Here is a 121,896-nt window from a genome sequence, read left to right on the forward strand (position 1 = left end):
CTGTAGAGAAGGACCTGGGAGTCCTGGTGGATAACAAGTGTCCCTGAGCCCACAGTATGTCCTTGTGACCATGAAGGCCAGTGGTATTCTGACATGTATTGCCAGGAGGTCAACCAACATGATTCTACCCCTCTAGATTAGCTCAGTTGATTAGAGCAGGGTGCTAATTACACCAAGGTTGTGGATTCAATCCCCTTAGAGGCCATTCACTTAAGAGCTAGACTTTATGATCCTTATAAGTCCCTTTCAATTCAGAATATTCTGTGATCTCTAACTACTCAGCCATAGTGAGGCCAGGTCTGGAGTGCTGTGTCCAGTTCTGGGCTCATCAGTATAGGAGAAACATGGAACTCCTGAAGCAGGTCCAGCAGAGGGCAACAAAGATAATTAAAAGGACTGAAGTATCTCTCTCACTGGGACAGCTTGAAAGAGTCGGGTCTGTTAGCCTTGAAAAGAGATGACTGAGATGGGACCTCATCAACCCATACAAGTACCTGAAGGGAGGATGTCAAGAAATGGAATCAGGCTCTTCTTTGGTGCTGCCAAGCAACAGGACAAGAGGCAATGGGCAGAAACTGGTGGACAGTAAGTTCCACCTGAATATGAAGAGGAATTTCTCTCCTGTGCAGTGACCGTACACTGGAACAGATTGCTCAGAAAGATTGTGGAGCCTCCCTCAGTGGAGATAGTCTATAAGTGTCTGGATACAATCCTGTGCCATGTGCTTTAGAACAACCCCACTTGATCAGGGAGGTTGGACCAGGTGACCCACAGTGGTCCCTTTCAACGTGAATTATTCTGTGATTCTGTGATATGTAAAACAGCTTAATTCAAAACCCTGCATTCAACTGAACATCTCTGTTCCTTGATGCCCTGGGCTGCCTTGATTACCTCTGCAGTGAGGAAACCAAACCTTTGCAATATCCACTGTAATCCAGTGCAGTTTCCCCTTAAGCTTCATGAAAGCCTGATCATTTCTGGCAGGCTCCTGTGACGCATCTCCTCTGACTAGTATAGCCCACATTGATTTTTTTTTTCTTCCTACAATAAATTAATAAAATTGAAAAATCTTTTTCATCTCAATAGATCAACCTGCAGTTCTGGGGCAACATAAGAGCCTCAGCACAAAGTTTTAATCACCAACTGATTTCCTGCATTTAAATTCAGTATACGTAAACTAGGCACAGCTATTAGGTGGTCCAAACTTGGCCTTTAATCAGTCAAGCGATCCTGTTTTCCATCTTTATAGTAGCCTTCCAGACAAAAGGTAAAAACAGTCCATTAGTAAGTATGGATCGTTTAGGTTCTGTGATAATGGGGGTTGTATAATAAAGCTAAGAAGAGGCTAAGACATATAGCAGTAATGAAATTGCCTACCTCATTCACAAACAGAAAAAGCTCTCAGTTAAGTATATCAGATAGCTCCCACTAAAACCAATACATTTTGTAGTACAATGAGTACAACTTATCCCTTTCCATTCCCAGGTGTTCAACGTTTTAAACTCCTACAAAATGACCTGTATCAATATAACTTACTCTACTTCTGCCCATGAAGCATGAATAAAGGGGAATCTTAAACTATAAAACCAAGAATCAGACTAGAAAAACTTGTGTAAATCAGCCCATAACCAACCCTAGAGCAGAAGGGAAAGAATCTGCCACTTTCTCCAGCTAATCTTAATATGTGAAGAAGGAATTCGCCTTACTTTCTTCTTTCTTAGCTGAACAATAAAAGAAAATAAAGTATTCCTGAAAAAAATGTTTTCTATATTCAACCTGGTTTATGTCATAGTAGGAATTTTAAATACGTAACTTTGCATTGACATCTGACAGAATAAAAGGAAACAGAAAATAAGGAAGAAATATTCCTGTGGCATCTATAGGAACAGAGGACCATGTAACAGATGGAAAGGGAATCAGCTCCAAACACTGAGTAACCTTTTCTGTCACCAGACCCAGAAGCAAAACTTGCCATAATTAGAAGGTTCTGGACAGCAAAAAAAAATTAGTGCACTAAGAAATAGAATATTATTGGTAGCAATAATTTCAGTACAAGGACAACATCTGATTTTGCTGATTTTCTTTCTCAGAAGCATTATTCTATTCTTTTTCTTAGCGATTAAACACAGTCCAAAGAATCACTTCATAAATTACTCCTGTTCTTCAGAATAAAAAACAGCAAATACTCTCTTGACTTCGAGACAATAGAGGACTGATTTCTTACATACATGGGTGTGTCTAGTTTATTTAGTATGCATCTATGGATTGAAACTTTGGAGATCTTTATTTTATAAAGCAGTAAAATATCATTAAGAATGTTTACTTAATATCTCGCTTTAAAACAACACTTTCACAACTTTTAAGGTTACGACAACTGTTCAGAAAGTCCATGGAAAACTGGGAAGTGCTGGAAATTTCTGAGAGCTCTTATCACTGTTTATAACAAAAAATAATCCTTTCATGCAAAGCATCAGGTGGAATGGCTTGATGACAAGACATTTGATGTGTTATACACTAATGATTTTTTAAAATCTAGGTAGGTTTCAAATGACAATGATTTTACTGAGTTTCAAACTGAATGTATTCCCCATCTCTTCTCTCTCCAAAAAAAAAAAAAAATCAACTGAACACATAAGAACTTCAGAATAATTTGCTTAAAATAAAAGAACATCACTGCTGAAATTGCTATGACAGACTTGAAATATAATCCTCTAAACCAGCTTAATTTTCAGCAAACCTTGTGCAGATGCTACATAGATGACACATTACTTACACTATCATAAAAATGATAAAAGGCCCACAATGGAGGCATTCAAAGTAACAATAACAAGAGACTGCCTTCACTAAAGACTAGGAGAGACTTCTCATTTTTAGACAGTTATTTACATTTACAAACAAAACTAAGAACTAAACAAAAATGAAATAGTTATAAGTACCACACTAAAAATTGCCAGAAATTCAAGCCATTTTCCTGTAGCTTCCTCAACATGGGATGCTTCGCTTTTTGATTTGCTTGTCTCTCTGATACAATAGGACTGCACTAATTCCAAGTGCTAAGGACTGGGAGGCCAATTGCAAATTACCAGACCTTACAAATTAGCAAGTAAGCAAATAAACCCTATTAAAAAGCCCAGTCAAGGGTATCACAGCACATAATTTACTTTGTTCATTTGATTTTCCAAAGTGCAATTTAGTCTTCTAACATTCCACAGCATACCACTGAGAGTAGTGGCCAGAAAAAGCATAAAAGCCCCCACCATCATGTCTATTTATTAGGTTTTTCAATCCTGTCCTCTCAGCCTGTTTGAAGAGCTAAGACTTTTCTCCTAGACACAATTCAGAAGAACTAAAATTACTGTGGCACCACTACTGTGTGCTGGAATCTGCAGCAGCTACACTGAATGTCTACAGATGACTATGGTCCCTTCCAGCCCACAAGAAGGTATCAAGTGCCCTGTTCAATCAACAGCAATCAGTATTTGTCACAATTAATTATTTATAAAACAGAAGTAACCACAAAGAGTTTAGACTAAACTATGTCAGTATAACATATCTGTTGCTTAATTCTGATGGTGACTATTAAAAGGCTGGTTGCAGACAGTCTGTAGCAGAACAGACAGGGTAGAGTCACAGTATTAATGGTTTAGCTGCACCTCTCCTGATCTGATGGCAGCATAAACATAAAGGTAACTAGAAACACTTCTGCATGCAGTCATTAAAACTGCTGAGAGCTGGGGCAGTGCCACACAGGGGATTGTGAGAACTATCAAATTTAAAGTTTTGCAAGGCTAGAGACATTTTCACAGTATGGATATTGCTTCAAGGATTTAATCTGTATATTTAATTCAGGTCTTTTTGTTCTTATTTTTCCTGCCAGTCGTCTGCTGATTTTTTTATAGTAAGAAGCTCTGATATAGGGTACAATTTCCAGGTTGATGTGTGTGTCAGCAAAAGGGCTTGTACTGCTCAGCTCTGACTGCAGGCATGTATCCACAGTGGGCTAAAGTTTTAGCTGCCTTAAGGCACAGCCATACTACCTCAAACCAAAAAGGACCAGCCTCAGATCCAGCAGGAGATCCCCAACCCTCATGACAGTTCATTTTCTGCAACTTCAAGTACACATGAAAACTGTATTTTTTTTTATTTCTTGAACCCTTAAACCTGCAAGCATCTAGGCTTTCTTATTCCTCAGAAGGCCACAACATTTCAACAGATGAACCATGTTTTCTTCTTAAAACGCACTCAGGAACTCTACCTGGACTTTAGTAACGAAACAATATTGAGCTAGACTTCCCAACTTGCCACAGCCCTCTGAACTACATTGTGTTTTCATGCAGCTGTAAGGGGAAACTACAGCCTCTGGGTACTATGATAATATAAATTGATATCACATCTATTTACTCTCCACAATATTTAAAATATATAAATACATATTTAAGAAAATCCAAACAGGGATTCCACTTCATAAGGGGGAAATTAAATTATAACCAGCAGCTTATGAACTTTGCAATCAGTAATAAGCAATAAGGCAGACATGCATTCTTGGAGAAAGTCTTAAAATTAACATGGTTTGTTATTCCAATTTAATTGGATCAGATTCTTGGCTGACATAAGGTAATACAGCTGTAATTACCTAAATTAGTCTATGGAAATGGGCATAATTTCAGCTATCCCAGTGCCATAAGGGGTCCATTATATGGGTTAAGTCAGTTTTTTTTTATGACACCTGCCTGAGGAGGATATGTATTAATTCCTTCATTAAGCCCAAATCTTATCCCAGAGTCTGACTTGCAGGTAAGGGTACTGCAGTCTGGTAAAACAAAGGACTTATGCCACTTCCCCAGTTCGCAGAGTGCACTGCTTGCAGCATTGAATGCTCATATCACAGAAAGCAAAAGAAGCAGCAAGGAAACCCCACCCTAATCCTCTCTTTTCTCTCACCACACTCCACGTGTTATTCACACACCTTCTTCCAGTCAGTCCTAAAGAAAGACAGCAGCAGTCTATCCCAGAAGGGGCCTGGACAGAACGAAGCTTGAGTTCCTTGCAGCTCACGAGCGGCCTGGCAGCCATGGCTGCTCTGCGATTGCCCAGATCCCTTCTCAGGGGCTGCCCGTGACAGACACTCCTGTTTAGCCACTTGTGCAAAGATCCCAGGCTTTGCTACACACCTGGACTTGCTTTGAGAGCTGGCTATCAGTACCACCTCGGAAGAAGCTGTGCTGCAAGGGGACATTCAGGATGTACAGCAGCTTTGAGTGCCTCAGTGCCACAGCCAAGGCAGGACAAGTGGGGCGCAGACAGCTCAGTTTTGTTCAGCTCATACAGAAAATTGAGTCAGGTTTAAGGATTGAGATGGTTATTTTTGGAGCAGATGCCAGGATGATAGTGCAGGTCCTGTCTCTATGCTAAAGCCTGACCTGTGGGTCTATCTCTGCAGCAGTATATTCACCCAACACGATAACAATACTGAAGTCAACCAGGGAAAGTTTTTAAAATATATATTGGATTCCTGATATCCTTGAGGAAATTATTTTGACCTTATATTGCTGAAAGTTCTCCCATAGTCATACTGACAGAGCTCCTTTGTGGCATATAAGTTTATTAGAAAAAATGCCCGTTGCAGATTTTGTGATCAGAACCTAGTAATGCAAGTCAGAGGCTCTGTTCAGCTGATTCAGTGATAGCTCTCTTCAGGAGGGAGAAATTACTTTTGTGTAAGAAGCAATACCCAGCTTGTTTCAAACCTCAGCCTCTGGCAAATCTGTCATAGCAGGAGACATTCCCTGTTTCTTTGACAGATTGGCCTGCGGCTGAAAGTTAATCTAACATGTCAGAAAAAGTATACAGTAGGTAAAGAAAAAAGCCAAAGCTAACCCTCTCAGCATTTTACATCAGGGCATACTTGAAACAAACACTCATTTATAGACAGTAAAATATTGTTCTAACTCTTCAAATTAAAAGAAAATGAAGGCATAAAAATATGCTAGTAATAAGAAATTAAGCTTACAGAATTAATGGAACAGAATCTACAGTGACCTATATCAGGGAAAAAAAAAATACCACCACCAGCTGACATCCAAGACTGGGTTTTTGCTACTACAGATCAATTTTCTTTCTCCTCATTACTCTGAGTGCCAAATTAATAACTGGTTTCAATTATCATGATGCATAAAACCATGAATTTTGGCTACAAAATTACAAATTTTAATTTTTACAATTAAAAATCCCACTTGTCAATACTATCAATGTGTAATTTTGTTCTTGTCACTGTTTTATATATCCCTACAGTCAGCTGCCCAAGTTTGCTTCAGTTTCTCTATTCTTTCTTGTTGATAAGGTCTCTGAAGTTGCATAAAATAGCATTCTCAGAAATGCACAACATGTAAACACTCTGAAGCTTTTGCTTTAAACTCAACCCCAGATCTTAAGCAAAGTTAATAGGATTGCTGCTGGCTAATACTAATCGTGGAAAGCCAAAGTAAGCCAGAACTACATTCTCTGTGGGAAATGCAGTTTTATCAGAAGTCTAAATATTTTGCAAGAATAGTTCAATGACTTAACTCCTTGATGAATACTGAAGCAATAAAATTTTTATGTTTTTTTTCCCAGTGATACGACTTTCAGTTGTACCAAACTGTTAAGATTATATTTATGATTTTACATTCATAAAATGAAAATACTGAACATCTCAAAAATTACTTTCCATTCAGTGAAAACTTTATAGATGGGGAAGAGGGTTGGAGAGAAGAGGGGTCTGACATCAAATGAAAACACATTTAGCAGTGCAAGATTTTCCCAGGGGTTTAAATTTCCAGGCAGCCACATCCAAATCATTAAAACAAGATGAAATTCTGCTGCATATTGCTATTCTAAACATGTAAGGAAAATTTCATTAAAACTTCGCATGTTGCCAACTTTCTTAGGCAAAGTAACACTCCTGGTTCCTCTGTACAGTGTTTATATTAAATGGTGAATAGTGTGAGAAAAAAGTGTGATACAGTTTAATCTCTGTAGCACTTTTACAAGCTGAAAAGAATACAAAGAATGAAGCAACTCAACAGCCAGCCTAAAATTAAGGCTCTGAATGCCCTTTGTCAGAGTCACCTGAAGAATCATTTTCCACTTTTCAGGTCTTTAACATCCTATTCCAATACTGTGACAGTTTTTTCCTAATCCAATAATGCCAAAATAAGGGCAATCGTTAAAGCAAAGCCTGTTTTGCACCAAACATCATTTGACACTGTTGGGTTATTTTCCATTTCCCTGTGCTTTGCAATGGAAGGTGCAGTGGGAGGCCAGCCCACGGCTCCAGCCCTGCTCCCTGCTGGGCACAGCGCAGTTCAGGTGCGGCTCCCGCGCTCCGCACAAATCACCGCGCTGGAACTACGGAAGCAGCAGGCCCGGGCTGTGTCTGGAAGGAGGCAGCAGAGCCACACCGAGAGAGGAAGTAGCCACAAATGTAAACAGCAGCAGGAAATACAGGGAGCATCGAGAGGGGAAGGCACCATCCAAAGCCCCTTTGCTGCTTTGTCCTCCCTTGCATGTCCTGGCTTGGTGGCACTGCAGTTCCTACTGATCTCGTGTGACGGAATGGCCGCCTGCCCCACCAGCTGGCGCTGCTCCTTAGTTCTAGGTTGAAGAAAAACGGGAAAATGAAGGAAGTGATTGAGAGGCTCAGGCAAGACCTCCAGCAACAGGGAATAGGAAGTGTGTAACAACATTCTGTTGCAGGGCACATTCTCTCCCAGCCAGTCCTATTGACCACAGCAATCTCTGTCCTGCCACTATCTCCTCGGGGTTCTGCAACAGCGTGTTGATTGGGCACCTCCCACTGTGTTTACAAGACCCAAATAAGTTAGGGCAAGGAGAAAGGAAGGAAGTGAAAAATGTTTCAGAACCAGTCTCAATAATTTCTACAATTACTGAAAAAATCCTGAATGAAACAATTTACAAGTTCTGCTCCAGTACATCTTTTGTATCTCAAAGGATGACTTAATGGATGGTTGAAAACATTAAACACTAAGCATTGTTCTTTTTATAATGTATATTTTGAAAAATTGACCAGGCTCATATTAATCTAACAGCAGTTTTCCAGCCTGATAACTTCATAATGGACATCTTGGCCTTTCAAGAGTCTTCCTTTTAATCCCTCAGTGAGTATAAATGTGCTATTGCAGGTAAACTACGAGCCTTGACTAGAAGGAGGTTCCATATCATGTTGTCCTGCTGGCAAACTGATTCTCCTAACAAATGCACCAATCTTCATCCTTCCCATTATGATTTTTCAAGGGGTTATTTGTGACAGCAGGCATGAAGGATCACATTTGCTTTTGTGTGTATTTTGTTGCCCCACAATTTTGGGAGAAGCTAAAACAACAAAGAAAAACCCATGCAATTTCTTTTCCAGACAAAAAAAAAAAAGATAAATACAAGTATTAAGAGTTACCCATCAGTGCAGTTCCCCTAATAGTCATGGAATGAGTTCCACCTGCATACAATGTGAAACACATTTCACAAGCTAAGTCCAAGCTTGAAGAGAGAAAATTTCAGACCTTAATAGTACGGAACATCAAGTTCAGTTCCTCTTTTAGGTGAGTTCTTCTGTGGTACATTTGAAGCACTGCTATGACAGATTATTTGAATGAGGCTATATCATAACAGTTAGGGATTTCTCAAACTTCATTTCATACAATTGTTTAAAATAATCACTGAATGCTTCATATTCTGAGCATGACAGCCACAAAACTTGACAGTCATCAACAAGCAACAGAATCATATTGTCAGCTAATCATCACTTCCAAATTTCAGCATCACAGCAATGAAAATAGAGGTGCTCATATGGAGAGGACCAGACATGCCATACCAGGCTGAAGCCTTTGCTGCTCTGCACATGTACCCTTACTGCAGTGTACTGCAGTCATCTAGGTGGAAACCACTGCAGGGATAGGCATGAAAGGTGTGTGAAGTACAGAGGTTTGGTTTCATGGAAGCTTGTGAGCTTTCAACTCTTCAGCTTTCTGCCAAGGCTGAATGGAAATTTATGAGACAACTTCCCATAAAATTATTACAACTCAATCTAAATGTCTGTTTCACTTTGGTTATATGCTGTTCATGCACAAAAAGAGCCTTAAAATGAAAAGCTGCTTTCAATTTAGAAGAATAAAAAAATTGTAAACTGAGGGGGAAAAAAACAAGAAAGTAACTTTCTATCTATTCCCAAACAGTAAAATGGGAGTGACCTCACCAGACATTCCCATTTTTTTTCAAAACCAACATCCCTAATCAACCTAATTTGGCAAGATATTCTGGTTCATACAAAGTACTTGCTCCCAAAAAAACATGCTTCTCTCTGAGTTGGGACTAGCATTGGCAGGCTTGCTGCTCCCCAGAAAGAAGGGCTGATGCACTATACTCATGAACACTGAAGCTGTTGGCTACTGAAGAGATTACTTGAGCTACATAAACCCAAGTGATCCAAATGAAATTGAAACAAGACCCTTCAGCTAAAAGTTTGGTCCAGACATGAGTGTTGACTGTGCAGCCCTCCTGCCACCCAGAGAACTTCCAACCACTTCACCAGAGGAAAAGAGATGTTGGACAGGGAGCTACACCATGTTTACAAATGCAGTAACATAAGAATGTCTCTCAAATAAGTAACCATTGAGTAGAACCTCAAAAACCTAGTATTTTAAACGCTAATCTTCTATTTAGGAACAGACTCTGGTCCAGACCAGAGCCTCTGGTACTTTACAAAACAGTTGTCATCATTTTACACATCAGACATGCACACAATCTATTTACTGTCCCGTTTCCCCATGTGAGCCAAAAGGACTAAAATAAACTTCACAAAAATCCTTGCCCTTTCATTCAGAAATAACAGCTTCATAGACTGCTTCCAGCTGCAAAAGTAAGACAGACTGGGATCAACAGAAGAAAAAAACATTATCCCTTGGGATAGTGTTCCCAAACACTTCCTGCAAAAATCTTTTTCTTCTAAAGGCTTCCTTTTGGGATGAAAAAAAATCCAAGGCTTTGTCCTCTGCAGGCTGGCATTTACAGTAAGAGCAGATGAGCTCGTACGAGGAGTCCTTTGATTCTGGGAGAACAGTTGCAGTGCTGTCAGCACAGCACATGTGACTTCGCATGTGTCTGGATAAGAAGGGAGCAACAGATGAGAAGGAGAGATCATTGCAATAGGGAAAGGATCCAGTTTCTAGTCTGAATGCACAGAAGGTGTCACAGTGCAGCTTGCCCTCTGTCTCAACACTTCTTGATTTTGGTTTCTAACATCACAGGCTAAATCAATTTCCCCCTTCTGGACCAAAGCTAGAAGAAAAGCTTAAGTAAAATGTCTTTGTCATAAAGGATATTACTCCCCACAGTGCCAGATGGGTCTACAGACGTGCAATTCATCCAATATTGGGAGGTGAATTTGGGGTTAGCAAAACCATTTTCTCACTACTCTCTTAAGCCTTTTTTTGCTTTTGCTATCCCAAGCTGTGGTTCATGGTTTCAGGCTTTTCCCATACTGCAAGATTTAAAATCCTGAGTAAGGAATACAGGACAGGAAGGAAGGAACAACACATGCTGAAGAATATTAACCTAAATTACCTTTCAAAATCAAATCATTAAACAGAGCCACTCTGCAAACACTCTCAATCAAAAGTAAAGTATTAACATACTCATGAAGGGAGCTTGATCAAATTATAACTACTTTAATTCTGAATAAGCAATGAACTAGAGTTGCATGAGCTGAACAGTCCATAACAAGCAGCTGACAAGCTGGTAACAGAGTATCCAGAGGAAGTGCGGGAGATTTTGCGACACAGGGGGGCGTTCAGGACACGGTATGGATCCACACACAAGTGGTCTGCACCACACAGAATCTGCTCAGAGGAACCTATCAGTTTTAGGGTCACAGCCTCTAGAGAGAACAGAGCAGGTGCTGACTGCAAACTGTCCCTAAGACTCTGGTAGGGGCTGAAACAAGGAGCAGGAATCATTTCATCCAGGTATGGGGTGCAGGAGCAGGGTGGAATTGCATGGGTTAAACCAACCAACGTTACTGATTTGTGACTCAATCTTCAAGGTACATAGCTTTTAGCCTCCACTTCAGGCAATTTAGAAAGAGAGAGGGAGTTTGCAGAACTTCATGACAGTTAGGAACAGGCCATTTAAGACCATATCTCTGATTAATTGTGACCTTTTCCTTAGCTGCACAATTCCCTCACTATTGAGAGAGTAGACACAATTCCTTTGCCTGAGTTTGTTTTGTCCAGCTTAAGGGTTTATTGCCATTACTGCATTACTACTGTCTGCAGAAGGCAGAACACCTCTACCTGGGGAAGCATGAAGTCTCAGCATTATCAAAGAACCTCATCTGAACCCATGAAGAAACTGAATACTTGATTATAACAAGGAGTAAGATAAAAAGAGAGAAGACTTTTTCCTTTGATTCCCACTGCTGCAACAAGAATACATAGTTTACCATAGTTTACACTGCTTCTACCCCAATTTTCCGTTCTAGCTTCTGAAAGCAGAGTAGCTTAACACCCTTCCCAGGAAACATCCTTCATTACCTACAAAGTCTAGAAAATGAAGGGGATAAATAAAGTAAATAAATAAAGTAAAACTATTCTTTGAGAACTGGCACACCTAGGGAAATACCAACAGAGTTACCGTGGGAAGACAACACTGAGCTAGGCTTAGATTCTGCCTGGAAGGTGTTTCTGCATGTCTGAGCTGATGCACTGCTGTTAGAGAAAACACACATCCCTTACAGGTAATTGCACTCATCTGAATAAATTTTCTGCTCCTCTTTGGTAGACAAAATACATTTACCTCAGTTATATTTTCACTATTTCCTTGCAATTTTGGAGAACTGATGCACATCCTGTTTAAGCCCCATTGCTTGCAAGTGGTCAGAAGATCAGAAGGCTCCCAACTAATCCATGCAGTTTTGCATATCAATAACATGGCACTCATGACATGCAGGGCCCCATCACAAACTTATCCTGCTCACACACAATACCATGACAAAGGGGAAGGTCAGCAGAACAGAGGTAGTTAAGAGCAGGCTACCCCAGCTAAAAGAGCCACTTCTTTTGCCTACAAGCCTCTTCCAAGTTATCCCAGGAAGCTGGCCAGATTAATTACCCTGGCAGCCCATGGGTAAGAAGCCTTTGCCTTGAAAAACCGAGTTGAATTATGAAACACTCTCTCTCTTGTCAAAGGTGCCAGGCTTGAAAACTAATGCTGCACAACCTTACCTTCATTCAGCTGCTATGCTTTCAGTTGTACTAGTTTAGGATGCAGCCTATTGCACCCTGGTAGCAGACTGCTGTTGGAGGGCAAATGCACAGCTGTAGGAGGGGAATTACAAAACTCACCCAATCCTAGCCTTCTAGAGGACATCCAAAATATGGATACTGTTTTAATCACAGACAAATATACGCATTTGTTACCATCCTTCCACTTTTTATGAATGACTGAAGTAGACAAATCAGCCAGAATCCTGCTTTCACAAGGTCCAAAGATCTGTGAATCTCAAATCCTGCCAGGTAGGAGAATCCAAGGGACCACACAATGCACACTGGATGGTGACTGAGGTTACTGTTAAATCAACAAGCTTCTGGGCAGGCAGAATTTTGTCAGTGACACAGTCCAGTACTTGTTTCTGGAAGCATTCTTTGAGTTTTAAGCAGAAAGGACTATAATTTCTCTACAGTGCAAAAGCTGTGCTTTCTTTGAGTACCTAAAGTGCTAAATAACCTTGCAAATATCTGAAGCAGCACAGCACCTCCCAAGCGACTTACCATGATAGTGATTGTTTCTGTACTACTGCACAGCACACAGGCAGGAACTAGAGTTGCTTTAAGGTGGATCTCACTGTTCCAACTCTTTGTTCTAATACTAGAGTTCACAAAACACCACATACACCACTGTGTGAAACACATGGGTGCGGATTAGTGTGAACTAAAAGGGAATTGTTCTAAGGTGCTGAACTGTGAAATGGAGTGGCTGTGTTCCCCTACACCAATTCTGTTGCAGGAGGGCAACCTCTAGCAGAGGGACAGTAACAAATTACTGCAGGGCCATGATATCGAAAATGCTGCAGCTGTTTGTTTGGGCACAGAGAAGCCAAGGCAGTCAGCCTTTTCTCAGCAAACAGCAGTGGGTTTGATGAGAAGACCTAGTAGTGGGCACTTCAGACCACAGAGAAAGATTGAATCCAACCACACCAAGAAAGAGAAGTATTAAACAAAATCAGAGAAATTTAGTGTTCAAAAAGCAGCTTGGATGAGAGGAGATTTACTTGAAGGCAGTAACCTGCAAGTCTACTATTGGTAAAAGCACTAAAGAGCTTCCAAGGTTGTCTTCCTAGACATGGAAGAGGTTTGCTGCTGGGGACATACAGACCACTTCCCATGGTTATTTTCCACACCTTTTAGGAATGTTTTCCTTTGTCTATCTGAATTCATTTTCACAAAGTACTTGACATCTTGGCATAAGCTTGATATACTTAGTTTAGTCCTTGCTAATTACATAGCACCTCAGCGACTGATTGCACACTAGCCAAATAATTTCAGAAAATAGTTATCTCAGTAAGACATTGTTTGCAGCAATCCAATGAATAAAACTTTAAATCAATGCTTTAAAACAATAAATTTATACTTTTCTCACTGCTTGTGAAGTTGCAGGCAACTTAATTAAGACTATCTTGTTAAAGGCTGAGTAAAATTCTCTGCCAGAAAGGAGGCTTAAAGGTGGGTGGAAGAATGAATATGATATACAAGAAAGGCAGTACTCATCTTTTGGCTACCTACAATGAAAGGTGGCTCCATGGAGTAACACAAACTTCCTAGGAAAAAGTTGTCTTCTAAGGACAAAAAATTTTTCCATGCCAGAAACATCCTCTCAGGAAGTCCTGTTTAATAAAATTGCAAATGCAGTAAAATCCCCTACTGTCTTCCTGATGGGGCAATGAAAGTCTCAAGTCATCAAGGACAGTCATCAAAAAATAGCCATCACAGTGACTGTCAACTGTCAAGGCTCAAGTTAAAATAGCCCTCTATCTCAAAACTTGAGTCAGTGTTGACAAAAGTTTACGAAAAGACACAAAAATACATATCCTCTCTGGAATAATGGGAATAAAACAAAACTAAACCAGCCAAAAGTCACCAGGCCAAGCCACAAGCCAAACACCACAAGAGAGGCTAAGCTAAGCACAATGAAGCCCAGCTTCAACCCTGACAACAGTCAGGCATGACCATTATCAATACTACACAGCTTCAACAATAACTGAAGCATTTGGCACCAACCCGCCACACAAGGAGCCCAGTGATCTTGTGTGAAAGATCCAGAAGCAGTGAAAATATGAGATAAGATTAAGAAACTCATTAAATGCTCAACTAAGTACAACAGTTTAAAATAAGATAAAGTTATGGGATTACATGATTTTTTTTGTTTTTAAACGCCCTTTTAAGAACATAGTAAACATTTATATTCACCTGTCACCATCAAATTTCTTTACCATTCTATATATTACACCTATATTTAGGCAAATCTCTCTCTTTCATGTGGGATAATTTAGAAATAAGGTAGGCATATGCAACAAATTCTAATAGAAAATACATGTTAACATGACTGAGAAATACACAAAATGTGGACCTGGCTGTACAACACAGCTTCAGAATTCCTCACAAAGCCTGAATGAGTTCAACCACCAACCCTCCTGCATCATTACAGGATTGAGGCCCATTTTAAAATTCTCTTAACAAAACAGCCTGTAGCATAATCTTAACCAAAACCAAGATGAAAATAGAATTAATGTCTGAATAACGCAAGTATTTTCTTAGGCAGAAAAAAGGCAAGGCTTAGTTACATATCACTACAAAATAATGGTGGAATGAAATGAAATTATGATATCTGTCACCCCTGAGCCATCTGAGCTGGTTTCAGAAATGGATACCAGGAGGAGAACAACTGTTTCGCCACTGATAACTAATCTCTTGTTTACTGTCCTTTCTCCCCCTCATTCTCTTAAATCTGGACTTCAGAGAATGCACATTAAATGATTTAACAGACCTCAGTGCTGTTTTCTCCCACACCACTTTAAAATAGTAGCATATCAAGAACTTAAAAAGAAATGTTGTACAGTAAAAAAATGACATTTATTCTCTATTAATACAAGAGTTTCTGTCCAGTTCAGAATTACTTTTCAAATATTAAATATTTGATACAGTATTAGAGATTATTTGAGAAAATAACACATGTTTATAAGTGCTGCAGATTCAGCTGGTGTTTTGAAACAAAATAGTAAGTGTTTCTAAATTATAATTTGTCTATAGTACTCAGTATGTAGAATTTCAGAGGGAATATTTGAAACATTGAAAACAGACTGGGATTTACAGTTACTAAGCTCAATACCAAACAGCTTCCATTTAAAACAAACCCCACCACATACGACACAAAAGCTTTAAAGCTGTTTTCCCCTGCTTGGATATCCAAGTCTCTCTGACCACAGAGCAATTCAAGGTTTTCAGACTCAGGTGAAACCTTGTAACAGAGACTGTTCCCTCAAACATCCGCAACTACCACGTAGGTAACTGAGTGCACTGGTACCACTTTGGCCTTTTGTCCAACCTTACAGAAGAAGAAACTTGTCCTTATTTTAGTGTAAATACTAATTCACATTCTGCAGGCAACAGAAACCAAACAAGATAATTCTGTAATATGCAACTCACCAAGGCAGCACATACTTTCAAAGCCAGATTCTGAGAATATTATGGTTTTGATAGATTTAAAGATATCAACAGTCATTAAAACTTTTATTGCAAGAGAAAACAAATAAAGCAAAATAAAGCAAAACAGTTACTTACCAATACTAATGACTGCTTCTGCATTAACAAATTAATTGCCTTTAGGACCAAGAAAGGGCATTAAGCAAGTTCTGGCACATATCCACTGCACTGGTCAAATGGGAATTAGCAATACTTAGTCATCCATATCCAAAGTAGAATTTTTTTTTTTCCAAAGGTAAAACCCACCATCTAAACAAACTACGGTCACATTTTAGGTAAGAGTACTATTGCTGCTATTTCTGCCACGAGTTTCAATCAGTTCTTAGCCACTTATATCACTGAGGAATCAATAAGATGATAGCAAGCAATGGTTTCCTGGACATGTAATTAACAAAGCCCTGGTCCATCTAAGTCACAGATACAGAGTGCACAGAACAGAATGTGTTTGAGACAGAGGGAGGGAGAGAATTAATTATAAATGCATCTAATTTGGCTATAATACAAGCTGCACATGTGGACTGAGAAGAGTCCACGGCCCACAGTGTGTAAGCTGTCGCCAAATTGCGTTTTGCTAATATTTCATATCTGTAGCCAGCAAATTAAGCCAGCCAAAGTGCCTCCTGCCCAGGTAGCTATGCTGTGTTTAGATATCAGTTAGACAGCTACAGCTTGGTTTTGCATAATACGGTTTCTCTTAAAATTTCGACAGCTGGCTGAATGCTCTAGCAGCTTTTAGTCAAATTATTGCAAAGTTTCAATTTTCATCTTAAACCCTGCAGAAAGGAATGTAATCATATTATGCTAATAAATAACCAGTGCTTTCAAGGTCAACAGAGGAAAGAGATCATAATATTGTACAAATTAAAAATATAAAGAAAAGTCTTAAGCAGGCACCAGTTCTAATTTATTTCACATTGATGCTTCATACTAGTGGTCAAATAAATGCTGTTTTGCTTTCCTTTTTGCCATTCATTTTGATATCCTGAGGTATTGTAACCAGCAGGAGGAAAATATTAGCTGTGATGGAACATTTTTTTTCTGAGAGCTCTTAAATTCACCAAATGTCCTCACTGCATATTTGGGTATGTAATGGTAGAGATATATCTGAAGCAGACAGAAACCTCAGAAAAACATCACAACCTTACAGTCTACTCAACCAAGCTAATTTCCTGAGAACAAACTATTTAAGAGTATCTAGCCATGACTGTTTCTATCTGAAACAGGGTATTATGGTAGTAAGTATCATTTACACATATAGGTAAATTGCTAGATCCACAATGACCTAGCAACTTAAGTATTTTATTACTAAAGTAGATTATGTTCCTTCAGAACTTGATAAAAAATCAGCTGCAAACATGCAGGACCTATCACTTCAGTTAGAGGCAGAATAATTACAAATGTTGATAAGCACAGCTGCTGAATAATAGCCACTCCTCTTGCACCTGAGATTCATCTACATTTGGATAGGACTCCAAAGCATCTGGATTTTTCTTGACAGCTTTGAGATTAGGAACTAGAAGGTCACCAGGATTTGGTTTGTAAAATTTTCTCTCATTCAATATTTTAATTATATTTCATATTCAGTGCAACAAGAGAAAATCAAAGTAAGGTACTCAAATGCATGAATGATCTGATTTTTTTTTCCTGTATCTGTATGGATACAGCTGTCATCAACACTGGTATGGAACTAAGAACATACATTTTTCCTTAAAAATGTTAACAATAATTAAGTATCATTTGCACACCGTATTTGCATGCACTCCAGTAGGGAACACTGAATGAGACAGCATGTGACAGAAGCAAGCTCTAGGGAGACAGGGTCACTCCATTAATAAATCCACATGGACTGCAACAGATGCCATCTCCTGTCTCAGCCATTAGAAAACACTTGATCATTTGCTCCTGTTTTGTTTGCCATGTACAGAATAATGAAGAAAATTACTTCTCAAGTAACACTTATCTTTAGAACATTATGATTTTTTTACTCCTACACAGAACATTGACACTGTCCTTGTTTTAAAGGCTATAGATATGGGAGGAACTTGCTAAACTCATCCTGCCAGCACTAGCAGAGGCAGCAATGTGCATTTGTTTATCACACTGCCCTCTGTGCTTTTCACACTGTCTCCAGACAGCTGTGAAGTATCCACCTGCAGATAGACGGACACACAGCATGGATCCACACAGCACTTGTGGAACAAAACACACAAGGAAACAGTGGTGAGCTACTGAAAGGCAAGGGAGAAACCTAACTGCTCAGGAGTAAACACAATGATACACATGTGCCTGGAGCAAACCCCAAGTGGCTACCACACAGCACTGCTTCAGAGACCCATTTTCCACCATTCAACTGCCAAGCAAAGGCCACCAATAGCATAAGCCCTAGAAATCACATGTAGAACAGTCACAAAGGGCAGTAGGAATTAGTTTTCATCTCCCTCCAAGTTATCACAGATCTTCAATACAGAAAACTATTCCCATCTTGCAAAAATCCAAGCAGACTAATAACATTCACCATACACTGTTGCTTTAGCTGTTGGAAGTCTCTACTCCCACCCCTGGATTTAAAGACATGCTTGGCATGACTGCTAAACCAGATCTGGCTGAAGATCTTAACAGGCTCATTCTGCGTGAGTACCAGCTGAACAGAAATTGCAGCCACAGCACTCAGCCAAGCATGTCGTGCCCATCACACAGAGCTTGCTACGTTAAACCAGACGCGATTGCAATAACCTTGGGCTTTTAAGACAACAAATACTAATCACCAGCTGACACTAGCAAGTCCTGCTTTCTAGTGAAGAGTTTTCACTTTTGTACGTGTCACCTCAAGAATCATCACATTTTTAATTTCTTCAAACATTGCAGTGATCGTGCCAAGGACTCTTATCTTGAACTTGTAAATCACTGGTCTTGCTATGAAATAACATCACAAGGAAATGTTGCTAACCATGGCTAAACACTACCCACAGTACACCTGTCAGACAGAAAAATAATTTCATTTTTTGTATGAAGTAAGAACCAATTTATTGCGGGGGAAAAAGTAAACTGTAGAGCTTTATTGCTACCATAATCATTTTCTGTTATCTGATTCTTTCCTGACTGACTGCACACACAACTGCCTATAAACATCAATGGGAAGTACATAATGACAACTTGGGGAGGGGAGAAATAACCTTCACCAATCTTCCCAACAGCTTTTAGAATTACCCTCTTCTCCCTCAGCTTTGGATAATATATGTGGACATAAGTTATCTGAAAAATAGCTGTAGCCTTTAAACTTTCAAGGTGTAAGCTGGTATATATTTCCTTATAGCAAATGATACTACCTCATTTAACTTGTTTTTAAACTAACACATATTGAAGCCAACAAATGTTACAAAGAGGGCAGGTGATGCTGCTAATGACATTAATGGGCGTTAAGGAATTGCACAACATAAGGAATGCAAAAGTGCTTTATTTTCAACAGTTTGCACCCAACCACAAACACCTGGATAAGAGATTCTCTTCAATCTGGCAAAAAAAAAAAAAAAACCAACAACAATAACAACAAACAAACACAAAAAAAATCCCAGTCCAAAAGAAGCGAATAAGGTAGCATCAAAAAAATGTGTAAAAATACAGAAATGAAAAAGGGTGTTTGGCCTCTGTTGCACAGATGCTCAGGGTGTCAGGCGCTAGTTACGGAAGGTAAAAACATGTATGGGACACGGATTCTAACAGCTCAGAGATGGTACACAAAGGCAACTACATCACTCAGAAATTATTCCCCAGTAGGTACCATTTCAGATTGATAACATAGCCACTATAAACCTCTTTCAGAATTAGCTGTCTCTATTGTTTCTCAATTCCAATACAAATAAAAATTACACTGTTTTCTATCCCTGTGGCTGATGTGGGTTTCACATGGGTCCAACACTTCACAAGATGTGACAAAGTGGGAAATAGCTTCATCACTTCATGAACATTTTGCATAGCTCAGCTTAACTGTTTGAGACAGATAGGTTTCTGTAGGCAAAATCAAAGAGGAGTGTAGGAGGAATCTGACAGGAAAGAAAAACTATGAGCTAAAGCAGGAGCAACCCAACAAACATTCAAACTACAAGAGAGAAGCTATTAGCTGTGAAGAGACAATCTGCCTGCAGCCAGCAGTTACGTACTTTTCCCAGGGCTAAGGGAAGAGATACAAGATAAATAAGTAAACAAACACATTGGTCCACTGAAGAAAGGGATGAGCAGGGCCAACACATTGACACTTTCAGAGGATGCTGCCGTCAGCAACCAATCCAACATGTCAAACCTGGAGTCAGCTAGCAAGAAACACCACAAAGAACGGTCAACAAAGCAGTAAATGCAGAAAGGCCCTTCTTTTTTACTATTGGGTGAAGAAATAAATTAACATTCTAGGCGTTGCATAGATAAATCCTACTGGGCAAAGCTGCTCCATCCACCTAGGCAGATAAGAGAGATAGTCTGAGACATGCAAGAGCATATCAGCACTACAGGCAGCATCATAACAGAACATCAGCAAGCAGGCTTGAGAGCCAGAGGCAGCCCAGCCATGCAGAGCAGAGTTCAGGTACAGCCAGCCCATGTGAAATATCACCCTCCTGCCAGCCCAAGCCACAGTACATCTCATGAGTGGTCAGGAAACAAACCAGGGTCAGAGGCACACAGCTGTGTAGCTCTCTCCATATGGCCCATGAGAAACATTAATCTCATTTCTCACTGATTTCCAAGGAGGTACAAGAAGAAGCATACAGGTGTAAACTACACTCTTCCCTGCTTGCCTTAAACAATGAAAGTCACTTAATGCAACAACCACTTCATGCCTCCCTTAGCACAAAAGCAACATGATGATTTCTACCTTACACACAGGATCAGCCAAACGCATCTTAGAAACCCCTGCAATTCTTCTCAGTGCAGTGCAGGTTGATGATGTTCAGGGTGGTCAAATATTTAGCCAATTTTATTTGTATTCAAGCTTTCATAATACAAATTTTGTAAAATAAAGTGTTATTTTCTCACAAAATATATATACATAAAGTTCTATTGGAATACACTTCCTTGCCATGTGCCTCATTTACCATGCTTTCTGCTGCTGGGCCAAATGCCAGAATTGTTCTGTTTTCCAGATTCCAATCTTGGTTTTCTCTGGATGAATACTGGAAGGATCAGACTGACAAAGGACAATGCAGTTAAACCCTCTTTAAAAGAAACAAAGGTCAAAACATGGCATGGCAGCAGGTTTCCTGCTCCACCAGCAGTAGTAGGAAGTCTATAACATGTTCTGCATAGGTAGCAGTTGCAGTTTATAACCACACACACATTTGCAACCACTGTCCCAGTAATATGATGAACAGGACATGCAGTTCCTCTCAGTGAGCTACGCTTTGCAAGTTGTCTTCTCTGAACAGCTGGAGGAATGCTGCTCTCCCATTCCTCAAACAGGCCATGAAACAAAAGACTTACTGACAGCCTGGAAGAAGCTCTGTTGCAGTACTACACAACAGAGCCAGTTTCTTACAAGCCATTTCCAGTTCCATGTTGCAGGAGATTTTTATGCTGTCAACTTAATAATGCAATAAAAGGCAGAGGAGAGCTTTAGTTATAAGACCAAAAATATAAAATTCTACCACAGATAGTGCTGGGAAGATAAAGTCTCTTCTCACAGACTAGAAGTGACAGCTTTGCATTAGAAAGCAGCAGTAGATATTCAAAAGCTCCAGGAAAACCTGTAGTAAAGGCACCAAAAATCAAAGTGCAGCTGCTCTTTTTACTGTTTAAATCATTATATATTAGCAACAAATCTTGTTGTTGGCCAACACTCAGAAATGGCATATGGCCAATAAAAGGTTCAGTGGAGTTTTCCATCTGTCACTGGAATCAGCTATGGCTCCAGCTCATACATAGTAAGTTTAGTGTCATAATTATTTGTGTACTAGATGTCAGCCACTCAGTCTAACATAATCATTTGACTACACAATTTGCTAAATATACTGCCCAAGCAAAACACGCCATAACCACGGAACTACAGCCCAAGAGAGGCATTTACAGGGTGTAAGGCCAGAACTAACCAGAAATAAGCCTGCATGCAGGGGGGGGTTGGCTTGTCACAATGGGCTATGCAAATCCAAACACACCAACGGATCCTCTTGTTGCGTATCAGAGACAGTAAGAGGCACTATGCTATTACTAAAATCAAAAGTCAAACACCAGAAAGCTACCAAGTCAGTGAGTGGATGAGTGAAAGTGGACACTACATGCTTTTTTGTAGCTCTGCTTGCTCCTTACAGATTCTAAGCATATGGATTTACTTTGCTCTCTTCACAGTCCTGCCAGCACAAGAAGGCTGACAGACTAAGCTTTAAACTATTTTGTTTCAGTGTAGGTTCAGGAAATACCTTAGTAAGAGTATTGTCTGAGGTTTTTTAAATTCCTTTTACAGCATTTTCCATTCGTTTTCAACAGCTATGGAATGACATTTTTTTTCTCCCTCCCCCCACAGCACTCCAATGCTATGGATCCTGCATTGATAGGTCTTTAGGGCTGTATTTAGAGCTGGATTTTCCAGACACTGGGATTTGTATTTCCATCAGCCAAGAGTCACAGTCTGCTTGTTCCCAGATCTGAGTGCAGGCACAGGCAGATTTCTATTTTTTTAGTTCAGACAGAAAAATCTGTAGTACTCCCAAATGCAAAGCTTTAACAAAGTGGGGGATGTGGGAGCAGGGAGAGAGGGGGAAGTGTTCTAAGCTGTGCTGGAAGTCAAATGCAAGAACATTTTTGTTTGTGCAAGTTTGCAACTGTACTCTCTCTTCCCTAAGCTCTACATCTGCTCCAAGAGGACTGCCAAAGTACTTTAGAGCTACTGGATCTGACCTGTGGCTGGCTTTTAACATTTAGAATCTGGGAAGGTGGGGGCATGGTAAAGAGGGATTCACTGAAACCATTTAGAATATTTAATAATCCCTTTGCAGTTTGGTCAGAATTGGCACAACTTCACAGCAGTAAGCTGATTGCACAGACATGGCCTCATGGATCTAACAGATGCTAACAGCTCACAAGAACAATTTTCTGCTGCAAACAAGGTCCTATCCATAGTGTTGTTTTGCTCTAAATAGGGTGGAAAGTAGAAACAGATTATTAAAAAAACCCCAAAACACCTCAAATAATGAGAATAACTTAAATGCTCAACTCAGTTGCTGAAACATTAGTTACCTTCATCAGAAGGGGAACCTTAGAGTAACCAAGACACTCTGTGAAGCCAGCAGCCATAGCAGGACCTATTTCAGAGCAGCAGGGGGAAAGCTGAGGATACTCTTGACCATCCAAAGGTCAAATACTCACAATTATGGAACCAGACTGGCGTTTATAACATTTTCAAATTCTTGGACAGTAGAAAATCCCACTAAGCAGATTCAGTATTCAATATCTCAGGGATGATTAAATGGAATATTTTAAAAGCCTGTTTATGTTTGCATCATTTTCTTTATTGCTTCAACATTGAAAGAATATTTAAATTAGAAAGCGCTTGAAAAAATGTTTTCAAGAAGAGATTTTAAAAGCCTTAAGTCCTCTATTGCCAATTGTTTCTCCTGTCTTAAAGTTTACAGATTGTGCTAGGTATCTTACCAAGAGCATCAACTCATTAGACAGGACATAAATAAATGAGAATTTGGAAAAAAAAAAAAATCAGTTTCCTCTAACTAGAAAATGACCAGTTTTGATTCCAAGACCAGTTCACAGGAAAATCCAAGAGTCCATCTAAAGCCATTCCTTGTCCCAAGTGATTTTGACTTGGCTTCAGTGGGCATAAACACCAGAAAAGTACAATGAGAGGCTTCACACAGTCTTAACCCAACCCACGTTTGTCAAACACTAAAATAATCAAGATGTATTTCCAACCGAAAGTGTGGAGACAGTTCACAAAGCTGAAGCTCTCATGACTGCTCCTCTTCAAAGAAATGAAAAAAAAATGGGAAAAAATCGTCCATTTACCTACAAATTTCTCAGCATGGCAGGTGAAATCCAGCAGCAACAGACTCAAGAAAGCAAAATATTAACTCAACATTTATGAAAACCTCTGAGCCAGCTGTTCTCATTCAAATTGAGAGTGAAGAGGGTCAAAGGTGGGCATAATGGATAAGAGCCAAAGCATAGGTCCACTGGATTCACCATTCTGCAGTTGTTACCATTCTGCAGAGTAACAACAGAGTATTCCATTTCTAGCCAATTTGCTTATATCCCCACTATTTTTTAATCCCAGTTGGTGGCTTTCAGCCTGTTATGCTGAATCAGCTATTCATTCAAGCAAACTCTAGCTGAGAAATCTTTGCGATGGATGGGAACATCCAAAAATCAGCCAGGAAAAGGTAAGTCGTAGTTGTTTGTAAAAACTTACTATGAGTAAACTAGTCAGTACTGAAACAGCTTACTTGGATAGCAGAAAGAGAACACCAGCAGGAGACCTGGCTGCCATTTCCATCCCCTGCTTACAGGAAAAATGGTCCATGAAAGAAGTTATATAAACTTGCATATACTATGCACATTGTTTCCATGGTCACTGATTATGTTTATCAGTGACAAATTACTACAATGAAATGATGTTTTTAGTGGCCAGGGAACAGATACATAAGCTAGAAGCTTTTAGATTTTGTGATATGTGAGACTATGAGATTTCCGTTTTAGCAACAGAAGGATATAATAATTGTTGTATCCTGAGGGAAAAAGTTTCAGCTCTATCACATCAGTTCTTCTGTCAGCAGAACATGATTCTTGTGAAAGATACAGTATTATCTATATATTCCGTGCTAGCAATTAAGGCATCAATATGTTCATTTTTTAAGGTCTGATAGAAACTTAAAAGTTGCCTTAGAATACTGAAAACATTATGTTCCAACATATACAGCAATGACAGAATTACTATTAAATGCATGAGGTTTTAAATATTCTCCATTTCATAGTGGAGCTTTTTAAAACTAGCATTGTGAAGGAATCAGTAGTAACTCAGAAGTAGTTCATGTCAGGTTTAGAGACACTCAGTCCTTTGACAAAACACAAACTGCATTTCTGGTGATATCTCCTAAGGAAGCAGAATAGGGGTTGCACCAAAGCTCTCTAAAGAGACACACTGAGAGATTGCAATTATTCTATCTTTTAGTTGTCTGCACTGCTCAGTTTGAGCAGTAATAGTTCTGTCATCTCCTCTGCATAAGCACAATTGATTTTGTTCCTTTGTCCTCATGTAAAGATTACAGTATTTCCAGAGGAAAGGCAGACATCTGCACATATGCAGAACTTTATATTAGTCAGGATATAATTTGCATGAACCTTGCCCAAAATATAAACTGGGAGAACTGATTTACCAAGAAGTTCCAGGTGAATTTCAGCCAGTTTTCATAAACTCCAGGTTCACAGAGCTATCTATCTAGACTATCTTTTTGCCATACAGCTGTTCATTTATGTTTTAGCAGAAGGTTGTTCTCTTCAGTTTGATGCCCCAAACACCCCCCTTCATTGCAGAACGGGCTCATGCTCCGCTGTCCAGCCAGGTTGCAACAAAGACCTCTGCCCTGAGAAAACTGCTCTCCACTCTTATTTTCTCCTCCTCAGCAAAAGCACATCCAAAAAGCAACCAAGCTGATTTTTTCTCTGTCAGCCTCACCCCTAAGGCTGCACAGGAGTGAAGGGAGGAAGAAAAAATTTACATGAACATCTCACAACACACACAAAATAACAAAGCTTTAGCACCACAGTTACTGCACCAAAAACTGAAGGTGCTTTACAAGGAAAGAAGTCTCTTTTAGACTGAGACAGTAACATAACCCAATACACGCAAGTAGAATTTTGCAACACACTGCCTTGTAGCAATCCATTTCTAAACAGAGAAACATCCTCAAATCAACAACATCTATTACATTGTAAATAATGTTAGTACATGCTGATGTTACCTGGTGAAACAACTTGGTAGCCTATAAGATAGAATTGAATGTGTCCCCTTCCTAGTATGTCAATAATAATTATTTTTCTAATGCTTGTTCAGTTATAGGAATACATGAAAAGAAGCAATTGTGTTGAAGAAAACATGATTTGATGTTGTTTATACAGACACTTATGTACTGAGAGTTTATTTTATCTCCTGAGATATCACTGAGATTACAGAACTTGCAGGCAATAACCATAAGAATGATATTTTTAATCATAAGAATAATAATTTCCATTTTATATATGTAGAATATAAATTCCTAAGTACTTGCAAATTCAAGGTCAGCTGAAAGTTGCCAGAGCAGCTAGATTATTTCATTAGAAGTGCCATAAAAACCAGCAAAACTTCAACAAACTCAGCAGATGCACTGAGACCACAGAGGCTGTGAGAGACAGCCTTCAACACACATCTTGCTCTCCAAAATGCTTCAAGAGAGGTACACTGAAAGGACAGCAGGTAGCAGATGAAGCCAAGCCTCAAGACAGCCAGAGCAAGAACTGAATTAAAAAAAAATTTCAGAGCAAACACAGGCTTCAAAGAGTGGAAAAAACAAGCTTATACTCCAGTGTATGTAGAAGCACAACAACTGGTTGAAGTGTTTGTGCCAACAGGAAGAGGAAAGAAAGCAAGTGGAAGCAAAGTCACTGAGAGACCAGAACTCCTTGGTACACACAACTGGCAGAACACAGAAGCTTAGAAATTGCAGGCAAGGAAGGAGTTTTCTGCTCTGTTTTTCTTTTGTCCACAGAAACAAGACTTTCAATAGTTGAGGGAGGGGAGGAAAATAAAACACCAATCAAGAAAAAAACCACCCAAGATGTTAGCAAAGAAATCCATCACTCACTCATTGCCAGTATCTACTCCCATTTACGTGTTGTGGTGTATTTACCTGACCCCCTGGCATAACAGTGTAGAAATAGAAGTGAATGCGTATTTGGGCTGTTCATAAATTCCTGGAGGGATAGAACAGAGCAACCTGAAGTGATCATGGTGCAATATTACTATTAATCATAGGATGCCCCTCACAAGCCTCATCGTTTTGCTCCATTCTTTGGCCATCCTGCATTCAAACACCTGACTTAAGTGCCTGAAGCAGGCTGGCTCTATTTGAAAACTTTTTAGACTGTGTGCAATCTTTCGAGCCTCACAGCCTTAAGATGTTCTAAAGGCACTATTGAGACACAAACCAAGAGCTATATAAAGAAGCTTCTCTACAGCATTATTACTGGCTAACAATACCCCTACTCTCTTGGCAAACATAGGTATTTATATATAAGTGTAGCAAGTCTTTGTGGCAAGATTTTCTGTTGTGATCAAGCTAGTTAACCATCATCAATTTCATGATGAAACCATTCAGTTTCATGATATCACAAACACTGACAGTCACAATACATTCCAGTTGTCTTAATAAGAACTTGTAACCAAAGGAAAACAGTTAACATGGAGGAGCACTCAAATAATACTGGAGAAATTCTAACTTAAATCTCAAAAACATTTAATCTGAGACATGTTTCATTTTCAGTTTGAGAGATTCCTTCCATGACCTAAATGGATGAACAAACCACCTGGTGAGGAAGCTAAGACCATGAGAACTGCTGTAGAACTTTACCACACCAGCAGCAGATGGAGTGATAGAGGTCTTTGGGCCTCAAGATGGAAGGTGCAATTTTGTACACTTGAATTGCTGGAAAAAAATAGAAATCCCCAGGCACTAAAATGAACAGATTCAATTTTCAACTAAAAATAGTATACCCTCCTTTAAGCAGGCATTCCCTTGGACTTGAATTCACTTGAGAACCAACAAGCAAAAACATTCTGCTAAGGAGTTTTTAGCTTTTTTGACATTGTGGGTACCCATAAAATACACCTTTATCTGGCTATGAGCCACACTGTCCCAGGTGATGCCTGTACTCCACAGCACGCATGAAAAATACTCCACAACTGCAATCCCCACAGAAAAACAGTCTCAACAGCTCCCCACCCTCACCTACCTCCCTTAATTATGTCATCTGAATGCTTCCATGGGCCACATGCCAAAAATATCCATGTTGCTCACATTCTTCAGAAAGCAGGTAGACAGCACTACTGAAAAGCTGGAAGCTCCCTGCATTTAGCTCACATATAATTAACACAGTAGTCTAATTATGGACCACCTAAAAACATGCAGTGTCCACAACTTCACAGCTTAGAGTCAACAAAAACTATTCATCACATGTACAAGGTCAGAACACAAAGGCAAGGAGACCTAGAATAAATTTGATTCACACCAGCCACCACAACACATTCCTCAGCTCAGCAGCTTTCCTGGTTGTCACCAGGGATTGCAGTTGAGTTGTATCTTCCAGTGGTCTTGAGATATTCCCAGCAAGAGCATTTGGATCTCGGAGCTAAGGGTCAGAAATCAAATCCTTCCCTTGGACATTGTTCTAAAACCATGAATGAACCTATCACCCTTTTCTTAAGTCACGAGATTAGCTTGAAAATAGTTATTGTCATGTGCTTATTTGCCTCCAGCATTAGATGCTCAGATTCCCATTTTCAAGCTTTCTTTACAACTACTCGTTTGAAAAAAAGAGAAAGGAATGATTCTTTTGTGGCTAATGTACGTCAAGCTGATGCTTTAAGAAAAACAGCAACCATCATGAGAGTTGGCAACTCTCAAATTGGTGGTTATGAAGGAAAGAATATTAAACAGCTATCATCAATCTATCTAGACCCAGGAAGTGAGCCATGAAATGCTGACAAAGGGGGATATCTGATCTGACAATGACGGTATATTTATCTTTTAAATGAAGAATAATGGAGTTACACTGAAGAGACTCATTTTAACTTTGCAATAGTATTTATCTTATCACCTTAGGGCGGTATCTGAGTACCTCAGGGTCAGAGAATTTATTCTATCAGCTCTTTTAAAGGACACCATTTTATACTCCAGAGATGCCAGAGGAGCTACACAAACAGAAGAAAGGAGTGTGGAAACTGACCTTCTGAACAGCCCTAGTGCAGCCTCCCATCGGCAGCAGTGGGCCAGGCAGTCAGTGCCTTGCTCATCCTCAACTTCTTTTCTGCCAAATGGGGATACCACCAGTTTCTCACAACCATACTGAGCTTTGGGGTATGTTTTGAGGATGAAAACATCTTCACTTACTTTGTTTCCCAGCACATTAGGCCTTGTGACTGGGAGCATAGGTGGTGTGTACATGCACAGGCTGTCACACAAGAAAAGCACAGCTGTGCACAGGCTCTACATCCTGGGGCAGAAGCCAGAACACTGAGGGACAGCTAACATCAAGCTGCCTTCATATCAGCCCTGGGGCTGTCTGAGCACCCTCATCCAAACTCAGACCAGAGTATTCTTATACAGACTTCTACCAAAAAAAAAAAAAAAAAAAAAAACCAACAACAAAAAAAACCACAACCCCAAACAAATCTCAAAAACCAAACAAGGCAAGGATGATGCAGACACTGATCTGTTTAAATCACTGTGATTAAAACAGTAGGTTGCAGCTTGAGTTACAGGAAACACGAAAAGACTGGAAGTGTGTTTATAATTAAGGAAGCCAGAGAAACTCAGGATTCCTACACAGGTATGATCCCCTATACCTAAGTTAGCCACAGATTCCTTACAAGGATCTATACCACCCTTTCCTTCTCCCAAAAAGACTGGACCCCACACCACACAATAATACCATTTTGTTGTTATTTTAAGCTAGCCATGAATTCATCATGCCATCCCTTATCCCTTTTATCTAAGGACTGATCCTACCAACAAGGACTAATGCTTTCCTTAAGTTCTGATAAACTCACCTGCTTTTTTCCCCCTCACTATCCATAATCTGTCTGCTCAAATTGTGGAAAAAAGTAGAAGAAAAAACTTCCAAACAATCCTAAGCAAGCTCCCTGCTTATAGAAAAGCTCCTTAGTCCCACTCTCCTCATAAGAAAATGAGCACCTGCTCTGTGGAGCTATAACAGCTGATCCCAATTAACATTTTCACAGGTGGGAACCTGTGCCCTAAATTGCACCATAATAACATTTGTGACTCAGCTGAAGTCACTGCTCTAAACAGCCCAGCCTCCTTTTGCTTTGTTGGGCAGCAAACCAGCTCCCTGTCCTCAGCTGTGTGGGACATTCAGATGCATTGTAGCCAGTTCACATCAGATTATGATCACTGGGAAAGGAGCTGCAGCTGCTGTAGTTTGATGCTCCCTTACCCTTTCTGAGGCCTGTGCTCAGGCAGCTATAGAAGTCTTTCAGCACGTCTCTGGTGGAGCATTACTCTGTGTTCAAGCTCTAGCAGTCACCCATCTCTCTCCTTCAGAAGCTCTGAAAAATTTATTCATTATTTTTACTACCAGAGAGTAGAAATGTACCTTAATAGCAGCCAAAAAATGCAGAAGCACACATCAAACCTGCACTAATATCTGACCAACCTCAGCTTCACAGAATGCTCTCTGACACTGCAATAGCTGTGACCTGGCAGCCAGCAATGCTGAGCCAAAGCCTCCTCTGGCTGCCTCTGTTTCTGTGCTGGGTCAAGCACGCAGACAGGCAGCACGTGGTTCCTCACGCTGGGACAGCGGGGCGGGGGGTTCTGTTTGTTGCTCTCTCCAGGGGCATTCTTGGCAAGGAGGGTGCGAGTGCAGCACCCTCACTCAATAACTTCTCTAGCAAAGTAAAGTAAAATCAAAGTAAAATCAAAGCTCTGTCTTTGCTTCAGCTATGCATGGAGAGGGGGTGACTATAGAAAGGAATTAGAGCTTGAACACAGAGTAAAAGCAGAGCAGAGCAAAACCTTCAAATCCTGAAATCGCATGACTGAGCTTTCCTAACTATGCAGCAAACGTGTTGCTGCACCACAGATCTCATTCCCATCAGAATGGCAGGCTTATAAGTACTCTAAAGCAATTAAAAAAAAAAAAGGCACACTAGCAAAAAATAACTACTTTGAAATGAAGCAGCTGATATTAAAAAAGTGTGCTGGAGTTTTAAGAGTAAGCCAATGATACATTTCAAGGACGAGAAGCAGTGGCAAGGAAGCCACTTACCTTGATAACAAAACCCTTTCTATTGACCTGCGTAAGGAAAGAGCCACCAGTAATTTAGACAGGGAATTTTGTACTGTTTTCTCTGGTGGAAAGTGGGATTCAGAAGAAAATCCTTAAATCTTTCCAGACCAAAATGATCTATTTTTTCCTGTACAGCAGGAGAAGCAGCATCTTCTCTGCAGCAGTCTGATTTTCAGAGAGCACACAGAACTCATTTGTGAAAGTCAAGTGACACCCCTAAAAATCTTGACTATTAAAATCATTCTTGACTGCAGAGGGATCAGAAATGGGCAACAGCAATTGCTGCAGAATTTGTTGTTCTAGGCAATTATTTTCATTGTTCATGCTATAATAGTGGTTGTATGATTATGTTTGATTCAATACAAAGGGAAAATACACATTTTTTCACCTTATCTCTGGTATCGTATAGTGGAGTTGATCACATATTAGCCAAACCATGGATGCAAGGAACTTGAGGAGTTTAGAGGGATTAGATGCAATGAAGCAAAACAATCTGTTCCCGTTTGCACTTCTTGCTCACAAATGTGAGCATCAGCCCTGCATCAGCACCTCACAAATAAGTGATAAAACAGACATCCCAGAACTCCATTTGGTATCACGAGGTTGCAGATGTTTCTGGGGACAGGTCTGCAAGTGATACAAGGGAAACAGCTCTCTTCCTGAGAAACCAGTGACTGCAGAAGGGGGCAGGGGTGATGACTTTACTAAACTTAAAGACTGCATTTTACTCTTTAATCTTCGGTTATACACATGACTTCATTGTGGAAAGGTCACCAAACAAAGGAGTTCAGTGAACTTGGTCTGAAGGGAGGAACTGTGTGTGCATCTCAGCTTTGCTCTTGCAAACCATTCATGTAACTGGCATGGCCATCTGCCCCGGTGAAGGGCAAGCCCGGTGCTCACACAGCCTGGCACAGAAATCCTGGGAATCAGTGGGAATAAGCAGAAATTGTCACAGCAGAAAAAAAAGGTATTGAGGAGTAAGCTTAAATTCACCTTCTGCGTCCCCAGACATCACAAAGCACCTGGGTATCGCGGTCAGCACCTTGCACCAAGGCTGAACACGCCATGGCCAAAACCTTCGCTCTCCCCCAAACACGAGGCAGGACGGGGCGAGGGCTGGAGCGCGGCTCCCTGTGGGCCCCGCGGACGCGGCTCGGGCTCGGAGGCGCTGCCCGCAGACCCCCGGGCCCCTCGCCGCCGGCGGCGAGCGGTGCAGCGCGGAGAGGGGCGGTGGGACCTCTGCGGGACGGGGCGAGCCCCTGAGGGGGGCGGTGGAATTTGGGGGGCGGTGGGACCTCTGCGGGACGGGGCGAGCCCCTGAGGGGCGGTGGAATTTGGGGGGCGGTGGGACCTCTGCGGGACGGGGCGAGCCCCTGAGGGGCGGTGGAATTTGGGGGCGGTGGGACCTCTGCGGGACGGGGCGAGCCCCTGAGGGGCGGTGGAATTTGGGGGGCGGTGGGACCTCTGCGGGACGGGGCGAGCCCCTGAGGGGGGCGGTGGAATTTGGGGGCGGTGGGACCTCTGCGGGACGGGGCGAGCCCCTGAGGGGCGGGGGGGGGCGCGGCCCCACGTGACGCTCGCGCCCGGGCCGGCGCTCGCGCTGGAGCCGCTCGCGCTGGAGCGGCCCGCGCAGTCCGGGCGATGCGGGCGGGCGCGCGGCGGCGCGCGGCGCTGGTGCTGCTGGCGGCGCTCGCGGCCTGGGGAGCGCGGGCGCAGCGCCCCGGGGACCCCGCGGGTACGGGGGGACCGTGAGGGGACCGTGAGGGGGCCGGGGACACCGGGATCCGCTCGAGCGCTGCACAGCCCGTCCCGCGGGCGCCTCTGCCCCGCCGCAGGTGTGCGGCGCTCTGGTGCCATCGCTGCAGCGGTCCTTGCTGTGCTAAAGAGAGAAATCCACCGGAGCTCGAATCCGCAGACGTCCCGGGGCCCGAGGAATGGGAAGATAGCAGGATGTGTAACACTTTTGCACTCAATTTTCAGAGAACGGGACGCGTTGCATCCTCTCGTCTTCATCGGAGTTTCCTGAAGGATTTTTCACACCGCAGGAAAGGAAGGATGGAGGAATCGTTATCTACTTCATAATTATACTGTACATGTTTTTGGCCGTGTCCATTGTATGCGATGATTACTTCCTACCTTCCCTAGAGATCATCAGTGAATGTAAGTCACATCCTGATCTTTTTCCTGTAAAACTGAGAAGCCTGGCATAAAACTTTCTCTTTTGAAAAGCTTCTAAGTTAGAGTGCTCTGAAAGAAAACTGAACAAGTTTCACTTTCCATGCACAGATGTGTCCATACAATATTTAATTTGATACACAGGATCAATATTTTACTGAAAAAATCTAGTGATTACACTGCACATGTATTCATTTAATATTTGCTTTCTTTCTGCCTGGAGGAAAATCTTAAGATTCCTCAGTATTAACTAAACTGACAATTTAACTTTTGAGTTGCACAGTACTATGTCCAGATAACTACTAGTAAAAAAAAAAAAAATTAAGAGGGATGGTGATGTGTGAAACCAAAACTCTTCCTAGGGTTTGTTTTTCTTTAAAAGTAGCAATGAGCTACTGCTAACATATTAAAGGTATGACACAGGAGGGACAGGAATTCTATGGTTACCACGGTCCTAAGAAATCTAATCAACCTGCAACAATTCCCCTGGCTTCAGCAGACCACTGAAGTAAAGAGATGGTCTTGGCAGGGAGTTCAAATTTTTGCTGCCAAGAATTAACAAAATTCCCTAGGGAAACTCATCTCTGAACTGGAAAACCCCCTCCAAATCAGAACACTTACAGCAAATGTAAGCTTATACACTGCCATAAGAGCTGGTGTTTTATTTATTGATTATAAACAAGCATTTGTCAGACTTTTGCCGTGGTCAGTCATACATCCCTGTACTTGGTGTCCAGGACTCGATCCACAGAGTGAATTACATTCCAGAAAGTCCATTTGCGAGAACAAAAAATCTCATTTCTCTTAAGCAACACACAGGCTCTTATACTGTCCATACAAAATGAAAATTTGATTTTAAGATCACAGCACTGGTCTGAATCTAACTAATGTTTCTGGTATGTGAAGACACAGTAGTACAGATTTCCCTGGAAGATAGACAGACTTGATATGGATCATATAACAATATCACACTACAGTCCATGGAATTTCCCCACAATTATTACCAATAGGAAATACAGTTAAATCCTGCATACAAATGCTGATTTTACAAGAGATTTAAACTAATTTATGTAATGAAGTTAGAAATAAACTAGCCCAACAGATCAGGCTAATTTTCAATATATTACTTTATGAATCTCATATAAATGCATTGACTGTATGAAAATAAACTTTAATCTACTGAATTGTAGTAGTAGCTAACATTATGTACTAGTGAGAGTAAAGGGTATAGGCTACTGAAGTATCAATTTTTTTAAAGCAATTATTTTTGTTCTGTCCTCAGGCCTTGGCCTCTCACAGGATGTAGCTGGAGCAACTTTTATGGCTGCTGGAAGCTCTGCTCCAGAGCTTGTCACTGCTTTTCTAGGTAAGAGATGTGTTTTGACTCCTTATAACTTAGAATTTTTTTACTTGCATGCCAAACTGAAACGTACCAGAGAGTCATTTTCCTTACAGGAGCTTTTGTGACAAAGGGAGATATCGGCGTCAGCACCATCCTTGGATCAGCAATATATAATCTTCTTGGTATTTCTGCAGCTTGTGGGCTGTTTTCCAGTGTGGTATGTATCAGCTTTGATAGTTCTGCTCCTAAGAGCCAAATGGTTATCCAACAAAAGCCAAGAGAGACTTACTATGACAACTGCCAAGTTTATTATTTAGTAGCAAAACCAGCATGTAATCAGTTTTAAGATAAGTTGCTATGAAAGTTTTTAAAAACACTAACTTGTTAAATATCATACTTAAGTCATTCCTAAGAATCTTTAATTTTTACATAATATAGAAACGACATATTGATGCAGCATTTACAGCACTTAGTGAAAGTATTACAGAGAGGTTTAAGAAAAGTACATGACTGATCTGCAGGTTTCGAGGCTATCCTGTTGGCCGCTGTTCAGAGACTGTCTGGCATATACCATCAGTGCAGCAGCGGTCCTTGCGATGATATCTGACAACAGAATTTACTGGTAAGAGCACAAGTAGTGTTGAATTCCTGTTGACTGGAGATTTGTGAGACAGTGTTTTGAAAAACAAATGAAAATCCCCAAGCCCCAAACTTCAAGTAGCCTGACAGAAATATACATCCTGTTTGCTTTAAAAAACTTAAAAAGTCACAATGCTTGTAAAGATTATTACCTAAACATTCAAACTCTGCATATTTATGAAGTTTGACCTGCATAGGTTCGTCTGTACAGACTTCACAATTTCTATCACAACTGTTCTGACACAGCAATTAGCGTTCAGCATTTACTCCTTTTGAGCTTTTCCTTTCATAGCAGCATTGTTCAGAAGAACATTTGTCTGCTAGAAGGAGATAATGAGTTTTAACTCTTCCATCAACACTGAAACTCCTGTTACCTCAACAAGACAGTCAGGTCCAGCATTAAGTCTCTTGAAGTTTATAATTTAAGCATCACGTGAAGACTCAATTTTGCAAATATCAGGAAAATGTTCGATCAGTAAGATGTCCTGAAAAAACATGCAGCTATACAATATACAAAGAAGATTCTGCAGGGAAGGGGAGTTAATCAAACTGCTGAAAGACATAGGGACACTCACAAACGTCCATGACATTAGCCATACAATTGCAAATAGATGCTTTTGTGTGTTCTCCTTTTGCTATTCATGCAAATTTTCTCTCTCTCTTCTTATGCCAACAATTGGGTTCTTTTATACTACGTGTTATATAAAACTTGTTTTTCATTCTAGGTATGAAAGTGCATCCCTATTACTGATATATGGGTGTTATGTTCTAGTACTGTGTTTTGACATTAAAATCAACCAATACCTCATGAAAAAGTTCAGTCCCTGCTGTACGTGTTTTACAAAAGCCATGGAAGAGAATGTGGAGCAGCAGCCACTGGTTGGATGGAGGGATGAGAGTGGACCTCTAATTCGTCAACAGTCAAGAACAGACAGTGGAATTTTTCAAGATGAGCTGGACTACTCTCAGCTTTCAACAAGCTTACACGGGCTCAATGAAATCTCTGAAGGTACAGGTATTACTACAGGTGTCTCTAGCACTCCACATGCCTGTCTACATCAGTTCTGATCAAAAGCAAATTCTCAGATAGTATTAAGATTTTGCTCACGGAAGAACTCCAGCCTAGTATTTAAGTAGATCATTATTCTAACTTGGAATATAACATTGAGCAAAATCAGAGTGATGGTTTTCACATGAAGTTAGTTGCTAGAGGAATGGAAGGATAGTTGCTCATTTGTGTCATAGCAAAACTTTTGTCTTTGCTGTGTGTATTTGAGACTTCTCAGCAACACTGCTTGTAAAATGCACTATCACCTGAAAGCCACACAGATACTGTAGCAATACACACTGTTTCCTTATGACGGTGTCAGGTTCATAGGCCAAAATATGCATAATATCAAAAGTAAAGGGATAGCTGTGATGTGGTCACAGGTCATTTTTCCTATTAGGCAAAAAACAGCAGTTGGTACTTACTTGGTACTTACTTCATTGGTAAATGCTATGAGCAAACCCTTATAAAGAAATTCATTTTTCATCCACCTTAGTTCTCCCTGGTGATGTAATTAAAAACATTTTAATCACAGAATACTAGGTTAGAAAGGGATCTCAAGTACCATCTGGTCCAACCTTTCCTGGCAAAAGCATTGTCTCAGATGGGCCAGCACCAATTCAGGTGAATCTTAGAATTGTCCAACACTGGGGAATCATCACTTCCTGGGGAGATTATTTTCTGGTGATTATTCTCATTGTGAAAAAATGTTTTTCTTGTGTACGAGCAGAATCTCCCCAGAAATAACTTGATTTCAGAATTTTGTCCAGGGAGATGTAGGTACTGGGTAATACTACAGCTGAAATTTGAGGAAGAAGTATTTTTCACCTTTTTTCATATTCTCACAAGTAGAGGACAGTTATATACAGTATGCTATGGATTCAAATGTAATGCTACAATTTAAAAGTTACTTTTTCTTCAACAGATCATCCAAATGTCTTCACCATGCCTGAAGCAGATATGAAGAGAATTTTGTGGGTGTTATCCCTTCCTATCATCACACTACTCTATTTAACTATACCAGATTGCAGAAAACAGTTTTGGAGAAACTGGTTCATGGTGACATTTTTAATTTCAGCAGCATGGATTTCTGCAATAACTTATGTTCTTGTATGGATGGTAACAATAGCAGGTAGGTACCTAAAGTGGTGTTACTATACCAGTCAAGAATCACTGAAAAAGTTGTATGGTTTCCCTGTGAGGTTTCCCTTTAATAGACTGTGCTGTAAAAAAACACAAGAAAAACAACAGAAAATTATGTTTGACTGCTTAGTTTGCCACACTCTTCTATTTAATGATGGAATATTTTAGAGTTTAGCTGCTTCCCACTGCTTACCATTACATGAATGAGAACTCGATGCAGCTACAAAAACCCTGTCTACTTTTAAAAACAGAGTTTCACTAAACTGCTTCATTAAGCAAAACAATTAAGACACACAGCAATAAACTTGTCATGCTGAAGGCTGACAAACATGAAATCCCCTAAGACTGGAATTAGAGGTCAAAGTTTTTGGAAAAAAATCTGTAATTTTAATACCTGTTTTTCATAAACGTTATAGTAAGAGATTTGGCACTAAATTAACTGCCAAAAAGGTCTCAAATATGTTTATTAAACATTCTCAGAGTGTGTATATGTGGACCTGTTACAAATCTGCATCATAAAGTGGGGCAGTACAAGGATTGCTTTAAAGTGAGAGAAGGGATACAAACTTATATGTAAAAACCATCTCCTAAAAGTACTTTGAGGTATTGAAGGTCTCCTCATTTCATTGTTTCTTTCACCAGTCAGCTTGAAAGACATCCAGTTTTTATATTTAAGAACAAGCAGAAAACCAAACTAAAACTCTATAGAAATTTTTCAAAGCTTGCCATTTTCACATTATAGCTCACTAATCCTACTCAAGCATTCTACTAGTTCAGTTATTAATAACTCCTTGTTCAGTGCAGAAGCAGACCTACACATTCAGTAAACCTTTGAGAAATTACTAGTAGATCGCTGGACATTACACCCACCACGTTAGCCCCTTGGTTAAATAATTTTCCACTTGTACCCAAAGAGCAAGGTTTCACTGTCTGGATGCTAGAAGCCTTTGAAACAGGATTCAAGTCAACATTATTGCTGTTCTACAAGACAAAGCATTAATTTATATCAAAGTAGGTATGGTGGAGATTCAGAGAGTGTATTAGTTCACTTTTGAGAGTCATCACAGGTAGTACTGGGGTCTTTGGCCCACTACTTCTAGGTAAATTATATTCTATTTACATGTTAAAACACTACAAGTTAAACACACAATATATTCAAGTCCAGGCTCTCATGAAGGTTTAGAACTCAAAGGTTCTATCATTGCATAATCGGCCTATCAGAATGTCACAAAAGTATCATAGCTGGGCACTAAACTGGGATGGTCAAGAACAAACCTAATTTAGTATATCTTTCTGTTGCTGGCAAAGAAAATTCAACTACTTATAGCAACACATTGCTACTGATACACAAAATTAACAAAAGCCTAGAAAAATAAGACTTTTCTGTCATAATGGTCAGTTGCCAGAAAATAAACCACTACACATTAAATAGAAGATAAATCTATTTAATAAAATGAAAAATTAGCTTCTCCTGAGTTTATATTCTGCCTTATAACCTTCAGAGGGATAGAAACTGTTGGGTACATAAGGCTGGTTCATTCATATGTCACCTTGGTTTGAACCATTATCTTCCAGCCTGGAGGGTTTATAAAAGCTGATTTGTTGGTCCCTCATCCTACAAATCTATTAGAAGTGATGGAAGGATAAAGAGAGTACAAATTATACAGCAGGATCATGTTAGTTCCTCTGAAATCAACACTTTCAAACATAAATGTACTGGGCTGCTCTAGACTAAGCTGGTAAGTAATAGACAAGCATAGTCAATAAGCACTTACCTAGCTTAGTGTACTGCCTCTTATTTAAATAAAACTGCTCTTATTAAATATGTCAAAATATTTCATGTAAGAACTCAGATTTCAACAATAAAAATATTAAGATACTTTTTAGTGAACAAAAATGTTTAAGAAAAATTAATTACTTCGTAGCTTTACTACAGCTATCAAATACTTCAGCATATTGATGCTTCTGAGTGATACAACTGCTAAAACAGTTTTGAAGAATCCTTGTATTTTAAGTTAGAAATTAATATGGTTACAGGACATTTGGGGCTAAGAAAACCAGAGATTAGGGAAAAACAAGCTGCCCTTCTAATAAGAGTTTAAAACTTTTCTTTTAATTTAAACGACTATTTTCCCTTAAGGAACTCACACTTCTAAGGGGTTACTTGTACTTACAAGTCATATAAAAATTCTGCACTTTGATTCTTCCAAATCACTTTCTAATTGGAGTGAAATGGTAAAGGCATGTAGTTGAGACAGTATTCTCATAATATCTTAATGACTATCCTCCCCAGGAAAATTCATGTGCTTTTCCCCCACCCCCTGAGGGGATTAAAAAGAATAAGAGTTATTGCTTCATGAGACTTTTGAACACTAACAAGGAGATGCCCAAAATTGTAATAGACTATAGTATTTTCTAGAAGTTGAGGGGGAAAAAAAGGAGTAGTAATTTGTCAGATATTTAAACTTCTACTTTATCTGTAAGAAAAAATCATAATTGCTACTGTTTTGACCACTGCAGACCAGAAGAACAAGGAAAGGATATTTGTTGTTACTCTTTGTTTTAACTGCTTTGTGGTCCAGTCACCTCACATGTAGTTAAGTTAGCTGATACATTCCATATGAAATTACTGTATGATTACTGATTCTTTCTCCAGCAAATAAAGTGCAAAGCACTTTCAGTGGATGAACCCTAACTAAAACCGCACTTGCATTTCTACCCTTATTTCTCAACTGCAGGTGAAACGCTGGGAATCCCAGAGTCAGTCATGGGTCTCACATTACTTGCAGCAGGAACAAGTGTACCAGATACAGTTGCAAGTGTGCTGGTGGCTCGAAAAGGTAATGATTTCAGTATTTAGGCTCATGCCAATGGATGTGTTTAAAAGGTACTACAAAAAGAAAGGATTCTAGTCAACATTTTGATAAATTCAAGGAGTAACCTCAAGATCTGTGCTCCAGATTCCAGAGCTTAAGTTTACTAAAAATAAATAAATAGCTTACCTGAAAAAGCTGTGGCTCAGACATTTAAAGACTTCTCAGAGTATCTCAGAGAAGTATTCTAGATTGGTTTATTTGTTGTTGATTACGTATTACAGTTTTACTGCAGAACACAACTGTAGGTCTCAGCATTTTAAACATAACTGGACTTTCTAATAGCCTGTCTAGCTTGATTTTAAGTGCAACTGTGCAGATGCTGGTGATTTAGGGAGACTTTTTATGGTTGTGGTATCCATGTTCTGTAGAATCATGACTATAGTTCTTCCAATGCAAAATCTGAAAAGGGTGCTCTGTGAGAAACTGAGGGCTGGCAGTCTGTTCCTCCAAAACAGTTTGGCAATTTCATGCAATACAATTAAGCCAACTTATTTGTATTTCTTCTTTTACAGGAAATGGAGATATGGCTATGTCTAACATTGTAGGATCCAATGTATTTGACATGCTCTGTTTGGGAATACCCTGGTTTATAAAAACTGCCTTCATAAATACACCAGGACCCATAGAAGTGAACAGCAGTGGTCTGACATACACAGCCATTTCTCTTATCTGTTCTGTTGGTTTTATTTTTCTGGCAGTTCACCTGAATGGCTGGAAAATAGATAAAAAATTGGGAACAATTTGTCTTGTCCTGTACTTAGTATTTACTGTATTATCAATTTTATATGAACTTGGCATCATAGGAAACAATCCTACAAGGGTCTGTGGTAACTAGTTTTAATCAGTGATTATGCTGATGAAAAAAATAAAAGCAGGAGAAAAAGATCAGTTTCTTCATTTAGTCAAAATAAAATTTAAAAAACCAACTCCAAACTCCCACTGGGCTCTAAATCTTATATACAGAACTAAGTCATGTCATTAAAGTAATATTAAGTAGAACAAAAACATCACAGCCTAATTGGAGCCCTTTCTTTTAGAGTCAAGAATTACAGTATGACTACAACGCACATATAAAACCAAAATTCTGAAAAAGACATCTACTTCTTACATTACGATGTTGATACACACATTTGGCGGGGAAAAAAAAGATCAGAAAACACTAAATAAATCCCACTATGCAATCTGGAGATTAACAGAGAAAATGGCTTATTTTATTAAAAACAGTATAACCATTCATTTAAACTGAATGACTAGAGACACTTGGCCTAATTTTCCAAAGGCACTGAGCATCCAAAGCATCCCTAGTCTATAGGGACCTGCAGGTGCTCAGCGCCTCTAAAAAAACAACAAAAATCAGGCGAATTGTCTTTAAAAACCAAACATAGTAAGATTCAGTTAACAAGTATCACAGTATATTAAACACTATACTGTTAAAGGCTGGTGGGATTTAAAAGTTCCTTTTTACAGCTTTTGTAAGCATACAATGTTACTAAAAATGACTTACTAAGACAGAGAAGCTAAACAGACATAGGAATGTTCCTGAACACAAAGTTTTAAATTATGCATTGCGATCCAAGCGGACATCAATTTCTCTGCCACTGATTTTTATGCCGTTCATTATCCTACAGGCCTTTTCAGCAGATTCTGGTGAGTCAAATCTGACTGTTCCACAGCCCTTGGATTTTCCATTCTCCATTTTTATTTCTGCAAACATTACATGACCTGAATAAATAAGTTAAACAGCAGTTATTTCAAGTCCTCAGTGTACTAACAACTTAAAGAACTCAGAAGTAATAAGAAAACAGTTTTAAGTATAATTTAGGGGAACATATGGAATTAGCGCTTTCAGACTAATGGCACATTCACTCATTCAGGCAAGGTGACATGGGACAAAAGAACAGGAAAGAATCCAAATCCAGATCTGCTATCTCCAGTCTTTCCTCAAGTATGCCTGTATTTGACCTCAAGTTTTGAAACCAAGTGCCCTACAAGACTCAGGGAAAGGTTTGTGTTTCATACTGACAGAAGTGTGAGTATTGATATGCATTAACCGAACTGTAGCTTAATCCAGTCCACCATGTTCATCACAAAAACATACCAAGCAATAGTCACAACCAAGCCATTTTGGTAAGAAGCTGCAGAGCTAAATTAAAGCCTTTAAAGCAATAAAGTCACCAGGCTGGGAGAGGTGGAAAAGTAGCATGCACTATCCAGTTCCTGCTGAGTTTCCTTGAGGTTGGACACTCAACTCATAAGGAAATATTTTTATAAAGATGTACCTCTGAGAGTGTTCAGTTCCCTGGAGCTAATGAGTTTTTGCTTATGGTATGTTGTAGCACATCCCTCCTGAGCCCCTGAATGTCACTAGGAGGAAAAACTTTTCCCTGAAATATAAAGCCTTTTATTTTTAAATATCATGTAAGACTGTCCTTCCACTGAAAGAAATCAAACACTGGGGAACAGTCTTTGCATTTCCTTATGACACTGACATGAACACAACCTGTTGCTTATAATTCTTAAAAGCAACTGAACATAATTACTACATCTATTAGCTGACAGAGATAATGAAAAAAAAATTTCTGAACTATCTGAAAGTTGCCCAGGAGGTTAAGACTTAAAAAAAAAAAAGAAAGAACCTGTTGTGCTATATCCTCCATCTACAAAGAAAACATCAACACCTTGTAATTTTTCATAATTAAACTGCAAGGTCTTATTTATACCACATCTGTAAACAGCTGTATGATGGCTTTCTTAGGCGTCAGCAGTATGTTTTAAATTATTTATCTTTTCTGTCTATCCAAAATCAGAAGTCATCCTGTAACTAAAGCTCTCCATTCTGAAAATGTGTTTTCAAAACATGTCATGTATTTTGACACCCAAGCTTTATTTTTCACTTATTTCTGTGAAAAGACCAACTTTTCTGAATTAGATAAAACCAATTATTGAATATTTGCAGCAAACCTTTATTTCTTCAGATAAAGGGGAAATATGCAAATATGTTAATCAGCATGATCTATATGTATAAAACCTGTAATGCTACACTGGCAAAATTACTAACTCTGATTTGATGCAGCACCATTTCTAAAGTAATGCATGACCTGGACAGATCCAGGATCCTGCACATTTAACTCATAGGAAACACTACATTATATACTTTTACTGGCCAGGGAATATGTCAGAAAAAGAAAAAATTCAAAGAGTAATTTTATTAAAGGAGTAGGTTAAAGTTTATAGCAAGTGAGCACTCAGAGCAAACACAGCCCATACTGTATCTTGGTCTTGTGTTCTGTCATGCCTAAAAATTATTTATGTAACTCAAGAAAGCTGGTTGAAACAAGAAAAATTAAGCCAGCCAGACTCTTCTTCGGAGTCAAGACAACAGTCTTCCTGTTGTTATCTAATAAACACCACATAACACATGAAGTCCATGGAGATGAACAGGGGTAAGGTTCATATACATACCACATTGACTGAATTTCTCCTTTAGCTTCTGCCAGGTCAAGTCAAAAGGAAGCTAAAATAAAAAAAAAGTATTATTGATAACAAAATATTACAATGAGAATAAGAGCATGCAATCAAATATACACACAAAATAAGCTTGTGGTTTCTATATATTTAATTGCTTACATTTCTCACAAATATCTGGTTGCCTTTAGAGCCTAATCTCTCTCTCATGCCACCTCCCATGGGGCCAGGCACAAATCCTCGATCGATGTCCATGTTCCTGTCCAGGCCTCCACCCATGGCTGGTCCCATTCGATCAAAACCAGAACCCATCCGATCCATTCCCATTCCTCCTGCCATATTGTTCATACCACCCATTCCACCACCTACACAGAGAAAGAAATGGAGGATAAAATAAAATCTCCTTTTAGTAATAAACACACAAGTATTTGGTATAAAATAAAGCTGTTGTGTCAGGAGAAGAATAACTTTATTAAAACTGCTGTAATATAAACCATAACTTTTATACATGCACAGTGATTTACTGAAGAGCATGGCTAGTATTTCAAGACAAAGTATTACACAAGATATAGAGTGTCAGTTCTAAAATAGTAAAACCAAACCTGCATCAAGCTATTAGTCACACCATCAACGTAGCAAAATGTTGAACACAAGAATTCAAAGTCTGTCTTGTTTACTTTAAAAAAATGATACCCATTACCAAAAAGATCAAATAAATAACTGTGTTAATACTTAGATACAGATAATTTGACCAGCTATACTATCGTTTATTTGGCTTCCTGCACTTATATTCAGCTTAACTTAATGCAGCCATACCCACACCTAATTACAAAATCTAGAGAAAGTTTTTTTTTTTTTTGCCAAGAACAGAAGTTACTGCAAGTATTGTAAAGAGCATTAACTTTATTATGTGTCATGGTTTAAACCCCAATAAAAAGTATATACATGGAATAAAATGTATTTATTTATATAAGTAACTAAGAGCAATAGCATTCAAATACTATAATATTTCTGGATTCATAATTAAAAATAAATGTACAGTAAAATGATCAAGATCATTCATGAGGGGCCCTCTCTTTAAGCCTTATATCTTCCAAGATTGGCACTAACAAGATTTTAGTTTCTCATCTGCTCTAGACTGAGGAACTCAGAGTTGCTGCAATACAAACTCAGTACTGGAGCTTTGCACAAAATTAAACTGGGGGATAATCTGAAATTCAAGGCTGATTTTTTATTTCAATGGTGACAAATTACTGAGGTTCAGCTTCACAAAGTTTACTCAAATAACTCTGCCTGTCTTTTTTTCTGAAACACAAGTTTACTTTAATCACTTCTCCCTCCAAACTAGAAGTTGAAACCATTCCAAATCTAAGATTAAGGTAAAGACTGTTTTAGCTAGTTTTCCTCTGAACTTTTACCTCAACAAAACAGCTTTGAAAATTGTTAGACTTGTCACATGCAACAGAGTTCTACTTCCCTTAACAGCAAGAGACTATGCTACAGCAAATTCCTCTGATACAAGTATGTGTACACTGTATTGTTACATTGCCTATGCATTTATGTTCTATTGAAACAAGTTAACCTACTCATTCCAGATCTTACTGGGCCCATGCTAGGTGCTCCCATTCCTCCTGCAAAAACACCAATCATTGCACCACCTAAACAGAGAAAAATAATGAAGTGACATACACTGAAACCACCAGTTAGTGAAAAAAACAAAGCACACGCTAACGAAGTGCACTGTTCTCAATGTTACATGGCAATATTTTTCTATAAGGGCACTTTAACGTGTGCCTTTACTATACAAACTGAATAGGAACGCCTTTAAGTAAAGTCAGTTTCTCCCTTTCTACTACAGGATTTAAGCTGCTCTGGTTTCTTTCTAGCTTCTCTCCCCTCTAACAGCCTGCCAGCAGCACAAACATGGTAAAACTAAATGGGCCGTTTCTCACATCAGGAAAAACAACCTCAAAATTCAAGGCTTCATCTTATATGAACTTGATAGTATAAAAAATCAACAATTCTGCTGCAAATTAAACATCCTCAATTCCACTCTGATACTATAACCCAACCAAAGACGCCTTCCTTGATTTCAAGGTTACTAAAAGCAAATGCCTTCACAGTATTTCTTTTTAAGATACCATTAACCTAAATACTGTAACAGGAGTACATCAGAGCCTTCTCTGATCAAACACAGCATCTATTAAAAGTCCCTACAGTTTCCTTCCATTATTTAAGGTTAAGCTGGCAATCTCTAATCTTGGTTCTCAGGACACTATTCAAATGGGCAGATCTGATAGATTGTAAATTGAAGCTTGCTGGATCTACTGAATGAAAGACACCCACATCAGTTTCTCACAGTTGTTCATGAATTATTAAACCAACATGTTACCAGAAGACTCAGAAGCCTACTGCTTGCAGAAACATTTATAACTAAATGGCCTTGCATTTTCACTCAGGAAACAGATGTTTATGCAAGTAGCCAGAGCGAAAGCATACACTTGATTTCTAAGACATTCATTCCAAGGCATTAAGACTAGCTCAAAGGACAAGCTTATTATGTTCTTACCACTTCTACACAATTATCAGTATTGAAGAGAAGCACACAACAGTTACCCTTTGCTATGACTTGCCTCTACTAATATTTTTTTTTTTTTTAAATCAACTTTTAGACCAGATGAACCTTATGCTCTTAGGAGGTCTTCTCTTTCAAGAAGGTGAATTAAGGGAAGGGAAAAGTACAAGAAATAGGGAAGAGGAGGAACAGCTGTCTCCTATAATGCAATTTGTGTTCAGTTTCAGGCCCCTTACAACAAAAAAGACATAGAGGTGCTGGAATGTGTCCACAAAGGGCAACACTGCTGATCAAGGCTCTGGAGCACAAGCCTTTTGAAGAATGGCTGAGGGAGCTGGGGTGCTCAGCCTGGAGAGGAAGAGACTCAGGGAGGACCTTTCTACTCTCTGTAACTATCTGAAAGGAGGTTGCAGAGACATGGGGTCAGTCTCTTCTACCAAGTAATAAAGCAATAGAACAAGAGGAAACAGCCTCAAGTTAAACCAGGGAGGTTTAGATTGGATACTGGGAAAACATGCTTCACAGGAAGAATTGTCCATCATACAAACAGGCTGACCAATGAAGTGGTGGCATCACCATCCCTGAAGGGATTTAAAAGACGTGTACATGTGGCTCTTGGTAAGCTGGTTTAGTGGTGGACTTGTCAGTGCTGGGTTAAAGGTGATTTTTTCCAGCCTAAAAGATTCTGTGATTCATCCAGGTAACAGCATAGTAACAAAGGACAAGAAGGCTCTATTTTTGAGCTCTTCCACACCTCTGAAGATGGAAGGAGGGAGCCCCACTGCCAACAAGACATCATCTATAAACAAAATAATGCTGGCTCAGTTACAGAAGAGACCAATACCATTCTGAGCTATAGGAGCTCAGAAGGCAGGACAAAAACTGAGGACACCCAAATTCAACACTCCTGTCCAATGCTACCTGATCTGCAGTAGAGACAATATTAGACCATGCATTTGCCAAACAGGCTCATGGAAGCTACAAAGGCTGTACGTGGACACCTTGTCAGGATTATCAGAAGCATATACTTCAACACCCCAAAGATTTAATACCCTACAAAATATACAGTATGAAGGTAAATGCTTTCCTCAAACAGCTTTCCATTCATATTTTACAGAGGGGAAAAAACCCTCTAAACCTGAACCCCTGTAATGAACATTCAGATTACATCCTTACAGTAATGACTGGGGGAGAAGAAATAGAAGATGACCAGATGAAACCTCTTCTCCTCTTCTTCTAGCAAAATTCTTCCAATACTATGTCACAGAAAATTTAACAGTTACCATACCCATTCTTCCAAAAGACTCTCCAAAACCACGGTTCAATGCCATGTCACCACGACCAAATTCTCTTTCCATGTTTGCTCCCATTCCACCACGGAACATTTCTGTAAAGAACAAAGCAAAAACCAGGAATATTCTGTTATTTACAGAATATTTCTCACATTTGATGCTCCTACAACACTTGTTTCACAGCTGCTTGTTTACATAGAAGTGAGTCTAATGCACAAGTCAGAGGCACCTATTACACACTCAACTCTCCTGCCAGTTCCTAGGCCTCCACTCATGCAACTACTTCCTTTGAACTCATGTATATTACCCCTAGATGGAGAGCTTTTAATAAATACATATTTTAATAAATAAATATCAGCAAACTAGTAGGTGTACAGGAACGGTGTTCAACTACCTCCCATTCGGTTGACTCCAAATCCTCCCATGTTAGGCATTCCTTCCATTCCACGAAATCCAGGAAGTCCTGCAAAATAAGGAAAAGTGTTTTCTATATAGTATTAAAGAAATATTTAATGCAAAAAACTTCATTGCACGTACCGCCTCCCATTCTACTCATTCCACCAAATCCTGGGCCGTCTATTCCCATACCTTTAAATCAAAAAGATAAACAACACTTAGTACGCCCTAATGGATTTTTAAAAAGTCAGACAGAGTTAAAATCTCTAAAGCACACTACACAAAGCTTACTTTGTCAAAAGTCTGTCATTTTTGCAAACATAGAAATGACAATTTTAAACTTTAAAAATGTTAAACTATCTCTGTATAACTTAAAAATAAAGAATATGGATTTACCTCCTGGACCCATGCTCCCCATTCCACCACCCATGCTCAGCTGTGTTGCACTGATGGGCTGTCCGCCTGGTCCAAGTCCCATACCAATGCCACCAAGACCACCTCAAAAACAAAAAAAAGTAAGTATGATCAGAAGAGAGACTTTCCTCTGTATCACAGAGACCATAGTAAGCAAAATATTACTAAACTGTGTGAGAACATTGATCACCATATACTAAGTGCAAGGAGTAGAAAACTGAGCAGGCACTCACGAGGTAATTGTGAGCTTTTGCTGTCCACAACACGGAAGTCTTCATGAGGAACTGATTTGTCATCCTGATAAAAAACAAGGATGTTATGCTATGATCCTTTCAGTGTTTTGGCAGAGACATATAAAATAGAAAGAAATGAAAGCAACTTACCATTTTTACATGCATGGGTCTATCAAACAGGAATTGTCCATTGAACATAGCTGAAGAAATTTAAGTCAAGGAGTCTTAAGGCAATTTAACTGTTTCTGAAGAATCAATGTAATAACTTATTATATTTCTGTACAATTACTGTGAGTCTTGTCTTTCTCTACCTTATCTTTAGAAACCCAGTTCAAGGGCCAGAAGATGCAATACAAGCTGTTCAGTACATTAAAGTTAGTTTCACAACTGTCACGCTGCCAGGTATTTTAATTTTGCTCAACATCATGAGGAACTTTTAGAACTTAGTAGTAAATTCAGGCATTACAAATGTAATCCGCACAGTATTACACTCTAGTCCCTATATCGTAGCTACAAGGCAAATAAGCACCATTTGTAAAACTATGCTGTCAGAACCATTAAAGACTAACCAATATATGATTAATTATTTTTCAAAACCAAGGATACATATTGCTTGAACAGCTTCAATTGCTTGTTCAAAGGTAACTGTCCCCATTCCTCGACTCTTGCCATCTTTATCTTCTTTGATGTCTGCACGCTTCACAGTTCCAGCAATGCTGAATACCTCCTTCAGTTTCTTCCAGCCAACTTTGAAGTCAAGCTTAAACACAGAAATACATCCGTGACTTCAGTGCACATCTCTGTTCTGCTGTTACATTTGGAAGAGATTTTCTGCATTGCTCATTGACAAAATGCTTGATAATTTTAAGTAGCTGAGATTTTGTAATATACACACACAGTGTCGAAGTCCAAAAAGTCACCAATTGTACATGTATGTAGAATACGTACACGTATTTTACTTTAATGAATACACTACCATTGGGCTGGTTCTTGAGAAGAGCAGCTGTAATTCTGCAAGACCTCAAATAAATACAGTAGTCTTTTGTGCTAATAAAGAACTTGAACCACTGCATTTGTTGGAACTTTATTGTGTTAGTCTAAAGTAACTAGCAGGATAAATTGAAGTAAACTGATGTATATATTTAATAAAAAAGAAATGCAATTGTAAATAGTGAAAAGATGTATAAAATATTTTTGAATCAACAGATGACTGCAATAATTAGAAGTGCACGTCAGTCTCAAAAGTTCAATGTATCTTTCCATGTCCAAAATCTGAATACAAACCAAACATTTTCAACTGAATATTCTAACTGTGAACTATTTGCAACCTCCTCTTTATATGAAATCTCAACTACACAAAGATCAAACATTAAAGTTATAAAATCCTGTTTTAAGCTTACATTGGCAACAAAAATCGTGGATCCAAGCCTGCCTGCTTGCAAATTACTGATAACCTCAGGAGGAATGTTTGGATTATTGAGAATAGAAGGTGGTAAATTCATCATTCCAGGTGCCGCATCAGGTCCATGTCCTCCTGGAAACTGCCCTCCTCCCCGCTGCAGTGCCCTACGAGCATGTTCCCCCTCAGGATCCTGAAACATGGGCACAAACAAAGCCACTCAACCATCAACAACTGGACTGGTAACAAACAAAATGGTACTACTTGAAATTCTGCATAAACCCATGAAAATTATCAACTAACAAATACGCTTGTCCATGTCAGAGGGATCATGAACCGAATTAGCATGGAGACCTAATTCCCTCACCTCTAGAGGTGGGTCCTTTCAGATGAGGGTTGAGGCATATTGGCAAAGCACTTGTTGAGGAAGCGTGCACTGCCACTTCACATGCTGTACCTAGCCTATGGACAAGTAGAAAAGATTTCAAGCTAAAGGACTGTCAGTCTAGGACTTTCTTCCAAGAACTGAATGAATTTAATTAGGTGGTGGTTTTGTATTATTTACTAATGCCATTATTAAAATTGTAACAGGACAGGAAGAACTGCATCAGATACCATCATATACTACAGTACTACAATAGAAATGTTGACATTATTTCACTTTCCAGACATCATAACTTCTCTATTTCCAGCCCCATTTTTGCACATATGTAGTGGCCTAATAATTAGCTCATTCTGTGTCATATTTTGAAGATAAACAGTGTAAACATAGATTACCTAGGTTGGAAAAAACCTAAGGTAAGAATATGAAGTAAAGTTGTTTTAACAAAAAACAGCATTAGATTATTTTGATTTTAGGACATGCTTTTTGTCAGTTTACTCGGCATAGTATCCAACCTTTTGCAAGCCAACAGGCAGTTCAGCCCATTAAGAAAAGTTCACATAAAATGAAACTGGAAATTGCACATCTAAGATTCTCAAAATCCTGTATGGTCATCTCAGTAGCTTTAGTATCTTCATTATTTCAAATTGAAAACAGCAGCAATAAACATACCTCTTTAATATTCAGGGGTCTTCCACTAAGATCATATTTGTTCATAGTGTCTAATGCCTTCTTAACAAATTCTTCATCTTTGAATTCAACCACACTTAGAAAGAGATCAAAATATTTAGAGTATTAAAATAAAGTTTAACATGCCAAAACTAATAGAATGTTTGGATAGCAGTGTGCTTCTACACACATAAAAAAAGAAACTTACCCACAACCCTATATCCAGGAGATTTGTCATCATATGTAAAGAGAAAACAAGCAAGAAAAAAAAGAAGTCAGTCAGCACATATGACAGAGCAATGAAGATTCCAGTTAAAGATCCCAGCTCACTGTTAAGTAACTATACAAGTTATTTTCAGATTCAAAATCCATAATATATGCTCTTTAGTGGTAGCCAATCTGAATTTCTCCTACTTTCTCAGCATACATACCGTTCAAATGCAAGAGAATACATTGAGTATGCTCTTTGAGTCAAACCAGAATTGGAAAAATGCCACACAGATCCATATAAGGACAACTGGGAAGAGGAGGTGGGAGGAAAGGGTGGAAAGAAAATAACCCCAAAACATAACCAAAAACCAATCAAGACACTCATCATTAAAAGTTGTCCACTAACTACAAAATTAAAATCTACCTACATCAAGTACACCACTAACTACAATGAAAAAGCAGTCTGCATACCTCTTCAGTACTACAACATAATTGAGAAATTACCTTATAAGAAAATACCCTTATTGACTGCACCAGCATCCTTCTAATCAAGCAAAGAGATGAGGATTTCTTAAAGCATAGCAAAGCTGACAGTATGTTTTAGTTTTAGCAAGTATTAAAGAAAGTAATTTACAACAATTGATACAACCTCAGTTAAGACTCAAACCTGCATTTCTCACGTTCTCACTGCAGGCTTGGAGCTGCTATTGGCCAAACTTTTGACTATTATTAACATGACAGAGGAGCTTTAACAATCTTCACTATTAGTGCCTCATTGCAGGCACTCTGTTGGCTACCAACCATCTCCATCCATTTAGTTTTAAAAAAGTAAATACATTAAGCCAGTGTTTAAAAGTACCAATCCTGTAAAGCTGTGAAATCAGGCACTTCACCCGGTATATTCTTAGCTAACATTTTATACTTATTGGCCCCAAGAAGAGCATACTACACTAAAAAAATTTAAATAAAATGATTGGTTTATTGAACATCCTTAATATGAAACAGATTTGTACCAAAACAAAGGTGTTGGCTAAAAAGAAGAATTAAGTAAAAGCCATTTGTTAATTTTTACAGAAATACTTTGTCCCTTACAACCAACTAGTGTGAGTTGCATGAAGGTGTCAGACTACTTCTAATACAGAATCCTCAAGACTACCTTAATGAAAATCAGTGTAAAAATGAAACTTACTTTCCAATAACTGGTACAGGTATTATACAAAAATAAAACTGCTGAGGAACTTTTAAACCTCTAGCAGATTGTTGCCCACGGCACTTACCCTTGATTTTCCTTCAGCATCCTTAAACAGCTCCACGTATGTAACCTCACCAACTACATAAGACATACAAAGGGAAAATACCAAGAGACAATGCATTTAAACACCAGTATCTTTCTTTACTGTGCCCCTGTGCACAAGTCTACAGAGAATCACCTATTATTCACCAACAATCAAAACCAGACCAACCATACCTCCTGTCAATGGCTATATAATTTAGCTAGTTTTCAGAAATATGCAGCAGCCACATTCTCAAAAGCTAAAAACAAACAACTATATTTAACCTAATTCATACTACAGATCACATTTTGGCCAGTATGATATAGTTGGTGAACAAATTCAGATATACACAGTCCCTTAACCTAACAAATGAAACGTCAACGTTCACTGAAAAGTGTTACATTTATCATCCTACTCACAACACCTGTTTTAAGGTGACTTTCTACCTGAATATCTTCAATCAAAAGTTTGCCTTCAATAATAACCAAATTTACACATCAAATATTTCACAGCAAGCGACTCACTTTCTAAAGTAGGAAGTTTAAGTAAATAAACCAATCAAATAGTCACGTCACCTTACAACAGATAAGCCAGCAGTTACAGAAGGGGGGTCTGGCATTTTTCACAGCCTAAAAGCCAAGTGTGCTTTGCATTACTTTTGAAGAATCAATTTTTCAAGGAAAACACAGAACTAACTTTTTACAAAATCCATATATTATCATTATTTTACCCCAAATGTAAAATAAAATTTTTGGGGTAGTCAGGTTTCTCTATCAGAACTGCAACAATAGGAACAAGCTTTTAATACAAAGCTCCAGACAAACAGTCATGGCAGTAATGACAATCAGACAAAGTTAATGCCACAGCCAGATTCCACCAAAGAAATACAAAACAACTTTTGAAAGACATCCCTTATTATTCAGGTTAACACACTTCATGTGTTGCTTAAATACAAAAGCCCTTAGAGAAAAATAAATCTACAAGAACTACAACTAGACAAAACACAATCTCTTTAAGAACTCATGAGGTCATGCATATACTCTCTACTATCACACCAGAATGGCAGAAGATTGTGAGCACTTCATTTACCCAGCCTACCCTGCAATGCAATTGTCTCGGATGAAAGAAGGGGAAGGGAGATAGATGTACCAAGTACAGGCCAGAACAAAAAAAGTCAAATCAAATCTGTGTGGCTCAAAGGACACATCAGTTGCATTTAAGCCCTACTGGTTTCTGTGTGAAGTGTATTACAAGGAGTGAGTTACCTTTCTCTCTCATCAGGTCTTTAATAGCTTGCCATTTCATGTCATATGGGATGTTACTAATAAAAACTCTGTTGCGATTAACAGCCTTCTTGTCTCCAGAGCCTGCATTCTTCTCCTTTGCATAGGGATGGAATTTATTCTTGTTTCCAAGAGAAGGGATTGCCTTTGCTTTTGCAACAAACTTTTCTTTCACAGGTGCTTTCCCTTCTTTTGCTGTCTCATCATTATCCCTACATTAAAAAACAAAAATCCAAACAAAAACACTGTTAGTCTTGTGTTGGATCATTAGACTACCCACTTCCTACCTATATAACTGAATATTTCCTATGCTCCTATATGTTCCTATTGGAACTCCCAGGATGTCAAATGCTGCTTTTCAAATTAGAGAAAATAAATTCATGCTATCAGAGTAATTCCAAAATACACTGCTTTATCAAGAACAAAAAAAATGTTCCAATACTACGTAAAGAAAGTACATCTTACTAATTCACTTACATTCTGTTTCACAGAAGCACAGCATCCTAAAATGGTTTGGGTGGCAAGGTACCTTAAAGATCATTTAATTCCAAGCCCCCTGCCATGGGCAGGGACACCTTTTACTAGATCACCTTACTCAGGGCTCCATCCAACTTTTAACACTTCCAGGGATGGGGCATCCACAACTCTGGGCAACATGTGCCAGCACATCCTCTCTGTCCAGACTCAGAAAGATGGAACTATGCAACTACTACAAAGACCAAAACAGAAAGAGTAAAAAATGACCTCTAGTACCCATGCCTTGGTGCTTTGGTAATTTTCACACCTCACTTGAACAAGTTACAGTATATTGAGTAGAAACAGTCTAAGCTTGAGAGTTGAAACAGCTCAGGATGCTTAATTAAATGGAATAACAATATATCAAAATCAATTCCAATAGGTTTTATATCAAATTATGTTTTATCTACCCCATAAATTATCTTTATTCACCATTTGTGCCAGACTACTGTTAGACAGAAATTAAAATTCAACTAAGAACAAGAAATATTTTTTCAGTTTCACTGCTTAACACTACTAGAATTTGAAAACTTGCTAAATGCATAGGAAACAGCTGTATTAAGCCATGCCATGAATCTAAGACCAATTAAGTAACTAGGTATTATCCACTTAAAACAACAAAGCAGACACCTGGCCCTCAGTCTTTCAAAACTTCACCAATAGCACTGAAATCCTCCTTTTAAAATATTTTCATTTTTAGATGAAAATGCAAGAAAATTGGCTGCTTTTCTTTTACAGCAGTCCAAATCTCAACTTCAGTAAGACCATACATTTTCAACAGAATTAGAAGTATCTGTAACTCTTCAGCACTCCTGATATTTTTATTATCACAAGGTCATTTAGCATGCTAACAGAGGCTCAAAGAGCCTTAATTGTTACTTTTAAAAAGGAGAACTGCTGAACTGAAAGAATCCACTGAATGAAGCCACACAAATGTGATCCACTAAACAGATGCTACTTAGCATCTTTAACTACACATCACTATCTATTTAAAGAGAAACTTTAAAAGTACTTCTACAGAAACACGTATTTTAAAAAGCCAGAATTAGCATCTTGAGTTAGAACAATTAGAAGGTGATGTCCTACAGCACTGACAGAAGTGAATGATCGTGAACACTCCTTCTTAAATTACATCACTATCTTTATTGTATTTCCCACATTTCAGAAGGTTTAGTTTTTATCTCACTGAGACACTTTGGAAGGTTTCAAGCATTTCAGTTTTACAACCACAACATATGGCAAAACTAGTGATTTTGATTAACTGACAAATTTTCAGCTCTCTGCACAGTTAACAAACAGTGAGTAAGTGGCAGTCCTGCACTCAAAAGCACATGCAAGGAGCTTTTCATGATGCTAAATGTATTATCTACTCAAGCCAGGGCACTTTTCAGGGAGGAGTACATTCAAATACATCTATATTTCTCCCCTGACTTTTTCCCCAATTTTGAAATACTCACATGGTATTAACTTCACAGCCCTTGTGTTTATATATGGATTAAGAGTGGATTAGCAACTGGGAAATGCATGGATACTCCCCTGGGGCAAGTATTTGTAAAATTTAAAACATCTCAAGTCAACAATACGTTATCTGGTTCAAGCTTTCTCCAACGTCCCTCTGCATCATCCCTCCTCCACACCATCCTGTCCGTGTGACAACATAATTCTTGTGTGGCTGTGTAGTGAAGTGAAATGAAGGGAACAATGCAGGAACTGGAGGGATTCAAGGGAGGAGGCAAAGAGCACAGTACCAAGTCTTCAGTCAGATCAGTTCCTTCCAATCCAACCCCACCTGCAAATGCAAAACTCCTGCCCAACAAGACTCCTAGTAAAAATCTGAGTTCTTCCTTAAGTTTTAGGATTAGAGCAATGGATTCTCTTCAGCCTTTTAAGCTCTTTCCTGCTTAAAGGATTATGAAACAGCCCCTTGGTGCTCAGTGTAGTGCACAGGATGAGCCAGGTCTCCAAATATGGAATCCAGAGGCTCTGCAAGACCTGGCTGTACTAATCAGTAGAGAGCACAGAAAATATAAACCTGGCATAAACTCCTAAATCTGGGAAACAAAGCGACACTGCACTTGGTCTGGGAATCACAGTCAGGCTGCTGAAAATAGAGGATTAATTAAAGAAACAATCCTTCCTGCAAAACTCATCTGCCAAAACCAACACAGGCCAGTGACCAGGCCAGAGGCAGAAATCCTTTTACAATTCTTACCCTCCTCCTTGAATATTAACAATAATTTCAATCATAAATACATTCAACACAATATCACATTACTCACCGACAGACCACAGAAAAGACTCAGAAATTATAAACTGACATTTTCATGGGGGAAAAACAATAATAATTTCTCATCTTTACCTTTTGTATGAGCTACATATTTCATACATTAAATTAATATTTGCCTGTGAAATCACAGACCATCACCGTTCCTAGGACTGGAAAAAAGATGTCTACAATTAGTTCTTAAAAAAAAAAAAAGTGCATATTCTCATTGATTTGAAAGACCAATTATATCTTTTGGGAAAAAAAAAAGCTTTTGAACATTCCATAAAGTTCTGAAGACAAAAGACAAGCTTTCCATATGCAAGACTAGAAGCCTATAAATAAAAAGCACAAGATACATCGACATAAAACTTGAATTTTTAAAAGAAACTTCTATTCCTCCTCACAAGTGTCCATAACAAGATAAGCAGACAGAAATGGAAGAAGTTCACAACATGTGATTTCAAACCACATGGATCACTTTAGCTTTGTTGTGCTGAACAGTTCCACTGCCCATGACAAAAAACTTAGGGAAGTGTGCAAACTGTGTCAGGATTCCTCTCCAGTTTAATGAATGCTAAGCAAACCAGGTTACTAAAATCCTTTTTTTAAGTAATACATTTCACCCACAGACTGACAGCTTAATCCTTCTGTACACCCGTTTGGGGGAAGATTAGAAACTATATGTGAAAGAATAAGATTTGAATCTCTGCTACCGAGAACCCTCCATTACTTTCAAACTTCAAGTTGTGACTTCTACCAGGCAGAATGACTGGGATTTTTCATTTGCTTGTGATGTTTTGGAGGGAAAAGAAGATACTGTTGACAGGAGGGAAACAGAGAAAATACTTCATTTCAACAGTAGAAACCTCAAAAGGCAATAAAATTTATACGCTTAAAAAGGGCAAAAAGGGTGACAATCATCCTGTGAAAATTCAATTCCAATCTTTGCAGTTTGGAAGCTGAGGACCAGATTAGAAAAAAAAAAAAAAAAAAAAAACAAATCCAAAAATTCCATGTTACAGTAAAGTGGAATTTATAGCTTGTAAACTGAACTAAATTTCACAGGGAGTCAAGTAAAGGCATGAAGTACATATTTATTCCTCCAGCTTTATATTGAAGATGATCCCACATGCATTTTTTTAAATACAACAGTATCAGAGCAGGGCTGCTTAGAACATGTCAAAACTTCACAGATGCCAGCAGCTTTGATGTACTGTAAAAGTAAGTCTACTGTAAATGTACTTTCCCTCCAAGATCTGAATGAGATTGGAAGAGATATTGAAATTCCAACCATCTGAGGCCAAAATCTAGTTCAGGAGAAGAGTGACAACCCTCCAAGCCTGACATCAAGAACGACCACGCACACAAAGTTATTAATGGTATTGTTCCAGAGAGCTGGTATTTCCAGCTCCTTTAGACTAAGTTCCTTTCAGACCTACTATACAAGGCACAATTTTACATACTCCGTGCATGAAAATGTTACCGTTTCCAAGAAAGCTTCATGTATGCATGTGCGGGGGTTGTTTTTAGAAAGTAAATTACTATAGGGCTGTCATACCATTCTCACGTAAACAAAGACTAGTTCAACGGCTTTACAAATAAAATCGTTTTGGCAAGAAGTGGAAACGTAAACGGCACCAGAAGCGATGCGGAACACTCCTGGACGGGTATCCCGTGGGAACCGGTCCGCCAGGTACCAGAGCCCGGGGCTCGGAGCCCAGCCCTGCCCTGCGGGGCGGCCTCGCACCGCCCAGCCCTCAGCGGCCGCTGACCAGAGCCGCCACCTGCCCCGTGCCCAGGCCGCGGCCTCCCCGAGCTCCCGGGGCGGGAGGGCCCCCCCGGCCCCGGCCCCGGCCCCGGCCCCAGCCGTGCCCCGACTCTGCGGAGGAGGAGCCATGGGGACGGGGGGGTCCGACCACCTCCTCCTGCCGCCCGCCCGGCCGCGCTGCCCCCGCCGCCCTCCCGGCCCTGCCCTCACACACATTTTGACGCCATTTGCGCTGCCCGCGCCGCCACCGGGTGCCGCGGCCGCCGCCGCCTCCTCATCCTGCGGCGGCTGTTGCGGCGTCTGTTGTTGCGGTGCCGGCTGCTGCTGTTGCTGCGGCGGTGGCTGTGGCGCCTGGCCGGCCGTCTCCTCGGCTCGGCGCGGCGCGGCCGCCTCCGCCTTGTCGCTCTCCGCCATCTCGCGCCGGGCCGCGGCCCAGCGACCGCCGGTTTGAAACGGGCCCCGACCGCCTCGGCCTCGCCGCGCCGCGCCGCACCAAGTCTCGCGAGAGCGCCGCGCGCGGCCGGGGGAGGGCACGCGCGCCGAGGCTTTGTGCGTTGCCGTGGCGACGCGCGGTCGGGCTGCGCCTCACGCCAGCCGCCCTCACTGAGTCACTGAATCACTCAGTCGCAGAAACAATTCGGTGGGGAAAGACCTCTGAGATCTTCAAGTCCGCCCTTTAATATAGCACTGCTAAGTACACCACTAAGCCAAGTACCCAAGTGGCACATCTTAACGTCTTTTAAATCCCTCCTGCAATGGTGACTCCACCACTTCCCCGTGCAGCCTGTGCCATTGATGGACAACCCGTTCCGTGAAGAAATTTTTCCTAATATCCAACCTAAACTTCCTCTGATGCAAGTTCAGGCCATTTCCTATCACCCTATCACTTGTTTCATGGAAGAAGAGACCAACTCCCACCTGGCTATATCTTCCATTCAGGCAGTCGAAAGCAATAATGTCCCTCCTGAGCCTCCTTTTCTGAGCCTCCTTTTCTCCAGGCTGAACACTCCTTCAAATGCTCCTTACAAGATTTATGCTCCAGACCCTTGATCAGCTGCCCTTCTCTGGACACGCTTCTGCACCTCAATGTCCTTCTCGCTGTGAAGGGCCCAAATCTGAACACAGGATTCATTGTGCAACCTCACCAGTGTGAGTAGAGGGGGAAGATCACTATTCTAGTCCTGCTGGCCACACCATTTCTGATTTAAAATATCTTGCGTGGTCTTTTTCCAAACACTTCAGTACCCCTCTACATTAATAAGATCCCCACATTCATCATGAACTGAAGGCTCCCAAATTCTGAAGGATTTGGACACAAATCAACCCTAAATCTGTGTTGAGACAGCTCAGCCCAAATATAGAATCACAGAATACGCTGAGTGGGAAGGGACTTATCAGGATCATCCAGTCCAACTCCTGGCCCTGCACAAAACACCCCAAGAGTCACACCGTGTGCCCAAGAACATTGTCCAAACACTTCTGGAACTTTTTCAGGCTTGGTGCTGTGACCACTTCCCCAGGGAGGGTGTTTCAGTGCTTAACCACCCTCTGGGTGAAAAACCTTCTCCTGATCCAACCTAAAGCTCTCCTGACTCAGCTTTGTGTTGTTTCCTCCAGTCCTGTCACTGGTCACCAGAGAGAAGAGATCAGTAGCTGTGCTTCTGCCTCCCCTTGTGACAATGTTGAATATCCCAATGAGGTGTCCCCTCTGTCTCCTCCAGGCTGGCCAAGTGACCTCAGTCGCTCCTCCAGACACTCCACCATCTTTGTTGCCTCCTTTGGACACTCTCTAATAAGCAATATTATTAAAAGAAGAAAAAAGCATTTATCATTTGGACAAAGTTTAATAATTTTACTAACAACAAATACAAAAGCCTTTCTAAAGAGGTAACTAAATATTATATAAATATCTATTATATAAGGAAAGCCATTCAGTCCTCTGCAATGAATTCACATCGGTGGCTTATGGTTGCTAACCTACAGACCTGTACTAATGTGGCTTTTGGAAGTAATCTCCTTATGAGCTGCTGGGACGCTCTTTTATCTGTCCTCATGACTGTCATAGCAGGTGTTGGTAACGTGAGATTTTGGAGGAAGCACTCAAAGCTACTGCAAAATACCCCAGTAACCTCCATTCCAGATGAAGGTAGAAAGGTATGTCCAGAGGTCTGATAAGGGATGTAATTCTGTTCACACATTAACCATAATTAGATAAATATCTTGGTGTTTGTGATACTAATCACTGCTAGAATAGTTAATGTTTACTTGATATTGCTGTCATTACATTTTACAGCTCTCACTTCTTCAGGATGAAGGGGAGTAATTCCCATGTTCAGGTTACCAGATCCTCTGTTTGATTGTGCTTTGCACAGAGCATCTCAAGTGTTGGAATCCTGTACTCCCTAAAGCAGTATTATGGCACCAAGCAGCTGACACTGAATTCCTGTGCTGATGGGCCTGTGGATAAAACAGGAGTTGCTGACTTTCTTACACACAGTTTGCCTACTTGTTCTGAGCAATCTACTGGCTGTGTCAATTGCTGCCTCCCCATGTTTGTGTGCCTTTAGGGCCCGTGGGTCTGGCTGAGGTGAAGTCAGTTTTCCCCAGAGCAGCCCTCAGTGCTGTGCTCTGTACTGGTAGCTGGAAAGGAGTTGGTAACACGTTGGTGTTTGCTGGGACAGCATCACAGCTGTATCTCCAACATTCCCCTCTCACCAGTAGGCTGAAGGTGGGCAAGATCTTGGGACAGGACATAGCCAGGGCAGCTGACCCCAACTACCCAAAGGGATATTCCACATCATATGACATCTGCACAGCAATAAAAGCCAAGAAAAAGGAGAGGAAAGGGTGAGGAGAGAGGGCATTTGTTATTACATTTGTCTTGCAGAGCAACTGCTATGTGCACTGCTTCCCAGGAAGTGGCTGGACATTGCCTACTGATGGGAAACAGAGAGTAAATCTGTTTTCCTTGGCTTCCATACACAGTCTTTGCTTTATTCAACTGACTTTATGTTGATCCATGATTTTTTTCCATCTTGTTTTCTCCCACCCCATTCTGCTGAAGAGTGCTAGAGCAACTTGGTGGGCACCTGGTGGCCAGCCAAGATCCACCCACCACAATCCAGTGTACACAGTTTTGTACCACTAAACTCCACTGTCACAGGATGGGTTTTGCAATAAATACTCAGAACTGCACAATCCATACACATCCAAAGATGAAAAGGTGTTTCGTATTAAAGTTGCACTGGGGCATAATCTGGCTAAAAGCCCGGAGGAGTTACGGTAGCTTTGCCCTGTCTCCCTCACACCACAACTCCAATTTAGAGCATTCTGTTCAGCTCAGTTGCCCGTGTCAGGATTTTTATGGGAGTCTTGCCTCCTATTCTATAAGTCTCATATACAACCACTCAGTATTTCTGTCTTCAAAGAACAATAATAAAAATGGGAGAGTAATGCCACAAAGAGCTGTTAGGGACCTGACAGGGGTGAACTGGAATTAAAAAGTAGAATATCTTTGGTGTACAAAACTGTGTTGAAAAATGTTTAAGTTTTTCCCTAGGAAGACTCTTGAGTATAAAATGATTGATTTTTTTTTTTTCTTAAATCTACTTACTACAGTTAAGTGAAAAAAAGGAAACCATTGTCTTTCCATGCCATTTCCTGTGCTGGGAAAGTCTCCTTTGTTACACACTACTGGGCCCTCCTGAGAATATTTGAAAATTATATTTTGATATACGGGCTTCCAACATCTCTCCTGCCTCTGTTCATATTCTTACAGAAGACAGAAACGATTTCTGAGGAATGTTCCTTTTAAAAGGGGGATCCTTCATTTAGTACAATACTGTTACAAGTGTTCTTGATCTGCTGTCCTAACAAATTCCTCTTATTATTCTCTAACATAAATAGTGTTTCACAGTTATAGGTAGAGTGTATGGCATAATGACTGTACAGTCTAGGCAAGCACAGAGTTGACAGCACTAATTTACAGGCAGAGTTGAGGATAATGGAATATTATTAATGTTCTTGCATATATGTGTAAACATAAGCAACTGTAAAGGAACTACTATTGAAAGTGTCTTGTACAAGTATTTTACTGAGGTAAAATAATTATGTGTATTTGAAGTATCAGCATTCTTTTCAAAACAGTAACTCTCCAGTAAATTCAAGTCTCAAGTCCTCAGTGACAAACAAGGTATAGCTCCCAATATGCTAATGAACAGATATGCATCATCATCCTTTTAGAAGGGACCACTTTAATTCATCGTTTGTTTATCTCAATATTTTTTTTAATTTTGTGTCTGGTGAAGTCATGATCAAAAGCAGCTCATCAATACTTTTATCAGGTGGAACTTGTGAAAAAAATTCTATGTTCCTGAAAGTCAGTTTGTACGGAACTTCATAAAATGGAAACTTTGATCCTCATTGCTTTTAAATCCATTTGACCTTTCTTTTGTAAATGACTGGTTTCAGTTCTCACCTGTATGATGCCTGCATGGTGGATATGTCACATATAATTCTTCTTCTTTTGTTTGCCATGGTACCTAAATGTGCTTAGCATTTTTAGACCCTGTCTCTTCTCCAGGAAGTCTAAGTACAGCTGGAGAAGGGTTCCTTTAGCAATATATTTGCTTTGTAAATATTTTGTACTTTCATACCTTATTTAAAGATTCCTTTTTGCACAGACACAAGTATTTTCAGACCAGTCTGCACTGTCAAAGGCTGGACCCAACCTGCACTGCTTTACTTTGTGCTAAAAAAAATTAAATTAACTCTATTCTGCAACTCTTTTGCATGCTTACAGTGGACCTATAGTAAAGCAAATACTATCTTCCCCAAAGGGTCTCTTTGCATTTAAGCATTATCTTTCTGGGCTGAGAAACAACATGGTATCAGTCAAATAGGAGACCTGCTCTACTCGATCTGCAGGGACCTACTTCTTTGTCCCCCATGGCAGGCTTACATCTCCCTGAGTCTCATAAAATTTGTTTTCATTGTTGTGCAACCCTTGACCAGAGCTTGAGTCTCAGTCTTAATCACCTATACCCCTAAAAGGCTGCGTAAGACCTAAAAGGCTGGTAGCACTTTTACTGTTCCTAGATGGGAACAATTCATATTATCCCTCTTCCCCCAGACATTACTCTAGCTGCTGAATTACGAAGGAAAAAACTGAGCAACCTGCTTTTTTGTTGGTCCTTCTTCCATTGTCAGGCTGAGTGCCCCTACCATACCCACCACCTCTGCCTTTCAAGTGAGGCAGCAAACACCTCCCTCCTGCAGGTGTAAGGGGAGCTCATCCTTCCCTTTGCCCTCTCACTAGCTGCCCGGGGGCTCGCCCCAATGCTGGGGTGGAAGAGCTGGAGATGCACCGGGCTCCATTTGCCTCCTCGTGGACGAACTCTCCCGTCCCACCCACACAAGGTGGCACTGTTGGTTTTCACTGTATTCATGCACTCTTCCACCTTCCCCAACACTGACACTGATTGAACTTAAAGGGGGTGATTTTCAACCTTCTTCAGTCTCTGAATCCCTACACTTTTCCTAATTGAAGAGTGGGACTAGTCAGACATTTAACACGGGGAGACTGCTTTGTAGGTCTTGTTTTTCTACCTCATTCCCAAAGTTACCAAAGCAGTGCTCTAGAGACCCACAGGGCTGTAGACTCTATGTTGCTGGTAAAGTCAGTGTCTACTAAAAGCACAACCTTTGAACAAGCACAAATAGAATTGCAGATATTTTAAGACTATGTAAAAAAAAACATGGTAGAATAGAAATATTTATTCTTTTAAAAATGCTAAATACCTTGAATCAAATTACATAAAATAATTCCAAGTTGCAACTGTGATCAATACATAAATTTATATATAATCCACCCCTTTTTGCGATGCGCCTCTGTTACTGCTTTTATCTTCCCTATATACTATTGCTTTCTGATTATGCATATTCTCAAAAAACTTGCTTAAATTTGCTTAGGAGGGGAGTTTCAACTTGATCTGTTTCTTCTGTGCACAATATTCTTCACTGACTCTCACACTTCAGCCCATTTAAAATTTCTAGCAATTGAAGGGAGAGTTTGCTTGCAAAGGAACATGCAAAGAGCTGTTTAAAGCTAAGCTGAAAAGCAAGTTACAAGGGAGCTAATTATCCCTCAAAACAGTTACATTTTCTTGACACCTATACCACTCAAGTGATCTTTAAACATTAAAAGTATTGACCAGCTAATAGTTCTAAGACTTCCACATTGCCTTTCACTCACTGGCACCCACTTGGCTTTAAGTGTCTTGTCCAACCTTAAATTAGGCCAGCTGAATTTGCCAACTCAACATAACAAATTACTAGATGATTCTAAAATCTCTATTTGTGATCAAGGGCTCTCCTTTGAGGAAACACAGCACTCCCTAAATAAGGATCAAATCAACAGCAAATATGATTGAAGTCAGATGAAAGTGATAGTAACTGTTAATTGAACACAAAAGATGGATCCTGATAAAGAAATTGAAATAAAGAGTAGCGAATGCTCCATTGGTCCATATATCCAGAATGAGTCACATACACTGCTTCTTATTTGCCTTACCAAAAAATCACTTTTCCCATGCAAAAGAACAACTTGTGAATTTCAAGAGAAAAAAAAACAAAATGCAGAAAAATATTGTTATTCCGTCACTTTTCCATTTTAAAATATACCATCTTGACCAGAAAAACATTGCTACTTATCTGCTGACAAGTGGTAGATGAAGGAGACTCATTCCCTATTACAGGCTGTCAGTTTCTTTTCCAGTTTCAATTCCAGAAAAATGGATCTTCAATACATAAAGTCAGAAGTCTTTGGAATAGAATATGAGTGTCAGATTCTTAGAAATAAACACACAATTTCAGCAACTTCTACCATGCCAGAGTACAAGACGAACAATTATTTCAGTGTTAAAAAAAAATTCTTTCAGTTCAATCCTCTAAGAATAAAAAGACAAAAAGATAACGTATCTATAAGGAGTAATATCCCACAAGTAAACCTTTTCCAGGAAAATGGTAGTGAAAGGCCCCACATCCATGCCTAGAATCTGGCAGAAGAGGAAAGATGCACCCCCTCAGAATGTGTTTCTATTGTCAGGGCTGTCCCTTGCTCCCAGCCACAGCAGTCAGAGTGGTCCTGGCTACTTCCCAAGTCATATTTCCAATAAGGTTCTCCAAGTATAGCAGTGCTCAGCAATTATTAGAAATCCCTGGATTTCTGTCACTCTCCCTTAACAATTATGCTAGGTTGATGAGGCACTCTGAAATTCTGAGAACTCCCAAAATTTCAAACTACAGCTTTCTGTCTAGTGAGAGACCTTCATGGGGCCCCCAAGTAAATCAGGAACAGGGCTAAAAAAGAAAACTAGGGCTCCTTAGGAACAGTAGGGGTTCTATATACATATTCTGAAAACACAGTCTTATACTATTTAAAACTATCTATTTATAAAGTCTTCATGGATCTTTAAATATGAGAGGCACTTCAAAAATTAGCTTGATTTACAGACATTGTTTGTCACATGACTAATCAGGCAGCATTAGAAAATCAAACCAATAACCATTAGCAAGTACATAGTTAACCATCAGTTTAACCATTAGTTTTAACAGCGGGAGAAAGCTGTATTTTGACTCAGTGCTTGGAAGTTCACTGCAGTCACAGCAGAGGAATCAGGCATTAAAATGGCAGGCAAGACAAAACCCTTTTTTTCCCCAGATCATTTCAAGAAGGGTTAACCTATCATAGTGTTATTGCATGTAGCAAGAAACATGAGAACAAAATCTGTTAGTAGGTCTACAGCAGTCTCATAAGCCTCGTGATGCATGACAGTGTGATACAGTCCTGTTCCACTGACCCACGTACGTCCCTGCAGATGATTTACAAATATGGAATCACTATCATTTGAAACAGATTTGTGATTTATTAATGCAATATATACAGATCCAGCTTTGGGAAAATGAATCTTCTTTCCTAATCCAACTTAAACACCTGCTGTTGTGGCAAATAGAAACCTCACTAATATACAACCAGCATCAGCTAAACGCAGCTAATGAAAGGATATAAAGCGAGGTCTATGCTTTAATCGTTATTACTCTTAGAGCTGCTGGGAGGACCCGAGGCCACGCTGCGGGCACAGCCTAAGAGGCTTTCGTCTCAGCACGCCCCACTGAGACGAGCGTGTGAAACCCTGCCCGCTGTTTCACGGCGAGCAGCGGCCCCGCCGCACCCAGCGCGGCTCCACAGGTCCTGCTCGGCGCCGGCGGCGGGGTCGCGCCTCTCGGCGGTACCGAGGCCCGGGAGGGATGCAGCCCCTCCTGCGGGTACTGCAGCCCCGTCCTCCATCACTGCAGAGACCACCCGGCCTTCGAGGCCCCGGTACCCGGCCTGGGCAGCGGTAGCGGACCGGAGGAGGGAGGGCTGCTCCCGCCCCGCTCCGCAGCGGCCCCGGCCCGGCCCTTACCGATGCACCGCACGTAGTGTTTTGCAGGAAGTTTCCACGCTCCTGGGTTTAATCCGCGAAAAGCGGGGCTGGAGAAGAGCGCGGCTGAATAGTGATGGAAAGGGGCGGGCGAAGAGGTGGAGGAGGAGGCGGTAGCAGCAGCGGCCGTGTTTAATTTTTTAATTAGGGCGGTTTGAGCATCTCCCGGCGGGGTTGCATCGCCGGGCGGCGAGGGGAGCCCGGGCGAGCTGCCCCCGCCGCCCGGGACCACCCCGTGCCCCGAGCCGTCAGGACTCCAACCTGGCCTTTCGACAGCTGGCGCGGCGGGCCGGAGGCGCGGAGAGCTCCGCGCTCCGCCACCATGGGCAGCGCGGACGCGGAGGACAAGGGTTCGTAGCGCGGGCGGCGCGGCGGGGCCGGCGGGCGGGGCGCGGGGCTGACCTTGCGGCGCCGCCCGGCCCGGCCCGGCCGCACTCCGGCGAGGGCAGGGAGGGACGGAGGCACCCGGGGCGGCGGAGGGAGCAGGGCAGGGTAAGCGCCTAAATCTGCCTTCCCCGGGATAGCGGGGCCGGTGAAAGCGAAGGCTGGGCGCGCCATCCTACAGCAACAATTGCTTTGCAGGTGCTCAGTCTCTCTCAGCCTCCATACCCCGGGAAGCAGGCAACACTTTTCCACACTGCAAGTTAAGGATGATGCTAGTAAACGTTTTATTTTCCTGCATCCCTATATTATCCAAATCTAGACCACGTATATGAATTCACAACACAGAAGCTCTTGTCCAATGAAGACTCCAGGCTCATATATTTGCTACAGATAAAATCTTATTTTGCAATTCATTCCCTGTTGGAAGGCTGGAAGTGTCACAGCTCGGCTGCTGCTTCTTTGCAGGGGAATGCTGTTTATGTGGAAAAGTGTTGCTTGCATCCTGAGTTACCATGCTGCAAAAACACTGTGTGGGGCTCTCTTTGCAAAGCTGTAAGCCATGCCTTCATTTGCTGAGCATCCATGTCCTGGCCATCCTACCTTCATCTCCCTAAATGTCTTAGAACCCATACCCTAAAGATACAGTGTTCTCCCCAGCAATTTAGAGAATACAGGCACGCAGTGAACACATGAGTATGACAAGTCAGCTGTGTGGTCACAGTGCTCCTTTTGCAGCATTTCTGGCCCTGTGTTACTAAGTCAGGTAGCTCAGACTCTTCAGAGAATTCCATATTCATGCTGATTTCTATTTCTAGTCTATTTTATAGGACTTCTTCATTGTTAATTTTTTCATCTTGCCACCTTCTATTACCAATTTCTATAACAGCATTTCTGGAATACAGTTTTGTTTCCCTGAACAGATTGTTAAGGGCAAATGAGGTGCTTCCAATGCTCCCAGAGGATGCCTGTTTATATGTCCCTTTCCAAGTCAGGTTCGCTGTTACTCAAGCACAAGCTCAGGACTGAAGCTATTCAAAGTACTTTCAGAATAACCACATCCATGAACCAGCAGCTGGGCTGTAGACATCCAAGAAGAGAACAGATGGCCACTAACATGGTCAATTTTGTTACAAACTCTCATTTAGGAAGTGAGTTTTTATGCACCTGAGGCTTAGTCATGCCAAGAGGATGAATGCTCCCAGCTTGAGATCCTGTAAAGATACTAGTTTCCTGAGTACTGAGCCACTAGAAAAAAATCCTGTAGGGGGTTCTGTGAGAGAAGGACTGAAAGCCAGAACCCCAGGAAGATCCTGCTTACTTTCTTGATCTTCTTAAATCTCTGTAAACCTGAGAGTAAAGGCTAGGTCCGAAAAAACAAAAAAAAAAAAATGACACCCTGTCACCCCAAACAGCTGAGGCTGGGATCTTCAATCCACACCAAACACTGGCAGAGTTAGGCTGGTGATTCTGCTAGAGAATAAGAATCTTGACATCTTCCTTCCAGCTGCCTCACTATACCTAGTGCCCATGGTGTTCCCCTTCATCCTCCCATAGGTGCAGCCAGCACCCCCAGCTCATACCTCCATTTTTCTTAGCTCAGAATTAAGCTGTTTTCCTCATTCCTATTTTCTTGAGGACTCTGATTGTTTCTTCTGGCCTCGGAAGGACTTCCAGTGGCCTTCTTTTATTTCATAGCAAGATGTTAAGGAGCCTTTCTTTTTGCCAGTGTTTATATGGGTAATGAGTCAAAGGAGGAGAAGAATCCTGACCTGTAAAAAAAAGATCAAGCTCTGTCTGGGGCTAGCCCCCACAAAATGGCTCTGCAGATTATAAATTATACAATGCCTGTCCCATGATGCTGTCCTAAAGGCTATCTTTGAGGATTTTGGGATCCAGGCCAGGTTAGTTAGCATTCAGAGTCTTCTGACTCAGGACTTTGACAGATACACTGCAGCAAATGAAAAGGTGTCTGACTAAAAGGGAGAGGACATCCAACCTGTGAGCAGCACTAAAATGTGAAACCAATAAAAGGTACTCAAAATACCATGGGTTTGGGGATACATAATTAGAACAAAATTTCCTGTGAACTTTAAGGCTTCAATTACAGCTTCTAAAATTCAGGACGAGGAACAGAAGAACACAAAGCTGCACATTAGAATTTCCCAGAACCAATCCCACCCCAGGCAAAATACAGTTTTCTCCTGCAGTTTTTTCAGGCAAACTTTTGTTAAGTAAGTCTAAGATATCAATTTCTCCACATTTCAGCATCAATCAAGCTTTGCACAGAGATTTGTCCCATAATGTCTCCTGACAAGCACATAATGTACAAACAAATCTCATCTAATTCCAGTGTGTAAGCTGCAAAATTACTAAGACTGGAAGTCATATTCTTGGAAAATTACTCTGTGGTGAAGAAATGTTATGTCAAACACAAACCTATTTGTCTGGACTCAGCTCAAATTCAGGGTTCTCTATGGCCAGCCTACCCCTAACATTCTTATCAACGTCTTTCAAGAGAGCAACTTTTGGGATTTTTGGGTCTGGCTTTTCCAGGTAGTGACTATGTGTCATTTTCCTGTATAAGCCTTGCTTTTAATTTTTATAACCCAGTATCCTAGGACTTTTCGAAAGTACTTTTTTTTTCCTTGACTGGCTTTTGCTCAAATCAACTGACTTTTAACAGAAATTTGTGACATTGAACTTTCTGTAATTTTTTTTTTCCTACAGAAGGTAAAACTTAATAGAAAAATTGGAAGTATGCCCAATGAAAATCCATATAGCAGGTGGGCTTTACTTATGATGCCTTTTCAGAAAATAAATATTGCTTGTTGTTGACATTATTTCTAATTCCTATAGGCTGTATCTGGATCTTTCTTCCAGCTTAGCAGGAATTAAAACAGCATGACCCAAAGAGCAGAATATATTTCAAAACAAGGAAGGATCTCATACACAGGTCTATAGAATAAACAGAAGATTGGTTGCTATGCTCTGGTTAATGTGTAAAAACTAACAGGAAACATTATATAATATCTACTGTACTGAGCTTTATTGCAAAAAAAAGGACATACTTGTGTTTTGCCCTTTTGCTCCTTGTTCTAAAATTTTTGTTCTTTAGGACAATAGTCAGAAACACCACAAATTTTGAAGCGAGAAAGGAGATACCAAACAAGATAAAAGTTCTGTCCATTTCTGTCAGCTTGGGAATACCAAAAGTTATTTCTACTTTTTCTGTTGTTTTTACTTGTAGGCCGACTCAGAGTGTGGCTCCTCTCAGCCATGGCTGCAGTAGAGATACTGGAACTCCCTTTAACCTGGCTGAGCAGTGCAGGTACCTGAAGCAGTGTAGCCATGGCAGCACAGAGCTCTGAGCGGCCTAATTACTCTGCCAAGAAATAAATGGATACTGGCAATTCCCTGGGGAAAAAGAGGTTGAATTGTTAACAAAAAGAGTTTCCCCTGAGGCACATTCATTAAATAGGTGTTAGCAAGAGCCAGAAAACCTCAAGTTCTAACCTTAGAATAAAAATGTCCTTGTCCTTTGGCACTTTTGATGTCCCAGCCTTCCAATTCTCCCACTGTCTATAGATACAAAAGAAAGATGTGATTCCAATATTTTATGGAAAACCTAACATAAAGCAAATGATCCCCACCCCCAACTAAAATCTATAGGTAAGATCTCCTTAAAAAGACAAATACAAGAAGTTTCTCCTTTCTGGAAGCATGCAGAGCTCTCCTGGTGGCAGCAGTGAGGTGGAGCTGCTTGAGCATCCTGCTTCCCTAGGCCACACGTCGGGGTCAGTCCTCGAGCAATGTGAGGAGCACGGGCAGATCTCCTGTTTACTGTGCCTGTGAAAATGGCAGGGTTTGTATGGGGAAGACCAAAGAGAAGAAAGAAATGAGAGCAAGATTTATGGGAAAGGAATTTAATTCTGTTATCTCTTCGTCCACCAATCTTTGCTCATACACAAGGGTGGACGAGTATAGAGCAAGGTGAAGGGTTTTTAGCAATCTGCTCACTTTCTTACAAGCTCAAAATGCACCCAACATTTTTTTCTGAAAATGGAGCCCAAGACTTCAGTAAAATTGCACACAGAGTCTTTTATTTTACAGGTTGGATCTATTTATGTAGACTCTGAGCTAAATCAAATTAGTAAAATCCACATTATTTAGCTGAAATTGCCTTTGAGGTCAATGCAAGTTTAACTAGTTTAAGCACAGAGATGTAAAGCCATTTCAGGAAACATACCAGGTTTCTGCATGTTAAGAACATAGAGAGTATTGCCAAATCACAGTCTGTAGACTTGTGCCCAGTTTGACAAAATGCTGTTTGTAACAACTGAAATTTCTGTTTTGAAAAGACAGAAAGCCAGAAAATTGTGAGTCTGCTGTCTCAAAACAGAGGCCAGTAAGTGAATGGCGCATAGAGGCTAATAGTTGCAATTTTATCACATTAATTTAAATGTGAAAAAACAACAGGACACTTCTAAAATCCAAGCTGGTTTTCATTTTCAAATGTTCATATGTTGCAGCTCAGATATATGCACCCCATTTAGAGCTAACCACACTGATTTGACATTTCTATGCAGGCAAAGAAGCAACAGAGGTGAAAATCCCTCAGAGCCACCAGGATGTGATGCCCAATGATGAGCAGTAATTACTGCAGCAACACTTCAGCCAGTATGAGTGTCAACGAAATGTCTGCCTTCCCTCTGACTTTAGAGCAAAAAACTGGCTTTGCCTTTGTGGGGATTTTGTGTGTTTTCTTGGGACTTCTAATTATCAGATGCTTCAAAATCCTGCTAGACCCCTACAGCAGTATGCCTTCTTCCACGTGGGAAGATGAAGTTGAGGGGTTGGATAAAGGAACATTTGAATATGCTCTTGCATGAAAACTCACAGAATATCCTGCCTTAAATTTGATGTTGATTTCATTTTGGAAACCAACTGTTGTTACATTTGTTATACATACCTGCATTTTGGAGATATGTTGGTGGCATCCATTTTGTTAAATACATATTTATTGCAAACTCAAAAGGTACTTCGTGTTGCTTTTATTTGATGAACAGCAGAATGGTAGATAAGAAATGGCTAACAGCAAACAAATACACAAAAAATCACTAGAAAGTTACCATGGCCAGTATTTTAAGGATCAGATGATATCTGGCTCTTCAGAGGAGGATCTCGTGTCTACTGTGTCTCATGACAGGCTGAAGAAAAAGACAGGCTCATGATGGTGAATGTTTAAGTGGTAGCCCCCTGCCCTCCTCATCCAACACAATTTTCTGAAACTCAGTGTCTGTACTTGTACACTGAGGATAAAAAAGTGGAGGTCAACAAATGGTTGTGGCTTAGAGGAGGTGCCTGCAGGAGGTGTGTGTCCATGTTTTTATTCCACTTGGTTACAGGAGATGATTCACTTTGAAGTGGAACTTAAACTGTCTGGTTAACAGCTCCCATCAGTAATTACACCAGCCTGGCAAGGCCACAGCAGACACAATCATGCTGCTTACCCATTTTTACCCAGCCCTCAAGGAGGGATGGGGTCCAGAGCTCTGGTACACTCCAGCACGCTCCACAGCTGGTTCTTCTGCTTGTGCTCCTGCAGTTGTGCACAGTGTATGATCTGGACTGTCACTGATGAACTGGTCATGGGAGATCCTATCAAAGCAGAAGTGGAAGAGCAAAAGCAGAGATTCAAGTCTGGATATTCAAGGTCACCCTCATACACACAGCTGTTTAGCAAGTGTGACAGTACTTGACAGAAATTCAATTCCATTTTTAAGAAGGCTGGCATTAGAATTTTAGGCACTGTCACTTTTGCTAAACAGATCTGTTTGCAGTGAGGAGCTAAGACAAGGAGATCAGTTACAGCAGTTGTTTTCTTTTTCCTGTATTCTGAAAAATACATGTTATTCCTTTTGCCCTATATACTAGGCAGAGGCAGACAGTGGAACAGCAGACCACAAGTAAAATACTCGATTGTACAGAGAAGAACATTAATCTCCTGTCTGAAAAATACAAGAGATGAACAGCCAATATTAATCTACACCGGTCCATTTAAATTATAAAACATAAAAAATGTTGTGAATGTAAGGGCTTTCAACTGCTTCAGATTATACATAAGAAAAAAATTCCAGACCCTCAGTGATTCAGTATATTGCATTTATCCTAGTTAATTTAGCCATAAAATACAAGATAGATATCAGTACAATGATTCATGTGATCTGTTATTGCTGGATGGGATCATCCACTGCAGAGACCCGACACTGCCATTTTTTTTAATGTACATCTAATCAGCACAGCTGAGCTCTGCGCTGTCAAGTTAGAGTGCTGAAGGTACTTAAGTTATCTGGGTTAAATATAGTTATCTCTAAACTACACTGCAAACACTGCAAACATATCCAAATAATCCCAATATTGTCTTATTATTTTTGTTTTTGACCTAATCTATTGCTGGAAGCAAATGATCTAATTCTCTTCTAATTACAAAGCTTCATCATTTCCAGCCTGCTCTTTTCTTCATCACAAAAAGACTAGGAAGTCAGCCTTCCCAGAAACAGTACAGAGAACATAAGTTTTCAAAGGCTTCTTAAATATACAGAGTAAAACTTTAAATAGGGCCAGGAGTAAATGGTTTAAAACTGCATGTAGGACAAGAGGACCCCCCAAAGAATGATCCCACTGACTTCACTGAATCTTCCGCATAAAATGCACTGAGCAGATCCTGTCCTGAACTCTTGTTATCTGCATGACTATATAGGCAGAACTGAAAGATAGAGAGAGTATGATCTGTGCAGAATCAGGCATAGCAGGGAGGGAAATGGAGATAACAAAAGTATTTTCAGGCCCCCTTAGAAATTTCGCAATGCCATAAACCCAGTAATTGTAATGGATAGGTACATTTGCTGGTTAAAAGTTAACGAGCTAGAATGCCTTTCTAAATCACCATCTAGAAATGTTTTGAAAGAGAGGGATTGGATGGTCTACTCAGTATATTAAACAGGAGAAAAATCTGGCCAATAAGGCAAAGTCTGTAATGCCTCAAAGAGAGGGTCACACTATATGCGTGAATAAAAGAGGCAGATTGTCCTTCCCTAAAAACACAGGATTGAATGGTAAGTTAAATTACCCTGAATAAGGTAGACTTGATTATATATGCATAATGCTGGAAAACTAAATACAAAGTTAATGGCAAATAACAGAGATCTCTGGAAATAAATACACTATGAAAACCTAAGTATTATTTTCAAGAACAGCAGAAAGGTAAGAGATTTTACTTTTCCTAGCAAAACACTAATATGGAAATAAGACAGTGAAACGACAGAATCATTTTACTTGGCAGCAAACATTTCATTGTCATTAAAGAATCAGGATTTCATTCAGTCATGGAGGTGGAAACAAACATAGTTTCACTGACCTCAATGACAGAAGATTTGTCTTTGCTCCTTCATGCCTGAAGATGAAACAACTTTAAAAGGCTGAAGGAAGCAGAATACTATGATCATAAATGTGTAATAATAATAATAACAATAATAATAACAATACAAAGCCAGTAGAAGTAAAATAAACTAAATAAATGTAATATGTTGCTGTGAGGCTTATATAACATTAAGCAAGAAAACTAACATAAATATGCAGAGGGATAAAGAAGTGTCTTAGCAGAGAGGTGACAGCAGAATATTACCTATAGCTGATGGAAGAAATAAGAAAATATGCTTCAGCTTCATACTGAAGATTGAAGGTATCTGATTACCAGCTTTTCAAGTTATAATTTGGATATGTGATTTTAGAGAAAATTTACATTGCTGAGCTATAAATATTGATGCCATATTTTATCTTTCAGTGCCAAAGGGACGAAGAATTGAGAAATTTAAATTGAAAAAATCTTAGGGGTTCATTTAGTCCAACCTCTTGCAAAAATATGGAACTTTAAAAAAATGTCTGTAATGGACTTATTTTTCCAAATTTTCAGGTCATATATTTGCTTATAAGATATGGTTTTTTTCTAAAACTTTCTGCTTTTACAAATGCTTGCAGAGTTTCAATGTCTAAGCATGCTCTGGTTTAGTGCCTTTGAACAAGTTGGGCTCCTACTGAATTATACAAGTCTATAAACCACACTCCCTAATCTCCTTAGAAATATGTTTCAAGAGAAATGATTGCCATCATTTCAATAGCTCATTTCAGGGCTTTCTAAGCCATACTTTAAATTGCTGCAGAGGTACTTAGCCTACTAAAGGCCTTAAATAAACATACCCCTCTTCTCTTGGCATTTTTGTTTGCTTGTGTGTTTTCTTTGAGGACATCAGTGTGGAAAAGAGGAGGTGAGAAGCAGATTATACAGCTGAGTGTTCACCTCTCTATGGGCTGCCACTCAGGGGGACCTAGACAGGCCAGAGGAACGGGCCAGCAGGAATCTCATTACATTCAACAAGGACAAATACAAATCCTGTACCTCAAACAGATTTAACATCTGCACTGTACAGGGAGCAACTCTCCTGGAAGGGATTGGAGGAGCAGGCTACAGAGGAGTGAGCCCCATGCTATCCATGTGTTAATTGCACAATCATGTTCCAAGCTTGTGTACATGGATGCTCACCACGTCACCCTGATCTTCTGGGGGTTTTCATAAAACAGATTGAAACTAGAGGAGTTCTTGGCCCATTTAACAGCTCAGGCCTTAACTTCCTCTGGAGCTTGTACCAAAATACTGCTGGTTTGGTTAGAGGGTCAAGTGCATCAATCACAGATAGAACATCTCCACAAGCTCTTGTCTTTTCTTCAACTATGTTTTTACTCAACAAGTCATAGGATGACAGTCTCATGGATACTTGGCGAGGCAGGGGAGAGGGGAGAGCTTGTGGTGGAAAACTTATCTAACCATGCAAGATAATAGAAGTAGTTTAATTATATCTTTTATAGCAGTAAACCAGCAGCCAACATCAGGAAGACTGCTTAGAGATTCAAGAGAAAATTATCAGCCCTTCATTACTTGAGAAGCAAAGATCTGATATGCAACAGCACTAAACCCTTTGCTGTATCTGCAAGTGTGTGGCTGCAGCCACAGAAGAGTACACGGATCAGTGACCTAAGTCTGTAGCATCCCTGAAGATGTCAATGAACAATGCACCAAATGTATTCTTGGATCCAAATGCAAATCGGTTTCAAGTTAACATAATTAATGAAGACCATGACAACAATGAAACAACCCAAGAGGATGTGGGCTCTGACCCACCACATTATGAAGAAACATCTTTCACTGATGAAACACATAACAGACTACGAATCAGTTATAGACCGGGAAAAAGAGAATTATATGACAATTTCCGGCAAAATGGGGAGAAAACAGAAGCTAGCTTACATCCCTATGATACTCACAGTAAAATGTATTATCTACAAACTTTTGGCCACAACACAATGGACCCAGTTCCCAAAATTGATTATTATAGAAACACTGGCAGCGTCAGTGGGAATAAGCTCAGCAGACCAAGCTTATTAGAAATTCATGAACAACTGGCAAAGGTAAGTGAAAAGGAAAGATATAATTTTTCTCTATTCCATTTCCAGACTGTTAATTCTGTTTATTAATAAGAGAAAGTCCTTAAGTTCATGGACCTTGCCCAAGAGAAGAAGTACAAGTAACTACTTACCATATTTCCTTTGGTAGCTGCAGTTTGTTCTCTGCTCTGTACCCTGCTCAAAGAAAATATTTTTATTAAAAGGTAATTTCAATGTACTTGATAAGCAGAAAAGCATAGCTTAATCTTGTCTAAAAGTATGGATCTACCAAATCTCTTCTGTTTCACATAAGAGTTGGGATGGCAGATGGTGAATGTCAATTCATACTTTAACTAAGCTACACAGTTCACACTTATTCTAAACTTGAATTTTACATCAATGCATACTAATTTTGACAGATTCCTCCATTCTACTCATTAACCAATATAAGTATTATAAAAAAAATTATGTGAAACAAATGCAATTTCAGTTAATCAGATATCCAGAACACTACCTGTTTATTGCTGTAACAAACCCAAACAGCAAGAAAGAATCAAGAAAGAGGGTGTTGAGGGATAGCAGACAGCACTTCGCAGGTGCTGATTCAGTGAACAAATTTGAGGTTAATATGCACTTATCAGGGCAGGGCTGGAAAGAGAAATATCATTGCTATAGTTAAATTGAGACTAAAAGTGTCAATATCCAGCAAAACATGTTATTTTGTTGAGTTAGTCAATTGTGAAATGAGAAAACTTGAGAGAAAACAAGCTCTCACCTCCATTCTGCTCAGTTCTTCCTACTTCTGAGGCCTGAATAATTTGGACAAGCTTCTGATTTTCGAATGCTTGTCCAGATCTTGTTCAGACTTCTGTTCTCTGGCAATTCCTCTTTCCTATGGAGGGTTAATATAAAGTAATGAAATCAAGAAAAAATATAGCCATTAGTAAATTAGGACCTGATTCTTTAGGATCTTATTAGGGCAGCTTCCTAGTTTTGGCCTTTTATTAAGCTTTCTTTAAATTAAGCTTTCCATACGCCTGTGTAAAATGGCTTAAAAGGACAAACATTTCCAAAGATGAAAACAAAGCAGATACGAAAAGGGAAACATACTAATTTTGTATCCCTACTCATTTGTAGATGTACAAACTGCTACTCAAAGGACTAAACACATTTCCATGCTCAGAAAAAATATCATCTTATAGAAATAATTTACTTCAGTAGTGGCCAGAAAGGAGTAAAACTGTATCTTGGCTTTGAACATAATGCTGAATGAACACGTACTGAACATCAGCACATTAAAGGATTTTCAGTTTTGATGGTAACCAGAAAATTCTGGGTTTTTTACTGTTGTATCTCTCAATGGTTTGTATATTTTAAACAAAATATAAATTTTTAGGTTGCTTTTTTAAGGCTTTCACTTAAAGATGATTAAAAAGGCAGATTATATCACAGAGTAAAATGAAGAGAAAATTGTTTCACATGTTGGGACTGTTAGAAAAAAGAGAGAAAAGCATAATCTAACTTAGAGATTTCCAGACTTTTTCCTGTATCCATCTTATAGAAAGATAATCTTATGCCTTTCAAAATAGGAAGGTGAATGTCATAGGTAATGGGATTTTTGTTACACTGGCAACCTGCTGTGCCCTTCTGTGGGTTGTGGCCCTGGTCTGGGAGCACAACCACAGCTCTGGAACAAATGATGCCCCATTAGCATGGCTGGAGCCCATTCCTGCCTGTCCCATGATCTCACTTGCTGACCTTGGACAAATCACTTCTGTCTGCAGAGCTTTTGCTGAAGAATAAATAAACACGAGGTCACCAAATAGGAGCTTAGTAGGAAAGGGAATGGAGATGTCTGAGAAGGCAGAGCTCTCTCAGGAGGCACAGGCTGTGCGTGCGCTGGATGGGGCCCCAGCCCCTGGCAAGGAGGGGAGGAGAAGCCACACTGAGCGTGGACAGGAGTCACAGTAACAGCCCAAGGTGCACTTGTGAAGCAGATGCTTTATTCCTTTTTTACTTAACCACTAAAATCTGGGTTTACCACACCATACCCCAAGGCAATCCCACCCCCCCTTGCCCCGGCTTTGAAACTCAAGTTTCTGTTCTGTCAGAGCCCATTGCAAGATTCTGATAAGAAGTGGCATTATGTTTGACTTCAGATTGCTAAACATCACATAAGCACATTCCCATTGTGCTTTGATGATGGGCTTAACATCAGAAGATAAATATTAATATTTAATAAATTTTTTAATATGTAATTTTTCAAATGTCAGAATGTAAGACAGGCTGAAAGGAACTTCAAATATCTAGTTTCCACACTGCTGGAGTCAAACGTGTGTCATCTTTTAGCAAGACGTGTCAGTTTTCGCACACATTAAGCCAATTAAATCCCTAAAAAATAGTCTAAGTGCTATTTCACAGCTGATGGCTGGTGATAATTACTTGGGCTTAATATTTACCCTACATAAGAAATAATCTAACCTTTCTTCCTCTTGGCTATTCTCCACACTTGTTATGAAGATTTGATTAGCTCATCATCTTTAGCCCCAGGAGAGATGAAGACTAAGCCATTCTGAAACAAGAAAAGGAAAATGTTTGGGTTAGTTTTTTGGGGGGTTTTTAAGCAGTTAAGTCTTTATTTTAGTAGCTTTTCAAAATGTTCTGTCACTTTTATTCCACATCCTTAATGCATGAGTAGCACAGGTACAGCTGCTTGGTAAATAACCAATCATTCACTAAAGCACACCAATTTAAAATGCATTTATGGAAGGTTTAAGGCCATAATTTATGATAATGGCATTGAGAGGACAAATTAATTCAAACTACAGAGGAAACAACTTGTTTCAAGTACAAAGACCAAGCCCTTTTAATTTTTTGTCTTTGAAATTCTAACCACTGTAGCAAAAGCCTGTCATATTATTCTGCTAATCTTCCTTCATTGACTTCAATCATTTACTGTATTTTGAGCAAACACAGACATTATTATTTCAGGGTAAGAATTATCAAAATTATCTAAGTATCTCAAAGGAGCTCAAAGTCACAGGCTTTCAACAGATCTTGTATTCCCACTTTTATTAGGGCCAGCAGGGAAATAGGCACCAAGTTTAGCCCATGTTAAAACATATTATCCAGTCACTTATTTTTCAATTGTGAGCACAGTCCAGGATTTACCGTGTCAAAGGCATTCTAAAACCTTACATCATTTTGGCTAGAGCCCCCATCCTTGAGGGACAACTCCAAACAGAGGCATATACACCTGGTCTTTATGTCTGTTTTGGGTTTGTGTGTTGGCTGTTTTCAAATTTATGGACAAAATATAGAAACAACCTTAAAGTTAACCAAGACTTAAAATCTCATGTTTCACAGAATCACAGATGTCTTTCCTCTTTGACCTGCGAAGTTAATCTGGAAATATCTTCATCACCTTCTAAAGCCTAAAAGCATCTTGATTCCTCTCCAAGAGTGGTACCCACTCCTGACTCTGTGCCAGACTATGGCAACGTGCAGGGTCCTTCCTGAAGGCCTTTGAGAAGGACCCAGAAAAAACAGGCAATTGCTAACCTAATGCCAATTCCTCACAGAAACAGTGAGAGCTCCGAATGAAGAAAAACTACAATTAAATTAAAAGACAATTACAATGAGTACAAATCTCAGCAACATGAGTAATTCCTATTCAAGCCACAAGAAACACATCATGGGGCTAAATTGCCTCAAAGATTCTGGGACAAGAGAGCTGAAGAGATAAAATACACATTTATGTCTGTAACTGATGTGAACAATCTAAAATTCTGGGCTACTTACTCTGGCTGCACCATAAATATGGCAATTCCTAATCCTATCTACTATGGTAACACCAGTTGTGCCTAAGCCACAGAAAATATTATTAAATTTCTACATTTCACTGGTGTTTCTCTAATCGTTTTCAGGACTATGTTACCCATCTGCTGCTGCAGTTATGTTTGTACTTCATTCAATAGGAAACACTAGATTTCATCACAGAATTTAACCATGCTGCACTCAGTTAGGTCTCTTTTCATTGTTTGTAATTATCCCCATTTCTACACTTAGTGTTATTCATAAATTGTTGCAAGAGCATGCAGAGGCCAACCACAAGACCCTCATTATATCAGACGCTCTACTAACATGTCAAAACAACATATATGTGGAATAGCTTACAATAAAAACAGGGTAGTGTCAGATCAGGTAATTTATTTACTCTGCTTAAGTGATTCTTTCATCTCCTCCCCTTGTTAGCAAGCCCACCTGCTGATGTCTGATGTGAGCAGAATATTGCTCTCTACTCCAGTGACTGTAAAACATGATCTTTGCAATTCTTTTCTATTATGTCTCCCTTATGCAGCCAGGTGTCCTCTGCCTGGCCCACAAAATGTATTTGTTTTCTGTGTGATCCTCCAGAACATTGCTGTGAGCACCGGCTCAGTCGAGAGGGTGGCAAATGGAGAAAGCACGGCTGGAGATGAGACAGCGGGCAGCAAGGATGAAGAAAACAAAACAGGATTTGTCAAGTTCGGATGGGTGAAGGGTGTGCTGGTGAGAAACCTACCTGCATTTCTAAAAAAATAATTAAAAGAAAATAAAATCAGTTCTGTTACACTTAAGTCTTTGAAGAATTAAGAGAGGGACCAGAATTCAGGGATGTTTGGGGTGAAATGCATTTTATCACCCTTCTGGTTTTAAATATTACTTTCAACCTTGAACTAATGCAGTAATTTTTCTTTAAAACCTAGGTAAGATGCATGCTTAATATTTGGGGAGTGATGCTCTTTATTCGACTTTCCTGGATTGTAGGTCAAGCAGGAATCGGTATGTATCTTATTCAATATCATTTTCAACAGTGAAAGGGATAAAGAGGATAAACTATACATGATCATGATTAATATATAATCTTAGATGTGCATTTGCATGTTGAACTAAATAATGTTTTCAAATGCTTGCCAGGGTAAAAGACATTAATCCTCCAAACTATTGGAATTTTCCAGACTCACAGCCAAATTACTGCTTAGAGGCATAGATCTGTTAACTATGCATATGATCATCACATTTGAATATTTCTGAGCTTTAGTGAAATTTGTATTTAGATCCTGTAACAGATGTAAACTTTATGACTCGGGCCAATATCTAGTATGTGCATACAGAGTTAACCTTTAAGAGTTCACACTTTGCTTATCTGTGAAACCCAAACCTTGTTATCTACATATTATAAACAACACTTCTTCACACTTCTCTGCTAAGATGAAAACAGAACTGGAAGGAGGTCTCATCTCATCAGGATTTCGTTATTTTTAACTACGGAACAGCGCTTGATACTAGGGTGCTACGAAATACTAAGTTTTAAAAACTCTGCTACAGCTTTCATATAAATGAAATAAGTACATTTCATTGTGTGCTGTATCTTTGCTTCGTCATTGTGCAATTTAATTAATCCAAATTCCAGATCCCAGATCCCTGGGAGACTGGGCCCCGAGGCCTCCATCCAGTATACTGCAGAGTGTTCAGTGAAACCCGTGAGAGAGGGAAATGCTGCAAGAGCAGCTCAGGTGCAGTGTCCCACAGCCAGGTGCTACAACTCCCTTTTCAGAGCTACTGCTCTGGGGAAGCACAGAAACCTGAGCTGCCATGGCAGTGTCCCTCTGTGATCCCTGACCATACAATTAGACCAATGGGACCCTGATCTTTGACTGGCACCCAGATGTTATAAAAAACAGCAAAGGCAGGATGGCAAGTAGTCCAGTTTGGATGTTCACAGAATGGAAATATTCAGTTATATTAAGGGGTGTCAGCTCTGATGGACTTGAATAAAAGTCAGTGCTCAAAATCAGATTGAATATAGCTATCATTTATGTCCTTGTCAATTGAAGTGAAATGAAACCTCTCCAAAATTTTGCATGGTTGAAGTCTCATTTCCAATAAAAAGTAATAACCTCATAGAAGTTCACTTAAGCAAAACTGAGCTTTTAATAAAAAATAACAAATGAAACACTTATTAAGAAAATATCACAAACTTACAGAGACACAAATAGGAAAAGAAAAAACAGCCCAACAATAAAAGATCTAGAACTAAGTGGAAGAACTTAACTACTTCTGCAGTGCTCCATGCATGGCTCCAGCACTGTGCCTGACAAAAGGGTGCTTTCTGATTTTATGATGCATACCAAATGAGCACATACAGCCCAGGGCACTCATAACTATATGCCTTGCCATGAAAATTCTGCATCTTAATATTGCCAAGACTTTGCTCTAGGGTTTCATGCAAAATTAGTTTTTAAGGGCAGTTTAGTAACTTATTGAGATCATCAAGAAGTATTACTTTGTTTTGAGGTGTGAGAATAGCCATAGGCAAGAGTAATTCATTTTGGAACAACTTACTTAGGAGCCATATGCCTGGTTTTCAATCTAAACTTTAATCAGATTTTAACATTAATTTGCACAAACATCAGTTACAACTTTTCTGCTTTCAGTTTTAATTTTACCATTTTAACTCATTGATAAGTAGGCTCTTCTTTCTTACAGTTTATTGCTCTGCTCTTGCTTTTTAAAATTGCATGTGCTATGCAAGGGGGTTACTTTTACTTTTGAAAATGAGACGTCAAATTCCATTTGAATAATTTCTCAATGCATTTTTGGAATGCCTTATAAGCAATAAGCTTTAAGTCCCCAGCCAAGCTGCTTAAGGAGAACAGTGATGGAAGCTCATCATCACCAAGGCTCAGGGATTTCACCGGGTACTGTTCCTAACATGGAAATTAAATGAGACAGTTAAACCACCATCTGGGCACCATTTACATCCCCATCATTAGAGGGCCAAAGAGAGATAACCCAATTATTTCCATACTCTGATAGGCTGTCTTGGGCAAAAGCTCCTACAGGGGAAAAAATAGGATTCTGCAAGGTTCTCTGGCTATCATCAGCTAGGAAAAAAAAAGGGACAGTATGGTTCTGACAAGATTCCAGGTCCAAAACTAGTCTGCTATTTCCACCTAATATCTTGGGACTCTCTGAAATCTGTATTTGTGCCTGTACATGGAATGGTTAAACAAAGGCAGGGAAAACCAAGTTTATGCTACCTGCAAATCTGGCCCCAAATATTAAAATTATGTTGCGTCACATTATATTACAATGATGTTTTGGTTGAGACACTTCATTTTATGCACTTTTCTTCTTAAATGCTAAAATATTGTTTTTTAAATTATCATTAAAGCCTTCCCATGAAGATGTTATATCAGATTAGCAAAATATCTGACCGTATGTATCACATACATGTTAACAATATGAATTGTGAAATGCAATAGAACATCCCTGAAAAGTATCCTTAGGATGCTTACATACACTTAGCAAATAGTTTTAAAACTGCTTTGAGAATTATGTGTCTAACTTACTTGATTTAAGAGTTAACAGCTCTTGAAGTCTGTCCACTTCTCAGACAAAAAATTTGCATGGTTGAACAATATCCTTCAAAGCCCATCCTGCTCAATGGTAGCTGACCAAAAGGAATGACCATTTGGAATTTTTTTATACAGACCTGCACATAAAACACTTGCATGACTAGTTTTAGTAAGAGTTCAGAAATCAGTAAGATAAACATGATTTATTAGAGGCTCAAATCACTTTAAATATCCTACACTATGTTATATATCATTTATGGCTCACACATTACATTGCTTTATCTTAAAGGATTGTGATAACATGGCTATAATTTAAGCAGCAAAGAACATTAATTCAGGGACTAGATGTCTATAACCAGCCAGTATGAACTGAATTCAGGAATCTGATCTGTAAGTCAGATGGTAGAAATACAGCAGATAAATCAATAAGTTTGTAGCACTTTTAGGTCAACATCAATTGTAGGATCTAAGTTTCAATTTGGATGAGCCCTGGCCAATAAATACAGCTACAAGCAATGTATATTCTCCAGTTCCACACTGAATGTCTATGTACCCTATGGAAACAAGACAGATATTTCATAAGCCTTAGCAAGTTCAGACAAAACTAAGAACTGCTTCCATGCCAAACTGTAATTCTTTTTTTTCCCTCTGGTTTTCTCCCTCCCTTCTCATCGATAGAAATGAGAATAAAAGCAATAAAGTTGAGAGAAAAACATTATATTATTTCTTTACCTGACTTGAAACAAAAAGGAAATCTGGAACTACAGAGACAAACTCCTCTAGATAGTGCCATAAATGTAACAGCAATGGCTGTAATTGTACCTTGGGAGGTGCAGCTTGGACATATTTTATTGGGCAGATAGTCTAGCCCTAGAACATGTAAGCCAAAGAGGCTGTGGGATCTTTATCCGTGGAGGTTTTCAAGGGCCAGCTAGCCAAGGTCATCACTGATTTAATCCTGTGTTGGCAGTAGTTCTGCTATGACTGGGAGGATGAGCTACAGACCTTCCAAAATCATTTCAAACCAAAGCTTCTATGACTCTAACTCATACAACAAAGCACACCCTGCTCATATCATTTCTAGCAGTTTTACAAAGTTGAAAGAAACCCAGCCATTTAGCCAAAGACTGGAAACATTCTCAGATTTCAGTCTTACACTGAAACCCAGTTACCTATAACTAATCACCTATCACTGATATTCTGATTTTTGATTATCATTGTGATATCAGCTAAAAAAAGAAAAATATTCTAAGTTCTCTATGACTATACATTACAGGTCACCTGTTAAAGTAAATGACATCTAAAAAGCAGTATTTCCATTTTCAAGTGTTTGCTTTGTGTTAGAGTAAAACTACTTTTTGCAGGGAAAGAGTCAGAGAGCAGGAAAGCCCAGCATTTGATAATTTAACAAGTGAGGCTGTAGAAGGCTCCCACTCAGGTCTTGTCCCTCTGCCTGACAGACTCTTTGTCCTCATGCACTGCGAATCTATACAGTCAGTCTTCCTCTGATTCAACATTTAATTAACTGATGAAACACAACAGCATTATTACAAGAGCCTACACATGCCTATCTCTTCATTTAAACATCCAGGATGTGTGTTAAAGGTAGATATAAGCATCCATGTCAAGGGATGCCTGTTTGTTTATTTCCTCCATCCTTTGGAAATCATAAGAATTCCTGGAGAGGATACTCCTATCAGAAAGAATCACTTGAAGACTGATGGGAATAATTTACTATCGTGACATGGACCTCATGAAAATGTTCTGCAAGCTGCAAGTGGTCAACAAACCATCTTTTCAGTTTATTGCTCTGATTCTGGCCTGAAAATTCAATTTAAAGAAAGAATGATTTGTAGGAAACATGGAACATGAGTAAAATATTTTATCTTCTTATTACTGACAGGTCTTGGAGTAATCATAATTCTTCTCGCCACGATGGTAACCTCAATTACTGGGTTGTCAACTTCTGCAATAGCAACTAATGGGTTTGTCCGTGGAGGTAAAAATCTTAGGGTTACTAATGCTCTCAAGCCCCAGAAGGTATCTATGTATTATTTTCCTATGAGACAAACCAGAGGGACCATAAACCAAAGGGCACATCTAGTGGAACTGGAAGGTAACAATTCTAGCCACCTCTCATCACAATTTCAGGCATGTTTGAGCTGTCACTTCTAATAAAGCACGGATTTCAGTTCAGTCTGAGAAGTACATTTCAGATGTTCCTGCCAACTGCTGAGCAAGGGATGGTTCTGGCTTTTCATGGAGTTCTTTCACCTTTCAGCTGGTCTTTCCTATTCAGAGCATTCCAGGTTGGACATTCTTCAACAAACTGAGCATGAGACACCTCTTCCTGTCATTTTGAAGACTGATGCAGATGAGTGGATATCTTCAGTTTAATGCCTTCTTTTTAACACTCCTTAAATTTCAGCCTCTCCTTGGAAGACAGGCAAATAATTTGGCTGTAAAACTCCATATCAGGTATTTTGTGAAACAAAGTTTTGGTGCATTTCAGAGCCTTTCAGTTTTAACTGGTCTGGTCTAAGCCCTGTGGAAAATGGAAAGTTCTTACTACGTCCCTAAAGCAGAACAGGTACTGGAACACACTTGCATATACTTTCTTTTTCGGATCTTTCAGGTCTTGGAATCATAGTTATTGCTCTGAGTGTAGTAGTAACAACATTGACAGGTATCTCCATGTCTGCCATTTGCACTAATGGAGTAGTAAGAGGAGGTAAGTGAATATGATTTCATGAAATATACAAAAATCTGTAGATTTGCATTAGAAAAATAAGTGGAATTGAGATAACTGTCTTATAAGCAAAGAAGTAATATGTATATTTGCAGTAATTTCTCCCAGTGGATCAACAGCAAACTGAAATGTGTATAGATTAATTGCAAAAAACATTAAAGATTCACTGCATCACTATGATTCAGGAACTTAAACAACGTACCACAGAACATGACCTTTCATGTTAACATTGGGACAGATCCATGTAAGTTAGAACCTTTTTGGAAGTGAAGTTCTCTCTTCCTTTGTGTTACTATATCATGCGTCATGAATAATTATAACAAGGACCACTTTTGCATGCTAATATGCATTAAAAAGATTTCTGGAATAGAAAGGCATACTGAAAAGCCTGAAGGCAGAACCAGTATAAAGCACATTGCTTTTTTGCAGTGTCCCCTATTAACGTAGGGCAAAGATTGATTATATTTGTGAGATTAAAAGCACAGATTTCTCCAGTAACAGTTATGTGGGGGGGAAAACAAAGCAAAAGCTGAGTATTTAGTTGTGCTGAAATAATAATTTGTCTGCAGGTGGAGCATATTATCTTATCTCAAGAAGTCTGGGCCCAGAGTTTGGTGGATCTATAGGACTTATCTTTGCATTTGCGAATGCAGTGGCAGTTGCCATGTATGTAGTTGGATTTGCTGAAACAGTTGTAGAACTTCTTAAGGTAAATACAGATGTTTCATGTATATTATGAGATTGGCTTGGTTTTGTTTTGTGTGGCTTTTCTTTTTTTGGGGGAGTGGTGATGGTGGTGTTTGTTTTATATAATGTATTTGCATAAGTAGTGATATGATTTTGTTAAGGCTTGAGGGGCATCTTTAGCAGGGAAGAAGCTGGTCTGTCTAAATATGCCACAGAGTGCTTCTTCATTACTACTACCTTTTGAATATATTTCATACATTTCTTGACAAGAATCTCAAAATCAGAATAGGAACAGACATCCTATTAGCCAAATAACCCCAACTGCAAAAAGCCAGCTGGAACATGACATTCAAACACTTGGTCTCACAAAGCTCTGAAACTTTGACAGCTTACTGCTTTCTATTTCACCTTGTTACTTGATCCCACCAGCAGAGCAGAGAAAGGCTGGTTCTCATTTCTAACATTTCTAACCACTTTCAGGAGAGTGATACACTGATGGTAGATGAGTCCAACGACATCAGAATCATAGGGACCATCACTGTGGTGTGTCTTCTTGGCATCTCTGTTGCTGGCATGGAATGGGAAGCAAAGGTAAACTTTTAAAAGAACATAAAACCAAGCAGTATATTAACCTGCTTTACAGTATTAGTGTGTTAGGAATGCTATTCAACAGATGGAATTTTCAGAAGCACTCAGTTTCAGTTTATGCTTAATCTTTCTAAAAGCAATAGCAGTTTAATCATTACACTCAATGAAAGCAAAATTACTGTAAACTCTTCCTTGAACATAGATTTAAAAGCAAAGAGTAAGTTTGGGTTTTGCAGACAACTCAGTTATATTCATTTTTATAATTCATGGCATCATTTAGAGCCTTGGCTGTGTACCCCTTTTGTCCTTATTTTTGATGCAGCTTGATAGAATAAACAGTAGCAAAAAAAATATGGTGTTATCACTGTACTCTCTCAAGCCCTACTCAGCAGAAGAGCTCTATTTGTTACCCATTCTTTAATCTCTAATGATTTCTACTATTCCTTCACCTGTAAAAAAGGTCAGAATGCAAATTCAAATGGAAATACTTTAGAGAGTGGAATATTGAAATCAGGTCAAGAAATCAGGTTCAACAGTACCCTTGTTGTTGCTGTGATGGAGACTAGAACAACTTGTAAAAGAGATCAGAAAACAATTTGATATTATAAGCTTTGAAGTGACAACCCCCTACAACTAAAAAAAAAAAAAATATATATAATAATATAAAAATGTCTTATGCTTGATACTAATGCATTAGCTGTTCGATTTTGCCTTTTCTTGTAAGGAAGCTAACCTAAAATTAAATTATAACTCTGTATTTCATTACTCCCTTAGTAAAAGGCATCTGCTGTTGTCATTAGCTGATTCAGCTATCTTGACTCCTGGTATTTTCAAAAACTATAGAAATTAATAACCTCTTATAGGGAACAGATACAAATAACTTACTATATAGCCATCTCCACAGCAACAAAGTTAAAAACAACAGGATGATCTCTTTGTTTCTATTAATAGGCTCAAGTTATTCTTCTAATTGTTCTCCTTGTTGCCATTGCAAATTTCTTTATTGGGACAGTCATTCCTACCAACACTGAGAAGAAGGCAAGAGGCTTTTTTAATTATCAAGGTAAGCAACCTTGCTATCTATCATAAAATTATGTCTGCATTCTTTTGACTTAATAGTAAGCTAAGGATTCCACTGAAAAATGTCACAAGATCAGAATCTTCTGCCCAAGTTTAAGTCAGCTTGCAAACAAAGGGAATGGATTTAATCTCTAATTTTGAATCTGTCTCTGCTGCTGCAGCTGACAGCACAGTAAGATGCAGCTTGAGTCATTTATACATCAGTAGAGCACAGGCAAACTTTAACACAAAGCTAAGAGCAAGTGCTGCAGTGACACTTCTGTCACTTCAACATGGATCTGTAGCTCTGAGATGCAGACAAGCACATCCTTCTGGGAAGCAGACTAAGGAAATCAAATTCACTTTGCTTGTGATGTGAGACAGATTCAAACCCAGTTGTACAGATCTGAAAGACTGGCTTACTCACCTCCTTCATTAAGTAACTTTGGAATCAAATCCTGTTGTGATATTTCATTCTTACTCTATTTTCAGCATCAATATTTGCAGAAAACTTTGGACCAGATTTCAGAAGTGGAGAAGGATTTTTTTCGGTGTTTGCCATTTTTTTCCCAGCTGCCACTGGCATTCTTGCAGGAGCCAATATTTCAGGAGATCTGAAAGTATGTATTTCATGAACTTCATAATATTAGCCACAGGTTGGAAAAATAACAAGAAAACCAATCATGAATCAACACTCTATTCAGTTTTAAATCATGTCTTAATTTGGGAAGCAAGGCTCCCTCTTTTAAGTACCTGCTTTATTGTTTAAAAACATCAATTCACAAATCCTCTTGTAACGCATTATGGGTATTTACAGAAATTACTGTAGCTAGATTTGGGTTGCTATATAATTTAAAAGCATGTTTCAATAACCTGTAATAATATATCATTAAGAGTCCATTAGCAACACATGCTACAAGAGAAATTACATGTGTATCTCTTGGAGCTCATCTTTTGTAAACATCAGTCCAAACATCATCCCAAAAAGCATACCTGGAAAGCTCATGTTTGTACTCACAAGAATCAGTGGAGATGTCAGTTCTCCATTCTCCTCTTGCAGTGTAGCAGTTATAGGAGATGGAATTTCCAGTATCTAAACATACAGATAAATTAAAGGCAGGAATTTAGTTTTGAATGCTCTCTAGTTTTCATGACAAAAACACTCAAAAAACCAACCAAAATAAAAAAATAAATAAAAGTCACCAAGACATGGCTCACAGCTTGATGACTCCACCATGTCAAATGAAGTTATTTGGCCTTATCCTATAAATCCATTGCCTTGCAGACCTTAAAGGATTCAACCAAAGGTCTTCTATTTCTGTACTGGCACAGCAGTCACAAGTTCACCAGATCCCACCACCCCTGAGAGCCAATTCTTTTTCCCTTCCTCACCCTGAGCTGCATGCCTCAGCTCCTTTGTTTTCAGAGGACTGCTTTTCAAGCCAAGCACAGAGAAAATACGTAGAAACCGAGCCACTGATAGCGTCAATGACATTCCATTTTTAATTAAAAAAACAAAAACCATTGTACTTCTGCCCAGTGAGACTGCACCAGCCTCACACAACCTCCATCCTTTTATCAAACAAAAATAATTCTTTTGCCATATATGGTGCTCTGTCTGCATGGCAGACTCCCAAAGCAGCAGCATTTCTTTCATCAGCTGTTTGAAACAGTCCGAGCAGACCTAGGGAAGCAGTTCCCCTGTTGGATCTCTGCAGTCGTTTCAGTCTCACAATAAGTGGACTTCTGTAATCAAGTCCTCCAGGCAGCAGATTCCCCACTGAGCATGTTTAGATGCATGAGACAAGTCTAATTAAATTAACCAGCCTCTCCAGAATCTAAAATACAAGCTAAGGAGTGTTTAAAAAGTGTAAAATTTACCAAACTTTCTTTAGAATTTGTTGCAAACACCTTTGTCCGTGCTCCTGCAGCCACTACACACTCAAGTTGTGTCCTACTCCAGAGCCTACTTATAGGGACAGCAGCCTAGCAACTTCCTACTGACTTCAGTGGGGTTTAGCCCCTGAAGTGCTAACAGCATAGTAAATATGGGTTTAAACTTTAAAAACATAAAACATTAAAGTTGTTAAGTTGTAAGAAGCTTTAACCTCTGTAACGTTACAGAGTTTAAGATAACCACAAGATTCTACAAAAACAATTACCTAAAACATGTACATCAGAACTGCATAAAGTCACCGTGGTCTGAGTGCAAAGCCTCTTATGCAGCAGAAGTAACTCCACAATTATTTTTCAGCTCCATAAATCCTTACCTTGTTTAAAAATTATATTAATTACTAATCCAGTTACGCAATTCATGTATGTTTCACAATAAATTCCAAATTTGTATTTGGTGTTTTACCCTGCAACAAGAGTCTGTGACTTCAAATGCATTCAACAAACCTTTGATTTAAAAAAAAAAAATGCTAAACCAACTTAAGAAGAAAATTCATTTAAAAATTCCTCCTAGCATAAACAAACAGACTAAATTGTAAGATTGCCGAGCATTAAAATCCCTTTAAAATGTACACTACAGATCTTTGGACTCTTACTTACAGTTGCATTATCAAAGCTGATACTGTTGTGAGCCAGTCTGTAAGCATTATAATGCAGCCTCATTAAATTACCTAAATTAAGCCAATACAGTGAAAGAAAGCAGCTGTTTTGAAGACCCAACTAACAATTACTGGTTGCAAAGCACAGAAGTACCGGATTCTGTACAGGGTGACTACACCTGTCTTACCAATTAACCAAAAATGGTCCCATCTTGTCATCCACAAGGGTCTGATAGTTCAGTAACAATTTACCCACTACATCATTAAACATTAAAATAAAGACAATTGCAATGTAAAGAGAGTTTGGAGCTCAAGAAACGCAGACCTCAGGACACTTCTTTTGCTATAAACGTGAGCTCTGCTCCTGCAGAATATCCTTCCTATGTGCAGGGTAGGAGTGCTGCATCATGGGAGCACTGCTGTGCCTGCATGCTGGGACCAGAAATGTTGGCTCAGGTCAGAGTGATAAAAATCTGCTCTCTGGGGTATCTTCATACCACAGTGTGGCAGAACTCCCAGCATGCAAATGTAATCAGGCTGCAGCACACAAACTCACAGTGTTTCTCGTGTCACTGCTTTGTTTAAGGACCCACAAAGTGCCATACCCCAGGGAACAATGCTGGCCATTCTGATCACCACAATTGCTTACATTGCTGTTGCAATATGTGCAGGTAAGTACAGAACCTCTGCTCCACTTGTATAATTAAGTTTGAAAGCTTGGCATGCAAATGAATTATTAGCCTCACTGCTTTTTCATGCCACGAGTTTATTACGTAGAGAGACAGTAGTTTTGGTTTTACTCTATGTCAAAACAGTGGTTTAAAAAAAGCAGCAATAACTGGAAACAAAGTCCCCATTTGGCAGCTGGACCTTCAGGTAACTTGTATGGTTATTTTTGCATAAGATTCAGTGACAAAGACCACCAGCATATAGTATCCATAAGCATAGTAAAGATCAAAGGAACCTCCGATCAATCTGCTGATCTTTTGTTCCTGGTTCACATTGAAATTTCACCTGGCTTCTGCATGTCTTCTTACTGAACACTCATGAGAATCACAGGAACAGGGTAACACACACATTTTGTACATTATAAGTCCAAGACAGAAATTAGTTGCCTGTCTCAAAGGAACTACACAACTACATGTTCTACAGCAGTGGGCCGTGAGGTAACAAAATGGGCATGAGTGAAAAAGAGGCCTGTACTGAAGCCATGAACTCTGTTGGAGGATTATGCAGTTAAATTCTCATTACAAGCATAAAATAAATCTCTAGTCAAAAAAAAATCCATTTCTATTTAATAGTATTGTAAGAAAGAGTTATAAGCAACAGACTTATGAGTAAATACCTCAATATCACAAGAAAGCCCTGCAGAGAACTCCCTTTTCTGGGAGATGACTCTCAGGTCTTCTTAACTTCTGTGGTTCTTGAACTTTATGCATAAGGCAGAATACTTGACTCAAGCCTCAGCTCAAGTTATTGCACTATTTGGATCAAATTTCACCCTGCAATTAAAACTGAAGCAGACATTCTTCACTTTCTTTTATAAATTCACTTTACATTATAAATTGTTGTTATTTGAGAACATTGCTCTGCTTTCACAAGCAGTAGCTGTATTTCAGCTTCAGAGCTCTGCATTTCTTAGTGTAATTTTTCTTTTTTTATTTCGTTTTTCCACATTTGCATGTTAGTTTCCTAAACAGCCAATGGGTATTTTGGGACTCTTAATGTTTTGGACAAATTTAAAGATACAATATAAACTTACATTTTGGCCACTAAAGATATTGATATCAACGCTCCAGCTTCATATGTTTCTTCTCACTTCTGTTGGTGTCCTGGTTTAGGGCAAATTTGGGAGGAAACTTCCAAAGGGGTCCCTCCAGAACACAGATTTAAGTGGCCCCTCTCCCAGCTGGTTTGGGAAATGATTTCCTTGGAGAAAACTGGAAAAAAAAAACCCATTAATTTAACAAGCAAAGTATTCACAGGCATAAAAAGTGAATAATATTAAACAATAAAACTTCATGGGGTGTAGCTCAGCTCGCTCAGTCTCTTATCAGTCCCTCCTGTGCTGTAAATGCCACATCCCAGGCTCCCATGGGCCACAGGTGTGAGCTCCTGGTGTTTTTCTGGGTTTTCTATCCAGAGCAGGTTTGAACAGTTCCAAGAAAAAGAAAAGCCACAGACCGGGAACTTCTCTGCTTCAGCTATCTAAAAACTAACTAAAAGCAAAGGAGAGCTCTGTCCTGCTGTCCATGCTGCAGACAACACAGTCTGTGAGAAGGAATGCGGGGGAGCAAGTGCAGCTTCCAAAAAGAAACTCTGTGCTTCTTCTCTCCCCCTTCACTCTCAGAGCCAGTCTTGAAGGTGCAGAACTTAATATTCAGCATAAACAGAAGAGATGATTGAGGATACAAAGTCAGCCCAGGACATAAGCAAATAAAAAAGACAACACCATGAGAAACTCAGTCATAGTATGACTGCTTGCTCTTTGGGATGAGTCTAAGGCAGCAGTTGTGCAAAAAGCACGCAATTTAGGAGTCAAAGTGTGGCAACAACATTCTTTCAATGTAACAAGGAAGCAAAATAACAATATATCATTTTTTCCACAGCCTCCTGTGTTGTAAGAGATGCTACTGGGAATGTCAATGATACAATTGTACCTGGAATGAGCTGCAATGGATCATCTGCCTGTGGCCTCGGTTATGATTTTTCCAGATGTGCAAGTCAGCCATGTGATTATGGGCTGATGAATAATTTTCAGGTTTTAGTGAGATAATATGTATTAGCATATTTTAGCATAATAAGCAATACCTGAAAACATAAGTACAAACATGCAAAACTGTTATTTGCAGAAAACTACAATGGGACAACCACTTTTATCTAAAAACGTAAACTATAGGAATGATGACAGACAAAAATCCCCTGCATTGCACATTTACCTTCACACTGCCCATCACTAGCCTTCCTAACACCCTGGTAAGGCCTTTATCTCCTCTTTTAACTAGTACCATGCAGCAGAATATGTTGTAACATCTTCAACCTGAAAGCCCAGACTTAAGAGAGACCTCAGGAACTCCTGTTAGATGAGGAACTCCCCTCACTGCTCTTGACACATGGATGTGATTTTACCTCAGGGGTGCTGTGGTCACAGTTAAAGGGTTGTGTCACAGTACAAAAACCAGAGTTCTGACTTCTTTAAAAAAGTATCCAAAAATAGTAGAGCAAAAAATCAAGTGGGAAGTAATGGATTCTTTCTCCTAGGCCAGAGACTGTCTGCCATTTTTATTCTTCAAAATAAAGCTTAGGCTAAGTATCAAAGTAAAGCAGTTCTGCAGCCTGACAACCACAGGTCCCAGATCTCTGATCAGCCCCTGTGCTTCATGGCCAGTGAGAAGAATTCACCACCCACCTGCACGCGCTTTTCAACAAGTCATTTGTAGCTTTTAAAGTCCCTTGCTTTTTTCCCAGCTGGCTCTGCTAAATGACAGGGCTGGGTAACCACCTTGAAAGGGATATGCTGTCCCTTTCATAGACTACTTTCCCTTCCTTCCTTGATCATTTACCATCCTTACTCCCACCTCAGTTCAGCTGCCCACACTCAGGGCACCCCTTAAAACCAGTGACCTCCCTACAGCCAGCCAAACTTTCATTTCTTACATTTACCCCTGTCAGACTAGAGCCATAAAACGGTATGACTGCATCTGACAAATCTTCAGGATTCACCAGTTTCTTTTCCTGAATCACTGCCCACACACCACCAATCACATTCATCCATCTTTTAGTTTCCTTGTCTGGTGCTTCTCAACAACCCTTTCCCTTCAGTAGTCCCTGAGGCCAGCCCAGTGCTCCTGGCCTGACAGTGACCATCACTACTGTTTGCAGCACTGCAGTTATGTCAGCACCATCAGGCATTTTCTCTCATTTTTAGCCATATTAAATAGTCAAGGGAAAAAAAAACCCAAACAAAGTACTTCCAACCACATTTCATACATTGGTGCTTTTTCCTGTCATTTCCATTTTCTTGTCTGCTACAAGCTGACTATTTACTCATCAAGTAGAGGTTGTTACTTACAGCAATCAGATAGTAACGGCAGTGAGGAAATCTCAGAGTACTCATCTGCCCCAGGACACAGCTGCATATTTGAATAAAAATTTGGCTTTGCCTCCATTGCTTTTAACTAAACCAGAAATAATAGTACAGTTTGTAGCAGATTAAATTTTGAACCATGAAAAGCAGAGACACCTAGAGCACTTGAATGGGTTTGTCATTAAAAAGTGCATCCAAATGCAAGCCTATTCGTTTTACCTTCATTTTTTTCCTAAAGGTGATGAGCATGGTGTCTGGCTTTGGTCCTCTCATCACAGCTGGCATCTTTTCAGCTACTCTGTCATCAGCTCTAGCATCTCTTGTCAGCGCACCCAAAGTTTTCCAGGTAAAATTAAAGTAACCATTTCCTTATACTTGGTTTTACTTCAGAGACAAAGTTGAACAGTGTGGAAAATGTAATGTATATTTAAGTGACACTGACACTTTGGCAGGAAGAGGCAGGGAAAACAATATGTAGAATGTTTTTCAGCAGAAAAAGACAGGTCTTATCAACATACAAGGGTGATAATGTTCCTTTGGAAAGAGCTCAGCTCTGCTGCAGGAGCAGGGGATACTCATGTGCCTGTCATAAATAACTTCAAGGGTACTTTCAGGACCACTTCTGTCTTCTTACAAAAATCTACCCTGTAAGCACAGGAGCAACAGGAGCCCTCAGGTCCATAAGATTCAGGTGCTGTCAGGTGTACTCTTAAGCTGTCCAGGCAGCAGCAACGTGGACAGACTGGGAGCAGAGGGCATGGGAGAGATAAGCTGTACAAATTACATCAAGCCACTGACTTATGCTTCAGCTACTCCCAATTTAGACTCTATTTAGCTATTTAATTACCTTTTTCATTTAAAGCACTGAATAAGCATTAAATGCCTGCAAGTCTATTTCCCATGATACAATATCATACATAGCACATTGTGTTATTACCTTGTTTAAAAGTTCACATGCCACAACAGTTGATGTACTTGAAGCACTAAGATTTAACTTCTGTTTAGCAAAAGCCTAGCATGCTGCCACTCACAGACAGTGACTTCTGGTGCAAGAAAGTGCTGATTAATAGAGTTATGTGCTGATTTTCTTACCAGGCTCTTTGCAAGGACAACGTCTACAAAGGGCTAGAATTCTTTGCCAAAGGATACGGAAAAAACAATGAGCCTATCAGGGGATATGTCCTCACTTTTGTGATCGCCATGGCCTTCATTTTGATTGGTTTGTATAACGTTACACAGCTGCTATAGTGTCATGTTCTGAAATTATACAACTGATACTATAATACAATTAGTAGCTGTGGTTTGGAAAATTCCCAGTGGGGTAAGCTCTGACATAAGCATACTCCAAGTCCTAGTAGCAATTCCACTATTCCTAATGCAGGCAAAAAAGAAAGTAGCAGGGACTCCAGTGACGTACCACCACCACAGCCTCACTTTCCAAGATGCAGAGTAGCTGCAATTCCTGTTCACTCTGCTGGAAAACAGCAGTGCTTAGAACTCTGTCAGATAAGGCAAAGTCACAATCTTTGAAAATTATTTTCCAGTTTATACTGCACATAGCTCTGAGGTAATTTTGATATAATTAGAAAGCCTATTCTGCCCAACCCTTTCTCACAGTCAGCTCCAAAGCAAATCCCAGTTTTCCAGCACTGGTGAAAGAAAACCCCAGCTACCACATTTAGGGGTGCAGGGATTATTATCAACTTTTCCAAGATTTGAAATTCAAACTGTCTTACACTAAGTAAATAGGATGTCTAGTAGAGAATTCAGATTCCGACTAAGTGGTAACTACAAATATTTTTTTTAAATGCATCCATCCTGTCAATTATGTATTTAAAATTCTGAATTTACATCAGATCCACATCATTAAGAGACAGTATGCTGAATCACAGTATCAAGTATAACACTGCACAGCACATAATGCTATTAAAATCAGGATTAACAGACATAATTCATATGAGTGAAGGTAGTTCAAGGTGGCCTTAAATTAGTAAGACAGGAAAATACCCAAACTCTCCCTGGATGATAAATGCAGACAATGTTCAGATTTAATGCATCATTAGGAAACAGCTAGCCAACAATCCAGGAAACTGGTGCCTCTGTCTGACTTGTGTATGTGTCTTGCAGCTGAACTGAATACCATTGCTCCCATCATCTCCAATTTCTTCCTGGCTTCATATGCTTTGATTAATTTCTCCTGCTTTCATGCCTCATATGCAAAATCTCCAGGTGAGTCTGCACTCAGCAGTGATTTAAATATGGGCTTTATAGTCTGATCCCTGGAAGACTTAGATGGTATATCAGAGAAAATTGCACTATGTGTAAAGTATCTAAGTTATGTGATCTGATGTCTTATTGAATATGATGGCATTTTATTTATCTCCAAAAGATACAAATAATGGCTCTAAATCCTTACGATGCCTACAGTTGTATAGGATGAGAAAAGCTTTGGTGCATCCCACTGGAGGAAAAAAAATTCTCCTCAGGGTGGTATTTTTTCCCCTCACTATTAAAAAACACGTGGGTAAAAGCTTATGCCAACTCTGGCCAATGAAGCAAGAAAGGTACAGTGGGGAGTCTTCACTCCCTTCTCCAAACCTACAGCAAAATGCACAGGGAGATTCCTAAGCATAGTAACAGTGCTACAAGAGATGCTGCCTGGAGGGGAACATGCAGAGCAAGAGCGGTCCATCAAACAGCACCAGCACAGCTCTGCAGTGCCTAGGAGCAGAATTGTAAAGCACAATTATGAAGCACAATGAGGTCCTGTTCAGGGGTAACTTGGGATCCTCCCTCTACATTTGCAGCAAAGGAACATTCTGGCTGTCAGATTCATGCATTGCCACAGCAGAATGATTCTCACCATCTCATGAATGAAGGGGTGACAACTTCAGGAATAAAGTCAATCAGCTGAACAACACTGGTTTGGCACACAGGAAAGACAATTTCCTGCTTTATGAATTAATTATTCAACTCAAGGAGCAAGAAATACATTTTTGATTTCCAGTGTGAAGAAACTGCAGTAGTGACATAAATGCATCAACTTCCTTCCTATAGATCTGCACAGTGCCATTGGTTTAGAGGGCAGAAAAGATGAGCACTTCTGCTAATTACCTGCACAGCTGAACAAATGCAGATCTGCTCCATGCAGCCTTGGCACTGAGTGACAATTACCTCTACAGATTCCATCTGCCTACATCTGACTCTACTCTGCCACTACTTAATATTTCAGACAGAACTGTAGCCATTTTTCTTTTCTCATTTCCTCCAGTTAATTTCTGCCAATTCACAATGATAGATTATAATAATTGCAAGGCTGCGGGACAGAAAATTTCTTCCCAGCAGGTCCTTCCCATTCCCTCATTATAAAGATGATCCAAGATAGGGTTGCTCAGCCTCTTGTATCTTCTGTGTTTTTTCCCTCTCCAAAGTCTGCTCTGTAGAACACCTGGCAGAGACCTGCAAACCATGAAGGCTCAGTGCTTGCCTCATCATTTTAATTGGTAGCACGGGATGGAATCAGTACTGCAGCTGAAAAGCAGCAGGAATAATATCTTTTTAAAGTCAATTGCAGATTACTTTATTTTTCTGCCACAAGGCCAGGCAATTTCCAAGTTTAAGACAGGTGCACTTACAGTATTGGGATAAACACTCCTCTCAGCAAGTGTCCAGCTACCAATAATAAGTTCTGTGTATATGCATCAGAAGTACACAATCATCAATTACCTGGAGTTACAGGTAATCACCTTCTGATGTTCTGAAATATCCTGAACCAATAAACTTGAATTTCATAAAAATACATATAAACAGAATAGCTACTTAAAGCCAGGCTGAACAAAGCAGTAGGAATGATAGAAGTAGAATACCTGTAAGACCAGTATTCTATAAATTTAAACCTACATCAGCCAACACCTCCAAGTATCTGTACATACAGTGCCTAAGAATTCACAGATGTCTCTCCCAACCCTTCTGACAAACTGAACAAACTGTACATGGGATTTTATCAAAAAAAATAATGGATCACCATTTCATCAATATATTTTATGCTCTTCCAATTTCCTCAATTCTCTTTAAACAGGTTGGAGACCTGCATTCAGATATTATAACATGTGGGTGTCACTTTTTGGAGCCCTGCTGTGCTGTGGAGTGATGTTTGTCATCAACTGGTGGGCAGCTCTCATCACTTATGCTATTGAGCTCTTCCTATATATTTATGTAACATATAAGAAGCCAGGTAAGGCCAAACCCCACTATTATTACATGTACATATTGTGCTGCTAGACTAGATTTTAAAGGAATTAATTCTGCTAACTGAACTAGAAATTATTTTTCTGTGCCATCTTTATTTGTAGGGAAGTCTGAAGCATCCCGTTAAACTCCACTTTATATAATACAGATTAAGTTGTTAGTCTGGTGACTGCCTGTTTAACAAGCAGCTCAAGTGTGGTTCAGGGTTTTCTGTAAACATTCCAGCAGACTGGTTTATTCCCACCACATCTTTATGACATTTGGGCTTCTACTTGAGTAGCACTCCTAATTTTTTTCCACCCACTCACAAAACCTTACCTGAATTTTGCAGTGCTCTTAAGCTGACTCATGCAGGGTCCTCACTCAAAATGTAAACCTGCTGCCCATTATACAACAAAAATGCAAGTTGAATTACTTATGAACTGATCATCCTCCAGCACCTCCCTACAGTTCCCCCGTAAATCAAGACAGATGGGCCCACTTTACTGCTGGAAAAAAACCACTTAGCAGCTCAGCAAATCATAGGAGCTGTCCTCAAAAACCTGTGTGCTGTAAAAGCCAGACAGTCTGGCTATTCATATCCAGGACAAAACTAACCCAGGTCCAGATTTAGGTGCTAACCACCTGAATTACTTCTGCAGCAGAAAACATAAAACAAAACCAAAAAAAAAAAAAAAGGCATGGTTCCCAGCAACAGATGTACTTTTATTGGAGTTATCTTGGGACAGCAACACCTCGTCTGAGACTGTGTTATTGTTTCTATTGCTGTTGTCTGTCCTCCCTATCTGTGCTCTCTCACACCCACTGGGATGGTCTGTGCTTCTGTCCCTGTAAATGTACCGTAAGCTGCAGGAAAGCACACCCATCTCCAGACAGTTGTCAAAAACATTTCAGGATTTCTGCCCTTCCCTTAAACATTGCCAGTGTCCCTGATGCAAAATAGCACCTTAAAGCTTAGTTAAATTCACTGAAGCCACTGTACAAAAGCCCTCTGTCTCCTGCTAAGAGAGTGACTTTTGTTCAGCAGTAATTTACCAGCAACTGGAGTGTTCAGAAAAAACTAATACTCCTGAGAAAAGGTGACTTAACACAGACCTCCACTTAGTTGCACTTAATATTGGCTTTGTATCTTGGTATAACAGGACTTGATCTGCATTCATGTAGATCTCAAAGTGTAGAAATACATTTCTTATATGTCTGCACTGACCAAACAGCTGTACAATAATAAGAAAAGACGTATATGCCAAAACGGGGTTTGGAGACCAATTTTGGCCTATACAATAGAACAGAGCAAACAGCCACTAGCAGTGCTCCTTCCTACTGGTTTCATTTGCACCTCCTGAAATTCCACACCACATACATGACTCAGGGCTGTCCATTTTCTAAATGGGAGAAGGACACAAAGTTAATGTATTAAATAATAGTTTTTAAGCAGGGGAAGAACATTCCCTACAACATTTAAATAAAGAATAAAACTATTTGCTTGCATGGGGTTTTCTGCATCACACAAGCAAAACCAATTCCTTCTATTATGAAGCACAAAGATCAACAGATCTATATCTATGAAGCACAAGAGAATATACTCTGCTCCTCATAGAGAGCACCATTGCTCATTTTTGCAACAGAATGTAGGGAGAAGCCTGTGGTTTAATATGCATTATTTATCTTTATTATATGCAGAGGTAAACTGGGGCTCCTCTACACAGGCTCTGTACTTTGTAAATGCCTTAGACAGCGCTCTGGCATTAACGACAGTGGAAGACCACGTTAAAAACTTCAGGTAAGATTTCTAGTGAACAGTAGAATGGCTTGTCCTGAATCTGTACATCAGCCAATTATATACAACCTCTTTTTTCCCCATCAGACCCCAGTGCCTAGCATTAACAGGAGCTCCTATGGTCAGGCCTGCTCTGCTGGACATCACCCACGCCTTCACGAAGAACAACGGGCTGTGTATCTGCTGTGAAGTGTACACGGTAAGGGAGCTCACCCCAATCTGCACACCCAGCACCAGTGGGGGTGCAGGTCTCCATTACACATTCCACTCTCACCCCACCCACGGTGGTCCCACTGGTGCTGACTGCCAGCTGTGCACACCACCAAAGAGATTTGCGCTGAGAATGAATTTCGTCATAATTCTTGACACGAAAGCTATTGACTGATACAAAGCCTGCTGGTAAATGCCTCACTGAGATGCATTTTAAAGTTCATAGTAGGTGAACAAAAAAATGTTTTGGAGGAAAAAAAAAATATTACAAGGAAAGATTTTAGGCTTAGAAACAGAAAACTCCCAAACCACACAAAACAAAATCTAAAGTTTGAGGTAGGGTTTGGCAAGTAATTCAGCTCTCTTTGCAGTGGTTCCTCCAAAACTGTTACAATGCTAATTTTGAGGATAAACATGCTCTTCTGAGATTTAAAGAGAGGAGCAAAGCGAATTTCTAGATATAAATACACAGCAAATGATGTATCTTAGAGGATGAAAATCTAGTCTCTCATTAGGACAGAAGAAAAATAGATAGGTTTGTAATGTAGGGAGAAAATGTATTTTACATATTACAGTCCCCTTTTAATTTTGAGAGGGGAAAAAAACCCAAAACAGCTCATGGCACTAAAGGGGGCTGCAGAATCTAGAAAATAGTCCAGCCAATATAATGTATTTCTCTACAGCAGTAAAGGAATAATTCATTTGACACTACCACATTGCAGAAACAGAGTACGGAAGATGCACATGTGATTCTTCCAAATCAAATGAATCTATAAAAAAGGAACGGTCCTAATTCTTCCCTGCTATAATTATTGTTAGATTTCCTATTGCATTCAGTAAGCATAGAACCAATCACAACAAGATCCTGAGACTATGCAGCTTCCTAAAGTTAAGTTTCAGCTAGTTTTCTGAATTTTTAAGCATGTTTCTCTAATATTAGTACTTTCTATGGAAAACTGAGATTTCATTCCTGTCTATACAAAAAAAACCCCAAATGCTCTTTTGTTAATATAAGCTTTGCAATTGTTATGGGGGAGCTTTCTAATTATTTCTTCAGCAACTTAAATGAAATTTAATTCCCTTGGTAATAAAAGTATGACAAAATGAACCTTTAAGAACTGCAAAATTGTGGTAAAAAGCAGATGATAAAATTCACAATCACATTGAAGAGCAGCCTGTAATAAATATCACAACAAATACAGCAAGACTATTCAGCCATAAATGTAACACCCAGCACATTCTGCCTCAAAAGCTGACATGCTGTTAGCAATGCATAAAGTTTTGAAACACCATGCCAGAGAGAACATCTTCCATTCTTTTCTTCCAAAAGGCAGCAAGAAACTTTCCAGGAACATGGTGATACATAGCTCAGAAATGGACAAAATAAAGATCTCAACAGAGCATAAAGATGATTCAAGTTTACTTGTCTCTTGGGTTATGGCTGCATGTTGGCTTGAACAGCCTGAGCTTCTAGTAAAAGGGACTATTTCTGCTTTTACTCGCTGCCTTCATGTAAAATACTTTTTCAAGGTTAGTCCTCAGTCTGCAAATTCTTGACTCCTTGTACAATTGCACAAACATTCTACAGGTGCAAAGGAGGAGCAGGGGAGGACACAGGCAGGCTGGCACCTGGGAGAGGGGTGGGTCTGGCCCCTTGGCCAGCAGAAATCTATTGTGCAAGCCAGTTGCAAAATCACGTTCAGGTGCTTTCCTTCGAGAGACAGGGAAAAAAGCTTGTTTTTTTGCCCTCCTTAGTCACAATGAAACTTCAAGCTTATTGTTCAAGTTATTATTCCCAGCTCTTCACACATCCAGCATCAAATCCTTCTTAAGTTAATCAATGTTTTGCGACTTGGATATGCACATGGATTTTTTTCCCATTAAATTACCAGATGACCACTGAAAGAAAACTGGCAACAAAGTCATTTGCATCTTTAACTGCATTACATCAACTCTTTTCTCTTATGTCAGTAGACAGGAACTTAACCATGTATACTTAGATCTGCTGAGACTCTTCTACAGAGTCAAGCCAGGTAGGGACTTTATTCACTCTGAGATGCTTTATCATACCTTAGATGTTTTTTTAAGATGTTACAATCCACACAGTACTTGTTCCTTCTGTCAGAATCACTGCATTTAAGTAGCATTAACAGCCTCAGCCCTCTCAAACAGAATGTGAATAACATTTGCAGCACAGATATTTTCAAAGGGCTGAATCTCTGTGGACCCTTTTTGGAAAGGTATTTTTCTGACTCTCTCCATTTGCTCCACAGCAGACTAGGTAGCTCCTTCAAAATCACTGTGTGATGTACAATACAAAGCCTTTATAATAATATTTTACTGTATCATGCAGGGACCACGCAAGCTGTGTGTTAAGGAGATGAACAGTGGCATGGAAAAAAAGCAGGCCTGGCTCACAAAGAACAAAAGAAAAGCCTTTTATGCAGCAGTGGCAGCTGACAGCTTCAGAGATGGAGTCAAAAGTCTACTTCAAGTAAGCTTTTTGTTTACAGAACACACAGGAGAGTGTACATCAAAGCATCCTTTTATGTGAGACATCACTATTAGTTTGTGAAGAAGCTCTACATATATATGGGTAATGTTATAGACAGAAGGGGCATTCTAGGAGTCCATGTAAATTATATTACAGATTATTTCATAAAGATCTAGTTCTGGGCTATGGAACTATGAGACAAGGCAGACTGATTCTCTCCTAAATGAACAAGACACTATTATGAAAAAAAAGAGAAGCATCTGCAGGGCAACATATGAATGTCGATGCAGCTGACACTTGATACACTTCAAATCAATTCTACCATTTGGTATTATACAGCATATTAAATATCTGAGAATGTTTTGGCAATAAATGAAAACTGAAAATGTGCAATATACATTTTCTGCAAATAGCAAGAATATCATTTAAATAAAAGTCTGCAATATTTTTCTATTACTCTAAGAATGCAGGAGGTAATTTCCAACAGTCCATTTAAAATGGCCATAATGAAGGCACAGACACACTGTTTTTATTTTTCCATCTCCTTTCCTCTCTCACATATATGAATATTTAAACATATAGGTACTGAGGCAAAACGTAGAGAAAATTCATATCCTTTGCACAAAATACACTGCTGAAAAGACACCAGTGCCAACTGAGACAGTAGGGAGCCAACTAAAATACTCTGGGTAAGTCACCCACTGGTGTCCTACCAGGGCTCTTTGTACACTTGCTGAATGGACAGTGCAATTGAGCATGATGAAATGCTATTAATAAAGATCCCTTTGTTCTGTAAAAGCCTCACAAAGACACTTCATCTTATACATTGTCTCAGTAGGAGATCTTTCTGATGTTTTTGAGAGCTGCTACAGTCTGATGATCTCTTCCTTTCCATTACTAATTAAGCACTATTGACAAAGTCAACTACTGGACCCCAAATAATTCTCTTCCAGCAAACGGAAGGATAACCATATCATCATTATTGCAACCTAAGGACATCAGCAACAACTGCTGATTTCAACACAAACAGTGCTACTCAAAAAACCCACCAAGGTTGCAAGAGTTTTTACCTATTTTCTGTTTGCTAGTAGTAAAAAGTGGGCAAGTGTAACAACTTTACAAGCTGGTGTTTTGTGCGCCTCCACCTAAAGGTTCCCAATACACTGAATATTTACATTTCTATAAACACTAGGTTAGGTGAATCTAGATCTGACTTCCCTTACTTGTTGAGATTTTAGCATCCAGAACCAGTTTTGAAGGCAAACTAGTATCTCGACAAAGCATTTCTTTTCCCTGTTTATAAACCATAATTTTATCTACAAAGTATGCTCAGTTGATTTTGGATAATTTTTTGAAAAGAACACAGCAAATGAAACAGCAACAGTTTCCAAATTGAAGGCAGAAAAATAGTCTTAGGAGCCTATGCCTTCTCCGTGTATCTGAGATGTTTTAAGAGACTACAGACCCATTTAATCTACTGAGTATTCCAAAGCTGATAAAAGCTTTATGACATTATATTAGAATGAACACACAAACAGTTCTTGAACTCCCTCTTGATTCCAAGTTATTGAACCATTTTAATGAGAGCATGTCAGAAGAAATGCAAATGAATGCTAATTTAGCAAAACTACACTTCTGTCATCTAAAATAATTTATAGTTGGAATGATTTAAAGCTAATCTTTCTGCTTTCTGTATGGGTATGAGCATGAAAGGCATTTATGAAATGCAATCTAGTTGTGTCTCCAGAACATTACTTCAGTTATCTTTTGCCATTACTTTTCATTTACAGTAAAAGCACGTATGTGTACCTCTCTCAAGCAGTGTTTTAATATTGGCAGGCCTCGGGCTTGGGTAGAATGAAGCCAAACACCCTGGTGATCGGATTTAAGAAGGACTGGAGAAGTGCACCTGCCACTCAAGTTGAGAACTATGTGGGCATTATACAGTAAGCCAGCTCAGTACCTCCTTTTTCACTCCTCTTAGACTAGATTGATGTAGCATTTGCATAGAGAATCTGACGAGTAGAAACAATGCAAGGACATAGGTACAAACCTGGGCTCACACATCCTAGCTCTGTGGCTGAAGTTATTGCCCATCAAAAAAGGCTCATGGGCTTCCCATACCTTGCAGGATCTGTTTAGCAAACACCTGGCACCATCAGAGCTGATGTGGCTTGACAATGCTAAAGAAGCTGCACTGCTGTCAGCAGTGCTTTTGCATTTTCCCATTTTTAGTGGGCAGGAGCTCAGAGAAAAACAACTCTAATGTACATACTAAGGGAATAAGAGAACATCATGGAATTCTTCTTTTAAGCCTATGAGACGGACGAAGAGCTTTGCTTCAAATCTCATGTGTGCCTAAGGCTCAGCAGATCTGTGGGTTGGGAATTAGCTAGGAAAGTCATTTTAGAACAGGCTTCTCATAGATGCTTGCTCAAAATTCACTTGTAAAGCTGAAGCAAGTGACAGAGCAACAAAACCCACCTCAGCTTTGTTATTTCCTCAGAGAAGGGAGGAAAAAAAATTACCCTATAGCAACCTAGTTCCTAAAAAAGTGCTGTCTGAAAGACCCATTTCAGGAATAGCTGATCTGTTCCCATGTCCAATCAAACCTTTTTTTAAATGAGGGAAGATAAGTACTACAAATGTATGTGGGACAATTCCTTCTGCAATTTTACCTAGTCTGTCCTCTCTGTGAACACTTTAACTGATGTTTTCAAAATAGCTTTCCTCATCAACCTGCACAATGTAAAATCATGTTTACTCTTCTTTTTCTTTCTTTCCAGTGATGCCTTTGATTTTGAGCTCGGCGTAATTATTATCAGAATTAGCCAAGGATTTGATATATCTCAGGTTCTTCAGGTTCAAGGTATGTAGTGACTCAACAGCTGAATATCTCTGCTGGTTAGATGCACAGCATAAGGAGAACTCTGACACTCGTAAGGGTCACCATCTGCTTTCTAGAATAGTTCCTACACTCAGAACTTCCACAGTTTGTCCTTGCTTGTGCAGTTTAAATCCTGCCTGAAATCCTTGCTGATCACTGGCAGTGACAGGAGTCCAAGCCCGACACCTTAAGGGGCTTTGCACACCAGAGAACTCAACTCCCAAAGCAGTTCCAGCACAGGCACAGACTAAAGCAATAAAATCATATTGTGCCACAGCCACCAGTTACCCTGCTGCATGTTTTCTTCCTGGTCTTGGCACACCTTCCTCCATCTGCCTACCTGATATCTCCAGGACAGACAGGAAATGGGAAGCTGCACTTTTGGTACCATCTCCCACAGAGTTCCCACCCATACAAAAATCTGAAATCCACAGGAAACGCCAGTTCTCTCCCCCGCTTTTTGTTCATTCTTCCTTAGCTTAGCAGTGCATTCCTCAGGGGGAGAGGGCAACCCTTCCACCATACCACCACCATTTCGGGAGACACGCCTTTGGGTGGCAAAGGCGGAACGACTCCCCGGCTTTCCTGCCTCCCCAGCTTTCCAGCAGGACAGCTCTCCCCAGCAGGACAGCTCTCCCCGGCTTTCCTGCCTCCCCAGCTTTCCAGCAGGACAGCTCTCCCCGGCTTTCCTGCCTCCCCAGCTTTCCAGCAGGACAGCTCTCCCCGGCTTTCCTGCCTCCCCAGCTTTCCAGCAGGACAGCTCTCCCCGGCTTTCCTGCCTCCCCAGCTTTCCAGCAGGACAGCTCTCCCCAGCAGGACAGCTCTCCCCGGCTTTCCTGCCTCCCCAGCTTTCCAGCAGGACAGCTCTCCCCGGCTTTCCTGCCTCCCCAGCTTTCCAGCAGGACAGCTCTCCCCGGCTTTCCTGCCTCCCCAGCTTTCCAGCAGGACAGCTCTCCCCGGCTTTCCTGCCTCCCCAGCTTTCCAGCAGGACAGCTCTCCCCGGCTTTCCTGCCTCCCCGGCTTTCCAGCAGGACAGCTCTCCCCGGCTTTCCTGCCTCCCCGGCTTTCCAGCAGGACAGCTCTCCCCGGCTTTCCTGCCTCCCCAGCTTTCCAGCAGGACAGCTCTCCCCGGCTTTCCTGCCTCCCCAGCTTTCCAGCAGGACAGCTCTCCCCGGCTTTCCTGCCTCCCCAGCTTTCCAGCAGGACAGCTCTCCCCGCCCGCCCGGTTTGCCCCGGAGCAGCCGGGCCCGCGGCTCTCTGCTGCCGCCTGCTGCCCGCCCGCCGCCATGGCGGGATCAGGTGGAGCGGCGAACGCCCCGAAGGGAATCGCCCCGCAGGACGGAAAGGCGCCAGAGACTTCTTTAGGAACGAGGGTAGATGAACATTCAACTCTGCACCGGCAGCTTGATGTGCTTGGAGACCCCACGGGGCATAACTACGGGGACTCAGAAAAGATTCCAAAATAATCAACCTTTTCTTCACCCCCTGGTGATTTCTGAGAGGTATCTGCCTGTCTCTGCTTGATGCGAGTCAGAAACTGAGTGCTCAAAATATACAGTCATTGGAACACCTGTAAAAATACAGTGAAAAACAACTCTGCGATCTTACAAATGAGCAAATGTTCTCCAAGTGTTATGACACAAGGGGTCAGAAAGAATTAAGGGAGGGAACCTCAAATACAAAGAAATGTTTTGAAGCAGATACAGAGTCATTGTAGTGGAAAACAATTATCATTGTGTTCTCTTACACTTGGTATAGCATTCTGTTCAACAGAAAAACTGAAATTTTAGTTTTGAGTAACCATTAAGCTTGTAGCTATCACCACGTCTAATAATCACAAGTATATGACTGTCATTGGTTAAAAAGTAAAAGAAAGTATAATTTTCTGTTGGCAACAGAGTGCTAACAGAGCTAATAGTATCTAGCTAGCGAGGGTTTATTCTACTTTTTTACCACAATGTCTTAAATGAACTTACCTGATATTTAGTTAATGTATTACTCAAACAGATCTCCTTATGAAAAAAACTTTTCTGCAGGCAAATGCCTGGATCATCTTAATTACTGCCTCACCATAATATATTCCATAATAACACATGGTACCCTTTTTTCTCAAAAAAGCCTAATATTGCTAAGATTAAATTTTTCTTGTGTACTACTAAGTTTACAGAATTGATTAGCTAAATCTTACATCTTTGCAACTAATGCTTTAAAAAAACCATGAAAAATACTTCTGCATTGAGAATGTTTGTATATTCAGAATCCTTATATATTTCTGAGAATCTCAAAGTACAAAACATGAGACTTTGTTCTAAGAAAAGAGACCCACAGACTAGAACTAAATACCTCTGCTTCCTCAGTATAGGAAAACAGCTTTCCTAATGTCTTTTCAAATTCTTGGCTAAAGAAACCAACTAAGCATCCACAAACATAACTCAATAAATAATATCTCATGCAACTATAAAATGTCATAACAATGAATTTGATTTAGAAGAGGCAACCCGAGAGCACCTGGCACACCACAGTGCTGTAGGCAACAGGCACTCCAAGCTAGGGTTTCCAGAGGTGAACTCAGCTTCCTTCTCCCTACTGGTTCACAAAGAAAAAGCATTTTAAAAGAAATTTTTATACCAGGAGCTTTACATTGACTACAAAGTACCACAACACAAATTACATCATCACCATTAGCTCAGTAATGGATTTAATTTAAAAGACAGAAATGCATTACCACTTCTCTTACTTTTTCTAATATACAGAGGAATTAGAGAAGCTGGAGCAGGAGAGATTGGCACTTGAAGCCACCATTAAAGAAAATGATTTTGAAGAAGGAAAAAGGGGCATCTGTGGATTCTTCAAAAAAGCCAGCACACTGAATATCTCAAAACACGAAACAAAGAAGGGTAAGTTCCAAAATGACAACTTATCTCCAACTCTTCAATGCATCACACTTTTATCAATATGCAAACTGGAATTTGCTCCAATCCAAAAACTCCTGAGCCACACAGAAGCCCCTGGAGCAGAACCTCCCTTGTGCAAACCGTGGTGGCCACAGCCCTGTAACGCAGCACAGTGACAGCCTCTGCTCACAGGACATGCTGTCTACAGCACAACCACTGCCCCTCATTTGCTGATAAACGTCTCAGCTCAGCTTATGTTCACTTCTACCTGACAAAAACAGAACATGGTTATTAAAGTTTGAGGAATTCAGATCAAGTTTGTTCAGGGGTTTTGGGGTTGTTTTTGTCTTTTTAACAGTGCTTTAAGCCTTTAAACAGAGGCCTTTTTTCCTCCTCTCTAAAGAAAATAGGAACATATGCACAATATGCAGGGAACAAGCATTCTTACTTTACTTAACAAACACACACATTCAGTACACAGCTGAAAAACAGGTAAAAATAGCACAACTGCTCTACAGTCTAAGTGTGATTTCATAAAAATGCACAAGTGAAGGTGGTAAAAGTACTGAAAGAACATATACAGCATATTGTCAACTGACACATTAATGTGTAGGTGATGAAGTCAATATTGCATTTCAGATATAGTGAAATGATACAGACCCAATTTAAGGTCTCATTTCACAACTGCTAGGCTGTAATGATAATGACCCACCTGAAGCCATGCTTGTACACAGACATGTATTTTGAGAGTTTTTACCTGCAGAGACAATTATATCTGGCTGTGCATGCAACTCCCTCAGGTGCCAGGAAAATCTACAGACTGGGAACATAAAATGCCATTGTTCTTCAGCTGGCAGGCTTCAGTTGATTTTGTTTCAGTAGAACATGTTTTTATGAAAAGTCCACCAAGACTGTGTACCCCTGTTTCAACTTCCCCTTTTGATTTAGTTGAGAAATGCATGAAGTAAATACATATTACACATTTTGGCTCTCTGTATTAGATAGATGATGTTAATAAATAGCCCCATCTCTCTGTTTTGTTTTTACGTTCATACTCCCTAGAGTTGTTCCATCTCCCAACAGAGATGCTAGAACTCTAGAGGAAAGCCAGTAACTGCTTTGAAACTATCCTGTACACACTCCAGAAACACAGGAAAACCAAACAAAGCATTTTCAGAACCTAGCAGATCAGAGGCAAACCTCTAAAGAAGCCTGTTTGTTCCACTTAGAATACTGCTCTGACACCATCTCTTTGAAATCGTTGAAAGAGAAGCAGTAATAAAGCCAGAGGCCTCAAAAGGTGGAATGAGAGAAGGTATTGTTAGTACAGAGTCAAGACTGTGTCTTTTACAGCCAGCCAAGCAAACAGCAAGAACCAAAATTTATTTCCAATTAACAGTGACCATATCAGCATAGGGAAACAGCCACGTGTGCTTGTGTTTTCTAACTTGCAGCTTCACCTATGCTACCCCTGCACCCATCAGCTCATTTCATCCACTCTGACTGTACCTTTCAGGGAGCTCTGTATTATACAAGACAGCTGAGCTTGTAAATGATGTAAAATGACACATTTACTTCTAAAATCTATCAGGTATTTCCCAGTTGCTTTTCAAGGCCCCAGTGAATTTTACATTAACTAAAAAGAGACAGAACAAATAATCAGGTAACCTTTTTCAAAATGTTATAGTCTAGTGACAATATGTTACACAAGCTTTGGTTTGTGTGTATGAGAAAATTAGAAGTCCAAAGCATCTACTCTGTACCTTCTTTTTCAGATTTAAAGGGTAGAAATTATGTCAGATACAGTTCATTTTCCTGAAGCTTTCCTTCCATTTGTCTCCCTAAAGCTACTTATTGCCTCACTTATCAGACATCCTTCCACATTTTTTTCTTTCTCATTACAGAAAGCACCATTAACACCATGCAGTCAATGCATGTGGGTGAATTCAATCAGAGGCTGCTAGAAGCCAGCACTCAATTTAAAAAGAAGCAAGGAAAAGGTACAATTGACATTTGGTGGCTGTTCGATGATGGAGGTAAGGAATTTGAGTAAGAATCACAGGGAGAGAGAGCTTTCTGTTACCAAATACAAAAACAGACTTGGGAAGTTGCATAAAACTGGTTTTTATTAAGCTCACATAGTCAACTTTATGTCAGGCTTCAATGTTTTAAAATTAACTTACATCCAATACTGCTGAAGTCAAAGATGGTATTTTTACCATACAATGCACTAATTTGATATTCTTCCAATTTTCTCTGTTCTTCCAGGTCTAACAATCCTAATTCCTTACATTCTAACTATCAGGAAGAAGTGGAAGAATTGTAAATTAAGGATCTTCACTGGAGGAAAAGTCAATAGGATTGAAGAAGAAAAACTAGTGTAAATATAACTTTATTTGTCTCACTTGTTTAAAGAATTAGACTTGATGCTGAATATGCATATACAGCAGAAAGGTGGGAAATTTTCAGCACAACTGGTTTGTTGTCCTGTGGGCAGCATGAAAAAAACTGTACTTGATTGAAAGGTGTTAAGCTTATGGCATAGCCCTTAAGCTTCTGCAAATGGTGATTACCAAAGGAAACTCGCATCCAGCACTTTTTCACATTAATAGTTCATATTCCCTTCTCTGAGAAGAGCAGTCTGCACTCTGTAATGAGAATATAATTACTTTTATGGGATTTACATTGCCCAGGTAACAGGAAGTGAAATTGCACATGAAGCTCTCACATGCAAATGGCATAGACAGATAACTCACATAAATGTGATTAACTGTGGTAAAATATAAAGAAGTTAAAGAGCAAGTTAATCAACTCTAAGGCCAAGTTGATTTTACTCAGTGTTTTAAAGAAAGTCTAGATTTCATAATCATCATTTGCCTTTGAGCAAATGAAAGGTACTAATACAAATTTATTTTTATCACCACTGGATGTAGGACCTTTCCTTCCTAAGCACTTTACACATTACAGGCACAGCCATTTCAGCACCAGTGGAAGCAGCTCAATTTGGGATAAGTCAGTGACTGCTTAACAAAGAGCAGAAGCACCATGCAGAGAGTTAAAAACATCTCCAGCCAAAACTCCAGAAGCCAGCAAGTGAGAGAGGTGCAAAGACAGGAGTTAGAATCACCAGCTTCACTAGCACTACAACACAGTGCCTTGGAAAGGCAGCTGCCACAGGATGCTCCCTTAAAGAAAAGGGAACACATAGAGCAAACTTCACTGTGGCTCCATCCATTTTAAACAGTACCCCAAAGTTAATGTACCTCTGCAGAAGAGATTCACAAGTGTTTGTACAAACTACCCTTATAATTAGGTAAAAAAGCCCTAGAGCTGCTCAAGGACCTGCTGGGAAGTGTTCTCTGCCCCCTGTCCAGTCTGCCCAGTCTTGGCTGCTCAGGACTGCAAACAGGCTCCTGAACCCTCTAGTCACCCGATTTTGCTGGAAGTAGGAAGCTTTGACACCAAATGGGATTTGTCAGAACACGACAGTTTCCACAGAGACAGTTCTGACACCTGCATACACTGCTTGTCCCACACAGGCCTGAGTAAACAGCATGGTCAGGACAGCTGACAAAGACCCAGCTTGTCCCCAAGAAAACAGTATGTGTCTGTATTGCTACCTAAACACCAGCCTTCCTCAAAACAGGGCCTATCTGCCACATGCAAAAGCCTTCAAAGAGACAAATCTGGGCTGGGTGGTTCCTCCATTCCCTGGGTAGATCCAATACAAAATCATCCAAGTACAATTTCAGACATGTATTTTGAATTCAGAAGTCAAATTTAACTGGATTTTCACTAGCATGTAAATTCCCCAAATATTAAAACCTTTTCATAGAAGTTGAGATTTTGCTCTTTATCATGTTCAAAACAGGGATTGCCACAAGGGACATCCAGATTTATACAAGCTGTATGTTATTTTTATATAAATACATTAAAAAGAAAGAGTAAACTCTCAGGTCATAAACAAATATGTATTTCTACTGTGGTTTGCTCCTAGGAACTCTCTGACCTTTTCAAAAATCCAAAGCTTACATGCCAAAAATAGGAACAAAGAAGGAAGTGGGAGAAGGAGGTGTGGATAAGAACCACAAGATCCCAACCATGGTTTAAAAAAGGGCAAAACTGACCTAATTAAATCTATCCTCAGCACAAACACACAAAAAACCTATAAACTATCCCTTCTGCCACGTGGGGCAGAAAAGCAAACTATTTTTTTATGAACATGTGTAAAGACAACATTTGAGTGGATCAATATAAACTCATAAATGAAAAAGATTATGATTCTTTAAGTATTGGACCTTCTGGACCAAATTTTCACCAACACACGCACTACCAGTATTATAAAACTCCATCCACAGCATTCTGACAGTAACAGAGTAACAGAAGCCTTCTGTAAATATTGGAGAATTCTGACCTACTGTATATTGAATATTCTTCCTTTATAACTCAAGCCTTTGGGAATACTTAAACTACCATTGTTTTTCCAAAATGTAAACATCCTGCCCTCCATCTGCTATTAATTTCTTTTTATTTTGTGATTTTCATCAATCATCAGTTAAATGAATTATGCTACAACAATCACATTAATCCAGTTCTGTAATTGGAAATTGAAACACTAAAGCATTTAAAGCAATTTGTCATATAGATATAAAATGCAGTTGTCTAACTCATTTACAAGTGTTCTTTGATATAAGTCACTCCAAAGTACAGTGATAAAACATTCTCTTTTGTTTTCAGGATGGCTTCACTCCTAAGCAAATTCAGAATAAAATTTGCTGATATTAATATCATTTGTGATATCAATATAAAGCCCAACAAAGAGAGGTAAGAAGCATTATTAAAATCCACTATTTAGCAGCCAACCTTTATCTAGAGCTTATTTCTTTCATGTTGAAAATTAAAAGGAAAAACAAAAAAACAACAAAGCACAACACAGAAAATAACACTGACACTTCATTGTAATAATTTTCTAAGTACCAAGAGCAGGAAAAAGAAAAGAACCTTTTAACAATCACAGATTAAAGGGTCAAAACCATATGTAGTCTTTATGTTGTAAAGACACCATACTTATGAGCCACTAAATTTAACAGACATTTTATGATGACTTCTCATATTTATTTAGGCTGCAATAGACTCCAGTCAGTCACAATTCTCTTGTAAATTTGCCATGACTGTCAACTCAGCCTTCTGGGTTTTACAATAAATTCATAACAGTTTTCTGGTCAAACACAAGCATACTTCCTCTCTCCCATTAGGTCAATATTATAAGGCTCCCCTATCACTCAGATATAATGAGGGCTTAATAGTTTTTAAAATTAACTTATCTACATAATTAATGCTCTTAAGCAGAGGTTGGGAAGTTGGTAAAACAATGCTCAAAAAGCTCCACCTCCAACTGTGTTAGCTAAATTTAAAAAACAAACCAAAAAAGTCCTTGCTTTCTTAAACATATCTCCATAATCTGTTCGTTCTGCTTATGTAGAAAAAAGTATACAGCAGGCTGTTCAGGGAATAACTGAATCCTAAATTCAATTCACAGTATTGCGCTTAGTCTTAAAACTCTGAGTATGTGCCCACCTTACCATACTCTCTGCCATCCCATCCCTTACTCCAACCAATGTCTTTCCTCTGGGTTCAAGTGCAACCCCAGATTAGGCTCTTCATCATTCTGTTTCATTCTCTTCATCATGTCCTGTTTCTACACACGCACAGAACTTTGCAAAAACAATATAGGATTCAGCAGAGTTTCTATGGAGCACTGGAGATTTTGACTGAATAAATGCAGCTAAAGAATATAAAGGTTTTCTAACTAGATACCTAAAGTCCCCTTTTAGTGCCCTCTTGATCTCTCGGGTAAAATGTTTTAATCATATAAAGAACTGTGCAATACATATCTTGTTTTTCCTCCAGTACAATGCAGTGATTTTACATAAATAAAAGCTATCAAAAATAATTAATATCTGGCATTAACATAAAAAACCACAGAACCACAGATATTTGCTGCATCAGCACTATCTGAACTGAACAAGTGAGTTATATGCCAGACACTTCCTAGACAGACCACTGGATCTCTCTTCCAGCTGGCACCCCATCTATTTCATTAATAATAAGAGGATTATCACTATTTTATATACTGAAACAGACAGTAAGGATGTTGACAAACTCTGACAACTTAGCAACAGCAACACTAAATGCTGCATATCACAGCCTTTAACCCATCTTTTGGCTTCCTGGCCATACAGCCAAGGCCAGCCTGTGCACAGTCTGCCACTTCACAACGAGGCCTGTCAGCACCAAGTGCTCAGGGAAATACACTCACATCCATACAAAAGAAACTCCCTGAGGTCTCTGTGGCATAGTAGAAATTTTCAACAATGGGCAAGCAAGGAAGTACTAAAGGACAATAAGGTTCTCCAGATGAAAACATTCAAAATTTCAAGAAACAACTTGAAATTTAGAGAAAATCTGAACACAATTCTGAGTCCACATACAGCAAAAAAACCTACAATGTTTCCTTCTGCCCCTTGTCACAGGAATTTGTATCACCTGTTTATCCATTGCATTAAAACCATCAGTAAACAGTAAAACCATTTCAGTGAGGTGATTGGTCCAGCTAGTGCTGAAACAATAATAAAATGTTCTGTATTCACGAGGAGACCCATATTCATTGTTAATATTAGTAACCAATATACTGCAGTTTGCAGTTACTGTAAAACTCATTTCAGTATTTTTGCCAGAACCAGAACAACACAGAAAATTCTCTGCTAAATGCAGTGTTTAATTATCCTCAAATAACCTTTTAATTCTTCTCAAATAACCCAAACACACAGAAGTGGCACAGATATAACTTGGGGCACAATGTAGCAAAGAATAGTTAAAGATTTTGCATGTTTTTCAGCTATAATTATTATCAGTGAGGCCTGTCATACACAGTGACTGTGAAATAAGTTAGTGAGTTCATACCCTGCAGCAAGGCCTCCTTTGTAATTCCTGTTTCAGCTGGAAATTCTTTGAAGAGATGATTGAACCATATCGCCTTCATGAAAGCTGCAAAGATATAACAACTGCTGAGAAATTAAAGCGAGAGGCTCCGTGGAAAATTACAGATGCAGAGCTGGAAGCATTCAAGGAGAAGGTAAAGCCTTGCCTACCTCTTTACATATGCACCTTTTCTTACCCTCCAGCTGTTTGAAGCGATTAGTAAGAAAAAGTGAAATACCAGATATGGCATTAGAAACATGATATGTACAAACCTGTATTTGGTATTTACAGATTGGATTTATATTGTAAACACTGCAGAGGTGTGTTATGATTGCATTATTGAGCTCTCTCAGACCTTGGCATGTCTACACAATATTTTTTAGGCTGATGAGAAGCTCTGCCCACATCAAAGCCAGCCAGATGAAAACCACCTCTGAACCAGAAGCCACAGTTACTGCACTGAGCCTGAGCTAATTGGGTCTGCTGAGGTTTATTAAATGGCTCCACTGTTTTGGAGCTTGAATCTCTTAAAGGGTGCAGTTCCAAATATTCACCACTTCGGGCAATTTAGAACTGCATCCAGACACTTCAACTAAACTAGAAATTTCTCCAAAGGTAGGGTTGAGCATGAATTCTTACTTCAGTGGCAGAGTGAAGACTGAACCAGTCTACCACCCAGAAGCTCTCCTGCAGTTCAGAGGAACTTCAAGGCTGATGCTGGCTGATCCACTGGGTGAACTGCAACCCAGTCTGCTCTTTATATTTGTTGGAAAAAAACCTTTTCCCAATGAACCACCAGGCTTCATCAGGCCAGTGACAAAAGGATGCAAACTCTTTCACCCTTAAGAGACAAGTTCTCCTGTAACTCACAGAGAATTAATCTAGCACTTTTAGTTATGGTTCCTGTGGAATTACCCTGAGTACACTGGGAGTTTAATTATCTCCACTTTATGGTGCTGGTAACTTCCTCAACAGAGCAAGAATGAGCTCAGAGCTGCCAGAAGTCACAGCCTGACATATTAACATAAGCAGAAATCAATAATGATTTAAGATAACATACAGCACTACTGACGGCAGCAGCTGGGAAGCAGACTGACTGCTCACTGTACTACCCTCGTCATGGAGCTGAGAATCAGCATAAGGTTATATTGTCAGCTATGGGCAGAAAACCTTAGAATTATTCTCACCTTAAATTATCAGAGCCCTTAAAACACCTCAGTGTACCTCAGTATAAAAGACAACAGGAATATAATCACAGACACTTGCATGCAGAACTAGTGAGGATACAACAGAAAAAAAAAAGTGATTAAGCTTGGTCTTGTCTAGGTCACTAATTAAGGAACCAGAAAAATTCCTCAAAAGTAGAAGAGAGACAGCAATATGAAAATGCCAAATTACTCTGTAAAACAAGAACAAAATTTTAGCTTACACATCTGGAAAGACATGCCCCTTACCTTCAGAAGTAGGGCAGTTCTGGGAATTTTAGAGAGGACATTAGAACACATTTACAATTCAACAGATAAAAAACGTGGCAGCACAGATAAAGGGTGACATTATAGGATGATTCTCGTGAGGTAACAGCTGGTTACATTATGAGGGTTCTTACCTATATAACATGTGCAAGAACGGTGACATTTCCATAAAGAAGGAAAATTTAAGATCTGAGTGGAGAAAAATCTGCTTTTTACTTTCTCCAGGGAAAGAGGAAAAAAAATTTACAAAATCAGTTAAAATACGTCTATCTTACATAAACCTGCCCTGGTCTCTTGTTCCCTATGACTTGTGGTTAAGCCATAAAACTATTGAGGGCTTGAGCTCAATCATAAAGTAAGTTCAGTACAAAAACAATCCCTATCCCCAGGAAACCTTACATGGGGTGAACCATTAGAGGGGCCCTAATATAACTACACCAATCAAAAAGTGTGGCTTAGCCTCATATTTTGCCATGGCTGAGACTCTGGACCCCAGAGCAGACCTGGCTTCCAGTGCTGCCAAAGCAACAGCAGAAAATCTTGCGGGCAAGGGTGAGTGTGAAAGTCCATAAGGCACCAGAGCTGAGGATCGCTGACCTGATATTTTTCTTTTCCTGTTGTGTTTTAATCAGAGTTATCGCCAAGTCCGTCTGAATGAACTCTTACAAGAGCACTCGAGAGCAGCCAACCTCATTGTCCTGTGAGTTGCAAGATTTTTGATTCTAAGAATAATGTGTAATGGGATTCTGAACTGGAGCTACAGAAACCCTTGTGTTAATTCACTGAGCACAAAGTAATCTTTTAAGTACCTTCTGGAGGACTTGCATCTGGACTGATGCTTCTCTGGAACTGCATTGAGTATGAATCTTTCCTTGTGATGAAGCAATTGTATAAAGGAAAAGAGGCCACCAATAAAATTACCCAAAAAAAAGCCCTTTCCAGAATCTATTTTTATTTACAGACACATTTTTATACACAGCTTCAATAAATTAGCTTGCACTTGTGATGCACAGATAAACCTCTACAGTTCTACTAATTCAGTCTCAAAAAAAGGGATGGTCATATAGTGCTTACCATAAATTGACCCAAATTTTAAAACTCCCATCTCACAGCATCTGCAGATCAGAAAATAGGCTGATGGCCTGAAAAACTGTGCATGTGTTGCCTTTTTATCCTCTTTAAAAAAATCATACTATGTGTGAATTTTACGACCCCAAAAATATTCTTTACCAGTTTAATTCTACAACCAAAAGCAGTTCATATCCAGTACAGTCAGGCGAGCAAGGGTTTGCAAATTAAGGCCTAATGATATGAAAACAATCTTGTCGAGTAATTATATCAGAATTGTATATGAACAGTGATGTTTTCTGCTTAGTATTTAATGAGAAGCCTGGGCTACCCCTGCCTTCATAATGACAATTTTATTTTTCCCTCTGCCCAAACAGGAGCCTCCCTGTGGCAAGAAAAGGAGCAGTGTCTGATTACCTGTACATGGCTTGGCTAGAAATTCTCTCCAAGAACCTTCCTCCAATCTTAATGGTCAGAGGCAACCACAAAAATGTACTGACTTTCTATTCTTAGAAAAATATCAGTGCCTGGAATACGCCTTGCTTGATTCCAATAGCTATGTTTTTAATGGCAATGGTTCATCAAAGACACACTCATTTAATGCAAATCTAAAATTTTAATAATTCACAGATTTTTTTTTCAAAAATCCAAAGCAAAGAATTAGAAAAAAAATGTAAATGGTCCCTGCTGGTGTTACACCAGAAGGAATATCTAACTATATGTCATATGAGACAGCAAATATTTTGAACACACAAAGAAGAAATTCTTCTGATTTTATAAAGTATTAAAAGGTTTTTGATATTTATCCTAGTAAGCAAAAATTAACTGTGATAAAACAGAAAGAATTAAATCTCTAAATATTTTTTTCAAACTGCACTATCATAGTTGCTAATGGGCACACAGTAGGATTAAAATGAAATGCACCAGCTTGTGAGACAAAAACCTGAATGGCATCCATCAGGTGTAACTCATGAACTGACAGAATGCAAGTAGAACACATGCAATGATTTTTGATTGTAATATTGTCAAATTAAGACCTATGCATACAGCGGATGCTGTTACCTAAAATGTTCTGCTAATTTAAATTAATTCAAACGCTTCTAATTTAGTCACAAAAAATTAGATATATAAAAATATGGACTTTTATTACAAGACTTGATAATGCATTTTCAAATTCTGACAAGCAATGGAACATGTGATTGAAATAATTAAATGTTTTAAGTAAATTTCACAAAAAAATTAGTAAAACACTAAATATTCTGACAATTTTTGCTATTAATGTTAGGGTTAATACAATCTGACATTATACATTGGGATAAGTACAGTGATTTATGTGATTAGAAAACAAAAACCCATTAGCCGAGTTGAATGCCTTACTTTTGATTTATAGAAAAGATTTCTCTCTTTTTTGACTTCCTAAATAATATTAATTATACACTAACTTAAAATAAAGGCAATTCATTAAGTTGTATATTTTTTCTATTTTCTACTCTGCAATGTTATGGTACTTTATAATTTCAGCTGTCAAGAAAAACAGCTTCTCTTTTTAATGGGTAAAGCTATATCCTATGTGTAAGCACTATTTAAATTAAAGACCATCAAGGAACATTTATTTATTTTCTGTAGTCCTGCAACTCCTTTGCAGAGATCAACCAATATGAAAGTCTCATGAAAGCCAGGGAACCCTGAATTTCACTAAACGTATATTTTAAAGCAAGCCTCAGCTTCCGTCTTGATTGAATTATTAGAATTTAACTTGTAGTTGATTTAGTACTCCATCTCCAAAAATGACAAATATTTGATATTCATATTTTTTCTGAGTTCAACAGCAGCAATTCAGCAGAACGTGGTAATGCAGCCAGTAATCCATGCTTTATTTTCTCTATCTATTAAAGGCAGGATATTAAATATTGATATTTTCTCATAATGTTCTTCCTTTGCTTCTCACGCATTTACAATCAGGCTGAAGGAACAGCTCCATATACCAGACTTCCTGCACAACTCTGAGCAAACCAAAGCTCACATTCTGCACCTGCAAAACAAGATTATTCTCATCCTTCACAATGATGTCAGCAGTGATACAGGAGCTTGCTGCATGCTGCCAGGTCCTTGCAGCTCCTTGTAGAATTGTAATGGTCACCATGCTC

The 121,896-nt window shown here is 39.6% G+C and overlaps 4 protein-coding genes and 2 long non-coding RNA genes across 11 annotated transcripts; 3 read left to right on the top strand and 3 right to left on the bottom strand.

Moving 5' to 3' along the window:
* The first annotated feature begins 31,967 nt into the window (after positions 1-31,967).
* On the top strand, positions 31,968-41,012 carry SLC24A5 (solute carrier family 24 member 5). Of its 2 annotated transcripts, none has more exons than XM_053988179.1 (9): positions 31,968-32,093; positions 32,844-33,023; positions 34,321-34,404; positions 34,494-34,597; positions 34,902-35,002; positions 35,745-36,028; positions 36,993-37,199; positions 39,949-40,050; positions 40,599-41,012. In XM_053988179.1, exons 2-9 carry the CDS (start codon positions 32,957-32,959, stop codon positions 40,919-40,921), a joined length of 1,272 nt encoding a protein of 423 aa, XP_053844154.1. In that variant the 5' UTR covers positions 31,968-32,093; positions 32,844-32,956; the 3' UTR covers positions 40,922-41,012. The 2 variants fall into 2 exon arrangements, with proteins under 2 accessions (XP_053844154.1, XP_053844153.1); XM_053988178.1 differs by lacking the exon at positions 31,968-32,093 and adding an exon at positions 32,505-32,598.
* A 263-nt stretch (positions 41,013-41,275) lies between these two features.
* Positions 41,276-58,714, bottom strand: MYEF2 (myelin expression factor 2). Of its 2 annotated transcripts, XM_053988183.1 has the most exons (17): positions 58,443-58,714; positions 53,661-53,890; positions 52,399-52,451; positions 51,120-51,127; positions 50,915-51,008; positions 49,862-50,053; positions 49,068-49,221; positions 48,612-48,661; positions 48,462-48,525; positions 48,211-48,312; positions 47,956-48,006; positions 47,813-47,881; positions 47,415-47,513; positions 45,138-45,209; positions 43,714-43,916; positions 43,549-43,600; positions 41,276-41,808 (listed from the first exon to the last, which is right to left on the bottom strand). In XM_053988183.1, exons 1-17 carry the CDS (start codon positions 58,640-58,642, stop codon positions 41,645-41,647), a joined length of 1,857 nt encoding a protein of 618 aa, XP_053844158.1. In that variant the 5' UTR covers positions 58,643-58,714; the 3' UTR covers positions 41,276-41,644. The 2 variants fall into 2 exon arrangements, with proteins under 2 accessions (XP_053844158.1, XP_053844159.1); XM_053988184.1 differs by lacking the exon at positions 45,138-45,209.
* An 8,114-nt stretch (positions 58,715-66,828) lies between these two features.
* On the top strand, positions 66,829-72,107 carry CTXN2 (cortexin 2). 2 transcript variants are annotated; one of them, XM_053988182.1, is made up of 3 exons: positions 66,829-67,061; positions 69,823-69,878; positions 71,682-72,107. In XM_053988182.1, the coding sequence occupies exon 3, from the start codon at positions 71,736-71,738 to the stop codon at positions 71,982-71,984; it is 249 nt and encodes an 82-aa protein (XP_053844157.1). In that variant the 5' UTR covers positions 66,829-67,061; positions 69,823-69,878; positions 71,682-71,735; the 3' UTR covers positions 71,985-72,107. The 2 variants fall into 2 exon arrangements, with proteins under 2 accessions (XP_053844157.1, XP_053844156.1); XM_053988181.1 differs by lacking the exon at positions 69,823-69,878 and having other exon boundaries at positions 66,832-67,061.
* Positions 70,423-84,140, bottom strand: LOC128813245 (uncharacterized). Of its 2 annotated transcripts, XR_008438969.1 has the most exons (8): positions 83,991-84,140; positions 80,857-81,064; positions 79,075-79,155; positions 77,369-77,485; positions 76,746-76,788; positions 72,606-72,753; positions 70,609-70,674; positions 70,423-70,509 (listed from the first exon to the last, which is right to left on the bottom strand). It is a non-coding gene; the product is annotated as an uncharacterized LOC128813245 (long non-coding RNA). The 2 variants fall into 2 exon arrangements; XR_008438970.1 differs by lacking the exons at positions 70,423-70,509; positions 70,609-70,674 and adding an exon at positions 72,225-72,302.
* Positions 76,207-121,609, top strand: SLC12A1 (solute carrier family 12 member 1). Of its 2 annotated transcripts, none has more exons than XM_053988176.1 (26): positions 76,207-76,617; positions 81,010-81,144; positions 81,342-81,417; positions 85,900-85,995; positions 87,315-87,454; positions 87,913-88,023; positions 88,972-89,083; positions 89,572-89,699; positions 92,218-92,302; positions 94,241-94,392; positions 95,957-96,064; positions 96,814-96,937; positions 97,846-97,947; positions 99,797-99,952; positions 101,647-101,746; positions 101,831-101,942; positions 104,307-104,447; positions 106,287-106,393; positions 107,234-107,316; positions 110,088-110,231; positions 112,133-112,264; positions 112,497-112,608; positions 114,966-115,052; positions 117,228-117,363; positions 119,314-119,381; positions 120,127-121,609. In XM_053988176.1, the coding sequence occupies exons 1-26, from the start codon at positions 76,207-76,209 to the stop codon at positions 120,260-120,262; spliced, it is 3,294 nt and encodes a 1,097-aa protein (XP_053844151.1). In that variant the 3' UTR covers positions 120,263-121,609. The 2 variants fall into 2 exon arrangements, with proteins under 2 accessions (XP_053844151.1, XP_053844152.1); XM_053988177.1 differs by lacking the exon at positions 85,900-85,995 and adding an exon at positions 86,632-86,727.
* Positions 86,290-90,172, bottom strand: LOC128813247 (uncharacterized). The gene is made up of 4 exons (XR_008438974.1): positions 90,098-90,172; positions 89,507-89,693; positions 87,841-88,000; positions 86,290-86,541 (listed from the first exon to the last, which is right to left on the bottom strand). It is a non-coding gene; the product is annotated as an uncharacterized LOC128813247 (long non-coding RNA).
* Positions 121,610-121,896: the final 287 nt, after the last annotated feature.

The sequence above is a fragment of the Vidua macroura genome, chromosome 12 (genome assembly GCF_024509145.1).
Source record: "Vidua macroura isolate BioBank_ID:100142 chromosome 12, ASM2450914v1, whole genome shotgun sequence".
Classification (NCBI taxonomy): Eukaryota; Metazoa; Chordata; class Aves; order Passeriformes; family Viduidae; genus Vidua; species Vidua macroura.

What these genes read in the sequence shown, in the direction of transcription:
- MYEF2 (XM_053988183.1), bottom strand. Translation starts at nt 58,642, where the DNA reads ATGGCGGAGAGCGACAAGGCGGAGGCGGCCGCGCCGCGCCGAGCCGAG. An exon ending in AGACCTGATGAGAGAGAAAG is followed by an intron (nt 52,452 to 53,660) that starts GTAACTCACTCC and finishes TGTCTTATGTAG; the next exon opens with TTGGTGAGGTTACATACGTG. An exon ending in GGAGAAATTCAGTCAATGTG is followed by an intron (nt 41,809 to 43,548) that starts GTATGTATATGA and finishes TTATTTATTCAG; the next exon opens with GTCATGTAATGTTTGCAGAA.
- SLC24A5 (XM_053988178.1), top strand. Translation starts at nt 32,505, where the DNA reads ATGCGGGCGGGCGCGCGGCGGCGCGCGGCGCTGGTGCTGCTGGCGGCG. An exon ending in GCGCCCCGGGGACCCCGCGG is followed by an intron (nt 32,599 to 32,843) that starts GTACGGGGGGAC and finishes CTCAATTTTCAG; the next exon opens with AGAACGGGACGCGTTGCATC. An exon ending in GTGGGCTGTTTTCCAGTGTG is followed by an intron (nt 34,598 to 34,901) that starts GTATGTATCAGC and finishes ACTGATCTGCAG; the next exon opens with GTTTCGAGGCTATCCTGTTG.
- CTXN2 (XM_053988182.1), top strand. Translation starts at nt 71,736, where the DNA reads ATGATGAGCAGTAATTACTGCAGCAACACTTCAGCCAGTATGAGTGTC.
- SLC12A1 (XM_053988176.1), top strand. Translation starts at nt 76,207, where the DNA reads ATGTCAATGAACAATGCACCAAATGTATTCTTGGATCCAAATGCAAAT. An exon ending in TGCTGTTGCAATATGTGCAG is followed by an intron (nt 92,303 to 94,240) that starts GTAAGTACAGAA and finishes TTTTTTCCACAG; the next exon opens with CCTCCTGTGTTGTAAGAGAT. An exon ending in ATTGAAGAAGAAAAACTAGT is followed by an intron (nt 112,609 to 114,965) that starts GTAAATATAACT and finishes TTTTGTTTTCAG; the next exon opens with GATGGCTTCACTCCTAAGCA.